Source organism: Elaeis guineensis, chromosome 16, assembly GCF_000442705.2.
Source record: "Elaeis guineensis isolate ETL-2024a chromosome 16, EG11, whole genome shotgun sequence".
In the NCBI taxonomy this organism is placed as follows: domain Eukaryota; kingdom Viridiplantae; phylum Streptophyta; class Magnoliopsida; order Arecales; family Arecaceae; genus Elaeis; species Elaeis guineensis.
In genome coordinates, this window is record NC_026008.2 from 4,485,200 (window position 1) to 4,629,378 (window position 144,179).

A 144,179-nucleotide genomic window follows, 5' to 3' on the forward strand; every position below is an offset into this window, starting at 1 on the left:
GAGGTTACTAGTGAAATCTTTGATTTCTATCTTTGGAACAGGATAAAGGATCTTATTTATATCTATTCGAGATTTTGGGATATGTATGAAATTGTAATCCAAAATTTTAGATTTAGAAACTGAGTGAGAGTTCTTTGATACTGTTTTTGAGGTCTTTGATAAAATCTAGTATTATATAGAAATTTGATTTTAAGAGGTTTGCATAGTTGTTATGGAAAGATTTTGATAGATATCAAAGATCTCAATAGAAGAAACTTTAGAATAGATAATTGAGTCACTTTTACTTATATTTTGATTTAAATCTAACTTGTCAAAATATTAAAAAAAAATTCTTATTGATTTTACCTACAGGATTTTGATTTGGGATTGTCCCAATGAATTGATTAGAGAATTAAGATTTAACTCATATGAAATTATAGTACACTTATATGGTGGTTTTAAATATGTCAATTGACTGAAAGAATTGATTTAAATGGATGAATTTGATACGTATTGGGGATGAAACTTAAAAGTTTCTTTTGACCTATCTGGATTTTGGATCTTCTCAATACAAGTAATATTTTTATTGAAAGTTATTTATTACATTCGAAGAAATTTTGATAGTTTAGATCAGAATGCGCAGTGGAAGCATGGTGGTTTGAATTATTTTAAGCTAATTGACAATAATGATTTCTTTAGTCAAAAAGTTTATGATAATATATTATTTGATGTTCTTTATAGAGAAAGTTCATCAATAATGGAAAGGATAATATTTTGATTCTAGATAATTTGGTGTCATTATGTGATTTTCACAAATTGATCTCTTCTTTACCATGTTAAAGAAATTTTTAGCATCTTGAATCTTGGATGAGACGACTATTGATTATTGATCTTGAATTTGAACTATTGAAGCTTATGCTTCTCTATCTGTTAAAAAGAATTGCTTATCAATTTTAGATTAAGTACTTAAATGATCATTTATTGGAAGATAGTAAGGTTTGCTTATGATCTTGTGATAGATCGATTAAGGCAAGTATAGATGTGGTTTGAAGAGGAACTTGATATCTTTATCTGAAATTAAGATCTTAATTTTGGTTATAAGAAACTAGGGGTTCCAATTCAGATCAACTATTGATGTATTGACTTTTTTCCTTATAAAATGATTTGATGATGAATTTGCATCAAGAATTAAAATATTGAAAAGTTCAAGGTTGAAATTTAAACTATGAATTCCAAGCTAGAAAAATTTTAAGGATGAAATTTCTCTTTAGAGGGAGAGAATGTAATACCTTGTTCCAAATCAAGTCCTAAACCCAAAAAAATGGCACAGATCTTAAAGCAAACATTCAATGAGAAAAAAAAAAATTGTTAAGGGCCAGCATGTGTTCTACACATGCTGGGTAGAAGGTTTACACGGGAAAAGGGAAAAAACGTAAAGAACTCCTAAAAGAGTTCTCTTCCGATTAGGAGACCAAAAATACTCGAAAATCTGAGTTAAAATCAAAGTTTGTTTGTTTCCCATGGAGGTCTATTTAAAAGCCTTCATCCCATAGATTTCCCTCACCAAAAATCATTGATTAATCCTCTTTATTTTTTCCTTTTTTTCTTCCTATTTTTTGACAAATTATTTTTATTTTGGCCACCAAGAACCAGATCAAATGCCATCCAAAAAATCAGGTAAATCATTTTAATCATCTTCCCTTTATAGATTTTAAGCTGAGATTTCTGTTGATTTTGTAGCTAAAAATATTTATAAAAAAAATCTAGTTTCGGATTAGATTTTTTTGTTCCGCTCTTGATTCTCATCATTGTGAGCCACTGTTGGTCACCGAACTCTGTCATGGTCATCGTCGGAGATTGCACCTCCTACTTTAAGGGTCGTCGGTGGGGGGTGGTTGCCGTCCTAGCTTGGGAACAAGGGGAGCAAGAGCTCCCCTGTCCTGTGGAAGAAGAAGGGGAAGAGGACGCACAGGTCCTCTGCTTTCCATGAAGAAGACAAAAAAAAAAGAAAAAAAAAAGAAAAGGAAAAAGAAAAAGAGAGAGAGAGTTTCTCTCTCTTCCATCTTTTAGTCTGAATCCCTCCTTTCTCTCTTTAGGTAGTCAAATTTTCTCTCTCTACTTCTCTCTCTAGAATTTTCTCTCTCTAGACTGTTTCTTCTCTTGATAAATTTTTCTCTCTAAAAAGATTAGTCAATGAAGAAATTTTTTTTAATATTTTTGATCCAAGTCTATCAAAGAATCCTGATCCGTGGTTGCCGGACAGTGTGCTAGTACTCATCTTGACCAAATCAGATATTTCTAAATTTGATCATCCATGATTCTTATTGGTCAAATTATCGAACAGTGTCATCAGGTCAGCCTATTTCACTTTGTGATTTCTCTCTCTATGTGATTTATGAAACTAGTGAACCTGACCTATTACTTTAAATCTGATTTGATCTGATGTCAAACTCTGGACCATCTATGTTCTAATTGGATTTTGACCACATAAAATTAGATGACCGAACCAATCTGGACTATAAGATGTGGATATCTATCAATTCTATCTTTCTTAATTATTCATACTCTTTTTAATTATTGAACTTAATCCTATATAGGGTTGTGGTATTTGATCATGGGATACTGTGATATAATCTATGAATCAAAGACTTTGAAAAGAAACTTCTAGAATATGTGGATTTGTTAGAATACGTATGAGATAAGTAATACTTCATTTTTTTTAGATTTATCGATAAATTATAATATATTTTTTTTTCATGATTTATGAAATGATGCATGAATTGGATGAATGATATTTTGTTATAAAAAATATCTTATTTTAAAATGTTATGATAAAGCATGATTGAACATACTGATTTCATTATGCATTATATTGATTGATTTCGATATCACATGATTATTTATTTTCTTATCAAATTAGAATGAGAAACATAAATTATGAAAAATTTTGATTCAAGAATGATATGGACTGACAACTGGACTATGTAAAGGACCCTATCAATAGGGGCAAATATGTTAGTAATTGATTTATTCTAAGGATTTATATCGCCAGCGAGACCAACGATAAACTGCCAGCAAGACCAGCAGTTCCGAAGGACTTTGCTGTCAGATGATTCACAGCTCACCGTAAGATGATACATGGTGTTATGATCCTGCCACAGAAAAAAATATGGTCATAGCTCATGGTTGATGAAAAGAACTTAAGAATAAAAAAAAAATTGAAATCTCAAAAAAAATTTGAATTTTTGAAAAAGAAATAAATTTAGCATGAACTATATTACATAATTGAAATTGATTTCGAATTGATAAACTCTATATGCTTATTTTTTATAAATGATTATTTACTTTAATACTTGATGAAATCTATTTAAAGTGATCATTGTTTATTGGACTGTCTAGCTTATTATCTTCTATTTTATTTTTTTATAAATATTAAAAAATTAAGATGCTACAAGATATAAATAGAAGAGTGATTAGAAGCAGAACTTCTATACTTTTATTTTAGATTAAAAGTCTTATTGAATTTGATGTAAGACCTATGGAACATTGTTGAATTTGTTGATATATTAAAGTTGGAATTTGGATTACTATATTTTCAATTCAAATTATTAACTAATTATTTCATTGTTATTTTATGATAGTATGATAAGATGCCTTGCATGCTTGTTGGGAGAGTTTTCTATGAGTACGCGGTGGTTGCTATGACCTTCAGCTCATAATCTTGAGTCGTGGGCGTGACAGGTTCCAACTCTGTTCATCAAGGATTATCGATCGTCAAGATGATGCTCGACGAGTCTCATGATCCACCAGTAACACTTAGTAGTATGTAGTGATAATCTAGTAGAATGGAATATTGAACCTCTAGGTGCAGTTACCATGTGTTCGATTCTTTTGTCATGACTCCCGATAAGACATAGGTCAAGGATAACTCATCAAATCTGTTTGTCCATCATATATCAAATTTAATTGACTTGAGTCCATGTGAAATCTTATAGAAACTCCTTTCTATCATTCACTACCATGGTCATGGATTTTATGACTCAATCTCATGAACTGCATAGGACCTCTTCCTATCTATCAGGAGCTATAGATCCCATGTTGGTACACATCCTTTTCCTATAATGGACCTACTGTAGCCAACATACACTTCAAGATTCTAAATGGCTAGGTAACCAAGTGTTGATGCAGTCAAACTACAGCAACCCACTATGAACAGATTAGGCATGTAGATCAAAGAACTATGTATACTACTGCAACTTTGAGTAAGTCACCGATGAGTGGATAGCCATCCTAGTGACTTCTCATGTTGGTCATACTCAGTACCCTTGATCTCTATCAAGCACCTACACTCTCACTCCAATATCCCCATACTGTCGATTTGAGACTCATCTACCCACAAAAAGAAGCGATCTATGTATTGATTTATCCAAATCAGTCATCTTCTCCATGACGATCTGTCGATCGGGAGTATTTAGAAATTAACCACTAACGATACGTGCCTTAGATTTTTAACTCTTGAGAATACATGTCATCATCCATTAATTCTTTGAATGATTTATGGACACCATTCAAACACAACATGAATGAAAATAATCTAAATTTTATTTATTTCAAAAATTTAAATTATAAAATTATGCTCCTAGAATATGTACATGTGTCAGCCAATCTAGCTTCTAGGACATACATCTAACAAACTCTCACTTGACCTAAAGCCAATTGGCCATGAACCTAAACCCCATCTTTTCAAGTTGAGCTTCAATCTTCTATTGGCTCAACGACTTGGTCAACGGGTTAGCCACATTCTCTATGGAGTCGACTCTCTGCATCTCACCTCGATAAACTTCTTCTCGAGGTATTTGCGAATGAGATGAAATCGTCGCTTGATGTACTTAAACTTCTGGTGAGACCTCAATTTTTTAGCAAGCGCTATGGCACCATTATTGTCGTAGAAGAGTGGAATGACATCTAATGATATCACACCCAGCTCTGCAATGAACTTCTTTAACCAGAATCCTTTCTTAGCAGCCTCCGATGTGGTGATGCACTCTGCCTCTATGGTGGGATATATAATAATCGGTTGCTTTGAACTCTTCTAGCTAACCGCACCACCATTACACAGAAATATAAAATTTGATATAGACTTTCTATCATTAATGTCAGACATAAAGTCTGTGTATCCCTTTACCTGCAAGTCTTTTCCTCCAAAAATCAAGAATAGATCCTTAGTCCTTCTCAAGTGCATAAGGATATCCTTTACAGTAATCCAATGCTACTTACCTAGATTTGACTGATATTTGCTTGTGACACTCACAGCAAGAGTAATACTAGGTCGAGTATATAGCATAGCGTACATGAGACTCCCTATAGTAGAAGCATAAGGGATCTTGCTTATACACTATATCTCCTCAAGTGTGTCAGGGCACATCTTCTTGGAGTGATGAACCCCATCCTGAAGGATAACAGACCCCTCTTAGAGTTTTTCATGCTGAACTACTTCAGCATTGTCTTTATGAACAATTGCTATGACAAACCTAGCATCTTCTTAGATCTATCTCTATAAACTTTTATTCTCAAAATATAGGATGCTTTTGTTGGAATTTCATGTCGGGGCATGCATGTATGTTTTAATTTTTTTTGCTAAATAATATAGTGAAATAAAAGATTAAAATATCTTTTAATATAAATCATGCATGTATAAAATATAGAACACAAGAATCTACTTCATATACTGAAATTGAACACATGCTGAATTTTATACTGAAATTAAATATATGATCGAATCACATACCTGTTTTGTAATTTCTTTCTTCGAATCTGAATTTGGATGAGAGTAGGTTCTTTCTTAGCCACATAAGTGTTTGGTCTCTATAGGTATTCATTTAGGATCAGTCTGGAGCAGTCCTCTTTGGTGTGGATCTTTTTTCTCTAAGAACGATCACCCTATGAATCTGAACGAAGCTTGAATCGCGATCAACTCTTTGATTCTTTTCTTGATATTTTTTTCTCTTCTTCTCTTACTCTTCTATTCTTGATTATGAAGCAACCAAGATCTGAAAACTAGCAAGGAAGAGGGGAGATGCACAAGCTCCTTTGGGTGTAGAGATGGAGGACACCTAACCCTTGGGTGTTGGAACTAGAAAGGAGAAGAGAGGGAGAGGCATGGGGACTCTTGGGAGTTGTAGGGTTTGCTAAAAATCTTATGTTAAGACCCTTAAAAAAGATTCTTTTAAATAGGCAAAAGTTTTGAATCCTATTCAAAATCAAATAGCTCCTTAATACAAGTCCTACTTGCATCAGAAATCCTTATTGCCTTAGTTATTTAATCCCCTTTAGGAGATCCATTAGGCGCCAACTATTGAAGCCTTTACGCCTACTTTTTCACATGCTACATGGAACCTAAGGGACACCCCATGCTGGTCCCATACGCCCACTTTTAAGTGGGCATGCCCAACTTGATCAAATCAAGTGGTGCCCCATGCATACAATCAAAGTAATTGATTAAGGGTTTGAACCCTTATTGCATTTGATTCAAAACCCTATGCACCCAACAATTAGAGTCTAATGAATCTAATTCATTTAGGTTATTAGTAGGTAATTAAACTTGAATTAATCTTATCAAATAAGTAATTCAAATACAAAAAAAAAAAATTAGGTCTAATCACGTGCTAGCAAGGTTATCCTGAACCCAATAGAATTTTTCTAAACCAAATTGAGACTTTATAAGCATAATTGCTTATTCCAGGTCTAATTTCTTTATTGTGTAATCCTATAGGTTCAATTCTATCTGGTAGTGAGATATACTATGATCTCTATCATAGTATCATTTAAACTCTTTTCAATGAGTTAGAATAATTCCACTCTAACTTATCAAAGATTGTCGATCTTGAGCTATCCTAGTGAGCTCTTACAATCCATCAGTAACACCTAGCAGTATATAATGACAACTCAGTAGAACCAAAAAAAAACTTCAAGATGTAGTTCATATATGATTCAATCCCTCTATCATGAGTCTCAACTAGATGGCAGATCATGGATAAGTCATCAAATCTTATCATCAGTCATATGATAGATTTGATCAGCTTAAGTCTAATTATGATCATCATAGAAACTCTTTCCTATCAATCACACTGCTATGGCCACAGACTCTTAGACTTAGCCTCTAGAATCTCATAGGATTATGCCTCTCCATCAAGGTCGATAGATTCTATCTAAATGCACATCCTACTCCTATAGTGGACCAACTATCGCCAACATCCATTATAAGATCTCAATGAGGTCATGTTTATGTGTTAGTCAAACTCTAATAGTCTCACTGTGAGCAATCATACCATCTGTTAGATGTATATCTTAGAAGCCAATATGGCTGACATATTATAATAATTCTAGGATATAATTTTGTACTTAATATATTGATATGATCAATAAAAGTATAATTTTTTTTCATTCAAATGTGATGTGTCCTTGAATCATCCATGAAATTAGTTTCGATACATATTCTTAAGATGTTGAGAATTAGAGATATGTATTTAATTCTTAAATGCTCCCAGTCATAGGATCATCATGAGGACAGTGATTGATCCGAATAGATTGATGCACAAATCACTTCTTTTGAGATAGATGAGTCTCTGATCTACTGTATAGAGATACAAGGTGATAAGTGCGGGTAGTTATTAGAGAACAACTAGTATTGAGCGTGACCATACAAGAGATCACTTGAATTTATTCGATTGTCAGTGATTATCTCGATACTATAGTTGTGTGACTGATCCTTCAACTTAAGATAATACTGTTGCTCACAGTGAGACTGTTGGAGTTTGATTGATATATAAACATGGGTCTCAATGAGCCTATATAGTGGATGTTGGCGACAGTTGATCCATCATAGGAGTAGGATGCACATCAAGATAGGATCTATCGACCTTGATAGAGAGGAGTGTCCTATGAGATTTGAGAGACTAAGTCTATGAGTCTGTGGCCACAGTAGTGTGATTGATAAAAAAAAAATTTCATAGAAGTTACAACTAGACTTGAGCTAATCGAATCTATCATATGACTGATATTGAGATTTGATGATTTATCCATGACCTGCCATCTTGTTGGAACTCACGATAGAAGGACTGAATCATATGTTAACTATATCTAGAGATTCATTTCAGTTCTACTGGGTTGCTACTATATCCTGTTAGGTGTCACTGGTGGATTGTGAGAGCTCACTAAGATTATTTCAGATTGACAATCCTTATTGAGTTAGAGTAAAATTATTTCAAACCATTAAAAAGAATTTCAATGATACAATGATAAGAGATCATTGTATATCTTACTACCAAATAGAATTAAACCTATGAGATCATACAATAAAGAGATTAGGCCTGGAATAAGTAGTTGGGCTTATAAAGTGTCAATTGGGTTTAGAGAAATCTATTGGGTTCATGATAACTTTGCTAGCATATGGTTGGACTCAATTCTTCTTTCCATTAGGATTACTTATTTGATAAGATAATTCTAACTTAATTACTTGCTAATAACCTACATGAATAAAATTTATGGAACTCCAATTGTTGGGTGTCTAAGATTATGGATCATATAAATTAAGGGTGCAAGTCTCTAATTAATTTTCTTGATAGTTATTCTTGGGCACCACCTTGATTTGATCAAGTTGGGCATGTCCATTGATTAGAGGGCTTTTAGGTCTCTTATGGGGCATCTCTTGGGTGTATTTTGGGGTGTATAATTATGGGTGCAAGGGCTTCAATTGTTGGTGCTTAAAGGGTCTCCTAAAGTAAGTTAGATAACTTAAGTTAATAGGAAACCCAATGCAAGTAGGACTTGTATTATGTGATTGAATAGGATTCAATCCTTGTGCCTATTTAAAGGGACATCTTTTAAGATCCCTAGAGCATCCAAACCATCAATGCCATACACCAAAAGAGAAGTCCCATGCCCTCTCTTTCTCTTCTTTGCTCTTCCCTTGGGCATCCCACACCCCCTTTCTCTTGGGATGCGCATCCCAAGAAGTCCCATGCCCAAAGGCTGTTGGGTGCCTCTTCCTTGCTAGTTTCTAGCATCTAATAGCAGCATATAGCAAGAGGAAAAACTCTAGAGAAGAGGAGAAGAAGAAGATTAAGAAAAGATATCAAGCATTGACCGCGATCCAAGCTTTGTTCAGATTTAGCAGGCTGAATTTTGGAGAACAAAAATTCAGATTAAAGAGGGCAGTTCCAAGCTGATCTCGAGTGGATACTCGTAGAGGCTAGACACTTATACGGCTAAGAGAGAATCTCTTCTCTTTCAGATCCAGATTTAAAGAAAAGATTGTGAAATAGGTATGTGATTTGATCACAATCTGAATTTCAACATATATCAATCTCAACATATGAGACAGATCCATGTAGTTTTTTATTTTTTGTTCTCCACTGCGGTGTTTAAAAAATAAAATTTTAAAATACATATGCATGTACTAAACTCCGAATTCCAACACCATCATAGATCAAAGGACTATTCACACAACTACAGCAGAGACAATTACTGATGATTGATTAGAAATCCAAATGATCTCTGATATGGTCATGCTCAGTACTAGTTGTTCTCTAACAACTACCCACACTTATTGCTCAGTATTTCTATACTGTAGATCAGAAACTCATTTATCCTGAAAGAAGAAATCTATATACCGATCTATTCAGATCGATCACCATCCTCATGATGATATTTTAATCAAAAATATTTAAGAATTTTATACATATCTCTAATTCTCAATGCCTTGAGAATATGTATCGAAGTGTTAATTCCATGGATGATTCAAGGACACATCACACTTGAATGAAAATTAAATTTGCTCTTTTATGGATCAAATCAATGTATTAAGTACAAAATTGTGTCCTATATTTATTACAATATGTCAGCTACATTAGCTTCTAGGATATACATCTAACAATCTTCCACTTGAACTAAAGATAACTGGCCACTAATTTAAGTCTCATCTTTTCAAGATGGACTTTCATCTTTGGCTAGCTCAATTATTTTGTTAGCGAGTCTACCATGTTGTTTGTGGAGTCTACTCTTCGCACTTCGACATATTTTTTTTTTAAGTAGTCGCATATGATATGGAACCGCCACTCAATATGCTTTGATTTTTAATGCGACCTCGACTCCTTAGCAAGTGTTGTGGCTCCATTGTTGTGGTAATAAAGTAGTATGGCATCCGATGTCGTTACCCCAAGCTTCATGTTAAACTTCTTGAACCAAAAGCCTTCCTTTGCAGCATCTGAAGTAATGACATATTCAGCTTCTGTGGTCAAATCCGCTATGATAGGTTGCTTGAAACTCTTCCAGCTGACTGCACCACCATTGCATGTGAATACATATCCTGACGTAGACTTTCTATCATCAGAATCAGACATGAAGTTTGAATTAATATATCCCTCAACTCATAACTCAAAAGCTCCTCCAAAGATCAAGAACAAATCCTTAGTTCTTCTCAAGTATTTGAGAATGTTCTTCACAGCTATCCAGTGCTCCTTGTTTGGATTCGACTGCTACCTGCTCGTGACACTCACAGCAAGGGCAATATTAGCTCAAGTACACGGAATGACATACATGAGGCTCCCTATAGTCGAGGCATAAGAAATCCTACTCATGCACTGCATTTTCTCAGATGTGGTCGGACACATCATCTTGGAAAGATGAATACTATGCCTAAGAGGTAAAAATCCTCTTTTAGAGTTTTTCATGCTGAACCTCTTCAGCACTTTCTCTATATATAGCTTTTGTGACAGGCCTAGCTTTCTTTTAAATCTATCCCTATAGACCTTTATTACAAAAATATAGGATGCTTCCCCTAGATCTTTCATGGAGAATTCTTTGGACAACCATCTTTTGACCAAGATGAGCATAAAAATATTATTCTAATGAAGAGAATATCATCTACATACAATACGAGGAATGTAATTGCACTCCCACTGATCCTTTTGTATATACAAAGTTCTTCTTTTTTTTTCGATAAAATCAAATGATTTGATCGCATCATCAAAATGAAGAATCCAACTCTGAGAAGCTTGTCTTAATCTGTACATGGATCTTTGCAGCTTGCAGACTCGATGATCATTATCACTAGATGTAAAACTCAAAGACTGCTCCATATAGATATCTTCCTTAAGATATCTATTCAGAAAAATAGTTTTCACATCCATCTGCTAGATTTCATAATCATAATAAGTTGCAACAGCAAGCAAAGTATAGATGAATTTCAACATGCCTACAGGTGAAATAATTTCTTGATAGTCAATGCCTTCATGCTGACTATAATCTTTTACTATGAGCCTAACTTTATAGGTCTCTACCTTACCATTGCACCAATTTTTTTTTTTTGTAGATCTATTTACACCCAATGGGTACTATACCCTCGGATGGATCGACTAAGGTCCATACGTGGTTCGAGTGCATCGAGTCAATGTCTGATTTTATTGCATCTAACCATTTTTTGTAATCGATGTCAGACATCACCTCGTCAAAGATATTAGGATCATTACCATGACCCTTATCTCCCTTAAGGAATATTTTTTTTACTTCCTCCGTAAGCATACCCATATACCTTTTAGGAGGTCGGGAGACCTTACTAGATCTATGAGATAGTAGAGGAACATCAGCTACTGGCTCATGAATAATAGGTTCTTGAGGATCCATAGCTCATTGCTCTTCATAGATCTTCTCTTCAAGCTCAACTAACCTCCCACTGCCACCATCCTGGATAAACTATTTTTTTAAAAATATAGCATTTCGATTCACAATCACATTGTGTTCTTATGGAAAGTAGTAGTATCCCATTGAATCTTCTAGATATCCTATGAAACAAGCTATTACAGATCTATCTTCTAATTTATCAGCCATCTGTTTCTTGACATAGGCCGAACATCCTCAAGTTTTAAGATAACCTAGACTCGGCTTCTTACCATGCCATTTCTTTTATGGTATGATAGGAATGGATTTTGATGGAACCCTATTCAATAAGTAAATTACAGTTAATAAGGAATGTTTTCAAAGATATAAGGGTCAATCAGTGAATCTCATCATGGACCTGACTATATCTAATAAGATCCTATTCCTCCTTTCAAATATCTTGTTGAGCTGAGATATTTCGGAAGGAGTCCATTGAGAAACTATACCATTACCCTTAAGATATCCTAAAAATTTTTGACTAAGATATTCTCCTCTTCGATTAGATCGAAGAACCTTAATAGGTTTGCCTGCTTACTTTTCTACTTCATTTCTGAATTCTTTGAACTTTTTAAAGGCTTCAAACTTGTATTACATCAGATACACATACCCATACCGATATAGATTATCGGTAAAGGTGATGAAGTAGCTATAACCATCTTTGACCTATGTTGGGTATAAAATACCCCTTAGCCGAAGTTCGTGACGGGTGTGACCCTCCGAGGATCCTACTGACTTTCGACCTTCGCTGACGTCTCTTCAAACCTCCCAGGTGGCCGAGCCTCCGCCATATTCCCGAGCTTTGCCGACGGGCAGGACCCCACCGATGTCGACCGAATTCTTCGTGGTGTCTGAGCTCTTACGGGAGCCAGACCTCGTCCCTGACTCCGATCGTAGGCAAACTTCATCCGAACTCCTACGGGAGCCGGACTTCGCCCCCAACTTCAACTGCGAGAAGACTCTGCCCAGACTCCTACGGGAGTCGGGCTTCATCCCCGACTTCGAACGCTGGTAAACTTCATTCGGACTCCTACGGGAGCCGGACTTCGCCCCTGACTTTAATTGCAGGTGGACTTCATCCGGACTCCTACGGGAGCCAAACTTTGCCCCCAACTACAACTGTGAGAAGACTCCACCCGGACTCCTACGGGAGCCGGGCTTCATCCCCGACTTCGACCGCTGGTAAACTTCATCCGGGCTCCTACGGGAGCCGGACTTCGCCCCTGACTTTAATTGCAGGTAGACTTCGCCCAGACTCCTACAGGAGCCAGACCTCATCTTCGACTCCGGCTACGGGAAGACTCTGCCCGGACTCCTATGGGAGCCGGGCTTCATCCCCGACTTTGACCGCTGGTAAACTTCATCCGGACTCCTACGGGAGCTGGATTTCACCCACAACTTCAATTGCAGGCAGACTCCGCCCGGACTCCTACGGGAGCCGGACCTCATCTCCGACTCTAGCTGCGGGAAGACTTCGTCCGGACTCCCATAGGAGTCGGACCTCACCCCCGACTTTGACTACAGGTAGACTCTGCCTGGACTCCTACGGGAGTCGGACCTCATCTTCGACTCCAGCTGCGGGAAGACTCCGTCTGGACTCCCACGGGAGCCGGACCTCGCCCCCGACTTTGACTGAAGGAAGACTCCATCTAGACTCCCACGAGAGCCAGACTCCGAGCTCCTCTCAGAAGGGTGGCTAGCCACCTCTCTCCGCCAGACACTCCGATCGAACTCCGGCCGACAGGCCTGGACCCCCTGACGAGCCGCAGCAACAGCCACAACTCTACTCCACCTCCTGCGACAGATTCTGTACGGCTCCATCACTCCCTGGCAGGCCACGGTAACGGCCACAGCACTGCTCCACTTCTTGCGATGGATTTCACGCGGCTCCATCACTCCCTGGCAGGCTACAATAATGGCCACGATCCTGCTCCACTTCCTACGACGGATACCATGCGATTCTTTCGTCCTCTGGCAAGTCACGACAATGGACGCCGCTCCACTCCCCGCGGCAGACTCCATGTGGCATGCCCCGGTGATAGCCACGGGTCCACTCCACTACTCTTTGCCACAAACTCCTCCTGACCATGGGCAGCCCACTGCCAGATGGTTACAAACATCGCTATCAGTCTGTTGCTCCCTCCGCCTATAAAAGGGGGACTCCAGATACATTATTCTCAAAGCTCTATTTTCTATCCCAAAACTCTGCTAAAATTTCCATTCGAGCACTCCATTCTTGTTGAGGCAGAGAACTGACTTGAGCATCGGAGGGTCTTGCCGGAGCAACCCCATCTCCGGTTTAGACTTTTTTTGCAGGTCCCGACGGCGACCGCGACCCCCACAACTCCAGCTTCTCCGACGCAAGCGGATTTTTGCACCAACTGGATTGGTGCTAGAGGAAGGGCCGTGCCTTTGCAGTCCCCTTGTTCTTAAAGGAGCGCTCAACGGGATTGCCCCCGGGCATCTTTTTCGACGCCCTCTCCTCCTTCCTCCACTTGGTCTTTGCCTGATGCCTCCCCGCAAGGCATCCACACGGCGATCCACGACCTCCGCAGCCAGATCTCAGGCTCCGACCTCACCTCCAGTTTCCCAGCCTCCTCCTCCTCCTCCGGCAATGGCGGTCGGTGTGGAGCAATTTGATCTACTGGCACAGCAGGTCAGAGGCCTAACTGAAGCTGTGCAGGCCATGCAGCAGTAGCAGCCGCAGGCATCAGTGCGCTTGGAAAGAGCATCACCGGAACACCAGAATCTGGTGGTAGGGCGGGCCACTTGGGCCAGCCGCCCAATCTTTCCTGGGAAGATGAACCCAAGGGTGGAGAGCCCTCAGTCGGATCACGACTCTATCCCTGAAAGATCTCTACCCCCATTCTGCCAGAGGACCCTCGAGACCCGTAGTCGTGAGGATTTCCTGGATCGGAGGCTCTAGGAGATGAACCGACGGATCGAAGAACTCCACCATGCTCCCCCTGCTTATGGTGAGGATATTTGTACTGACCCCCCTTTTCTTAAATGATCATGCAGGAACCGATCCCGCTAAACTTCAAACTCCCCCAGTTTGAAAGCTACGATGGGATTTCGAACCAAGTCGATCATCTGGAGGCCTTTCGGACGATGATGCTGCTTCACGACGTGCCCGATGCCATTCTGTGCTGAGCCTTCCCATCCACCTTGAAGGGAGTGGCGAGAAACTGGTACTCGGCACTGAAACTGGGTACCATCTTTTCCTTCGATCAGATGAGCCACCAATTTGTGGCCCATTTTGTCAGCAGGCGGTGCCCCCGGAAGGGTTCAAAGTCCCTCATCAATATCAAGCAGAGGGAGGGGGAGTCCGTTCAGACCTACATCAACCGTTTCAATGTCGCAGCGCTGGAGGTCCAGAATTTGGATCAATCGGTAGCAATGGCCGCTCTGAAGGGCGGCCTTCAGAAGAATGACCTTTTGTTCTCCCTGGAGAAGAAGTACCCCAGGGATTTTACTGATTTGTTGGCTCGGGCTGAATGGTACGCCTAAGCGGAAGAAGCCTTCAAAATGAAGGATGAGGAGACTGCGAGAGAGCGGCAGGCGGGAGACTCGAGTAAGCCCGCAGTCGAAAAAGGGCCGAGAGAAGCTCAGCCACATTCTCGAACCCCTCCTGGGAACAAGCGTGTCCATACTCCTCCCCGGGTACATAGGCAGAGAAGTTCGGATCGTGTGGTTCGGCGAGGTTCTCCACCGAGAAAATTCTGTAACTACGCCCCCCTCAATGCCTCGAAGACCCAGGTACTGATGGAGGTCAGGGAGCAGCTCCCTAGGCCAGAGAGGATGCGCACACACCCCGAAAAGTGCAACCCCAACAAGTTCTGTCTCTACCATCGTGACCACGGCCACGACACGGAGGAATGCATCCAGCTCCGAGACGAGATCGAGGAGCTCATCCGGCGAGGTCGACTCGATAGGTTCATTCGACGCCGGCCTGAGGGTAGAGAAGATCGGCCAAGGGCCCTGCCGCAACCTGAACCGCCAAGGAGGGAGGAGCAGCCCAGAGATCGGCCTCCAATCGGGACCATCGACTCCATCATCGGAGGGCCTCAAAGAGGAGCAGGCCTTCCACGACTATGGAACTCGAGAAACTTGTAAATGTACTACTCACGACTTTGCTTTGAATCAAAATTCCTTTCAACTTTGCATGTCTTTTCCTTTTGGCATGGATTTGTTACGATTGGGGACGACCCCTTCAAACAATTAAAATAAGGTCATGTTAGGAACAGGAGGAGAACCTCGTCCTAACATAAGCAAAATGAAAGTTTGATTATTTTAAGATCGGACCGGGAGAGAGGCCCATATAACGGCCCTTGAGTGCCCCCACGGTCATGTTAGGAATAGGAGGAGAACCTCGTCCTAACATGAGCAAAATGAAAGTCTGATTATTTTAAGATCGGATCGGGGGAGAGGCCCTACAATGCCCTAATGTGCCCCCACAGTCATGTTAGGGACAGGAGGAGAACCTCGCCCTAGCATGAGCAAAGTCAAAGGCCCGGTTCTTTTAGATCGGATGGGGGGAGAGGCCCTACAACGCCCTTACGTACCCCCACAGCCATGTTAGGGACAGGAGGAGAACCTCACCCTAACATGAGCAAAGTCAAAGGCCCGGTTCTTTTAGACCGGATGGGGGGAGAGGCCCTACAACGCCCAAATGCGCCCCCACAGCCTTGTTAGGGACAGGAGGAGGACCTCGCCCTAACATGAGAAAAGTCAAAGGCCCGGTTCTTTTAGACCGGATGGGGGGAGAGGCCCTACAATGCCCTAATGTGCCCCCACAGCCTTGTTAGGGACAGGAGGAGGACCTCGCCCAAACATGAGCAAAGTCAAAGGCTCGATTCTTTTAGACCGGATGGGGGGAGAGGCCCTACGATGCCCTAATGTGCCCCCACAGCCATGTTAAGAACATGAGGAAACCTCATCCTGACATGAGCAAAGTCGAAGATCCGGTTCTTTTAGACCGGATGGGGGGAGAGGCCCTCACAACGACCTTTATGTGCCCCCACAGCCCCATCGGGAACAGAAAGAGAACCTCGTCCTAACCTAAGCTGAGATCGACTACGTCAAGGATAGAAGGAGGACCTCATCCTGACAATGACAAAAATCCGGCTGCCCAACAAAATTGGATAAAGGGAAAAGTCCCCTCAACGGCACCTCCACACCTCTACGCGACCCCGCGAAAAGTAAGGGGAGGACCCTCACTCGGAAAGAGGAGAAAAATTAAGAAGGAAAGCGACAAATTACACCGGCAACAGATAAAAAACAAACCACACCAAAGACCTGGAGAACCTCGTCTCAACAAAGATGGAAAGTTCCTACCAAACATCCCTGGCCTCTAAGAAGGCTCTCGACACAGGTCAAGAAAATAACGACCCCTTCGAGGTAATGCAGAGTTCGGACCACCGAGCTCGAGCCTACAGCCATGGATGACAAGAAAAGCAAATCAGCGTGGCGACGATTGGGTACCTCCAAACGACATCAACGTCGGACAAGTCAAAAGACAAAAGAAGTTCGGCGGACGACAATTTAATACAACACGTAGATGAGGTAACACAAGGTCCCCTTTTCATTTCATTCACAAAATATACACTACAAAGCCCAGCAGGCTAAAGAAAGAAAAGCAAAATGACAAGAACAAGATGAAACAACAGAAGAAAAAAAATATATACATGGGAAGATGGAAAGACAAAAAGAGCCCTAAGGGGGCCCGACTTCCTCCGACCTCGGACTTTCGGCTTCGACCCTCACCAGGAAATCTCTTAAACGTCTGACTTTTGCTTCCAATTCTCTCTCTCTCATTAATATCTCCATGTATCTTCGATGATATCGCTGGCTTTCGCTCTCCACCTCTCGACACCTTTTTCTCAGGACCTCAGATTCCGCCTCCGCATCCTTGACGGCCTGCTGCTCACACACCAGCTGGATCTTCAACTGCTGCAGCTCGGCCTTCCCCTCCCCAAGAGCGACGGATAGTTCTTTTGCGGTTCTTCTCAAGGATTGGAGTTCATCGAAATCCCGAGCGGAAGTGGATTGAGCCCCCTCAGCTAGCTGCCTTGGAAGGTGGGCAACCTCGTCGGTCGCCATCCTGAACCTCCCCTTGTACTTGTCCACATGCTTGCGCCAGCCGGCTCGATACGCATCATAGCTCGCCTCGGTATCCTGGAGCTGTTGCTGGAGGTCGGAGACCTTCTTCGACCACTCCCGATTGCCGTCGGCCCGAGCCAAGAGCCGGGATGAACTTCCCTCCAGCTGGCCAATCTTCTCCTGTGCAGCCGACAGCTCCACTCTGAGAGAACTGATCTTGGCAGCTTGGGCCCAAATCTGATCGTTGGCGCACTTCTTGTATTCTTCAAGCTCCTTCTTGAAATTCGCCTTCCTCCGACTGTACTCCATGATCCCCTTCACGTGGAGATTCCGAAAGTGGATGGCCTCTGTGGTGGCTTCAGAATGACCCTCCCTCAACCTACGAAGCTCACCTTCCATCTTCTTCGACCTTTTTGTCAAATAAAGAACCTCCTTCTTCAGCCGCTGGATCATGGACTTCAGCGAAATTCCCTGAGGTAGGGGAAGTACTTCGGTAGGATGCTGCCATCAGGAGACCAAAGCGTCAAGGCGCGTCTCATTGCAGAAAGAAAAACAAAAAGGAGAAAGGAAGAAAGAAGAAGCGATCCACGACGAGAAATTCAACTTTATTGATTGAATATTTCTTAAAGACAAAAAGAAAAGAAAAATTACAGTAAAGGAAAAATACAGGGTCGGAGGTCTCAGACCTCAGTGGTGGGAGTTAGGGAGCTCGGTGTCCCTGGAAGGGGGGCTGCGGCAGCAGTAGCAACAGGAGAGGGGCCAGCCTCATCTTCAGACTCCTCGCCCAAGAAGCTGAGATCGAGCTCGAGAAATTTTCTGGTCACCTTCTCCTGGCAGAGCTCGAACCCCTTGATGAATGCTTCTTGGCCGAATCGGACGTTCAGGTCCCTCATCTCTGTGGAGGCCTTGAACTCCTCCACCGCAAGACCCCTGGCCTCCGAGACCAAGACCAGAATCTGCTCTGCCAAATTGACGACCTCGACCTCTGCCTTTCTCACCGTCTCCTCCAAGATCTGCTTCTCTTCCTCCCGGGCCTGCTTTTCTTTCTCCAGGGCCTCTTGGAGGGTAACTACTTCAGCGGCCTTTTCTTTGAGGCGAGCGACTTCAGCCCGGCGATGCTCCTCCGCCTGGATGGCATCCCTCCTCGCCCAGTTCGTCGCCTCGATGTTGGCAAGGAGCTGGTGCCCAATCTGCAAGGGCGGCTAGGGGATCAGAATAAGGGTCGAAAAGCCAATTAAATGAAGACTTGTTTACCTCGAGAAAGGACCCTAGGGAGTCCCAAACCCACTGCTCAGGATCGATGTGGTCAATCCTCTCGACGACTTCAGGCAGAATGCAGCCGTCGATCAACCGCTTGATCAAGTCCTTATCATTGAAGGGATTCTCCAGCTCTTCTTCGGAACCAAGGGACTCTTCAATGATGGCTCAGCGGCTACTCGCCCTGCGGGCCACCGACTTCCTTCTCCTCCCCCTCTCGACTCTGGGCGCCTCTGTGGATCGGACCCCCAAAACGGAAGCCCCAGTCGGCGGACTCCTCGAAGAGGCTCGGGGGGCCGGTGGCTCGGAGTTTGAAGGAACGTCGACCGTGGGAGCCACCTGGACAGGCACGGCCGAGCTCGTCTCCTCCACTCTGGCCATCTTTGCTGATCCGGAGGCTGCAGCACCTTTTCTTTTATGGGCCTTGAGGCCCCTGACGAGAATCCGTGCTGCTTCGGCGTCCATTCCTGAAAAAAAAAATCAAAAATCAGTAATGGGGTAAAAAAGGAAGAAGTGACATGCAAAAAAAAAAAAAAAAAGAGAAAAAGAAGAGAAGAAGGACGGAAGAAAAGAAGAGAAAGGAAAAGATGGAATACTCGCAGGATCCTGGGGGCTCAAGACGATGTTGAACAAAAATTTTTCCTTCAGAAGATTGGGAAGGGAAGGAGCGGAATAGTCAAGAAGCTTTCGGGCGGCCTTAAGGTCGTCCTCCCCCAAACTGGGAGCCCGACGGACAGAGTCCCTCAGAGAGCCCCAAGGGGGCAGGCCCAGCCTCAATGTTGGGCAGTGGACGAAGAGATATTTTTCCTTCCAGTTGTGGATTGAAGAGGGAGCGCCTTTCAGCAACCCCTTCTTGCCAAACTGCAAGGAGAAATACCACCAGTCCTTCGCCAAAGGGTGACGCTTGAAGGTATAGAAATGCCTAAACAGTGAGAGGGATGGCTAAACCTCGACTACGTGGTAAAGGGAGAGGAACCCTATCAAAAACCTAAAAGAATTCGGAGCAACTGAAGCTAAAGAGATATCTAAGAAGTGAAAAAGGGCGACGACAAAGGGTGGAAGCGGAAGCCAGAGTCCGGCACGGAAGGCCTCTTGATACAGGCAGAAACGATCGGGTGGGGGAGTGCTAGCCCGATCGGAGGGGCCAGGAAGCTCCAGGTCATACTCCAGAGGAACTCCATACTGAACCCTTATCAGTAGGAGTTCATTCGGAGTCAGGGAGCAGGGAATGGCACCCGGCGCAAAGACTGGGCGAAGCCCAATCCCAGAAGTGGGTTCGTCTACAGAGTGGGGTTCCTGGGGGGCCGAGGCAGAAGAACTCCCGGAACCGCTAGAAGCGAAGGTGCCGGAAGACATTTCGAATGACTTCAAATGAAGACCCTAAGGATCCCGAAAAAATCAGATGGGACAAAGGACGAGGGGTTGCAGGAGACCAAATCAGAGGAATATGACAGAAGAAAATGGAGAAGAAAAGGCCCCTAAATGGCAAGAAGAAAAATAAAGGTTCTGGGACTAACCTAGATCGCTCTGAAGGATGCAGAGGGGCGAGGACAGGGATGACTCGAAGGATGCTTAGGGCCAAAGAAGACGCCAAGGAGGGTCAGGGCTCTCGAAGAGAAGGCGGACATCGATAGAACTTTCAGGTGGAATAAGGCCCCTGAAGGCGAAAGGGCAGGTTTAAATAGGCCCCGGGATCCGATGCCATAATGATCGCGAATCCTCCCAGGCCGACCCGCGCTCGACACGTGTCCCACTCACCATGGCAAGCGGCTAAAAGCGGCTGACAGCTGACGGAGTCATTACTGCACCGTACCTGGGCCAACGTACCAGCAGAAATTCCGAAAGGTCTCTTTGAATCGCCCCGATTCAAAAAGACTCCAGCATGCGCGCATTTAATGCCAAAATATCTAGGGGCGATCATGCACAGGCTTCAAGGGGATGACTTCGACTGCAAAAATTTCTCTGTACTTTCTTCATTCGAAATTCGAACACGAAAGTAGGGGGACTGGTGTTGGGTATAAAATACCCCCCAGCCGAAGTTCGTGATGGGTGTGACCCTCCGGGGATCTTATTGACTTTCGACCTCCACCGATGTCTCTTCAAACCCCAAGGCGGCCGAGCCTCCGCCACATTTTCGAGCTTTGCCGACGGGCAGGACCCTGCCGACGTCGACCGGATTCTTCGCGGCGTCCGAGCTCCTACGGGAGCCGGACCTCGTCCCTGACTCCGATCGCAGGCAAACTTCATCCGAACTCCTATGGGAGCCGAACTTCGTCCCCAACTTCAACCGTGAGAAGACTCCGCCCGGACTCCTACGGGAGCCGGGCTTCATCCCCGACTTCGACCGCTGGTAAACTTCATCTGGACTCCTACGGGAGCCGGACTTTGCCCCTAACTTTAATTGCAGGTGGACTTCATCCAGACTCCTATGGGAGCTGGACTTCGCCCCCAACTTCAACCGCGAGAAGACTCCGCCCGGACTCCTACGGGAGCTGGGCTTCGTCCCCGACTTCGACTGCTGGTAAACTTCATCCGAACTCCTACGGGAGTCGGACTTCGCCCCTGACTTTAATTGCAGGTAGACTTCGCCCAGACTCCTACGGGAGCCAGACCTCGTCTCCGACTCCGGCTACGGGAAGACTCCGTCCGGACTCCTACGGGAGCCGGGCTTCATCCCCGACTTCGACCGCTGGTAAACTTCATCCAGACTCTTAGGGAGCCGGATTTCGCCCACAACTCCATTTGCAGGCAGACTCCGCCCGGACTCCTACGGGAGCCGGACCTCGTCTCCGACTCCAGCTGCGGGAAGACTCCATCCGGACTCCCACGGGAGTCGGACCTCACCCCCGACTTTGACTGCAGGCAGACTCCGCCCGGACTCCTACGGGAGCCGGACCTCATCTCCGACTCCAGCTGTGGGAAGACTCCATCCGGACTCCCACGGGAGCCAGACCTCGCCCCCGACTTTGACTGAAGGAAGACTCCATCCGGACTCCCACGAGAGCCAGACTTCGAGCTCCTCTCAGACGGGTGGCTAGCCACCTCTCTCCGCCAGACACTCCGATCGAACTCCGGCCGACAGGCTTGGACCCCCTGGCAGGCCACAGCAACAGCCATGACTCTGCTCCACCTCCTGCGACAAATTCCGCACGGCTCCATCACTCCCTGGCAGGCCGCGGTAACGGCCACAGCACTGCTCCACTTCTTGCGATGGATTCCATGCAGCTCCATCGCTCCCTGGCAGGCCACAATAATGGCCACGATCCTGCTCCACTTCCTGCGACGGATACCGCACGATTCATCCATCCTCTGGCAAGTCGCAACAACGGACGCCGCTCCACTCCCCGCGGCAGACTCCACGTGGCACGCCCCGGTGATAGCCACGGGTCCACTCCACTACTCTTCGCCACAAACTCCTCCTGACCATGGGCAGCCCACTGCCAGACGGTTACAAACATCGCTATCAGTCTGTTGCTCCCTCCGCCTATAAAAGAGGGACCCCAGATACGTTATTCTCAAAGCTCTATTTTCTATCCCAAAACTCTGCTAAAATTTTCGTTCGAGCACTCCATTCTTGTTGAGGCAGAGAACTGACTTGAGCGTCAGAGGGTCTTGCCGGAGTAACCCCACCTCTGGTTTAGACTTCTTTTGCAGGTCCCAGCGATGACCGCGACCCCCACAACTCCAGCTTCTCCGACGCAAGCGGATTTTTGCACCAACAACCTGTATATCAAATGACCCACACATATTGGTGTATATTAGGGCAAGTAACTCGATGGCCCTCTCCCCATGCCCTACAAAGGGTCACTTGGCCATTTTTTCTCGAAAGCAAGATTTATAAGATGGATATGACTCTAAATCAACAGAGCCAAGGATCTCATCATTTTTTAGTTTGTTTATCCTATCCTCTCCAATATGGCCTAGTCTATGATGCCACAAGTACTTTTGATTAATTTCGTCTTTGAGTCACTTTTGACCTACAGCACTCACTGTTTGCTTATTTAAATTCACGTTCGCATCAATATGCAAGTGATAAAGACTGTCAATTAAAAGATCACATAAAATTAATTTATTTTATAAATAAATAAAATAAAAGTCTTTCTTGAAATTCAAATCAAAACCATCCTATGCTAGCATAGATGTGAAAATTAAATTTCGACTAGCTATAGGAACAAAATAACAATCTTTCAAATCTAATCTAAATCTTGAAAGTAATTGAAGAGAATAAGTGCCAATGGCTTCTGTAGTAATTTTTGCTTCATTATCGATTTGAAGGATCATGTCACCTTCTCTCAACCTCTTACTTTCTATTAGACCCTGCATTGAAGTATATAAATGAGCACTCAAACCAGAGTCTGATATCCAACTAGAAGTAGAAGAAACTATAAGATTAGATTTAATTACGAGCATACCTTTTGAAGGTTTGTCACCTCTTTTGGTCTTCAAGCTCTCCAAGTAGAGTGGACAGTTCCTCCTCCAATGGCCTTCAGCATCACAGTAAAAACACTTTCTCTTTGCTTCAGTCTTCTTTAGAATGTCCTTCTTTGGAATGCTCTCTTTCTTTTGCTTCTTCATGGGTTTACACTTCTTTTTCCAACCAGACTTTCTCTTGGATGAAGAAATCTGCTCCACAATGAGAATAATGCCCCTTGAACTCTTCAAGGTTTCCTCAGTAGTAGCCAACATATTGACTAGTTCGGGTATAGTGCAATCAAGTTTGTTCATATAAAAATTTATAATAAATTGACTATATGAACTCGTAAGGGATTGAAAGATCAAATTCATCTGCAATTTCTTTTGCATATCAAGCTAGAGTTTTTCAAACTCCTCGATGTCCTTGATCACTATCATACAGTACTCATGGACTGACTGCCCTTCATGCATCTTTAGATTGAAGAGTCTCTTGGATACTTTGAAGCATACTGTATAGCTCTGCTCACCATACAACTCTTGTAGGTGAGTGATCATAACTCTGGAAGTGGGCATATGCTCATACTGGCTCTGTAACTCATTTGACATGGATGCCAGTACATAGTACTTAACCCGATTGTCTTCATCTATCCACTTTTCATAAGCTATTCTTTACTCAGCAGTAGGATAATTTGGTAACACTAGGAGTTTCTGGTCGAGTACATGACCTAATTTTTTAGAAGTTAGGACAATCCTGAGGTTTCTAAGCCAATCTTTGTAATTGGTTCAAGTCAAATGATTGGATTCAAGAATGTGGGCTCGAGGGTTTGAAGCTGACATGATTTAATTGTGAGAGTATAGATTTAAGTTAGACTTTTGTACTTTAAATTTATATTTACTCTAGAGATTTTAAGATGCAAACAATAACTCCCACTATTTTTTCAGATCCCTTTACTTTTCAGATGAGAAACAAAAACCCTAACACGATAAGTGGATTTCTAGTAGGTGCTATAGTTTCATTGATAACATGCACCTCACCTAACAGTTATTGGTAATATACACACTGTTAGGAATAGTGTCCCAAAGCCAATCGTCAGTCTATTGATGGTCGTGCTCATTTTTGTATATGTACATGAATTATGAATTAATAAAAATTATTTTGGTATTTTTCATCATAAAATATTTCATCTTCTAATGAACTCCTATGTTGTGGTGAAGTCCTTAGGACTATTTAGACTCGACAAAAGAGGATTTGTTGTTTAGTCCATAAATCTGTTCGCGACCAAATGATACGTCATTACCAAGGATGACAACGTTTATCAAGCATAGGTCATTGTGTGCCATATAGGTTGGTTGTCCTATTAACCAATGAGTGTGGAGACACAGGTATGGCATACAAGTGAGATGTAAGGGTACATCTGTACTGAACGTGATCGACTCCGAAGCTATTTCTGCTGTCAAGATTTGCTCTAATGGAATATAGGTATAAATGTCCCTCCGACCTGAGACTGCCATGGTGACTTGCAAGCAACTCACTGCACTTAGGCACTGGACTACCTGAATTTCTAATTCAGTGACGGAAGGCTACTGGGTATAGTCAAGTACTTGACTTGTCGGTGCGTGTGTCAAGATGGGATTGACCACTCCAGTTTAGGAGCTGTGTATAGTCGTGTTTCAATTTAGCAAAACCTTGGCCAGGGTAGTCCTAATGAAGAGTCACAGGACTGTTTGAGTTGAGCACGATTCGGATGATCTGATCAGGGTTGATAGTTTAACCTTGAGTCGTCCTAAACACAGGGGTCAAAAGGATGAATTATACAGTAACCATATTCATGTAGGTTCTGAGTGTTGCGATTGCGACTCTTCACCTATCTGAATATCGGGTACCATTGCTAGATGGTCACTTCGATTAGTACATAAATTGGTTCCTATGCTACTGACTTAGGTTTGAACCTGCAGGGTCACACACATTAGAGGTTCCTATCTGATCTGATGGCTAGTGTAGAATCCTTCATGTTTGGGACTCAGTGATCGAGAATCAAGATTCTCTGATCATGAGTTCCACATATTATGGGTACCGGGGTCAAGTGTCCCACTGGTTGGGACTTTTCGATCCGAGTTACATATCGATGAATTCTGATGCCCGATTGCCCATCGAATTTGGACTCAATATTTATGAGAGGTTTAATTAGTGATTTGATTGCTAATTAACTCAATTTGATTGAGTAATTATTTTTGGATCAAGTCCAATTGAATTGGATTCAGTTGGGTTTGATCCGATTAGGTTAAGAGTTGACCTAATCGTCGAGATGGTTTGGTCCCTAATTTGATCAGGGGTTGGCTTAGTCAATTCTTGATTTGATTAAAATTTTATTGAGCCTAATTAAGCCTAATTTAGTTAGGTTTAAATTAGTCTAATTGGACCTAAATTATTTGGTTCAATTAGGTTGGTTTAAATAATTAAACCACCTTGATCCAATCTCCTTGCGCCACCTCACTTCCATTGCACCCATTTGAATTCATGAGAAGGAACTTCTCATGAATTATTTCCTCACGCCAAGCCCTCTCCACGCCCCACTTTAATATGCCATATGAATGGATAAGGATGATTGGTTGGCCATTCAAATTCAAAATAAAGTTTGAATTTGAATGGGCAATCAATCTTTGCACCTTATCCCTTTTTTTACGCCCCATTTATTACATGAGAAAAGATTTCTCATGAAATCACTCCATGCATAATTTAAGCCATGCCTCATGCCTTTAGTGGATAAGGGATGAGTTGGTGTCCATTTGAATTCAAAATTTGATTTGAATTCAAATGTGCAATTACTCATCTTTATCCTTTCTTTTGGATAAGATGTTTGACGTGGTTATAAAAGGAGGAGAATAGTGGGGCGTGCAAGAAGAAGATTTTTGAAAAAAAAATTTGGGGCATGAAAACTCTTGTACGTGAGAAGGAAGTCCATATCCTTTCAAGAGAAAAGGAAAGAAAAGAAAGAAAAGTGGGTGCAAGGTTTCCAGTGAGTTTTCTAGAGTTTTAGCCTGGGGTTTGAAAAGTGGGAAAGTGAGCTACGAGTGTTGTGAGCCCACAAAATTTCAGAGAGATCTTCAACATCCTCTCAAGCATGTCTGTTGATAATCTGGAGCATCCAAAGAATCGATAGACATTGATCGAAGATGTTCGATCAGTATCGACCATCAAAAGGGCTCTACAACGAGCTAGCACTCGTGAGGAGTCGATCAGATCGAGAGCTTCATGTGAATAATCTGCAGAGGCCAGACACGTTGTGTGGCTACATTGTAATGATCAGACTCTCCCGATGGTGATCAGATTGCGACGATCTACTATCCGTATAAAGGTATTGTGTTCTGAACACATTACAGTAAAGTATTTACTATTTGAATTTGAAATTCAAATTTAAATGAATGCATGCTATATATCATATTTAGATCTTAGTGTAGGGTAAATTCATGTTAATTAATTAGATTAATTAATATTTTTTCACTGTAAAATCAGAATTTTGAAAAAGTTTTAAAATTATCATTTTACCCCTGCACTGAATTTTCCCCACAAATGGTATCAGAATGGGTTCTTAGATATGATATATATATTTGCATGCGTAGATTAAGTTGTAATCTAAAAGTTTAAATTTAAAATTTGAAATTCAAAATTTAAAATTTGAATTTTGAAAGTTGTTCGAAATTCAAAATTCAAAATTTTAAAATTCAAAATTTAAAATTTAAAATTTGAAATTTGAAATTTGAAATTCAAAATTTAAAAATTTAAAATTCAAAATTCAAAATTTGAAATTTAGTTAAAATTTCAAATTTGAAATTCAAAATTTAAATTTCAAATTTTGAAATTTAAAATTTGAAATTCAAAAATTTGAAAATTTGAAATTTAAAATTTGTTTGAAATTTGAAATTCAAAATTTAAAATTTGAAATTTGAAATTTAAATTTTCAAATGGGTATATTAAGATATACTTGATCCAAGTAACAAGTAATCGAATTGGATTGGTTGCCATGGTCATCCGGTCATAGGAGAAAAGTAGGGTTTAAAGATCCTCTCCTCCCATTTGATGGGGTCTCCTATGACGGTAGGGGTGCCGCTCAATTATATCTCATGCAGATGAAGTAGCGAAAGGATTTAAGATGTAAAGGTTCAATTATGAAATTTATAATGAATGTGTTAGATTAGATCTAAAGGAATATTCATGATTTATTTTGATTGAGTTATTTTCTGTTATGTAACTAGCAATAGGATTACTATTTATGAAATGTGCTGATCTATTTGTGAAATGAGTCAACATATTTGGTGAACAGAAAATAAAACCTTTCAAATTTGAAAATTATTTTTGAAATGCCAAACCCTGACCCATCAGCCCAAATACTTAATTAAAAAAATTAAGTGTTGTCTAGTAGGTCTAGAATTATGAATTAAGACCTAAGACAATTGCATAAACTTGTGGGTCAATGGGTTAGATGGATTAGGTCCATAATTGGGTTAGACCTAAGGTTAGCTTAAAGAAATGGATAAATTAGAGTAATTGATCAAATCTAATCAAAAGTTGAATTAGATTAGGTCAAGGATACTCTAGACTCAACTCCAATAGTTGTAGTTGAATGGGTCCATATCTTTAACTAGACTAAGATGGACTTAATTCATGGCTACGTGGTGGAACCCTATTTACTAAGTTGATCAAATTAAAACTAATGAACCAGTTGGTGTCTAAGGTAAGTTTGGCAGTTTGACCAGTGATTTTTAAGCAGGAGCTACTCACAGTGATTCGATCTCTGACGAGTTAATGGCTTATCCCCACCACTGATCTCACTTACCTGGCCAACCTGGTGAATTAGATTTTGATTAGATAACTTGGTGATTAGGGCTCACCCATATCATTAGGTAAATCAGTTTGATTGATTTAGGTGCTCCTAATGCCAGCTTTAATTAAATCCTTTTTAATCTGACTTGGTGAAGTCAGTGGGAGGATTGAAATTGGCTGTATATTTTTTCTCATCTATCCTTTAATAAAATCCTCAAAAATTATTAGATCCCTAAAAATGATTAAGTTATATTGATAACTAAGTCATAGCCTCCCATTAAGTGAGTGATAATGAGTTCATTAGTTTAATAATCATTGGAGGCCCAAAGGTCTGGTGCTTATTGACTAATGGAATTATCATTCATAATATGATAATTTGGTTTGAGTCTTTTTGATGGTGGTCAGGTTGTCCGGCTAAAGTCGGGCCTGATCATTTATTGGTCCGATTCACCAAATCAAATCATGTTAATGGTTGGACCTAACCAGATCTTTTCAGTGGAGGCCAAAGCCTACTGATTAGGTTCTGGGGCAAAATCAATTACTAGAAGTTGTTTAGAGAAACAACTGGTTATGAACCTACCCATAGATGCACATGGGTTGACCAACCAAAGTTGGACTCGTGTGTAGTCTGTGTGGATTCTTGTACCCACTAAGGAATTAAAGTAATTCTTCGAATTAGAGGTTGAGGCTACCAGTTCGTAAAAATACTGAGAGAAACTTTAGATTAAAGTCCAAGTCTTTAGTATTTATAATTTATGTACTCATAGAGGTTTGGTTTTCCTTTATGCAGCTATGGCCACTACCCTGTCCCTCCGGTCATTATTAGATAATGACAAGCTCATGGGATCTAATTTCAATAGCTGGTATCGAAAATTAAAAATCATCCTTGAGCATGAGCGGATCCTTTATGTAGTAATGGATCCGACACTTGAGGAGCCAACCTCGAACGTTAGAGGGACGGTCCGAGACACTTATCAAAAGTGGCTCAACGACCGCACCACCGTTCGGTGCATAATGCTGGCGGCAATGAATGATGAGTTCAGCCACAGGTTCGAGAATGCCCAGCCCCAAGAGATGCTTCAAATATTGAATGACTCCTTTGGCATGCCTGACGACATTGAAAGGCACAAAACAAATTATGCCATTTTCAATGCTCGGATGAGGGATGTAGCCTCAGTCACTGATCATGTACTGTATATGATCGAAATGATTGAGCGCCTAAGTAAACTGGGCTTTCCCTTGCACGAGCAGCTCGGTAAGGATGCGATCCTTAATTCATTGCCCAAGTCCTTCCTCCCCTTCCTTACTCATTTTCGGATGACAAAGCCTGCAGTGAACTACCACGGCTTGTTGGGGTTGCTGCAGAACTTTGAGAAGGATCACCAGCTCCATAAGGAGTCGGTAAATATTGTGGGAGGGTCTTCTTCTGGTCGTCGATCTTTTAAAAAAGGGAAGAAGAAGAACAAGAAAAAGAAGAATAAGAAGGTGCAGCTGCATGCTGGGACGTCTGCACAGGGTCAGACCAAGAAGTGCAAGCCCGACCCGAGCCAGGCGGAGTACTTCTTTTGCAAGAAGCAGGGGCACTGGAAGAGGAACTATCCTCTATACATTACCTCCCTGGACCCGAATAGGCTGAAGAAGAAGCAAGGTACTTATATGATAATACCTTGCAACTTTTCTATTTGTGATACTACTGCCTGGGTATTGGATACCGGAAGCCCTTATCATATTTGCAATTCGATACAGGATCTACAGGTCAGTAGGAGATTTGATGAATGCGAGAGATTCCTGAACGTTGGAGATAGAAGCAAAGTTTCAGTTCTAGCATTAGGAATCATGAACCTTGTAATCAATTCTCAAAACGTAATTCTGAGTGAATGTCACTATTGTCCAAGCTTTTTATTAAATATTATTTCTGTAGGCCTTTTGGCCATGAACGGTTATCAATTTTTAATAAAAGAAAATATTTACAATATCATTCTGAATGGTGTTACAATATTTGTTGGACAACTTAATAATGGAATTTACTTTCTATCACAACCTGTTAATATGGTTCAAATCTCCGGTAAACGTCCTAGAATAGATAATGTGTCAGAAGTCTACCTTTGGCACTGTAGGCTAGGTCATATCAATAAGAACAGGATAAACAGGTTGGCTCAAGAAGGAATTCTTGAAGTAGGTGATTGTGAATCACTTCCAACCTATGAGTCCTATCTTCTTGGTAAAATGACCAAATCACCTTTTACTGGAAAAGGTGAGCGAGCCAATGAACTCTTGGGTCTGGTACATTCTGATGTATGTGGACCCATGAGCTCAAGTGCAAGAGGTGGATATTTCTAGTTCATAATCTTCACAGACGACCTATCGAGGTATGGGTATGTCTATTTAATGAAGCATAAGTCAGAGTCGTTTGAAATGTTCAAACTATTCCGAAATGAGATAGAAAAATAAACTAAAAAGTATATTAAAACTCTTCGATCTGATCGAGGAGGTGAATACCTTTCCAATGATTTTCTGACATATCTTGGGGAGAATGAGATTCTCTCTCAGTGGACACCTCCTGGAACACCACAGCATAATGGTGTGTCTGAAAGGAAGAATCAGACCGTGTTGGACATGGTTCGATCCATGATGGGGTTTGCTGGTCTGTCGATCTTCCTCTAGGGATATGCACTCGAATCGGCTTGTTACCTTCTAAATAGAGTTTCGAGTAAGTCTGTAACCAAAATGCCATATGAGATATGGATAGGACGTAAGCCAGTACTCTCGCATCTTAGGGTTTGGGGGTGTCCGACTTATGTTAAACGTTTAATTACGGACAAGCTTGGACCTAGGTCTGATAAGTATAATTTTATAGGGTATCCAAAAGAGACCAAAGGGTATTACTTCTACCTAGCTGATTAGCAAAAAATGTTTGTCAGCCTTAAGGCAATCTTTTTGGAAAAGGAGTTTCTTGGTGAAGGGACTGTTGCCTCTAAGGTCGAACTTGATGAAGTTTGATAGGTGGAAAAATCGACACAAGTTGCTGAACCTGAATCAGATTTGATTAGATCAGATCCAGAGCCTATTATTCAAGCACCCTTAAGGCGATCTGGTAAAGTACCACGTCAATCGGATAGATACTATGGTTTCTTGGTCTGGGATGACGATCCTATCGAACTTGATGAAAATGATGAAGATCCGATCACCTACATGGATGTAATGCAGAGACCCGACTTTGAGAAATGGCTAGAGGCCATGAAATCCGAAATGGAGTCCATGAAGGTCAACAATGTGTGGACATTGGTTGACCCACCCGAAGGAGTAAAACCCATAAGGTGTAAGTGGGTCTTCAAGAGGAAGAGGAGCACAGACGGAAAGGTGGAAACCTATAAAGCCCGTCTGGTTGCCAAGGGATATCATCAACGTTATGGTATAGACTATGATGAGATATTTTCTCCTATGGCAATGCTCAAATCCATTCGGATTATGCTTGCGACAGCTACCCATCTGGACTATGAAATCTGGCAGATGGATGTGAAGACAGCTTTCCTAAAGGGAGAGCTGGACGAAGAGGTGTATATGATACAACCTAAAGGATTCACGTCCACAGATGAGTCTAAGGTGTGCAGGCTAAAGAGGTCCATTTATGGACTTAAGCAGGCATCACGGAGTTGGAACATACGTTTTGATAAGATGATCAAGACGTATGGCTTCGTTAAGAATGGAGAAGAGCCCTGCATTTATAAGTGGACTAATGGTTCAGTAGTAGTATTTCTTGTATTGTATGTGGATGACATTCTCTTAATCGAGAATGATGTCCCTGCATTACAGGGAATAAAGATTTGGCTGTCGTCACAATTCTCCATGAAGGATCTGGGAGAAGCTTCCTACATCCTAGGGATGAGGATCTATAGGGATAGATCTAAAAGGTTGCTTGATTTATCTCAGTCCACGTATATTGATACTATGCTGAAGAGGTTCAGTATGGAGAATTCCAAGAAAGGCTATCTTCCGATAGGCCATGAAATTTCTCTTTCGAAGAGGGATTGTCCGACAACACCTCAAGAGAGAGAGCGTATGGATAGGATTCCATATACTTCGGCAGTGGGATCTATCATGTACGCCATGACATGTACATGATCAGATGTGGCATACTCACTAGGGGTAGTGAGTGGATACCAATCTAATCTAGGAAAGAATCACTGGAAGGTTGTTAAAACCATCCTGAAGTATTTAAGAAATACTAAGGACTAGTGGCTTGTTTATGGTGAATCGGACTTGAGACTTATAGGGTTTACAGACTCTAGTTTTCAGTCTGATCATGATGGCAGCAAAAGTATGTCGGGATTTATTTTTACCCTTAATGGTGGAGCTATCTGCTGGAAAAGTTCCAAGCAGCACACAGTGGCTGATTCAGTTTACGAGGCGGAGTATGTCGCTGCATCAGATGCTGCCAAAGAAGCGGTGTGGCTGAGGAAATTCATCACCTAGCTCGAAGTAGCACCCTCCCTTGTTGGTCCAGTTCTGCTCTACTGTGACAGCTCTAGAGCCATTGCTCAGGTGAAGGAACCAAAGGCACACCAGCGGATGAAGCATATTTTGCGCCGCTACCATCTCATCCGAAAAATTATGGATTGAGGTGACGTCGATCTTTAGAAGATCGACGGAAAAGAAAACCTGGCCGACCCATTCACTAAAGCCATTATGATGAAGGAGTTCGACAACTACAAGTCAAAGATGGGTATTAGATACTGCACCGATTCGCTTTAGGCCAAGTGGGAGATTGTTGGGAATAGTGTCTCAAAGCCAATCGTCAGCCTGTTGACGGTTTGCTCATTTTTGTATATGTACATGAATTATGAATTAATAAAAAATATTTTGGTATTTTTTATCACAAAATATTTTATCTTCTAATGAACTCCTATGTTGTGGTGAAGTCCTTAGGACTATTTAGACTCAACAAAGGAGGATTTATCATTTAGTCCTTAAATCTGTTCACGACCAAATGATACGTTGTTACCAAGGATGACAATATTTATCAAGCATAGGTCGTTGTGTGCCATATAGGTTGGTTGTCCTCTGAACCAATGAGTGTGGAGACACTGGTATGGCATACAGGTGAGATGTAAGGGTACATCCGCACTGAACGTGACCGACTTCGGAGCTATTTCTGCTATCAAGATTTGCTCCAATGGAATATGGGTATAAATATCCCTCCGACCTGAGACCGCTATGGTGACTTGCAAGCAACTCACTGTACTTAGGCACTGGACTACCTGAATTTCTAATTCAGTGACGGAAGGCTGCTGGGAGTAGTCAAGTACTTGACTTGTCAGTGCATGTGTCAAGATAGAATTGACCACTCCAGTTTAGGAGCTGTGTATAGTCATGTTTCAATTTAGCAAAATCTTGGCCAGGGTAGTCCTAATGAGGAGTCACAGGACTGTTTGAGTTGAGCACGATTCAGATGATCTGATCAGGGTTGACAGTTTAACCCTGAGTCATCCTAAACATAGCGGTCAAAAGGATGAATTATACAGTAACCATATTCATGTAGGTTCTGAGTGTTGCGATTGCGACTCTTCGACCTATCCGAACATCGGGTACCATTGCTAGATGGTCACTTCGATTAGTACAGGAATTGGTTCCTGTGCTACCGGCTTAGATTTGAACCTGCGGGGTCACACACATTAGAGGTTCCTATCTGATCTGATGGCTGGTGTAGAATCCTTCATGTTTAAAACTCAGTGATTGAGAATTAGGATTCTCTGATCATGAGTTCCACACATTATGGGTACCGGGGTCAAGAGTCCCACTGGTTGGGACTTTTCGATCAGGGTTACATATCGATGAATTCTGATACCCGATTGCCCATCAAATTTAGACTCAATATTTATGAGAGGTTTAATTAGTGATTTGATTGCTAATTAACTCAATTTGATTGAGTAATTATTTTTGGATCAAGTCCAATTGAATTGGATTCAGTTGGGTTTGACCCGATTAGGTTAAGAGTTGACCTAATCGTCGAGATGGTTTGGTCCCTGATTTGATCAGGAGTTGGGCTTAGTCAATTCTTGATTTGATTAGGATTTTATTGAGCCTAATTAAGCCTAATTTAGTTGGGTTTAAATTAGTCTAATTGGACCTAAATTATTTGGTTCAATTAGGTTGGTTTAAATAATTAAACCATCTTGATCCAATCTTCTTGCGCCACCTCACTTCTATTGCACCCATTTGAATTCATGAGAAGGAACTTCTCATGAATTATTTTCTCATGCCAAGCCTCTCCACACCCCACCTTAATGTGCTATATGAATGGATAAGGATGATTGGTTGGCCATTCAAATTCAAAATAAAGTTTGAATTTGAATGGGCAATCAATCTTTGCACCTTATCCCTTTTTTTACGTCCCATTTATTATATGAGAAAAGGTTTCTCATGAAATCACTCCATGCATAATTTAAGCCATGCCTCATGCCTTTAGTGGATAAGAGATGAGTTGGTGTCCATTTGAATTCAAAATTTGATTTGAATTCAAATGTGCAATTACTCATCTTTATCCTTTCTTTTGGATAAGACGTTTGACGTGGTTATAAAAGGAGGAGAAGAGTGGGGCGTGCAAGAAGAAGATTTTTGAAGAAAAATTTTGGGGCATGAGAACTCTTGTGCATGAGAAGGAAGTCCATATCCTTCCAAGAGAAAAAGAAAGAAAAGAATGAAAAGTGGGTGCAAGATTTCCAGTGAGTTTCCAAGAGTTTTAGCTTGGGGTTCAAAAAGTGAGAAAGTGAGCTACGAGTATCGTGAGCCCACAAAATCTCAGGGAGATCTTCAACATCCTCTCAAGTATGTCTGTTGATGATCCAGAGTGTCCAAAAAATCGATAGACATTGATTGAAGGAGTTCGATCAGCATCGACCGTCAAAAGGGCTCTCAACGAGCTAGCACTTGTGAGGAGTCGATCAGACCGGAAGCTTCGTGTGGATGATCCGTAGAGCCCAGACATGCTGTGTGGCTACGTCACGATGATTAGACTCTCCCGACGGTGATCAGATTGCGGTGATCTACTACCCACATAAAGGTATTGTGTTCTAAACACATTACAGTAAAGTGTTTACTATTTGAATTTGAAATTCAAATTTAAATGAATGCATGCTATATATCATATTTAGATCCTAGTGTAGGATAAATTCATATTAATTAATTAGATTAATTAATATTTTTTCACTGTAAAATCATAATTTTGAAAAAATTTTAAAATTATCATTTTACCCCTGCACTGAATTTTTCCCACACACACTGATGCGTGGACAACCCTTTGCCCAGATACTTTTCTAAGCATGTTGCAGTCACTTGATCTCTAAGTTATGTGGGCTCATCTAACAATTATTGACCATACTTTTTAGTTAAATCCGACCCACCATTTGCAAGCTAATGCAAAGCCATTGTTAGATCCCTCACCTAACAGTTATTGGGCCCAACCCCATCATTATCCTGGAGCAACTTTTTGCTAATAGAGTGGTTGCATGTTTTCGGTGCAACTGAACCACTGTGACTCGTCGAGAACAATTAACCCCAATACCATGCTTGTACTTCTATAACGATGGAAGACCTATGGATTTAATATTTATGAAAAAATCTAGGTTTAGATCTCATCTAATCAATCATCATATGATCGATCTAATTGGCATGAGCTAAACCAAACCACCAGTCAACTTTATTCAAGACTCAATCTTCCAAATTGGTCAGATAAGTGGAGATTGATAGGGGTCCCCCTGTTGCTTTTCTTAGACACTAATAAATTGGCTAGATCAGTGAATGGAACCAATTAAATAATGACCTCTCAATAACTTGCCTTAGACACCAATAGGTCAATTAGTCCAAATAGGTTAGCTTAAGTGAATCAGGCTAAAGCCATCGAGCCGAATTAGGTTCTTAGGTTAATCGATTCTACATATGTGATTTAATTGATTTGATCAATAATAATTGCATAATCTTAAACTTAATTGACCTAATCTTAATCAATACTTGACTCAATTTGATCAATTATTTAATCAAATTAGATCCATTATGTTCAAATCAAAAATTCTAGATGCAATCTAATTACATGATCTAATTATTGATTTACCCATGACCAAAATTCTCATGCACAAACACAAATTTTAGATTCTAAATTCAAATTTTATATTTGCAAGTTAAATTTTAAATCATGAAACTAATTTTAGATTTAACATACAAGTATATATCTCATATATATATATATGTAAAATTCAGATCTAAACTAAAATTCAAATCATAACATGATGTTATATATCTCATATATAAAGCATGAATCATATTGAAACTAATTTTCAGACCTAAATATACAATCATACATCTCATATATGAATCAAAAATTAGATCAAAATAATTTTTAAATTTATAAATGCATCTACATATCACATATACGTAAACTAAAAATTGATCTATAACAAATTCAGATCTATGCATGCCTTCACATATCAAATATATGAACTAAAAATTAAATTTAAAATAAATTTTAGATTCAAAGTAATCATTCATACATCTCATGTATCAAGAAAAATCAGATTTTAAAACTTCTTTCAAAATATGTATGTCAATTTTATGCATATGAAATCCATGACTTTGATACAACTATTAAAATTTCATGTCAGGATATGTATGTATGTTTTAATTTTTTTTTTAAAATAATATAGTAGAATAAAAGATTTGAATCATACATGCATAAAACATAGAATACAAAAATCTACTTTATATACTAAAATTGAATACATACTAAATTTTATGCTAAAATTAAATATATGATTGAATCACATACCTGTTTTCCAATTTCTTTCTTTGAATCTAGATCTAAAAGAGAGAAAGTTTTTTCTCAGCCATGCAAGTGTCTGGCCTCTATGGGTATCTACTCAAGATCAGTCTGGAACAGCCTTCTTTAGTGTTGATCTTTCTTTTCTAAGAACGATCATCCTGTGAATCTGAATGAAGCCTAGATCACGGTCAACTCTTTGATCCTTTCTTTGATCTTTTTCTTCTCTTCTTCTCTTGCTCTTCTTTCCTAAATTATGAAGTAACCAAGGTCTAAAAATTAGCAAAGAAGAGAGAAGACACCCAAGCTTCTTTGGGCATGGAGATGGAGGACACCCAACCCTTGGGTGTTGGAACTAGAAAGGAGAAAAGAGGGAGAGGCATGGGGACTCTTGGGAGGCATAAGGGCTGCTAGAAATCTTATGTTAAGAGCCTTAAAGAAGGTCTCTTTAAATAGATAAAATGTTTGAATCCTATTTAAAACCAAATAGTCCCTTAATATAAGTCCTACTTGCATTAGGAATCCTTATTGCCTTAGTTATTTGATCACCTTTAGGAGATCCATTAGGTGCCAACTATTGGAGTCTTTGCACTCACTTTTTCACACACCACATGGGACCTAGGGGATGCCCCATGTTAGTCCCACATGCTCACTTTTAAGTGGGCACGCCCAACTTGATCAAATCAAGTGGTGCCCTATCCAAACAATCAAGATAATTGATTAGGGGTTTGAATTCTTATTGTATTTGATCCAAAACCCTAGGCACCCAACAATTGAAACCCAATGAATCTAAATCATTTAGGTTATTAGTAGATAATTAAATTTTAATTAATTTTATCAAATAAATAATTTAAATATAAAAAAAAAATTGGGTCCAATCATGTGCTAGCAAGATTATCCTGAATCCAATAAGGTTTCTCTAAATCCAATTGAGATTTTATAAGTCTAATTGCTTACTCTAGATCTAATCTCTTTATTTTGTAATCCCATATATTCAATTCTATCTAATAGTGAGATATACTATGATCTCTATCATAGTATCATTTAAACTCTTTTCAATGGGTTAAAATAATTTCATTCTAACTCATCAAGGATTATTGATCCTGAGCAATCCTAGTGAGCTGTCACAATCCATGAGTGACACCTAGCAGTATGTAGTGGCAATCCAATAAAATCGAAAAAAAACCTCAAGATGTAGTTCACATGTGATTCAATCCCTCTATCGTGAGTCTCGACTAGATGGCGGGTCATGGATAAATCGTCAAACCTCATCATCAGTTATATGATAGATTCGATCAGCTCAAGTCCAATTGTGATCCTTATAGAAGCTCTTTTCCATCAATTACACTACTATGGCTATAGACTCTCAAACTTAGCCTCTCAAATTCTATAGGACTACTCCTCTCTATCAAAATTGATAGATTCTATCTAGATAGCATCCTACTTCTACAGTAGACCAACTGTCACCAACATCCACTATAAAGTCTCAATAAGGCCATATTTATGGGTCAATCAAACACCACCAGTCTCACTATGAGTAGTTATACTATCACAGATCAACTATAGTATCAAGATAATCACTGATGACTGATTAAAAATTTAAGTGATCTCTTGTATGGTTACATTCAGTACTAGTTGTTCTCTAACAACTATCCGTACTCATCGCTCAGTGTCTCTGCACTATAGACCAGAGGCTCATTTATTCCAAAAGAAGTGATCTATGCATTGATCTATCCAGATCGATCACGATCCTCATGATTATACTTTGATCGAGAGCATTTAAGAATTTTATACATGTCTCTAATTTTCAACACCTTGAGAATATGTATCGAAGTGTTAATTCTATAGATGATTCAAGGACACATCACACATAAGTAAAAATTAAACTTACCCTTTTATTGATCAAATCAATGTATTAAGTATAAAATTGTGTTCTAGATTTATTACAATGTGTCAGCTATACTGGCTTCTAGGATATACACCTACTAGATTTTTCAAGATCTTTCATCGAGAACTCTTTGGACAACCAAACTTTCACAGAAGTCATCATAGGAATGTTATTTCCAATTAAAAGGATATCATCCATGTACAGTACAAAGAATGTGACAGCCCTCTCACTGACCTTCTTGAACACGCATGGTTTCTCTTCGTTCTTGATGAAATCAAACGATTTGATCGCATCATTGAATTGAGTATTCCAACTTTGAGATACTTATTTTAGTCCATAAATGGACCTTTGTAGCTTGCAAATCTTGTGATTTTCATCACTGAATGTAAAATCCAGAGGCTGCTCCATATAGATATCTTTCTCAAGATATCCATTCAAGAAGGTAGTTTTCACATCCATTTGCCATATCTCATAGTCATGAGCTGCTGCAACAGCAAACAGTGTCCGAATGACTTTAGCATGATAACTGATGAGAAGGTCTCCTAATAGTCAATGCCTTCGTGCTGATTATAATCTTTAGCCATAAGCCTAGCCTTAAATGAAGGAACTAGATCTAAGATTTCAGGGTTAGATCTTAAAACTTTTTCAAGATCAGACAGTGGAAAACTAAAATAAATCAAAATTTATCTTATAAAACTAGAAAATCTCTAGATCTAAGATCCTATTATATGATTATTACATGGCATTAAATCAAAAATTAAAATATAAAGAACAAGAACTACATGTTGATTATATCAACATGTTTCTATACTACATCTAATGTATGTAAAATATAATAGATCAGATCTATTACCTTGCAAGTTAGACATTCTAACTTTGTTGATCTGGGCTTGAGGATGATGTTGCAAGCCGCACACACATTCGGCCTCTAGGAGTCATCCACACGAGCTCATGAATCACGATCAGAAGTCCTGGTCTAGGAAATCAGCACAGTATGCTAGTACTGTGCTGATCCTTCTTCGATGGTCGATCAGATGCCTTCTTCTTCTTGATTTGGACTCTTCCAAAGATGAGAAGTAGGAGAAGAAGTTTTATATATGAGATACTTTTAGAAAACTCACAGATGAAGGAAAGAAAGAAGTGAACTCAGCAACCCTAGAAGAAGACCCTCTTCTTCTTCTCTTTGCTCTCACCTAGACACCTAGTTTTGTGTCTATCATATCTCCATGCTTCAACACTCTTTCTCCATGATTTTCATATGCCCTAAAGATCTCTCAATTCTATATAATCTTTAAAAATATTAAAAAGAAATTCATCTTAAATAATGAGATATGAAGAATCCTTGTCTAAGTCAAATACCTAGTCAAGAAAAATCCAAACAGGGCAAGACAAGGGGTGCTCAACTCCTGGGTGCCCCCTCTTTCTTTTTCTACAATGGACTATCAGAAAAGGATACACAATATGTGCTATAAAATTCAAAAAAATCTCAAAAAAAATTTGAGTAAAATCAGTGCCATAAGGAAAGAGTTTTGGTTTCCTAAAATTCTATCTCATAGAATTTGAAATCCAAACTAATTCCTACTATGACTTGGTCCACAACCACATAGCATGTAAGAGAGAAAGAGTGAAATGCTTTGGGCATGTGTGAAGGCCTAGGAGAGAAGGTTTTGTCACACAAAATAAGAGAGAGTGGGTGTGGGGGGCTAAGTTGGTGCAAGGTGGAATCCTAGTCATACTAGGATTCAATCTATGACTTGTTGAAATTTGGTTTCTCAAACCAAAACTAAATCAATTCAATTAAAATAGATCTTAATCTAATTAAAAAATTATTTTAATTAGATTAAATTAGATTTAAATCTAATTTAATTTTTTAATCAAATTAGAAATTAGGTGGACCCAAGTCCTAATTGGACTAGGACTAGTTTTTTCTTGCACTTGGCTTACCAATAAACCAATTGGACTTGACCCAACCAAGCTCAAACTAAATCTAATTAAATTATATTTAATTAGACTTAATCTCAGCTTATTATATTAATCAAATTAAGCCAATTAGCAATCAAATTGCTAATTGATCTTCCTACAACACTTGCACTAGGTTAAATGTCAATCGTATTGATCGTTTAACCCTAGAATGATTCTTAATCATTGATCAACCATCCAATCGGATCGTGAACTCTAATGTGTGTGACCTCATAGGTCCGAACCTAAGTTGGTAGTATAGAAATAAATTTCTATATCAATCGAAGTGACCATCTAGCAATGGTACCCGATGGCTTGATAGGTCGAATGTATAGAACAACATCCTTAGAACCCATGCGGATATAGTTTTCATATAATTCATCCCTTTGACCAAAATACTCATAGGATACCTCAGAGTTCAACTATCAACTCTGATCATGTTGTCCACATTATATTTCAAAATATCAAATCTATCTGATGGATTACCTTGGTCAAGGTTTTGCTAAATTAAAATACAGCGACTCATTCTTCTCCAACTCTTGGAGTGGTCAATCCCATCTGGATCACACTCTGACTTCGCAAGTACTTGACTGTACCCAAAAACCTTCCGTCACTAAATTAGAAATTCAGTTAGTCCAGTACCAAAGCACAGTGAGTTGCTTGCAAGTCATTGAGGCGATCTTAGGTCTAAGGGACACTTATACCTATATCCCATCAAAGACATTCTCGATAGCAGAATGCTCTGGAGTTGGTCACGTTCAATGATGATGTACCCTTACATCTCACCTGTATGCCATACCAATGTCTCCACACTCTTTGGTTATGAAAATAACCAACCCATATGGCCTACAGCGACCTATGCTCGATAGAAGTTGTCGTCCTTATTAACAGCCTATCATTTGGTCGTGAACAGTTTTAAGGACTAATCGATAAATCCTCTCTTTATCGAACTTAAATAGTCCTAAAGACTTCATCATAACAACGGAGTTCGTTAGATGGTGAAAACTTGTGATGAAAATGCCAAAAATATATTTTATTTATTAACAAATTAATTACAATACAAGGTTGCTCAACCATCAATAGGTTGACGATTGACCTTTAGGGCATATTTCCCAACACTCTCACTTGTCCTAAAGCCACTCGGCACAGTATCTAATACCCATCTTTGACTTGTGATTGTCAAACTCCTTAATCATCAGGGTTTTAGTGAAGGGGTCGGTCAGGTTCTTCTTTCCGTTGATCTTTAGAAGGTCGACGTCACCTCGATCCACGATCTTTCGGACCAGGTGGAAGCAGTGCAAAATGTGCTTCATCCGCTGGTGTACTTTGGGTTCCTTCGCCTAAGCTATGGCACCAGTGCTGTCGTAGTAGAGCAGGATCGAACCATCGAGGGAGGGTGCTACTCCGAGCTCGGTGATGAATTTTCTTAGCCACACAGCTTCCTTCGTGGCATCCGATGCTACGATGTATCTGCCTCACAAATAGAGTCTGCCACAGTATGCTGCTTGAAACACTTCGAGCAAATGGCTCTACCATTCAGAGTGAAGATATAACCCGACATACTTCTGCTGTCATCATGGTTAGATTGAAAGTTGAAGTCTGTGAACCTCACAAGTTTAAGATCTGATTCGCCATAAACCAACCATTGGTCCTTAGTATTTCTCAAATACTTAAGGATGGCTTTAACCACTTTCCAGTGATTTTCTCCAGGATCAGATTGGTATCCACTCACTACTCCTAGCAAGTATGCCACATCTGATCTTGTACATATCATGACATACATGATAGATCCCACGGTCGAAGTATATGGGACTCTACTCATACGCTCTCTCTCTTCAGGAGTTGTCGGTCAATCCTTCTTAGAGAGAGAAATTCCATGGCCTATCGGTAGATAGCCCTTTTTGGAATTCTCCATGCTGAACCTCTTCAGCACAGTGTCTATGTATGTGGACTGGGACAACCCAAGCATCCTTTTAGATCTATCCCTATAGATCTTCATCCCTAGGATATAGGATGCTTCACCCAAGTCCTTCATGGAGAACTGTGATGACAACCAAATTTTTATTTCCTGTAGTGCGGGGATGTCATTCATGATTAAGAGAATATCATCCACATACAAGATAATGAATACCACAACTGCACCATTTGCCTATTTATAGATGCAGGGCTCTTCTCCATTCTTAACGAAGCCATACATTTTGATCACCTTATCAAAATGCATGTTCCAACTCCATCCATAAATAGATCTCTGAAGCTTGCACACCTTGGACTCATCTGTGGATGTAAACCTCTTAGGTTGTATCATATACACCTCTTCGGTCAGCTCTCCATTCAGAAAAGCTATCTTTACATCCATTTGCCAGATCTAATAATCTAGATAGGCAGCTATTGCAAGCAATATCCGAATGGATTTGAGCATTGCCACAAGGGAGAACATCTCGTTATAGTCAATACCATAATGTTGATGATATCTCTTGGCAACCAAATGGGTTTTATAGGTCTCCATCTTTCCGTCTGTGCTCCTCTTCCTTTTGAAGATCCATTTACATCCAATGGGTTTAAGCCCTTCAGGTGGGTCAACCAATGTCTATACATCGTTGACCTTCATGGACTTCATTTCGGATTTCATGGCTTCAAGCTATTTCTCGAAATTAGGTCTCTGCATTGCATCTATATAGGTGATCGGATCTTTATTGTTCTCATCGAGTTTGATGGGATCACCGTTCTGGACCAAGAAATTGTAGTATCTGTCTGGCTGATGTGGTACTCTACCGGATCGCCTTAATGGTGCAGGTACATTGGGCTCTGGATCTGATCTAATCAAATCCAACTTAGGTTCAGCTATTGGTGTCGATCCTTCTACCTGTTGAATTTCATCAAGTTCAACCTTAGAGGCAACGATTCCTTCACCAAAGAACTCCTTTTCTAAAAAGGTTGCCTTAAGGCTGACGAACACCTTTTGTTCATCAACATAGTAGAAAAAATATCCTTTGATCTCTTTGGGGTACCCTATGAATGTGCATTTGTCAGACCTAGGTCCAAGTTTATCTGTAACTAACTGTTTGACATAAGTCGGGCACCCTCAGACCCTAAGGTGTGAAAGTACTGGCTTACGTCCTGTCCATATCTCATATGGAGTCTTAATTACAGACTTACTTAGAATTCTATTTAACAGATAATAGGCCGATTCGAGTGCATATCCCCAGAAGGATATCGACAAGCTTAGCAAAACCCATTATGGATCAGACCATGTCTAACAGAGTCCGATTTTTTCTTTCAGACACACCATTATGCTATGGTGTTTTTGGAGGAGTCCGTTGGGAGAGAATTTCATTCTCTTTTAGATATGTAAGAAATTCACTAGAAATGTATTCTTCTCCTCGGTCAGATCGAAGAGTTTTAATCTCTTCCCAATTTATTTTTCTACTTCACTTCGGAATCGTTTGAATATTTTAAATGAATCTGACTTATGTTTCATCAGATAGACATATCCATATCTGGATAGATCATCCGTGAAAGTAATGAAGTAAAAATATCCACCTCTAGCACTTGTGCTCATGGGCCCGCATACATCAGTATGTACTAGGCCCAAGAGCTCAGTAGCTCTCTCACCTTTTTCAGTAAAATATGACTTGGTCATTTTATCAAGAAGACAAGACTCACAGGTTGGAAGTGATTCACAATCACTGACTTCGAGGATTCCCTCTTGAGTCAATCTGTTTATCCTATTCTTGTTTATATGACCTAGCCTATAGTGCCATAAGTAGATATCTGATACACTATCTAATCTAGGGTACTTGCCTATAGAATAGACTATGTTAACAGGTTGTGATAACATATACACACCATTGTTCAAATGTTCACAAAATATAGTAACACCATTCATAATAATATTACAAACTTATTTCTTTATTGAAATTTCATAATCATTTTTGGCCAGAAGGCCTACAGAAATAATATTTAAAAAAAAATTGGGACAGAAATGACAATCATTAAGAATAACGGTATGGGACTCAAATACAAGTTTCAAGATTTCTAATGCTAGAACTGGAACTGGTCTTCCATCTCCAACATTTAGGAACCTCTCTCCTTGCTCGAATCTCCTACTGACCTGCAACCCCTACAACGAATTGCAAATATGGTAAGGGCTATCAGTATCCAATACCCAGTCAGTTATATCACAAATAGAGAAATTGCAAGGAGTTATCATATAAATATCTTGCCCAACAATAGCTTGCTTCTTTCTCTGCCTGTTTGGATCCAGGGAAGCAATGTACCGAGGACAGTTCCTCTTTCAGTGCCCCTGCTTCTTGCAAAAGAAGCATTCAGCTTGACTCTTATCAAGCTTGATCTTTCTGGTCTGGCCCTGTACTGATGTCCCAGCCTGAACTTGCACTTTCTTCACTTTCTTCTTTTATTCTTTTTTCCTTTCTCAAAGGGTCGAGAATCAGAAAACGAACTTTCCACTAAGTTCACTGACTCCTTGTGGAGTTGGTGATCCTTCTCAAAGTTTTGAAGCAACCCAGTAACCTGTGGTAGTTTACTTCAAGCTTTGTCATTCTATAATGAGTGAGGAATGGGAGATAAGACTTGGGCAGGGAGTTTAGTATTGCATCTTTCCCAAGCTGCTCATGCAAGGGAAAGCCGAGCTTGCTCAAACGCTCCATCAGCTCGATCATGTACAATATATGATTAGTGATAGAGGCACCATCCCGCATTTTGGCGTTGAAGATGGCACAACTAGTCTTGTGCCTCTCCACATCATCGGGTGTGCCAAAGGCATCCTCCAACACTTGAAGAATGTCCTTTGGCTGATCCATCTCAAATCTATGACTGAACTTATTGCTCATGGCAGCCAGCATGATGCAGCGCACCATGGTCCGATCACTGAGCCACTTCTGGTAAGTGTCTTTGATTGTTCCACGTGCATTGGCAGCTGGCTCCTCAGGTGCAGGATCCATTATCACATATAGGATCCATTCATGCTTCAGGACTATCTTCAACTTTCGGTACCAGCTATCGATGTTGGGTCCCACCAAATTTTCATTGTCTAACAATGATCGGAGCGATAGGGAAGTGGCCATATCTACACAAAAAAAATCATAACCTAATTAGTAATTGATTCATTAAACTTAAAGATTTGGACTTTAATCAAAAGATTTCTCCCACTATTTTATTCGAATTGGTAGTCTCTACCTCCAATTCGAGAAATTACCTTAATTCCTTAGTGGGTACTAGAATCCACTTAGACTGCACACAAGCCCAACTTTGGTTGGCCAACCTATGTACATCTAAGGTTAGGTTCATAACCAATTATTTTTTTAAATAATTTTTAATAATTTTAATTTTGCCCCTGTCCCTAATCAGTAGGCTTTGGCCTCCACTGAAAAAGTCTGGTTAGGCCAACCATTAACATGACCATACTTGTCCCATCTAGCTAATGAATGATTAGGCCGAACTTTGGTTGGCTAACCTAACCACCAGTTAGAAAGATGTAGTTAAGAAATCATATTATGAATGACAATTCCATCAGCCGATAAGCACCTGGCCTTTGGGCCTCCAATGATTATCCAACTGATGGACCCATTATTATCCACTTAATGGGAGGCTATGATCTAGTTATCACCATAACTATTTCATTTTAAGGACCTAATAATTTTAGAGGATTTAATTGATTTAGAGGAGGAGGTTAGATAAATCAGCTTATCATGATCCTCCTACTGACTTCACCAAGTCAGCTTAAGGGAGACCATTAAAAGGGCTGGTCTAGGAGCACCTAAATCAGTCACACTAATTTACCTAGCTGACATGGGTCAGCTCGAATAGTCAAGTGATCCGATCAAAATATAATTTCACCAAGAGATCAGATAAGTTCGATCGGTGGGAGGGTCTGCCAAAGCTTACCTTAGACACCACCAGAAATGGCCAGGTAAGTGGGCTGCCAATTAAAAATCATCGATCTGGTTTACCTTAGACACCAACTGGTTTAATTAGTTTCGATTAGATCAACCTAACAGTTCATGCTAGACCGCTTAGCCAAGAATCAAGTCCATTTGGTTCTCATTAAAGACATGGACCTGACCAACTACAGCTATTATAATTGATCTAGAGAATCTTTGGCCTAATCTAAGACAATAATTGATTAGATTTAGTTAATTCTCTAATTAAGTCCATCTTTAATCTAACCTTAGGTCCAACCCAATTAATGGACCTAATTTCCACTAACCTATTAACCCAATGTGTTATGGTTTGTGTCTTATGTTCTTTAATTCACAATCCTAGAACCTAATCAAACAACTTCTTAATTCTCAATTAAGTTTTGGGCTGAGGGTTGGGGTTCAGCTTTTCGAAAATAAATTTTATGTTTGTGAAATATTTTTACAAAATGATTCTACCAACCAAGTTGTATGTTTGATTCATAATTAAAATGCAAGTGAAATAAGCATGAAACTACTTTAGAACTAATCTAAATAGGTTCATGTAATTGAAATAATTTCAACTTTAAACTGCACAAAATTTTTAAATAAATATATGATGGTTCTTTGCGCAAAAATTATTAATAAAAATATTTTATTTTAGATTTAAATATTTTTTAAATCTAATAAATCATAAATTTAATCTAGATCACATCTAATAAATTTATGATTAAGGATAGATCTATACGAACTAGGACAACCTTTGCACTGTAAGGGGTAAACCTTACAGCAGGACAACCTACAGTTCATGATTGATCTAAAAATTTTAATTTCAGATTTAACAATTAGATTATAAATTAAATCTAATCTAAGAAATAATCTAAGCATGTATAAATAATCATGTAATAAACAACCTAGGCTTTGATACCAATTGAAGGAACCAGATCTAGGGTTTCAAGGTTAGATCTTGAAATTTTTTCAAGATCAGGCAACGAAAGACTAAAATAAATTAAAATTTATCTTATAAAACTAAAAAATCCCTAGATCTAAGATTTTATTACATAATTATTACATAGTATTAAATCAAAAATTAAAATATAAAGAGCAAGAACTACATGTTGATCATATCAACATGTTTCTATACTACATCTAATGTATGTAAAATATAATAGATCAGATCTATTACCATGCAAGTTAGATGTTGTAACTTTGCTGATCAGAACTTGAGGATAATGTTGCGAGTCGCACATACATCCGGCCTCTAGGAGTCATCCACACGAGCCCACGAATCACGATCAGAAGTCCTGGTCTAGGAAATCAGCACAGTATGCTAGTACTGTGCTGATCCTTCTTCGATGGTCGATCAGATGCCTCCTTCTTCTTGATTTGGACTCTTTCAAGGATGAAAAGTAGGAGAAGGAGTTTTAAATGTGAGACACTCTCAGAAAACTCACAGATGGAGGAAGAAAAGAGGTGAACTCAGCAACCCTAGAAGAAGACCCTCTTCTTCTTCTCTTTGCTCTCACCTAGACACCTACTTTTATGTCTATTATATTTCAATGCCCCCAACACTATTTCTCTCTGATTTTCATATACTTCAAAAGTATCTCAATTCTCTATAATCTACAAAAATATCAAAAATAAATTCATCTTAAATAATGAGATATAAAGAATCCTTGTCTAAGTCAAATACCTAGACAAGAAAAATCCAAACAGGGCAAGACAAGGGGTGCCCAACTCTTGGGTGCCCCCTCCTTCTTTTTCTGCCATGGACCACCAAAAAAAGGCGCACAATATGTTTCATAAAAGTCACAAAAATCTTAAAAAAAATTTGGGTAAAATCAATGCTATAAGGAAAGAGTTTTGGTTTCCTAAAATTCTATCTCATAGAATTTGAAATCCAAACTAATTCCTACTTTAACTTGGTCCACAACCACATACTGTGTAAGAGAGAAAGAGTAGAATACTTTGGTCATACATGAAGGCCTGGGAGAGAAGGTTTTGTCACACAAAATAAGAGAGAGTGGGCGTGGGGGGCTAAGTTGGCGCAAGGTGGAATCCTAGTCTTACTAGGATTCAATCTATGACTTGTTCAAATTTGGTTTCTCAAACCAAATCAAACCAAAATCAAATCAACCCAATTAAAATAAGTCTTAATCTAATTAAGAATCTAATTTAATTAGATTAAATTAGATTTAAATCTGATTTAATTTTTTAATCGAATTAAAAATTAGGTTGATCCAAGTCCTAATTGGACTAGGACTAATTTTTCCTTGCACTTGGCTTATCCAATAAATCAATTGGACTTGATCCAATCAAGCCCAAACTAAATCTAATTAAATCATATTCAATTAGACTTAATCTCAGCCCATTAGTTTAATCAAATTAAGTCAATTAGCAATCAAATTACTAATCGATCCTCCTGCAATACTTGCACTAGGTTAAATGTCAATCGTATTGATCGTTTAACCCTAGAACGATTCTTAATCGTTGATCAACCATCTGATCGGATCATGAATTCTAATGTGTGTGATCTCATAGGTCCGAACCTAAGTCAGTAGTACAGAAATAAATTTTTGTACCAATCAAAATAACCATCTAGCAATGGTACTAATGCGTAGTCGTTGATAGCACCAAAAATAACTCTACTCACTACGTAGGTAGGATGAGTCGAGATCATATCCTCAGGGACCTTGGGCTAAGTTGAAATTGCAAGGTAAAAAAAAGAAGCATTATTTTTGATTTAGAAAATAAATTATCATAAAATTGAGGTAATTAAAAAAATAAAGAGCTCGGGAGTTTTGAATTAATTTGCACTAGCAGAGTTGTATCTCTTTTTTAACTAAATAGATGTGATTAATCTTAGAAAAAATACCTGTCTTTCCTCAGCACGCTCCATACCCGTAGATCATGGTGCATCTCCGAAAAGTACTAGGTAAACAACTCTTCTTTCCTCGGCATGCCCCGTATCCGTAGATCACGACGCATCTCCGGAAAGTGAAAGTTGTTCCTAATATTAATCTAACAAGAAAGCATAAATAAAAATATATGATAGGGAGCAAATAAAGAACTCATGATAATTTAAATAAAAAGCATAATCTTTATTGCATATAAAGAAATACAGGAAAGTTTAGAACAATAAACCATCTCTGTGTCGTTACAAAATTTCTTCTCCACTCCCGAGACTGCTAGCCTAGCTGCTCATGAAGTAGTCCCTTTCTATTCCTCTATGCAAGGCTCTAGAAGAATTTCTGGGCTCTCCCCTCCAATGAGAGTACAAAAGTCTTTTTATAGGTGTTAGGAGGGAGGAGTTTTACATGATTTTCCGATGTGGGACTAAAAAAATACAAATCTTTCAAAACATTTCTAAATATTATTTTTTTCCTTATTTTGAACTTGTCTGTCGTGCGCCCACACCCGCGTCAGCGCTCGTCCTGCGTCCATGCCGCGTCCCGCATCCGCGCCCCGCATCCACGCCGCGTCCCGCGTGTTCACGCGCGCCCACGAGCCCATGCTGCCCACATTCACGCGCCAGCTTTCTTTTGTTTTGAATTCACATCAAACCGCGCCCAAAGCTTCACGTGAAACCGCCCAGAAAAAAAATCAATGTGAACTACCTTTTCACATACCAAAAAGAAACTTTTGTTTCTTTACAATGACATCTGTATCCTTTTGGATTCCTTGCATAGTATCTTCATTTTCTATAATACCGGATGTGTCTTTCTTTTATTTTAATTTTATTTTAAGTCCAAATTTCTTCAAACTTGAGTCTTTTTGATCTATGAATCGGACTCTTTGTATCGGCGATCATCTTTCCTGTAAAACATAAAAAGAAGCATCAAATTCTTAATAAATAAAATAAATTAAATATAATTTTCTGCTTTAAATGACTTAAATTATGTGTTTATCGGGTACCCGACGGCCTGATAGGTCGAATGTATAGAACAACATCCTTAGAACCCATGCAGATATAGTTTTCATATAATTCATCCCTTTGACCAAAATGCTCATAGGATACCTCAGAGTTTAATTGTCAACTTTGATCAGGTTGTCCACATTGTATTTCAAAATATCAAATCCATTTGATGGATTATCCTGGCGAAGGTTTTGCTAAATTGAAATACAGCGACTCATTCTTCTCTAACTCTTGGAGTGAACAATCCCATCTTGATCACACTCCAACTTTGCAAGTACTTGACTGTGCCCAGAAGCCTTCCATCACTAAATTAAAAATTTAGTTAGTCCATTACCAAAGCACAGTGAGTTGCTTGCAAGTCACTGAGGTGATCTCAGGTCTAAGGGACACTTATACATATATCCCATCAGAGACATTCTCGACAGCAGAATGCCCTGAAGTTGGTCACGTTCCATGATGATGTACCCTTACATCTCATCTATATGCCATACCAATGTCTCCACACTCTTTGGTTAAGAGGACAACCAACCCATATGGCCTACAGCGATCGATGCTCGATAAAAGCTATCGTCCTTATGAACAGCCTATCATTTGGTCGTGAACAGTTTTAAGGACTAATCGATAAATCTTCTCTTTATCAAACTTAAATAGTCCTAAGGATTTCATCACAACAACGGAGTTTATTAGAAGATGAAAACTTATGATGAAAATATCAAAAATATATTTTATTTATTAACAAATCAATTACAATATAAGGTTGCTCAACCGTCAACAAGTTGATGATTGGCTTTTGGGACATATTTCACAACATTAAAGAACTCCACCTTTCTATCCAAATCGATCTTTCTCTTAAAGATCCATTTACACCCAATGGAAACTATTCCTACTGGTTGATCTATTAAGGTCCAAATCTGGTTGGTATGCATTGAGTCAATCTCTGACCTCATTGCTTTCAACTATTTCTCAGAGTCGATGTCTAACATTGCCTCGTCATAGGTTTTAGGATCAACATGGTCCATATCACCCATGAGAAATATTTTCTCTATATTCTTTTCTAGTATACCCATGTATCTTTTGGAAGAACATGTGATCCTACAGGATCTACATGGTGGAACGGGTTCAACCGTCTCTATGTCTCGCTGCTATTCAGAGATACTCTCTTTAAGCTGAATTTTTCTTTCACTATCTCAATCCTAGATAAAATCTATTTTCAAAAATTTGACATGTCAGCTCACAATCACATTGTGATCCTCCGAAAGATAAAAATAGTATCCCAAAGACTCTTTTGGGCATTCTGTAAAATAAGCTCTTATAGATCTAGCCTCTAATTTGTCTGTCTGTTGCTGTTTGACATAGGTCGGACTTCTCGAAATTCTGAGATAGCCAAAATTTGACTTTCTACCATGCTACATCTCATATGGTGTGGTAGGAATGAATTTAAAGAGAACCCTGTTAATTAAGTAATTGGTAGTTATTAAGGCATGTCCTTAAAGAAATAAAAAAAAGTCAGTGAAGCTCATCATGGATCGAACCATATCCAATAAGATTTAATTTCTCCATTTTAAAATTCTGTTAAGCTGAGGCATTCAAGATGGAGTCCACTAAGAAACTATGCCATTCTCTTTGAGATAACCAAAAAATCTCCCACTCAGGTATTTTTCTCCTCGATCTGATCGAAGAACCTTAAATGATTTCTCAGTTTGTTTCTCTACCTCACATCTAATTTTTTTGAACCTTTCAAAGGCTTCAGATTTGTGTCTCATAAAAAATACATACCTATATCATGAAAAATCATCGATAAAGATGATGAAGTAGAGATAACCTCCCCTAGCTGGCACATTAAATAGGCCGCACACATCAGTATGTAGTAAAGCTAGTACCTTAGTGGTCCTTTCCTTGTGTCCTATAAAGAGCAGCTTGATCATTTTTCTTTGAAGGCAGGATTCACAAACTGAAAATGACTCATCCGAGAATGAGTTTAAAAGACCATTTTTTACCAGTCAATTGATCCTTTCTTCTCCAATATGATCTAGCCTAAGGTGCCACATGTACTTCAAGTTGATTTCATCACTGGATCTCTTAGATCTAATAGCACTCATTGTTTGCTCAGATAAATTCACTGATTCATTTACATCAACATGCAAATGATAGAAACTATTGATTAAGTAACCACGTGCAACCATTTTATTTTCAAAATAAATGGTACAATGAATCCTTATTGAAACTAATTTCATAATCATCCTGTGCTAAGCAAGAAATAGAAATCAAATTTCTACTCACATTAGGCACACAGTAACTATCCCTTAGTTCTAGACAGAAATCAGATGGTAGTCAAAGACGATAGATCCCTATGGCCACAATAGCAACTCTTGCTCCGTTACCTACTCATAGGGTCATTTCACCTAGCCTTAACCTTCTACATTTTTTAAGATCCTGTATTAAAGTGCAAAAGTGTACACTAAAACTAGAGTCTATTAACCAACTGATAGTAGAAGAAACCGTTAGGTTAGTCTCAATCACAAGCATGTCCGACATACCTTCTAAAGGTGTGTCCTTTGAATTCTTCGAGGTCCCTATAGGCATTTTCTAATTTAAGACTGTTGCCCAGCAAGACAACCCAAGGGGGAATGAGTTGGGTTTTCAAAAATTTTAAATAAGATATGTACTATTTTTACAAAATAATGAAGTAATAATAAGTGCTGAAAGTTGTGCGATTAAGCAAACTAAAATGCAAAGAGATGATGAGCTAAAGAGCAAGCAAGTAGTAAATAAATATCATAATTTTTATAGTAGTTTGGTGCCCCCAGTACCTATGTCCACTCTTCATTACCCACTTGAGAATTTCACTATAATCTATCTTAGATTATAATTGGATAGTTTTTTCAGGCTCACTATCCAAAATTCAGTTGGTTTTACATTGGATCACCAATCACAACCTATACAAAGCCAACCCTTAATTTTACAATCTAATTTTTAGGCTTAGATGGGCATATCCCCTAGCTCCAAAATTCAATTGGAGCTAGTTACAATGAAGGTAAAAAAAAAAAAATAATAGAACATTAAAGCTCCTTTAATGAGTAAATGATTATCATTGAAGCTTGACTCTTCTTTTTGTGGAAGCTTTTGGAAGGATGAGTTTGTTTTCTTACTGAAGAAAATTTTTTGATTTGATGTTTCCAATGGTTGGGAATTGAATACTCTTTTTTCAATGCTTTTTGGACTTTTTCACTATTTTTGCTTCCTCACTTTGATTCTCTTATCTTGTTACTTCAAATAGTTATTGGAGCTAATAAACTACTGCTTGGAATCTCAAAAAGTTATTTGTAGCTTTTAGAATCCAAAAAATATCCATTAGAAGCATTTCTGCACTGTTTTAAAAATTTTGCAGAACAAGCCGACAGAACTCGAGTCGACTTAGATTGGGCTTGAGTCGACTCAAATGGCCTTTGAGTCTACCTTTCTAAAAACATGCCTCTCTATCTTTTCTCTATAACTTTGACATGAGCTACTCGAGTTGACTCGAGCTGCCACTCGATTCATTGTAAAAAATTATAGTTCTGCCATTCTTCATTTGAGTCGATTCGGATCTAACTTGAGTTGACTCAAGGGCATGTCTACTGAAAAATTTTGCTTGCCAGTACTATTTTTGCTCACTGTTTCAGCTTGAGTTGACTCGAGGTGCCCTCCATTGAACTTTTTGTAGACCTTTTCATTTGAAATATTCTTCGATTTCAATCTTTAGATACCCTTCTTCAATTTTATTTTAGATGTGTGTCACACTCAAAAGCTTCTAGATTCTTTTTATTTGTTTTTGATTGTACTTTTGAAAATCATTCTCTTGATACCCTACAACTTTTTTGAAATATAATCTTAAAGAAATCATTAGTTTGAATATATACTCAAATATTTTGTTATTTATCAAAATTAATCCTTGGGGTTAACAATCTCTTCCTTTTTGATGATAATAAAACTTTGAGTATATGAGCAATTGGCATAAAAATTAAATATAACAGTATTAGTTTCAAGAGAAATATGCTCAATCTCATAAGAGTATAGCCTTTTCAAAATTTTAGACTTTGCTTCCCCTTAGTTCATGTTCATATTTTTAGTATATTTCTTTCTTTTCTTTAATTACAAATGTAAAGTTTGTTTTACAATATTCAAGGCTGAAGTTCAAAGGGTTATTATAATGTTGATAAGCATTTGCGAACATATGAATTCAACCATGTTTCATTTGAATCAATTTCATTTACTCAAGCACAATCAAGCATATGAATATCAATCAACCACATGTGCTCACTTAAAGGTTTATTCATATTTCAAGCTCATCGATTTTATAATATATACCCCTCATTCATATTGAAAAATGAAATGCTTCATTAAAAACACATATTAAAGACATAGTTCAATATTCACATCTCAAAACCATATATCAATTCTCACATTCAATATCCAAGCTCACAATTAACATTCACATATTAAAACCACATATCAATGCTATCCAGGCACATGTCAATGCTCATTTACTCATAGTTATACTCCCCTTTTTTGTCAACATTTAGAGCATAAGTCAAGTAGTAGTATATACAAGATATAAGAAAGCATAGTGCATTAGATAAGATAAGAGTTTACATTATATCAGAGACAAAATAAGTGTGCTGCACAAAATGGTAAACGCAGTACACCATGATACAATCAGAATACATCAAATAGATGTCCTAATACATCAATAGTAGCTAATACATCTAGAATACATTAGTAGCTAATACATCTAGAAACTAAGCATAAATCTCTTAGGGCACTACTCCACATTAGATGGAATCTCAAGAGTCTCAGATGAGGAGGCTCTGAAAGTAGAGGGTCCTGCTATCTGGCTCCTGATCTTGTCAGATGGACCAATATTGGGTGCTAAAAATCCTACACCAGTTCTAGTATAAACTCTGAATGGTGAAAGAATAGTATTCTATAAGTCAATCACATGAATGATATGATTGAACTATTTTATATAATCTTCCAATTCATTTGCGTGACATTCATTATTTTATATTAATGAGGTATTGTGTTTTATTATTTGACGTATCATATTATGTTTTAATTATGATTATGACAAATCTCATAGATTAGGACAGTGATTTTAGGGCAATGATAAGATCATGTCAGTGAGATCTAAAACTTTAATAACTCTAGCCTAAAATATTTTCAGTTGTAGGATCATCGAGTCAGAGATCGATGATGCCGGTAAGATTGGTACATCCTATATATACTCAATGGAGAGGGTGATTGATCTCATAATTACTTGTGTGGTGATACTAATACAAAGATGTAGGTGCTCATTGAAGAATGAGTTCACTAAACTGATCCATTGGGAGAACATCTGATGGCATCTTATCAGCATGTCAAAAGATGGTTCTCTAGTAGGAGTGGTGTAAGTGATCCTTAGACTTGAGATCACCATGGTACCTTGTGTATGTGGATCTATACTTTGGTTCATACCCTAACATGACTCTTTGAGATATGTGTGAAATATTCTAAATTTGGTGAAGCATGCATGAAGGTTATAAGTGATCAACAAGAAATTGATCACTCCTTGTTAGAGGAGAGAATATCCTATGTGGTCTCATAGGATGATGACTCAAAGAGTCTCTGGCCAGAGCAGGGATGAATAATAGAAAGAGTTTCTACTGATTCATCAACAGAGTCATCATCATCTGATCGAGATACATATAGATAAGTATTTGGGCTTGACATATTTTCATACCCATAGCTCATCTAGGATGTTGTATGATCGAAAGATTGAATTGCACGGTAACTCACCATGGAAAGATATTTTTGGTATTTCAATTAAATTTCACATCTTCTGGACAGTCATGATATGTTGCTGGACATCAATATTGACTTATAGACATACAGATTACAAGAGTTTAATTCAAAAATTAATTAAAAAGTATTTTAATTAATTGATGCATTTGGGTTAACCTGATCTAATTGGATTGGTTTAGATCATGAGCCTGAGTCCATTGCTGGCTAGATATGAAACTCAATGGGTCATACACATTAAAAATTTGATTTTGATCTAATTTAATTAGATTTATCATAAATTCTATTGGTTAATTAAATTGCTAGCACATGAATTAACCCAACCCAATTGGGTTTGGTTCAAAATTGTTTGAGCTAATCCTATCTTGTTGCCTTGAATCTAATAGGATTAGATTCAAACCTATTGTTTTCTAAATAGGCTAAACTCTTCACATGGAAGAGTTCTATGAGAAACCACCTTCTCCATGCCATTAGTCCATGCCAAAATAAAAGCCATGCCCCATTTGTAGGAATTGATGTGGTGCTCCCAAACCTTGGGAGGCCATAGGAGGAGTCAGAGTGTTGGCTCTAGGAGACTAGAACAAGTGTGGTCCTAAGGCTAGGATAAGAGTGCTCTTAGGGTGGAGGCAATGTGTAGCTCTCCATGGGCTTGAGGTTCAGGCGATGAGATTTTGAGGGACTTGGTTGGGGCTTCGAATACCTAAGGATATAAGGTGGAGTAAGGAACCAGAGCCAAGACTGGAGACTATGGAAGAAAAATAGATTTAGGGCATTGGGTTGACTCAGATTGAGAGTGGATTGATCAAATCATAGGGAATAGAAAGTAGGTTCTTGAAAAATCTAGCATGATATGCATAGGTTTGGGAGTGGATTGACCAAATTAATCGACTCAGTCTGAGATTGAGGCTGCTCAATTGTGTGGGAAGAGCTGCATGGGTTTTTTGCATAGGTTTGGGATCGAATTTTGATCCTAGGATCTTAAGGTCTGGTTTGATAGGTCTTAAGGGGGCTAACTCAGGGTTTGAAATGAAATTATATCCAAGAGATGAGACCATGTGAGACATGGGTGTACATAGGCTCGGTGAGTGCTTTCATATATGTGTTTAGTTAGGAGAGTTTTTAGCCAGACCTATTGGCTATGTATATATATACATAGGTTGTATTAGGGTTTTATAACAATGAAATACAATTGATTTTTTCTCACTAAATCTCTCTCTCTCTCTCTGTTTCCAATACCAAATCCTAGCATCTCCTAGGGTTACCACCCATCATTGTTTTGCTTTTGCTTTCTTCAATCTTTTTTATTACTGGATTAACACCCAGGTCCATGCAAAGGCGATCCATATCTGGTATGGGAGTTGTACCGGAGGTTTTCCTAACAAGTGGTTTCAGAGCCAAGTTACATGGAGGAAGAAGAAGAAGATCAGGCTTTTAGTAGAAGGATTAGCAGGGGTTCAGATCTAAAGGTTTCTCTAGATTTTGTGAGGAAAGAAGAGATCTGGGGGTTGCTGTCTAGCATCCTTAGTCAGGTAATTTTTAGGTCTACCTTGTGTGATGTTTTTGATCTTGGTTGATCATGGAGTGCAGTAGGGTGAAGGTGGGATTTAAGAAGTTTGATGGTAAAAAAGGTTTCACTATGTGGAAGGTGCGGATGGAGGATTTACTGGTTCAGTTGGAGTTGGATTCGACCTTGGAGGATAGGTCGGAGGAGATGAATGACAAGCAGTGGATATCCTTGGAGTAAAGGACTTGTGCCATGATTATGGCTTGTCTAGCGGATGAGATTTTGTATGGCATGTTGGAGGAGAGAACATCCAGGTGTTTGTGGTTGAGGTTACACCAGTTGTACATAAAAAAAATATATGCAACAAGTTGATGCTGAAGAAGTAACTGTATAGCCTCTGGATGTAGAAGGGTGAGGATATTGCGGGGCATATTCAGTAGTTCAACCTAATGAGTATGGATTTGCTCAATATTGGGATGGAATTCGAAGAGAAGGACAAGAGCTTGTTGCTGCTATGTTCACTATCTGAGAGCTTCGATCCATTGGTGACGACAATATTGTATGGTATGGAGACACTGGTGTATGAAGACATCATTTCAGTGTTAAGGTCCAATGAGCAGTAAGAATGGATGATGAAGAGAGAGATTTTTCAGGAGGGTCTTACAGTTTTAGAGAGGCTCAAGATAAGGAAGAAGGGTGAACTGGTGCAGGTGGGGCAGAGACATTCCCAGAAGGACAGCAAGAAGGCTAGGAAGTGCTTCAAATGTGATAAAGTAGGATACTTTAAGCGGGAGTGTCCACTTTGGAAGAAGTGCAAGAAAAAAAAAGATGGATTCCATTGGTTCAATCACTGAAAGTGAAGAGCCGGATGAGCTCTTGATGGTTTTGGAGGCATCCTTGGGGCGTGGTGTATCCGAGATCACTTCGAAGGGATCTGCAGAGTGTGGAGGGTTCGAAGGGACAGCAACAGTGCTCGAGGTGCAGTGGCGACCCAGTAGGATAGTGTTGGGTGGTTGGCCTTGGGTGACTTGGGTACAGAGTTGGCTTCTATAGCATCAGAGGGACTTTGGATTCAGGTGGAGTGCCAGGTAGAGGTGGCTTCACAAGTGAAGAGGATTTTGGCACGTGTTCAGAGTAGGGAGGTGTAAGAGGATGAGCAAAATCCTAGCACCAGTGCCAGGGCTATACAGAATCAGATGGAGCGGAGTGTGTAGGTAGAGAGGTATTTCTTTGAGGAGACCATGTCAGGTACATTGATAGTAGTGAGTGCCGATTTAGGAATGCTACAGTTTCTCCAAAAAAGTTTAGGGTAACAGTTGATGCGGCTATCAAGCAGAAGGGTGCCTACAACAAACTTTAGGATGGTGCAAAGGTGCAAGCCAGGGTCTTTGGCGGTGGAGGCGGTAATCCCAAAGGCCTCAAAAGGAGCTTAGCAGCTGAAGAGGATTGACAGAGGCAAGGAGGTCCGCACAAGGGGCTATCAGGGTGCGCATTGACAATGAGATCATACAGGAGGATATTGCTAGTTATGCCAAGGCTTGGACACACCAAGGTGGAGATTATAGGAATTGATGTGGTGGTCCCAATCCTTAGAAGACCACAGGAGGAGTTAGGGTGTTGGCTCTGGGAGACTAGGATAGGTGTGGCCTTAGGCCTAGGATAGAAGTGATCCTACGATGGAGATGGTGTGTAGCTCTCCATGGGCTCGAGGTTCAGGCGACGAGCACTTCGAAAGGCTTGGTTGGGCTCTGAATATCTGGAGATACAAGGTAGAGCAAGGAACCAAAGTCAGGATTAGAGACTGTGGAAGAAAAGTAGATTCATGACACTGGATCGACTCAAACTGAGACTTGATCGACCAAGTCATAGAGAACAGAAAATAGGTTCTTGAAAAATCTAGCATGGCATGCAAGTGAGTCAACTCAGTCTTAGTCTGAGTCGACTCAGTCCCAGGTTAGTCGACTCAGTCTGAGACTAAGTCGACTCAGTTATGCAGGCAGAGCTGCATAGAATTTTGGCATGGCTCTGGGATTGAGTTTTAATCTAAAGTCTTATGGCCTGGTTTGATAGGTCTTAAGGGGCCAAACTCGGGGTTTGGATGGGGATTAAGTCCAAGGGACGAGAGCATGTGAAACATGGGTGTACATAGGCTCGATAAGTGCTTTCATTTGTGGGTTCAACCAGGAGAGTTTTTGGTCAGACCTATTGGCTATATATATATATATATATATATATATATATATATATATATATATATATATATATATATATATATATATATATATACGTAGGTTGTATTAGGGTTTTACAATAGTAGAATACAATTGATCTTTTCTCCGTAAATTTTTCTCTCTTTGGTTCCAACACCAAATCCTAGCGTCTCCTAGGGTTGCTGCCCATCATTGTTTTGCTTTCGCTTTCTTCGATCTTCTTTGTTGCTGGATTAACATCTAGATCCACACAAAGGTGATCCGCATCTAGTACAGGAGTTGTACTGAAGGTTTTCCTAACACCATTTATTTTGGCGTTAAGAAGGAGAGTCCTTCTTATTCAAGTCTCTTAACTTCCTTGCTTTACATTCCATGCCATTTATATATGGGACGTGCCATCAGTTGGTGCTTTGTTTTGTGTGCATGTTGGAGTGGAAGAGTTCTTTTGCTTCAGGGCTCTTCCATGCCCAACAATTTCACATGATAAAATAAATTTTGTGGAAGACTAAGAAACCCCACGTAAGGAATTTCTAGCACCAAGAGTTATGTCGCTTCATTCCTTATAAAAGGGGAGGCACTACCATTGGATGAGCATGCCATCTGAGAGGTATTTTAGGCATGGGTTCTTGTTAGGTAAGAAAGGAAAAAAATTAGAAAAGAAAGGAAAGAAAAAGACAAGAAAAAGAGGAGAGAAAAATAAAAAGAAAAGATGAGAGAAAAGGGAAGGCAAGGGTTGCTATTCCTAAGATTTAGAAATTTCTAGTTGTTGGATTTTTGAATCAATTTTAGGTGGTTAGATCTTTTGAGAAAAGGTTTCTAGTGTGCTACTAGTGAAGATTTGAAGGCAATCAGGTGGTGGTGCAATCGGTTCTTGAAAAGAAAAGCCGGTAGTAAACTTGTGAAGAAGGCTGTAGCACGATATATTGAGTTGGAAAAGACCATGATCAATCCTGTGGATCACTATTGGAGGATATCTACTTTGGTGTCTTGTAGAGACCATCCTCCTATCGATTTATCATCATCAAGAAGGTATAATTTTCTACCTTATATGCATGCTTGATATGTTTGATTGAAATCAACAAGGTATTCCTTGGATTTGTGATCCGATTGTTTTGTTTTAAGTGTTAAAACTCATTTTCAATAGGTAAAAGCATGTAAATTTTTTTTTGAAAACTATATTCTGTTGCATAACCAGAATCCAATAGTGGTATTAGAGCCTTCTTTGATTGATTCAATCAAACATCATATTATTATTGTGATATTGATTAGATCAAATTCATGTCATGTCAAAATTTAATTTTTACTTGGTGTTTAATTACTGGTTTGGTGCATCCTTGGTTAAGAATAAATATTATCTTATCCATGATCAAACTCTGGCTTGAAATTCCTTGGCCTTAAGACTTGTGTGATAAGTTTAGGAAAGATCCTATGATCTGAATTTTTCATGAAATTATAAGTCTTGTGCATGCAATGTGTGGAACCTTGGAATGCTGCATGTGATGTACATAGCCAAGATATAGGGTTGTTGCATATGATGCGCACACCCTAGACCCAAGGGCCGGCCACCAAAGACTGGTCATTGATCATGGTGGGGTTTCCCATCATGGTTTTTGACCTAGGCTTATGGGTGGCTAAAAAATCTAATCATGGAAGAGATGATTCAAACACGAATTAGGGTTTTGATTGATGGATTTGATGATGACTACAATTCATTGGCCCAATGTGATTAGGTTTTATGAATGTAGATCAAATCAGATTCATAGTTCTAATTACATTAGAAATTATGTTTAATTAAAGTTAATCTAATTGTCATTGACCTAATTTGATTAGGACTTGAGTCTTAGTTGATTGAATCTTAGCTAACTTAATTTGCTTAGGATTTATTTAAGAATTGGTTAACTTAACTTAAAAGGATGACATATTGTTGATTCAAAATTAAAATAGGATCAAAAGTTGAACCTGAATCAAAAATCTTTGATGGGTCATGTGCCCATGAAATTAAACATTTTAAGAGACATGTGCATGAATGATATCACAATTAGAGTAACATGGTTTGTTTATTTTCATGCTTTATATAATTATTATAAATTGCATGATGAATGGTTATGGACTAGAAACACCCATGTGATGGATGTATCTATGAATGTATCTGTGATAGCTGATTGTATGGATGCATCTACAATGGTTATAATTTTTTTAATAGGAGTTGGGTGCCCCTGATGCATTTATATTTTCAACTGTATCTTTCTTTTTCTTTCTATGTTTGTTCTCAATTATTGATTGGGACTTTTACATGTTGATGTAAAATTAAAGATAGAAAATTTTATTTGAAAATAGATAGAAATTATTTTTTTCTATTTATGGATAAAGAAAAATGGAGTATTTGTAAAAGCCTTCATGGAGATGAAGATTGGACTACCCAATGGTTAATGGGCCTAGGCGTATGTAGATTGACCATAAGATGGTTCAGTCTGTGACGCACCTAAGATGAGACCCATAATCCATTCAAGTGACTTGGGTGGACTACACTAGAAAATCCACAATCATCTAATTTTATTAATTGCTATTATATGCTAGTAGTTAAATATAATTGCCTATGATGCATTTATATATGTTATGGATATGCTTGAGACCGAAGTCCCTCATTAAAAATTATATGTAGCCATAATGATAAAGTGTTAAGAACACTATCTATACCTTTCTTCATGCTAAGTCAATAGAGTATGTCAAAAACTGTAGTGAGTTTGTTGTGCTATCCACATGGCTTGCATAGGGCTTGATATGATGTTGACTTAGTGCATAGTGGTGCTTATGGTAATTTTAGATCATGCTAAGCCAATAGAGTATGTCAAAAATTATAGTGAGTTTGTTGTGCTATCCACAAAGCTTGCTATAGGACTTGATGTGATGTTGACTTAGTGATTCTTATGGCATATTTGGGTATTGCTGTCTTATTGTGCTATCCATAAGGATAGTGTTATTCAGATATGACCATATGGGAAGGAAGGATAAGACTTAACTAAAATACTATAGTTTGTTGTGCTATCCATAAAGTTATAAGTGTTTTAGAGGCAAAAGTTATATTGAGAGTTGCATGAGATGCAATTGGAAAGAGTTTCGTATCTATGAACTCCTCAAAGGGTTGTTGTTTAACCATAAGATTTTTGAAGAGAAATTGGGATCTCAACCCCATTAAGAAACTTGATTAGAATTTCTCATTTTTCATACTAGAGAGCTATGAAATTCATCAAATAAGTAGGAGACACGATTAGATAAAAGACCTCGTCTAATTGTGCATGTCATCATGAGTACTTCTTTTATGTTTTGTTCTTATAGATTTGTCTGCATCTTTGCTATTACTGTATAGTATATTTGATGCCAATAAATTGACCGAACTAAATCACATGAATTGGTTGAGAAATCTAAGAGTAGTTCTCACTTAGGAGAAAGTCTCCTATTCTCCTGATCCTGATTCGATCGGGGATGATGCTATAAAGAAGGATAAGCCACATATGAGATATAGCGGGATGGCAGTATGAATGTCAAGTGGATCCTGATTGACTTAATCATGTAATTAGGTCAATTATATTCTTATCATGGATGATAAGTTGAGCTAGGATTTGATCCTACAAACACTCACTAATTTCTTCTTTCAATTTATGGATAGAATCATTGAGGAGAACAAGGCGAAGAATATCTCTGCCAAAGGTACCTATTTTCATTGTAGCAATATTGAGCATTGGAAAAGAAATTGCAAGAGTTGTCTTGAAAGTGTGAAGCAGTAGTAGGATGCAAAAGTTACTTCTGCTAAAGGTTTGTATATGATATAGACTAATTTATCATTGAGTATTTTAGCTTTAGATTCTTGGGTATTAGATGCCATTTGAGGTCCCACTTATGCAAATCATTGTAGAGACTGTAAGGAATAAAGAAGCTGAAAAGAGATGACTTCATGCCGTTTGGCCCTGGTGGAGAGTCCATCCAGACTGAAGCTGAAGGAACCTATTTATATGTGTTGCATTCTAACAAGGTAGTGAAACTAGTAGATTGTTATTATGTACTTAAAATTATCAAAAATATTATTTCAATTCTTATGTTATTAGAACATGGTTTTGAAATTAATGTAAAGAGAAAAAGTTGCTCTCTTTCGAAAAATTTATAGCTACGGAATGGATGATAATGGTCTTATGTTTCTATCATTCAATAATAATATTCTTTATATTGATGAGAATAAAAAGAGAAAGAGAGAAGATGTGAATGTTACATAACTCTAGCATTGCCAACTTGACCGTATTAGTGAGTCAAAGATAAACAAGTTATACAAAGAAAAGTTCTTTGATCTATATGATTTTAAATCATATGGAACTTATGAATCTTATATAATAGGTAAGATGACCAGGACTCTATTTATTGGACATGGAGAGAGGGCGAGTGACTTATTGGGCCTAGTATATACGGATGTTTGTGGCCCAATGTCAACTCAGATCAGAGGTAGATACTCTTAGTTCATCATATTTTTGGATGATTTATCAAGATTTGGATATGTGTATTTAATGAAATATAAATCTAAAGCTTTTAATAAGTTTAAGGAGTATCAAAGAATGGTTGAGAAACAAACTAGTAAGAGTATTAAAGCTCTTCGATCTAATCGAAGAAGAGAATACTTAATTAGTGAGTTTATTGATCATTTAAAAGATAATAGATTTCTTTCTAAATGGACACCTCTATACACTCCACAATTAAATGATATTGTCGAAAGGAGGAATAGTACCTTATTAGATATGGTGTAGTCCATAATGTGCTTCACAAACCTTCCAATCTCATTCTAAGGATATGTCCTAGAAATTGCTCCATATATTTTAAAAAAGGTACCATTAAAATCTATTACTAGCACTCCATATGAGATATCAGATTGTTTAGTTTATATAAAAAGAGTTGATGTACATAAGTTTTATGCTAGATCAGATAAATATAGATTTGTAGGTTATCCAAAGAAAAATATGTGATACTACTTCTACTATCCTATTCAACAAAAGGTGTTTTGTTAGTAGGCATGCTATTTTTTAAAAAAAGAGTTTATCCAAGAAGGGGGTAGTGAAAGGATAATTGAATTTGAGAAGTTCGAGACCTACATACTATCCCACATCAACCTATGGAGAGTCTACAAGTTGATCCTTGACTAGATGTATCCATTGATAAGGCACAACTATGAGACACACCTCCTCTTCGAAGATCAAGTAGAGTGCATAATGTACCACTTAGATATAGATTTCTCATTGAGAATGATAATACACCACACATCATTGAGAATGATAATCTCATGATTTATTCAGAAGATGTCCAGAGTAGAAACTCTGACAGATGGCTTGAAGCCATGAAATCCGTGATGGACTCCCTATATATCAACCAAGTATAGACTTTGGTAGAAGCACCTATGGGTGTGACCCAATAGGTTGCTAACAGATATAACCATGTGGATGTTGTTTGCTATGGTTGTATATCAGCTAAAGAGATTTGCCTTTTAGTGGGAGGGCAAATCTAGAAAGCAGGCATTGAGGAGTTGGAACATCTTTTTTGATGAGACAGTTAAATTGTTTGACTTTATCAAAAATATAGATAAATTAAGTATGTACAAGAAGATAAGTGGAAGTCCCATTGACTTCTTGGTTTTATATGTGGATGACATACTGCACATGGGGAATAATATTCTGATATTGCAATTGGTCAAGACTTAGCTATCACAGAAGTTTTCTAAAACTGACTTGGGTGAAGCATCCTATAAATTTAGTATACAGATCTACTAAGATAGATCTAAGTGGGTGCCAAGCTTATCCCAGTCTAGGTACATTAATCTCACATTGAAAAGGTTCCACATAGATGGGTGTAAAAGAGTTCTACTTATTCATGTACCAAGTCTGATATGGCTAATGCCTTGGGCATAACCATTAGATTTCAAGCATATCTAGGATAGGATCATTGAAAAACTATGAAAAGCATTCTTGAGTACTTAAGAAGTACTAGAGAAGTAGTAAATTGAAAGAGTTTCAAACAGCAAACTGTAGTTGATTCAGTATATTTGCTGCAAGTGAAGATTGCTATGGAAAATCACCTAATGAAAGGGTTCATCACTGAGTTGGGTGCGATCTCACTAGAAGCCCACACACATCCTAAGGAAGTTTCATCTCATTCATAATATGATCATAGAGTAAGTTGATACAAAGAACTACATAATAGATCAGTTCACTAAGCTTGGTCACAGCAGCAGTGTGATCATCACCTTGATAGCATGAGCACCAAGAACAGGGACAATTGGCTTTAGTGTAAGTGAAAGATTGAAAGAATAATGCTCTACAAGTCAATCATATGAGTGTTACGATGGGACTATTTTGTATAATCTTCTTACTCATTTGCATGATATTTATTATTTTATATTTATGAGGCAATGTGTTTCATCATTTGCTGTATCATATTTGAAAAATTCAGGTGATAAGGCATGCAAAATTTATCTCATGAACATGGTGTAGCAGAAAGCACATATGAAAACTTTTTTCATACAAAAATATAAAGATCTAACTTATATCACCTAAAGATCAATTAACATGCATAAATAAATTTTAAACATAGATTTAAAATCAAAAATAAAGAGGGAATGAAGATCAATTACCTTAACCGCTTTCCCTTTTCTTACTCAGATCAGATCCTACAGATGCTCGGGGTTTCTGATGTTGCTGCACAAACGCCTGACCTCTATAGGTATTCATATGAAGATGATCTAATCAGGCCACTAAAGCCACTGAAGTGCAAACACCTTGTAGGCCTCACTCCTTGACTTGGATTTGGACTCCTTCAAGATCTAGAAGAACAGGGCTGCAGCACAAACCCTTTGCACTGATCTGACGGGATTTGAATCAGATGCCAAGAAGAAGAATAAGAATCCTTCTTCTTCTTTTCCTCTCTATCTCTAAAACCTCTCTCTAGACCTCAAATTATATCTGAGAATAAGTGGGGCATTGGGATGTGGAAGAAAGGAGGGAGGGGTGGCATTGAGAAAGGATGTGGCGGCGAGGAAGAAACATAGAACAAAATTATCCCACGGTAAAACCCTCATGCATAACCTTCTTTTGTTTTTGTCACATAGAAAACATCTTCCCAATGCCCTTATTAGATAAGAGTTGATCCAAACCAAATCACATTTCAAATTTGAATTAAATCTTATCCAAAGAGAAAGGAGTGGCGCTACTCTTCTTTTTCACGCTTCTTTTCATGCGCACAAGGAAAAATGGTGTGATATCTCACACCCCACTCCTTATCTAGTCAGTTAAAAGAGAGAGAATCATAGATAAATCATGGGCTCAGGTAACTAATTTGATTTGATTTTAAATTAGATTTGATTCAAACTTAATTCGAGCTCAATTCGAATCAAATTTGAAAAGACTGTCAACCTTGATCTAATCAGGATTGTAATCCAAGTTCTACTTAGATAATTAAATCCAATTAATTTTAAAATAAGTCAATCTCAATTAAATTAAATCAGATTTAAATTAATTAATACTTTCTCCATAATTTAATCAGGCCCAATTATATTGCAACACTTGCAATTAAGTTCCGCATGCTAATAATTTGTAATTTTCAAATTTGTAACTCTTTACAAATTTATCCAAATCATCAATCCAATTGATAATTTGAGCATAATTCAAGTTATTGATCAGGATGAGCTCCTTTTATGTGTGACCCCTCATGTTCTATTCTATCTTGTAGTAAGATATATCATGATCTCCATCATAGTACCATCGAAACTCCTTTCGATGGACTGGAATAATTCCAACTTACCCCAACAAAGATCATGTTGGATTTTGATCATGTAGTAGAAATTAAATTTTAAAAAATTTTAAAAATAAATATATCAATAGCTTTAACAATTAAAACTATCGAACCAAAATTCAAACCCTAGAATCACCTTGTCGATGTCGATCAAAACAAAAACAAGCATGCAAAGAGATAGAATTTTATATTTTCATCAAAAATAATATAGTATGATGGTGATCTCTATGAGACTTAAAAGTAGAAGTCCTCCAATGGTTTTTCACATGAAAGTTGGCCAAGGTCTTTCCTGACCGGTGCGCTACCGCAGCCTTATTTTCTCAAAAATACTGACGGCTTCGAACTCGAAGTATGATCACACCAAAGCCCAGTCACCTTCAATTTTGTCTCTAGAATCATGCCAAGAAGATACTCTTCAAAAGTCTCACAATCTAGGATTCGATTTTGGACTCTAACATATGAAAAAATCAAATCCTAGGGCAAACTAGCAACACTTGCTAATTTTCTCACCACCCTTCTTACAAATTTTGCCTCTCAATTTTTTCTTCTATTTTTCTCAAAATTTTTTTAGAATTTTTTAAATTTTCTACATGATAGTTAGCTCTGATTTACATCCAAAATCCAATACTTGGCTCATATGGGATGCCCCATATAAATAGGTGAAGAAGGGATGTGAGGAATGACCAAGGGTGCCAACTTTTTGCGCTCCACATTCTCATGCGATGAAATAAATCACTGTGATTTATTTTGGCACAAGAGAGCTTCACACAGAAGGACTCCTCCTCTTCTATGCCTCATAAATTTTTCATATTAAATTGGCATAAAATCATTAAGGTTCTGGATGAGAAAACAAAGCGATAAGATAAGATAAGAGCCTTCATTAAGAAGGACTCTTCACCTTCTAATGCTAATTAAGAGGGAGAGGCAATTAATTTTTGGTGTGAGATCTAGTGGGAATAGAGGAGTCCTTCCACACTTGAAAGAGTTCTAAGTTGGAAAAGACCCCAATTAAAATAGATTCAATCCTATTAGGTTAAAGACAACTGGTCTAGTTTAGCTCAAACACTTTGAACTGAACCAATTTAGGAGCTTGGATTAATACAATGTGCTAGCATATCAAATTAACCCTTAAAATTTATTTTAAATTTTAATTAAATTAGATCAATATCAAATTTTAATATGTGTGATCGATTAAGTTCTAAATCTAGCCAGCAGTAGATCCAGACTCTTGATGTAATCCTAATCCGACCAGATTAGGTCAGCTCAAGAATTCCAATCAACTAGCACTCTTTCTAATTAATTCTCAAATTAAACTTTTTTAATTCTAATGAGTCTATAAGTTAAGATTATCATCTAGCAATGTGTCATAACTATCCAAAAGATTTAAAATTTTGATGAAAAATTATCAAATTATCCTTTAATGGTAAGTTATCATGTAATTCAATCCTTCAGTCAAACAACATTCCAGATGAGTTGTGGGCATGGAAACATATCAAACTCAATTTCTTATCTATATGTATCTCGATCAAAAGGTGATGATTCAGTTGATGATATATTAAAAATCTTTTTCTAATTATCACTCTGCTTTGGCCAAAGACTTTCAGAATCATCGACCTATGAGATCACATAACATGTTTGCTCCCCTTATTAGGAGTGACTGATCCCTTATTGATCACTGACAATCTCTATGCACACTACACGACATCTAGAACATCCCATACAAGGATCAGAGAACTAAGTTAGAAAGTGAACCAATACATGGCTTTATGTACATAAGGTACCATGGCGATCTCAGGTCAAAGGATCACTTACACAACTCCCACTAGAGAACTATCAGCTGACATGTAAATAAGACTCTATCAGATGTTCTCTCACAGGTCTATTCAGTGAACTCATTCTATAATGAGCACCCACATCCTTATATTAGTGTCACTATACAAGTGGTTGTGAGATCAATCATCCTTATTTCTGAGCATACATAGGACATGTCAGTCTTACTGATATCATTGATCTCCGACTCAATGAATCGATGACTGAAAATATTTTAGATTATGACTATCAAAGATTTAGATCTGACTGGCATGATCTCATCATGACTCTAAAACTATTTCCCAGACCTATGAGGTTCATTATAATCTTAAAAATAATAAGATGCAGCATATAATGGATCAAAAATACCTATTTTATTAATAATATTAATGTCAATTATATGAGACTGGAAGATAAATTATAAAAAGTATCCTATTACATCACATATGCAATTGGCTTGTAGGGTATTATTTTTTCAATATCCCACTTGCACTAAAGCCAATCGCCCTTATACTTAATGCCCATACAATCAAGGTGGCGGTGAAACTGCTACATTGACAAAGTCTTAGTGAATGGATCCACTATATTGTTCTTGGTATCAACTCGCTCCACGATCACATCGCATCTTTCAACTATCTCTCGAATGAGGTGAAACCATTTTAGGATGTGCTTAGATTTATGATGAGACCTTGATTCTTTAGCTTGAGCAACTGCCCCAGTATTATCATAATAAAGGAGCATTGGTTATTTAATCTCTAAAACCACACTTAATTCTGAGATGAATTTTTTCATCCAGATGGCCCCCTTAGTAGCATCACTAGCAGCAATTTACTCAACCTTAGTAACTGAGTCAGCAACAGTTTACTGTTTGAAACTCTTCCAACTTACTATCCCACCATACAAGGTGAACACAACCCAGATATGAATTTGCTATCATCCAGATCGGGTTGAAAACTAGAATTAGTATAACCTTCCAGTTTTAAATCAGATCCATCATATATAAGAAAAATATCTCTAGTCCTTCTCAAGTACTTGAGTATGCTTTTTACAGCTTTTCAATGATTCTCTCTGGGATCAGCCTGAAATCTGCTTACAATGTCTAAGACATAAGCCACATCATGCCTGATACATAACATAGCACATATTATTGATCCTACAGCCAAAGCATAAGGAATAGAACTCATTATATTTCTCTCTTCAAATGTCTTAGGAGACATCTTTATAGAGAGTTGTATGCCATGACCCATGGGCAAGTAACCTCTTTTACTTCCCTTCATGTTGAACCCTTTTAATACAAGATCTATGTACCCAGATTGGGACAAGTCTAGCATTCTTTTTGATCTATCTCTATAGATCTTTATATCAAATATATAGGATGCTTCACCCAAGTCTCTCATGAAAAATTTTTGTGATAGCCATGTCCTGATCGATTGCAACATCAGAATATCATTCTCAATGAGTAGTATGTCACCATATATATGACCAAGAAGATGATAGCACTCTCGCTCATCTTTTTGTACACATAAGATTCATCCATATTTTTAATAAAGCCAAATGATTTGACTGTCTCATCAAAATGGATGTTCCAGCTTTTCGATACTTATTTTAATCTATAAACAGATCTATTCAGCTTGCATATCTGATTTGCTCTCTCACTAGAGACAAATCTCTCTGGCTAAGTCATATAGACCTCTTCCTCAAGATTTTCATTGAGGAAGGCAGTCTTGACATCCATCTGCCAGATCTCATAGTCATGGTATGTAGCAATAGCAAGCATAATCTAAATAGACTTGAGCATGACTATCGATGAAAAGGTTACTTCAGAATCAATGCCTTATTTTTGTCTGAAATCTATTGACACTAGCCTGGCCTTATAGATCTCTACCTAGTCATCTGCTCCAATCTTCCTTTTGAAGACTCATTTGCAGCCTATTGGGGTCACACCATCAGGCATATTAACCAAAGTTCAAATTGGTTGGTATACATGGAGTCCATTTCAGATTTCATGGCATTGAGCCATTTGTTAGAGTCACTACTCATGACAGCTTTCGAATAGGTCGTGGAATCTATTGGGAATAGTATCCCAAAGCCAATCGTCAGCCTGTTGACGGTTGTGCTCTTTGTTGTATTAGTATATGAATTATAAATTAATAAAAGTTATTCTGATATTTTTTATCATAAATTATTTTATCTTCTAATGAATTTCTGTGTTGTGGTGAAGTCCTTAGGACTATTTAGACTCGACAAAGGAGGATTTGTCGTTTAGTTCTTAAACCAGTTTGCAACCAAATGATACGTTGTTACCAAAGATAACAACGTTTATCAAGCATAGGTCATTGTGTGCCATATAGGTTGGTTGTCCTCTTAACCAAGGAGTGTGGAGACACTGGTATGGCATACAGATGAGATGTAAGGGTACATCTACACTGAACGTGACCGACTCCGGAGCTATTTCTGCTGTCAAGATTTGCTCCGATGGGATATGGGTATAACTGTCCCTCCGACCTGAGACCGCCACGGTGACTTGCAAGCAACTCACTGCACTTAGGCACTAGACTACCTAAATTTTTATTCAGTGATGGAAGGATGCTGGGTGTAGTCAAGTACTTGACTTGTAGGTGCATGTGTCAAGATGGGATTGACTACGCCAGTTCAGGAGCTGTGTATAGTCGTGTTTCAATTTAGCAAAACTTTGGCCAGGGTAGTCCTGGTGAGGAGTCACAGGACTGTTTGAGTTGAACATGACTCGGATGATCTAATCAGGGTTGACAGTTTAACTCTGAGTCATCCTAAACACAGGGGTCCAAAGGGATGAATTATATAGTAACCATATTCATATAGGTTCTGAGTGTTGCGATTGCGACTATTCAACCTATCCGAACATTGGGTACCATTGCTAGATGGTCACTTCGATTAGTACAGAAATTGATTCCTGTGCTACCGGCTTGGTTCGAACCTGCGGGGTCACACACATTAGAGATTCCTATCTGATCTGATGGCTGATGAAGAGTCCTAATGTTCATGGACTATGAGTCCTATGTATCTAGAAATCTATGATCGAGAATCAGGATTCTCTGATCACGAGTCCCACGCATTTTGGGTACCGGGGTCAAGAGTCCCACTGGTTTGGGACTCTTCGATCAAGGTTTCATATTGATGAACTTTGATACCCGATTGCCCATCAGATTTGGACTCAATATTTATGAGAGGTTTAATTAGTGATTTGATCATTAATTAACTCAATTTGATTAAGTAATTATTTTTGAATCAAGTCCAATTGAATTGGATTCAGTTGGGTTTGACCCAATTAGGTTAAGAGTTAACCTAATTGTCGAGATGGTTTAGTCCCTGATTTGATCAGGGATTGGGCTTAATCAATTTTTGATTTGATTAAGATTTTATTGAGCCTAATTAAGTCTAATTAAGTTGAATTTAAATTAGTCTAATTGGGCCTAACTTATTTGGTTCAATTAGGTTGGTTTAAATAATGAAACCACCTTGACCCAAACTCCTTGCGCCACCTCACATCCACTGCGCCCATTTGAATTCACGAGAAGAAATTTCTCATAAATTTTTTCTCACGCAAAGCCCTCCCCACACCCACTTTTGTGTGCCATATGGATGGATAAAGCTGATTAGTTAACCATTCAAATTCAAAGCGTGTTTGAATTTGAATGGATAACTTATCTCTTATGCCTTCATGCTTATCCATCTTGTGCGCCACATAACTTACATGAGAAAAGGTTTCTCATGAAACCTTTCCACGCACAAAGAGTCCATTCCCTTCTCTTCTCACACCATAAGTGGATAGGGATGAGTTGGTTTGCATTTGAATTCAAACTCAATTTGAATTCAAATATGCAACCTCTTATCTTTATCCTCTCACGTGGATAAGACACGTTCGACGTTGTTTTAAAAAGGGGAGAAAGGTGGGGCGTGCATAAGAAATTTTTGGAGAGAAAGTTTGAGGCATGAGGAACCTTTCTGCATGAAGTGAAGGTCCAAAACCTTTCGAGAGAAAAAGAAAAAAAAGAAAAAAAAAAGGGCACAGAGGTTTTCTTAGTGTATCCTAGGGTTTCAGCTTGGGGTTCGGGAAGTGAGAAGGTGAGCTACGAGAGTCGTGAGGCCACCAAATTTTAGGAAGATCTTCAACATCCTCTCAAAAATATTTGCTAAGAATCAGCAAACATCAATCGAAGGAGTTCGATCAGCATCAGCCGTCAAAAGGGCTCTGCAACGGGCTAGCACTCGTGAGGAGCCGATCAGACCAGAAGCCTCGTGTGGATGATCCGCAGAGGCTAGACACCCTGTGTGATTGTGTTGCGGTGATCAGAGCCTCCCGACGGTGATCAGATTGCGGAGATTGACTATCCGCATAAAGGTATTGTGTTCTGAACACATTACAGTAAAGTGTTTACTGTTCAAATTCAAATTTCAAATTTAAATGCATGCATGCTGTATATTATATTTAGATCCTAGTGTAGGATAAATATATATTAATTAATTAGATTAATTAATATTTTCTACTGTAAAATCATAGTTTTGAAAAAGTTTTAAAATTACCATTTTACCCCTGCATTGAATTTCGCTTCAAATGGTATCAGAGCGGGTTCTAAGATATGATATATGAATTTGCATGTGTAGATTAAGTTGTAATCTAAAAGTTTAAATTTGAAATTTGAAATTCAAAATTTAAATTTTGAATTTTGAAAGTTGTTCGAAATTCAAAATTCAAACATTTAAAATTTGAATTTTGAAATTCGAAATTTAAAATTCAAAAATTTGAAATTTAAAATTTAAAATTTGGTTAAAATTTTAAATTTGAAATTTAAAATTTGAAATTCAAAATTTGAAATTCAAAAATTTAAAATTTGAAATTTAAAATTTGTTTGAAATTTGAAATTCAAAATTTAAAATTTGAAATTTAAAATTTAAATTTTGAAATTAGTATATTTAGATATACTTGATCTAAGTAGCAAGTAATCGAATTGGGTTGGTTGCCATGGCCGTTCGGTCATAGGAGAAAAGTAGGATTTAAAGGCCCTCTCCTCCAATTCGATGGGGTCTCCTATGGCGGTAGGGGTGCCACTGTAATTATATCCCATACAGATGAAGCAGCAAAAGGACTTAATTATAAAGGTTCAATTGTAAAATTTATCATGAATGTGTTAGATTAGATCTCAAGAAATATTCATGATTTATTTTGATTGAGTTATTTTCTGTTATGTAATTAGCAATAGGATTGCTATTTATGAAATGTGCTGATCTATTTGTGAAATGAGTCAACATGTTTGGTGAACAAAAAATAAAACCTTTTAAAATTAAAAATTATTTTTGAAATACCAAATCCTGACCCATCAGTCCAAATACTTAATTAAAAGAATTAAGTATTGTCAAGTTGGTCTAGAATTGTGAATTAAGACCTAAGACAATTGCATAAACTTGTGGGTCAATGGGTTAGATGGATTAGGTCCATAATTGGGTTAGACCTAAGGTTAGCTTAAAGAAATGGACTAAAATAGAGTAATTGGTCAAATCTAATCAAAAGTTGAATTAGATTAGGTCAAGGACACTCTAGACTCAACTCCAATAGTTGTAGTTGAATGGGTCCATATCTGTAATTAGACCAAGATGGACTTAATTCATGGCTACGTGGTGGAACCCTATTTACTAAGTTGATCAAATTAAAACTAATGAATCGGTTGGTGTCTAAGGTAAGTTCGGCAGTTTGACTAGTGGTTCTTAAGTGGGAGCTACTCACATTGATTCGATCTCTGACGAGTTAACGGCATATCCCCACCACTGATCTCACTTACCTGGCCAACCTGGTGAGTTAGATTTTGATTAGATCACTTGGTGATTAGAGCTCCTCCATGTCATTAGGTAAATCAGTGTGACTGATTTAGGTGCTCCTAATGCCGGCTTTAATTAAATCTTTTTTTTAATCTGATTTGGTGAAGTCAGTGGGAGGATTGAAATTGGCTGAAAATTTATTCTCTTCTATCCTTTAATAAAATCCTCAAAAATTATTAGGTCCTAAAAATGATTAAGTTATAGTGATAACTAAGTCATAGCCTCCCATTAAGTGAGTGATAATGAGTCCATTAGTTTAATAATCATTAGAGGCCCAAAGGCCTGGTGCTTATTGACTAATGGAATTATCATTCATAATATGATAATTTGGTTTGAGTCTTTCTGATGGTGGTCAGGTTGGCCGGCCAAAGTCGGGCCTGATCATTTATTTGTCCGATTCACCAAATCAAGTCATGTTAATGGTTGGACCTAACCAGATCTTTTCAGTGGAGGCCAAAGCCTATTGATTAGGTTCTGGGATAAAATTGATTACTAGAAGTTGTTTAGAGAAACAACTGGTTATGAACCTACCCATAGATGCACATGGGTTGACCAACCAAAGTTGGGCTCGTGTGTAGTTTATGTAGATTCTTGTACCCACGAAGGAATTAAAGTAATTCTTCGAATTGGAGGTTGAGGCTACCAGTTCATAAAAATATTAGGAGAAACTTTAGACTAAAGTCCAAGTCTTTAGTATTAATAATTTATGTACTAATAGAGATCTGGTTTTTCTTTATGCAGCTATGGCCACTACCCTGTCGCTCCGGTCATTATTAGATAATGACAAGCTCATGGGACCTAATTTCGATAGCTGGTATCAAAAATTAAAAATCATCCTTGAGCATGAGCGGATCCTTTATGTTATAATGGATCCGACACCCGAGGAGCCAGCCCTGAACGCTAAAGGGATGGTCCGAGACACTTACCAGAAGTGGCTCAACGATCGGACCACCGTTCGATGCATAATGCTGGTGGCAATGAATGATGAGTTCAGCCATAGGTTTGAGAATGTCCAGCCGTAGGAGATGCTTCAAATATTGAACGACTCCTTTGGCACGCCTGACGACGTTGAAAGGCACAAAACTAGTTGTGCCATTTTTAATGCTCGGATGAGGGATGGGGCCTCAGTCACTGATCATGTACTGTACATGATCAAAATGATTGAGCGCCTAAATAAACTGGGCTTTCCCCTGCACGAGCAGCTCGGTAAGGATGCGATCCTTAATTCGTTGCCCAAGTCCTTCCTTTCCTTTCTTACTCATTTTCGAATGACAAAGCCTGCAGTGAACTACCACGGCTTGTTGGGGTAGCTGCAGAACTTTGAGAAGGACCACCAGCTCCATAAGGAGTCGGTGAATGTTGTGAGAGGGTCTTCTTCTGATCATCGACCCTTTAAGAAAGGGAAGAAGAACAAGAAGAAGAAGAACAAGAAGGTGCAGCCGCATGCTGGGACGTCTGCACAGGGTCAGACCAAGAAGCGCAAGCCCGACCAGAGCCAGACAGAGTACTTCTTTTGCAAGAAGCAGGGGCACTGAAAGAGGAACTGTCCTCTATACATTGCCTCCCTAGACCCAAACAGGTCGAAGAAGAAGCAAGGTAATTATATGATAATACCTTGCAACTTTTCCATTTGTGATACTACTGCCTGGGTATTGGATATCGGAAGCCCTTATCATATTTGCAATTCGATGCAAGGTCTGCAGGTCAGTAGGAGATTTGATGATGGCGAGAGGTTCCTGAACGTTAGAGATGGAAGCAAAGTTTCAGTTCTAGCTTTAGGAATCATGAACCTTGTAATCAATTCTTGTAATGTAATTCTGAGTGAATGTCACTATTGTCCAAGCTTTTTATTAAATATTACTTCTGTAGGCCTTTTGGCCATGTACGGTTATCAATTTTTAATAAAAAGAAATATTTGCAATATCATTTTGAATGGTGTTACAATATTTGTTGGACAAATAAATAATGGAATTTACTTACTGTCACAGTCTGTTAATATGGTTCAAACATCCGGTAAACACCTTAGAATAGATAATGTGTCAGAAGTCTACCTTTGGCACTATAGGCTAGGTCATATCAATAAGAACAGGATAAACAGGTTGGTTCAAGAAGAAATTCTTAAAGTTGGTGATTGTGAATCACTTCCAACCTGTGAGTCCTATCTTCTTGGAAAGATGACCAAGTCACCTTTTACTGGAAAAGATGAGCGAGCCAGTGAACTCTTAGGTCTGGTACATTCTGATGTATGTGGACCCATGAGCTCAAGTTCAAGAGGTGGATATTTCTACTTCATAACCTTCACAGATGACCTATCAAGATATGGGTATGTCTACTTAATGAAGCATAAGTCAGAGTCATTTGAAATGTTCAAACTATTCCGAAATGAGGTAGAAAAATAAACTGGGAAGTGTATTAAAACTCTTCGATCTGATCGAGGAGGTGAATACCTTTTCAATGAGTTTTTGACATATTTAGGAGAGAATGGGATTCTCTCTCAGTGGACTCCTTTTGGAACACCACAGCATAATGGTGTGTCTGAAAGGAGGAATCGGACCTTGTTAGACATGGTCCGATCCATGATGGGGTTTGCTGGTCTGTCAATCTCCCTCTGGAGATATGCGTTCGAATCGGCTTGCTACCATCTAAATAGGATTTTGAGTAAGTCTGTAACCAAAATGCCATATGAGTTATGGATAGGACGTAAGCCAGTACTCTCGCACCTTAAGGTTTAGGGGTGTCCGGCTTATGTTAAACATTTAATTACGGACAAGCTTGGACCTAGGTCTGACAAGTGTAATTTCATAGGGTACCCAAAAGAGACAAAAGGATATTATTTCTACTTAGCTGATGAGCAAAAGGTGTTTGTCAGCCTTAAGACAATCTTTTTAGAAAAAGAGTTCCTTGGTGAAGGGACTGTTGCCTCTAAGATCGAACTTGAGGAAGTTCGGCAGGTGAAAAAATCGATACAAGTTGCTGAACCTAAAGTGGATTTGGTTAGATCAGATCTGGAGCCCATTGTTCCTGCACCCTTAAGGCGATCTAGTAGAGTACCACGTCAACCGGACAGATACTATGGTTTCTTGGTCCGGGATGGAGATCCTATCGAACTTGATGAAAATGATGAGGATCCGATCACCTACATGGATGCAATGCAAAGATCTGACTCTAAGAAATGGCTAGAGGCCATGAAATCCGAAATGGAGTCCATGAAGGTCAACGATGTGTGGACATTGGTTGACCCACCCGAAGGAGTAAAACCCATAGGGTGTAAGTGAGTCTTCAAGAGGAAGAGGGGTGCAGACGGAAAGGTGAAAACCTATAAAGCCCGTCTGGTTGCTAAGGGATATCATCAATGTTATGGTATAGACTATGACGAGATATTTTCTCCTGTGGCAATGCTCAAATCCATTCGGATTATGCTTGCGATAGCTGCCCATCTGGACTATGAAATCTGGTAGATGGATGTGAAAACAGCTTTCCTAAACAGAGAGCTGGACGAAGAGGTGTATATGATACAACCTGAAGGATTCACATCCACAGATGAGTCTAAGGTGTGCAGGCTACAGAGGTCCATTTATGGACTTAAGCAGGCATCCCAAAGTTGGAACATACATTTTGATAGGATGATCAAGACGTATGGCTTCGTTAAGAATGGAGAAGAGCCCTGCATTTATAAGTGGGCTAATAGTCCAGTAGTAGTATTTCTTGTATTGTATGTGGATGATATTCTCTTAATCGAAAATGATATCACTGCATTAAAGGGAATAAAGATTTGACTGTCGTCACAATTCTCCATGAAAGATCTGAGAGAAGCTTCCTACATCCTAGGGATGAGGATCTATAGGGATAGATCTAAATGGTTACTTGGCTTATCCCAGTCCACGTATATTGATACTATGCTGAAAAGGTTCAGCATGGAGAATTTCAAGAAAGGCTATCTACCGATAGGCCATGGAATTTCTCTCTCGAAGAGGAATTGTCCGACAACACCTCAAGAGAGAGAGCGTATGGGTAGAATTTTATATGCTTCGACAATGGGATCTATCATGTATGCTATGACATGTACACGACCAGATGTGGCATACTCACTAGGGGTAGTGAGTAGATACCAATCTGATCCAGGGAAGAATCACTGGAAGGTTGTTAAAACCATCCTGAAGTATTTAAAAAATACTAAGGACCAGTGGCTTGTTTATGATGAATCAGACTTGAGACCTATAGGGTTTACAGACTCTAGTTTTCAGTCTGATCATGATGACAGCAAAAGTGTGTCAGGATTTATTTTTACCCTTAATGGTGGGGCTGTCTGCTGGAAGAGTTCCAAGCAGCACACAGTGGCTGATTCAGTTTGCGAGGCAGAGTATGTCACTGTATCAGATGCTGCCAAAGAAGTGTGTGGCTGAGGAAATTAATCACCAAGCTTGGAGTGGCACCCTCCCTTGTTGGTCCAGTTCTGCTCTACTGTGACAGCTCTGGAGCCATTGCTCAAACGAAGGAACCGAAGGCACACCAGCAGACGAAGCATATTCTGTACCGCTACTATTTCATCCAAGAAATCATGGATCGAGGTGATGTCGACCTTTAGAAGATCAATGAAAAGAAGAACCTAGCCGACCCATTCACTAAAGCCATTGCGGTGAAGGAGTTCGACGACTTCAAGTTAAAGATGGGTATTAGATACTGCACCGATTGGCTTTAGGCCAAGTGGAAGATTATTGGGAATAGTATCCCAAAGCCAATCGTCAGTCTGTTGACGGTTGTGCTCTTTGTTGTATTAGTACATGAATTATAAATTAATAAAAGTTATTTTGATATTTTTCATCACAAATTATTTTATCTTCTAATGAACTCCTATGTTGTGGTGAAGTCCTTAGGACTATTTAGACTCGACAAAGGAGGATTTGTCATTTAGTCCTTAAACCAGTTCGTGACCAAATGATACATTGTTACCAAGGACAATAACGTTTATCACGCATAGGTCGTTGTGTGCTATTTAGGTTGGTTGTCCTCTTAACCAAGGAGTGTGGAGACACTGGTATGGCATACAGGTGAGATGTAAGGGTACATCTACACTGAACGTGACCGACTCTGGAGCTATTTCTGCTGTCAAGATTTGCTTCGATGGGATATGGGTATAACTGTCCCTCCGACCTGAGACCGCCACGATGACTTGCAAGCAACTCACTGCACTTAGGCACTGGACTACCTGAATTTCTAATTCAGTGATGAAAGGATGCTGGGTGTAGTCAAGTACTTGACTTGTCAGTGCGTGTGTCAAGATGGGATTGACCACTCCAGTTCAAGAGCTGTGTATAGTCATGTTTCAATTTAACAAAACCTTGGCCAGGATGGTCCTAGTGAGGAGTCACAGGACTGTTTGAGTTGAACACGACTCGGATGATCTAATCAGGTTTGACAGTTTAACCCTGAGTCATCCTAAACACAGGGGTCAAAAGGGATGAATTATACAGTAACCATAATCACGTAGGTTCTGAGTATTGCGATTGTAACTATTTAACCTATCCGAACATCGGGTACTATTGCTAGATGGTCACTTTGATTAGTATAAGAATTGGTTCCTGTGCTACCGGCTTAGGTTCGAACCTGCGGGGTCACACACATTAGAGGTTCCTATCTGATCTGATGGCTGATGAAGAGTCCTAATATTCATGGACTATGAGTCCTACATGTCTGAGACTCTGTGATCAAGAATCAGGATTCTCTGATCACAAGTCTCACGCATTTTGGGTACCAGGGTCAAGAGTCCCACTGGTTTGGGACTCTTCGATCAAGGTTTCATATTGATGAACTTTGATATCCGATTGCCCATCGGATTTGGACTCAATATTTATGAGAGGTTTAATTAATGATTTGATCATTAATTAACTCAATTTGATTGAGTAATTATTTTTGAATCAAGTCCAATTGAATTGGATTCAGTTAGGTTTGACCCAATTAGGTTAAGAGTTGACCTAATCGTCGAGATGGTTTAGTCCCTGATTTGATCAGGGGTTGGGCTTAATCAATTCTTGATTTGATTAGAATTTTATTGAGTCTAATTAAGCCTAATTAAGTTGGGTTTAAATTAGTCTAATTGGGCCTAACTTATTTGGTTCAATTAGGTTGGTTTAAATAATGAAACCACCTTGACCCAAACTTCCTGCGCCACCTCACATCCACTGCTCCCATTTGAATTCACGAGAAGGAATTTCTCATGAATTTTTTCTCATGCAAAGCCCTCCCCATGTCCACTTTTGTGTGCCATATGGATGGATAAAGCTGATTAGTTAACCATTCAAATTCAAAGCGTGTTTGAATTTGAATGGATAACTTATCTCTTGTGCCCTCATGCTTATCCATCTTGTGCGCCACATAACTTACACAAGAAAAGGTTTCTCGTGAAACCTTTCTATGCACAAAGAGTACACGCCCTTCTCTTCTCATGCCATAAGTGGATAGGGATAAGTTGATTTGTATTTGAATTCAAACTCGATTTGAATTCAAATGTGCAACCACTTATCTTTATCCTCTCACACGGATAAGACACGTTCGACGTTGTTTTAAAAAAGAGAGAAAGGTGGGGTGTGCGTAAGAAATTTTTGGAGAGAAAGTTTGGGGCATGAGGAACCTTTCTGTGTAAGGTGAAGGTCCAAAACCTTTCGAGAGAAAAAGAAAGAAAAGAAGAAAAAAAAAGGGCGTAGAGGTTTTCTTAGTGTACCCTAGGGTTTTAGCCTGTGGTTCGGGAAGTGAGAAGGTGAGCTACGAATGTTGTGAGCCCACCAAATTTTAGAGAGATCTTCAACATCTTCTCAAGCACGTCTGTTGATGATCTAGAGCATTCAAAGAATTGGCAAACATTGATCGAAGGAGTTAGATCAGCATCAGCCGTCAAAAGGGCTAGCACTCGTGAGGAGCCGATCAGACCAGGAGCCTCGTGTGGATGATCCACAGAGGCCAAACACCTTGTGTGGCTGTGTTGCAGCAATCAGAGCCTCCCAACGGTGATCAGATTGCGGAGATTGACGATCCGCATAAAGGTATTGTGTTCTGAACACATTACAGTAAAGTATTTACTATTCAAATTTGAATTTCAAATTTAAATGCATGCATGCTGTATATCATATTTAGATCCTAGTGTAGGGTAAATATATATTAATTAATTAGATTAATTAATATTTTCTGCTGTAAAATCATAATTTTAAAAAAGTTTTAAAATTACCATTTTACCCCTACACTGAATTTCGCTTGAGGATCATCATTCTCAATGATGTGGGATGTGTCATCATATTCAATGACAAACCCATAATTGAATAGTACATTACACACTATACTTAACCTTCAGAGAGGAGGTGTGTGTAGTGGCTGTGCCTCAATAATAGGCACATCTGGTTGAGAATCAGTTGGTGAATCTTGGATGGGTTGTCGGTTTTGAACTTCCTTAATGTTGGTGCAGAATTCTGTCGAGGCCGGAGAAGCTGGAGTCGAGAGGATCCCGGCCGCCGTCGGGACCTACAAGGAAAGTCTAAACCGAAGTTGGGGGTGCTCCGACAAGATCCTCTGACGCTCAAGTCAGTACCCTGCTTCAACAGAAAATAGAGCAGTCAAATGGAATTTTAGCAGAGTTTAGAGATAGTGCTTAGAGCTTAGAGGAGAACGTATCTGGAGGGTCTCTTTTATAGACAGGAGAGCATAACCGATTGACAGCGACATCTGTAACTGCCCAGTAGTGGGCCGTTCGGGGCCACGTGGGGTTTGTTATGAAGAGTAGTGGTGTCCGTTGTCGCGACTTGCTGGAGAGTGGGGTCACGTGGAGTTTGTTACAGAGAGTGGAGTGGTGTCCGTTGTCGTGACTTGCCGAGGAGTACGGGCCGGACGGCTGAAGCTCGGTTGGGATGTCTAGTGGAGCAGAATAGCTCTCTGTCTCAGCAATCTAAGAGAAGCCCAGATATTTTTGAGGTTGCTGACGGGTTAACTATTGTTGGGTGCCTTAGGCATTGATGCTGCAGGCGGAAGTCATCTGCTGTAGAAGCCTGGACGGAAACTTTCTGTTGAAGTAATCTGACTGGAGTCTGATTGTTAGAGAAATCTGTCTGAAATTTGTCTGATGTAGAAGCTTGTCTGAAGACTGTCCGCTGGAGAGGTCTGGTTGCATAAGGAATCTGGCAGAAGGTCGATCGATAGCGGAATTCGGAAGGCGCTATAGGAGGTTGACCAATAGAATAGTCCGAAAGGCATTATGGAAGTTCGTCCGCTGGAGAAGTCTGGTTGGCACTGTTGAAGTCCGGTTGGCATTGTTGAAGGTTGATAGCTGGAGAGGTACGGAAGACACCGGAGACAGTCCGTCACTGTAGAAATCCGACTGCTGGAGTCCATTGTTGTAGAAGTTCATCTGGAATCCTATTCTGTTGTAGAAGTTCGGACGGAGTCTGATTCTTGTAGGAGTCCGAAAGGAGGCCGCTTACTGTAGAAACTCGAATGGAGATCGGTTGTCGTGGAAGCCCGAATGGAGACCGCTTATTGTAGAAGCTCGGATGGAGACTGATTGCCGTGGAAGCCTAGATGGAGACTGCTTATTGTAGAAGCTCGGATGGAGACCGGTTACCGTGGAAGTCCGGATGGAGACCGCTTATTGTAGAAGCTCGGTTGAAGTCCGCTTGCAATGGAAGTTCGGACGAAATTCACTTACTGTAGAAGCTCGGATGAAATTCGAAAGGTGGTCGACCACTGCAAAAACTTGGATGGAGTCTGGTTACTGTAGAAGTCCTACTGCTGGAGAAGCCCGAATATTGATGAAGTCCAAAAAAAGCTCGGAGTAAAGTCGATCGTGACAGGAGGAAGTCTGGAAGAGATTCGGAGAGTAGTCGATCACTGTAGAAAATTGGCTAATAGCGAAGCCCAGAGAGCATTTGGAGCAGTCCGATAGACGACTGAAGGAGCTCATTATCAGAGAAATCCGGTGGGTACGATAGGAGTTCATCCGTTGGAAGAATCTGGAGGATACTATGGAAGGTCGACTGCTGGAGGAGTCCGGATGGTACTGTGGAAGCTCGGACGGTCGAGGGAGTTCAGAAAGACGCCGCACAAGGTCGGAAGCGGGAAGAGTACTGGGAGGGTTGGCCTCTTACGAACTTCGACTGGGGTTATCTTATACCCAACACCAGTCCCCGTACTTTCGAGTTCGAGTTTCGAATGAAGAAAGTACAAAAAAATTTTCACAGCCAAAGTTGCCCCCTTAATTTTCGTACTCGATTGTTTCCAGATATCTTGGCATTTGGCACGTCGGTGCTGGGGTTTTTCAAATCGAGATGATCCGAAAAGATTTTTTTTCAAAATTTCCGCTGGAGCATCACCCCAGGTATGGTGCAATAATAATTCTATCAGTCATCAGCCATCTGCCATGACGAGTGGGACACGCGACGGTTGTAGGTTAGCTAAAGGAGATCTGCAATCATTATTGCGCCAGACCCTGAGGTCTATTTAAACCCGTCCCCCTCCTTTAGGGGTTTCACCTTGCCTGAGATTTCTCTTTGGTCTCCTCTTCTTCTCTGAGAGCTTCATCCTCCTCCAGCATCCCTCTCGATCTTAGGCACCCTTTAGGTTGACCTCCATCGCCCTCGCTGCCCTCCTGCACCTCTCGGACCAGCCTAGGTTAGTTTCGGAACCCTTCTTCTTCTTGCTGTTCTTTCGTTTCTCCTCTGCATTCCGCTCGTTTGGTTTCTCCGTGAGTGCCTTGTTTTCTATTTTTTCCAATTCTTTCGGGATTTTTTTGGGATTTTCATTTGATTCAAAATGTCCTCCAACACTTCCTCCTCTAGCAGTTCTAGAAGTTTGTCAGCTCCAGCCCCCCAAAATCCTAGTACTGTAGACGAACCTACACTTAGGATCGAACGTCGTTCGATCTTTATACCAGACACCATTCCCAGCTCTTTGACCTCGAACGAACTCTCGCTGATTAGGATTCAGTATGGGGTTCTTTCAGAGTACGAGCTTGAGCTTTTCGGGCTAACTGACCGGGCTAGGACCCCTCCCCCTAGCCACTTTTGCTTATACCAGGAAGCCTTTCGCATCGGGCTTCGACTTTCACTTCCACCTTTTGTTGTTGCTCTTTTTCGCTTTTTAAATATTTCTCTAGTTTCTGTAGCACCAAACTCTTTTAGGTTTCTGATAGGATTTCTTTCCCTCTGTCATTTTGCTGAAGTCCGGCCAACTCTTCCCTTATTTCAAAACTTTTATACCTTTAAGCATCACCCTTTAGCAAAGGACTGGTGGTACTTCTCCCCCTAGTTCGGTAGAAAGGGGTTGTTGAAAGGTGCCCCCTCTTCTATCCACAATCGAAAGGAGAGGTACTTCTACGTCCGATGCCCGACCTTGAGGCTGGGGTTGCCCCCCTGGGGCTCCCTGAGGGACTCTGTCCGTCGGGCTTCTAGTCTGGGAAAAGATGACCTTGAAGCCTCCAATAAACTCAAGACTTATCCAGCTCCTCTCCTCTCCGACCTTTTGAAGGAGCAACTTTATTCAATGTTGGCCTGAGCCCTCTCAACCCTGTCGGTATTTTTTCTTTCTCAAGTCATTCGCTACTTCCTCTTTCTCTTATTTTGTTTCTAAGCTGTGTCGATCTTTCTTCATTGCAGATATGGATGCAGACGCAGCTCGGATACTAGCTAAGTGTCTCAAGGCCCACAGGAGGAAAGGCACCGTAACTTCTGGGTCGGCGAAGAAGGCAAAGATAGAGGAGACAAGCTCGACCGTGCTTGCCCAGGCGGCCATTGCCGTTGATGCCCCCTCTGATGTCGAGCCCGCCGTCCCCCAAGCTTCTTCAAGAAGCCCTCCGGCCAAAGTTTTCGCTCCTGAGTCTCATCCCAAGGAGGCGTCGGGGGCCGAAAGGAAGAGAAGGAAGAAGACGGTGGTCCGTAAGATCAGCAGCAGCAGGGCTGCCATCGAAAGGTCCAACGGCTCTGAAGAGGATCCAAAGGAGAATCTCTTCAACAACAGAGATTTAATAAAAAGGTTGGTCGATGGGTGCGTCTTGCCCGAGATCGTCCACAGGATCATCCAGGCCGATCCTGAACAGCGAGTTTGGGACTCTCTAGGGTCCTTTCTTGAGGTAGGCTGATTTATTTTTTTTTCTTCCTTTCACTTCTTCACTTAGTTCATTTCCTAGCTTTCATATTGACTTTCTGGCCGCTCTTGCAGATTGGACACCAGTTCATCGCCAACATCGAGGCGATGAACAATGTAAAGAAGGAAGCAGCCCAAGCGGAGGAAGGTCACCAGGCCGAGGCTACCCATCTTAAGGAGAAGATCGTCGAAGTCATGAGTCTTCAAGAGGCACTCCAGAAGGAGGAACAAACTTCGACAGATCTGAAGGCTACCTTGGAGGAGGAAAGAAGGAAGGCAGAGGCTGAGGTCTCTAAGCTAAAGGAGCAGATCCTGACCCTAGTCTCAGAGGCAAGGGCTCAAGCAGTGGAAGAGTTCAAGACCTCCTCCGAGATGAGGGATCTGAATATCAAGTTTGGCCAGACCACCTTTATCAAAGGCTTTGAGCTTTGCCAGGAGAAGGTGGTCAGGAAGTTTTTCGAACTCAACCTCAGCTTCCTAGATGAAGCATCCGACGATGAAGCCGGACCTTCCAAAGCTGCTACTGGTCTCCCTCTAGTCGGGACCTCTTCAACTGCCGCAGCTACCGTGACCGACCTTCCAGGGGCATCGAGCTCCTCCACTTCTGCTCCAGAGGTTCAAAATCTCTAATTTTGTACTTTTTCTTTGTTATAATTTTTTTTTTCTCTTTTTCTTGTACTTAAGAATTATTCAATCAATGAAATCGTATTCTTCTTTACAGAGAGCTCCTTTTTCTTCTTCTACTTCCTTTTTCTTCTTCTTCTTTTTTTTTTTGCAATGATTTGCATTGTGACGCTCTTGTTTCCCAACAACAGTGCCCTACCGAAGCTCTTCCCCTACCGTAGGAGATTCTTTTGAAGTCCATGATCCGAGATCTGAGAAGGAAAGTTTGTCACCTGATGAAGAAATCGAAGAAGATGGATGACAAACTTCACAGGCTGAGGAAGAGCCATTCGGGAGCCACTGTGGAGGTTACTCGCCTTCAGAATCTCCACAAAAAGGACTTCGTGGACTACAATTGGAAGAAGGCGAACTTCATGAAGGAGCTTGAGGAACTCCAAAAATGTGCCAGTGACTGATCTTGGACTCAGGCCTCCAAGATCAGCTCCCTCGAGGTCGAGTTGGCGGCCGCATGGGAGAAGATAGGCCAATTGGAAGGGAGCTCATCTTGGCTTACAACTCAAGCCGACCATGGCTGGGACTGGTCGAAGAAATACTCCGACCTCCAGAAGTAGCTACAGGATGCCGAGACTAATTACAACACTCACCGAGTCGGCTAGTGCGGGCAAATGACAACTACAGAAGGAGGCTCAAGACGACGATCGATGAGGTTGCTCGCCTTCAGAAGCAGTTGTCCGAAAGAGCCCAGGCTATTTCGGTTCAAGGCTCCAACGAGCTCCGATCTTTGAGAGGGACCATGGAAGAACTGTCTGTAGCCCTTGGGGAGGAGAAGGCCGAACTACAGTGGCTGAAAATTCAGCTGGCCTACGAGCAGCAGGCGGTCAAGAATATAGAAGCAGAGTCTGAAGTTCTGAGGAAGAGGCTTCGAGAATCGGAGGGCAAAAGCCGGCGGTTCCACCAAATGTATCAGGAGATGCTGTTAAGAAAGAAGAAACTGGAAGATGAAGTTAAGAACTTAAAGCAATCCCTGATAATGGCTGGAATCGAGAGTTTAAAGTCAGAAGAAGCCGAGCTTCCTTAGATCTTCTTTTACCTTTTGTTCCATGTATTCTTTTCTTTTCTTGTTGTTTTTCTTTTTTTTTTTTTTGACCTTCAAAGGCTTTTGTAATGCTCTCTTTACTAATGAAATGAAAAAGAATTTTCTCATTACCTTGTCTATTCTTGCTCTGAGTTGTTGTTTATCGAGCTTCTCTTGTCTTTTGTCTTATTCGATGTCGATATTGTTTGAAGGTTCCTGGTCATCGCCATATTGATTCGCCCCTTTTTGGTCATGACTGAAGATCTTGTCGAGGCCATTCAAATTTGATGCTTTCTACCGGTGTTCGAGCTAGGGGCCCGAACTTCTCATTACTTTGAAGAAGTCTGTTTTCTCCTACTAGTGCTAGGTTTTCCTTTAGAGACTGAGGATTTTTGATAAGAGTTTTCTTACTCGTGGAGACGAGGTCCCTTGTATCTTAGATGTAGTTCATTTTTTCCTTATCTTTGGCGTAGCTCATCGCTTTCCCTTTTTCTCTTCCCTTTTTTTTTTTATGTCTGGGCGATGGTTTTTTCTCTGCTCCTAATGGGATTATAGGGGTGTAGAGGAGCCGTTGAGAAAGCTTTTCCTCTCATCCAATCTTAAACGATCAGATCTTCATTTGTGTTAGGATGAGGTTCTCCTCTTATTTCTGACACAGTCAATTTCAGCTCATGTTAGGATGAGATTTTTTTCTTATTCCTAACAGGACTGTGGGGGCACATAAGAACCGTTGCGAGGGCCTCTCCCCCCATCCGATCTCTTAATAATCGAATCTTCAACTTTGCTCATGTAAGGATGAGGTTCTCCTCCTGTTCCTAACATGGCTGTGGGGGCGCATAAGGGCCGTTGTGAGGGTCTCTCCCCCCATCCGATCTCTTAATAATTGGGTCTTCGACTTTGCTCATGTTAGGATAAGGTTCTCCTCCTATTCCTAACATGACTGTGGGGGTGCATAAGGACCGTTGCGAGGGTCTCTCCCTCCATCCGGTCTCTTAATAACTAGGTCTTCGACTTTGCTCATGTTAGGACAAGGTTCTCCTCCTGTTCCTAACATGACTGTGGGTGTACATTAGGGCCGTTGCGAGGGCCTCTCCCCCCATCCAGTCTCTAAATAATCGAGCCTTCATTTTTGCTCATGTTAGGATGAGGTTCTTCTCTTGTTCCTAACATGGCTTTGGGGGCGCATAAGGGCCGTTGTGAGGGCCTCTCCCCCCATCGATCTCTTAATAACTGGGTCTTCGACTTTGCTCATATTAGGATGAAGTTCTCCTCCTGTTCCTAACATGGCTGTGGGGGCGCATAAGGGTCGTTGCGAGGGCCTCTCTCCCCATTCAGTCTCTACATAATCGGGCCTTCATTTTTGTCAGGACGAAGTTCTCCTCTTATTCTTGACACGCTCAGTTTCGATTGTCTAAAGGAGCTACTCCCTGTCGTTATAAGCTCATGCCAAAAGAAAAGATATGCGAATATGAAACTTTTATTTAAGGCAAAGTTATCGATAATACATTTGTAAATTTTTTAAATTTCATGGTCGCGGAAGGTCCGCTCCTCTGAGCTCTTTTAGATAGTATGTTCCAGGCTGGACTACCTCCCTGACTTTATACGGGCCTTCCCAGTTTGGGGCAAGTTTTTCTTAGTTTTGAGGTTGTGAAACAGCGGCTTGCCGAAGTACTAGGTCCCCTACTCTGAAGGCTTTGCTCTTGACCCAGGAGTTGTAGTAGCGGACTACTTTCTGCTTGTAGGCTGCCATCCGAACTTGAGCTGTCTCCCACTTTTCTTCTAACAAGTCAAGGTTGGCCTTGAGATCCTATGAGTTGCGCTGCTCGTCAAATGCAATGACTCACGCCGATGGAAGCTTGAGTTCAATTGGGATAATGGCTTCTGTTTCGAAGGCTAAGGCAAAGAGGGTCTCTCCCGTGGGCAATCTTTGAGTAGTTCGGTATGCCCATAACACATGATAAAGCTCGTCTGCCCAAGTTCCCATTGCTTTTTCAAGTCTCACCTTGATTCCTTGCAACAGAGTCCTGTTAGTCACCTCGACTTCGTCGTTTGCCTGCGGATGGGCTACTGATGTGAAGTTATGAGAGATGTTCAAGTCCTCACAAAATTCAGCAAACCTTGCTCCAGCAAATTATCGCCCATTATCAGTAATGAGAGTTCTGGGTAAGCCGAACCTACAAATGATTGACTTCTAGACGAAGTCCTGCACTTTAGCTTCTGTGATTTTTGCTAAAGATTCGGCTTCGACCCACTTGGTGAACTAGTCAATTGCCACCAGGAGAAACTTCTGCTGCCCGGACGTCATGGGAAAAGGTCCAAGGATATCCATCCCCTATTGTGCAAACGGCCATGGGGCACTCAAGGGTGTAAGTTCGGAGGCGGGCAGTCTTTGGATATTCGCATATCTCTGACATCGATCACACTTTCTGACATATTCAATGGAGTCGTGGTACATTGTAGGCCAGTAATAACCTTGTCAGAGTAGTTTGTGGGATAAAGATCTGGCCCCCAGGTGACTCCTGCAGACTCTTTCGTATACCTCCCACAAGGCAAAGTCAGCTTCAGAAGGTCGGAGACATTTCAGGAGGGGCAAGGAGTACGACCTCTTGTACAGCTTGCCCTCATAAAGGATATATCGAGAGGCCTGATTTCTAAGCTTTCGAGCTTCTTTTGCATCATGAGGAAGAACCCTATCTTTGAGGTATGCAACTAGTGGATCAATCCAGCTGGGTTCACGGCTGATCTCCATTACAAGCTACGGTTCTTCCGTACTTGGACATTTCATAACTTCGAAGAGGACTTCCTTGGGTAGTTCAGCCGGAGCCAGTGTAGCCAACTTGGAGAGAAGATTGGCCCTGATATTTTCTACTCTTGGAATCTGCTTGATGTCAAAGCTACCAAAGGCAGGGAGGATCTCTTTTACCTTTTTGAGATACTTGGCCATACTGTCCTCTCGAGCTTCATAGTTTTCGCTGACTTGTTCGACCACCAATTGGGAGTCACTGTAGACTTGGAGCTGATCTACTTCTAATTCTTTGGCCATCTTCAGTCCTGCAATCAAAGCTTCATACTTTGCTCCCTTATTTAGCGCAGGGAATTCGAAGCGCAGCGTGTACTCTGCGATAATTCCTTTCAGATTGACCAAGATTAGGCCCGCGCCCACACCTGACATGTTGGAGGAACCATCCACATAGAGGGCCCAAAAACCATCAGGGAGATCTGTTCTTTCCTCAGGGGAGTTCAGCTGGAGCCCTGGGTTGTCAGCTTCACCTTGTTCAGGTTCGGCTTCTTCCGAGATAGTGCATTCCACTATGAAGTCTGCTCATATCTGGGCTTTTATCGTCGGTCAAGGTCGATAGTTGATATCAAATTTTGTGAGCTCGACCACTCATTTTGATATTCTTCCAGAAGCATCTGCTCGATGCAGAACTGCCTTGATTGGCTGGTCAGTGAGCAGTGTTATGGTGTGCCCTTGAAAGTAAAGTTGGAGCCTTCAGGCTGTAATCGACAAGGCGTAAGTTAGATTCTCTAACTTAGTGTACCTGATTTCGACGTCTCTCAATACTCGACTTATGTAGTAGATCGACCGTTGAATTTTTGCTTCTTCCTTAACCAGAACTGCTGCGAGAGCCACAAGGGAGACCACCAAGTACAGGAACAACTCCTTTCTAGGTTTGGGCTTTGCCAATAGTGAAGGTGAGCCGAGGTAGATCTTCAATTCTTTGAATGCTAGCTGACATTCAGTGGTCCAACAGAAGTTCTTCAGCTACTTGAGAGTCTGAAAGAAAGGTAGGCACCGTTCGGCCGACCTTGAGACGAAGCGATTCAGAGCTGCTACTCTCCCAGTAAGGCGCTGAACTTCCTTTATCGACTTTGGGGTGGTCATTTTCTGGATGGCACGAATCTTTTTTGGATTTGCTTCGATCCAGCGCTCCGATACCATAAAGCCCAAGAATTTTTCTGAGGTTACTACAAAAGTGCACTTGGCTGGGTTCAGCTTCATCTTGTATTTTCGGAGGGTGCTGAAGGTCTCTTCAAGGTCAGCGACATGGTTCATTGAGGATTTGCTTTTTACGAGCATGTCGTCCATGTAGACCTCCATGTTGCGACCGATCTGCTCTCTGAAGAACTTATTTACCAACCGTTGATAGGTCGTCCCTGCATTTTTGAGGCCAAAAGACATGACCCTATAATAGTAAAGACCACGATTAGTAAAAAAAGCAGTCTTTTCTTCATCCTCTGGTGCCATCCTGATTTGGTTGTAGCCAGAGAATGCATCCATGAAAGTGAGAAGCTCGTGGCTCGAGGTTGCATCCACTAATTGATTAATTCTGGGCAGAGGGTAACTGTCCTTTGGGCAGGCTTTGTTCAGCATTTTGAAGTCTATACACATCCTCCACTTGCCGTTCACCTTCTTGACTAGAACCACATTGGAGACCCAGTTCGGATAGTTGACTTCTCTGATGAACCCGACTTTCAGGAGTTTATCAACTTCCTCAGCAATTGCTTTCTGCCTTTTCGATGCATGACCTCAAATTTTTTTCTTCATCGATCGATGTTTGGGATCAACAGCTAGACGGTGTTCCATGACTTTCGCATCAATCCACAGCATGTCCGTCGGAACCCAAGCGAAAACATCCGCATTCTTTTGTACAAAATTGATGAGCTGTGTTTGTACCTCTTCTCCCAGGCTGGAGCCGATATTCATCATGTGCTCTTCATTCCCATCGTTCAAAGGAATTGAGACAAGATCTTCAATTGGCTCACCCCGTTCTTTAGCAAGGTCATCGCGGGTGTCTAATCCATCAACCGGACAGGGGTCAGACTGACCATTTTTTTGCAAGGCAATATTATAGCAGTGTCTTGCTAGGACTTGATCTCCTCTAACCTCTCCGACCCCTTGGCTTGTAGGAAATTTCAATTTCAAATGGTAGGTCGATACCACAGCTCGGAGGGCGTTGAGGTCAGGTCGGTCGAGTATTGCGTTGTAGGCAGATGGCGCCCTTACTACTAGGAAATTCACTTGCACTCTAGATTGTTTCGGGCACCGACCTGCAACTATGGTCAAAGTTATTACTCCTTCCACTGGCACAGCATCGCCAGTGAACCCTACCAATGGGGAGTTATCGGCCCTAATCGATTATCCAAAATGGATATTTTTGAGAGTACATCGTAAAACAAAATATCGGTCGAGCTTCCACTATCAACAAGAATGCAGCGTACATCATAGTCAGCAATATTTAAAGAAACTACAACCGCATCATTATGAAGAAATTGAATCCCCAGGGCATCTTCTTCAGTATAGGTTATAGATTCTTCAGTCCTCTGCCGTCTGGGCGGTCTGGCCGATCCACTGGCTGCTCCCCCCCGGAGTCCTCCAGAGATGGTGTTGATGATCCCGATTAGAGGTCGATCTTCAGGCTATTCTTCCCTCTTTGGTGGCTCTGGTTGTGGTAGGGCCCTCGACTGATCTTTCCTACCTTCAGGCTGGTGTCAGATGAATCTGTTGAGCCGACCTCGTCTGATGAGCCCTTCGATCTCATCTCAAAGCTGAATACACTCCTCTGTGTCGTGGCCGTGGTCACGATGATAGAGGTAGAACTTGTTAGGGTTGCGCTTCCCGGGGTGTGTGCGCATCTTTCCTGGCCTTGGCAGCTACTCCCTAATCTCCATCAATACTTGAGTTTTTGGAACATTGAAAGGGGCATAGCTGTGGAATCTTCCTGGGGGAGAGCTCTGCCGAACTCTGCGGTCTAGACTTCTTTGCCTACGAGCTCGGGGGGGAGTTCGGATATGCTTGTATCCGGGGAGAGTTTGCGAATGTGGCCGAGCTTCACTTGACCCTTTTCCAGCTGCGGGCTTGCCAGAGTCACTCGCCTGCCCCTCTTTCGCGGCCTCCTCATCCTTCAGCTTGAAGGCTTCCTCTGCTCGGGCATATCCTTCAGCCTGAGCAAGCAAATCAGTGAAGTCTCTGGGATACTTCTTTTTTAGAAAAAATAGAAGATCATTCTTTTGAAGATTGCTCTTCAAGGCGGCCATTGTAATTGATTGATCCAAGTTTCGGACCTCCAATACGGCGGTGTTAAAATGGCTGACATAAGTTCGGATGGATTCTCCCTCCTTTTGCTTGATGTTGATGAGAGACTTTGAACCTCTCTAGGGATGTCGGCTGCTGACGAAATGAGCCGCAAATTGGTGGCTCATTTGATCAAAGGAGAAGATAGTACCCGACTTCAGTGTCGAGTACCAATTTCTTGCTGCTCCCTTCAAGAAAGATGGAAAAGCTCGGCACAGGATGGCATCTGGTGCGCCATGGAGCAGCATCATTGTCTGGAAGGCCTCCAGGTGATCAACCAGATCTGAGGTCCCATCATAGCTCTCAAATTGGGGGAGCTTGAAGTTTCACGGGATTGGTTCCTGCATAATCATTTGAGAAAAAGGAGGGTCAGTATAGATATCCTCACCATAAACAGAGGGAGCATGGCGGAGCTCTTCGATCCATCGGTTCATCTCTTGGAATCTTTGATCCAAGAGATCCTCTCGATCATGAATCCCGAGGGTCTTCTGGCAGAATAGAGGTAGAGACCCTCCAAGGGTGGAATCATGATCAGACAGAGGGCTCTCTGCCTTCTGCTTCCCCTTTCTGGGGGATATAGGGCGACTGACCCAAGTGGGCCGCCCGATCGTCGGATTCTGAAATTCCGATGATGCTCTTTCCAGTCGCACAGATGCCTACGGCTGCTGCTGCTGCATGGCCTACACTGCTTCAGTGAGGCCCCTGACCTGCTGAACCAGTAGGTCGAACTGCTCTATGAGGACTGTCGTCGTCGAAGGAGGAGCCTGAAAAACTAGAGACGAGGCCAGAGCTGGCGGATCTTGCTGAGATCTGGCCATGGAGGCTGTCGATTGCCTGGTGGATGCCTTTCGAAGAGGCATCAGGTTGGGATCTGACCGGAGAAGAAGAAGAAGATGTTGAAGAAGATGATCGGATACAGTCCTGTTGAGTACTCCTTTAAGAACAAGGGTCCTGCGAAGACACAAGCCCCTTCCTCTATCGCCAATTCTGTTGGTGCAAAATTCCATCGAGGTTGGAGAAGCTAGAGTCGAGAGGATCACAACCACCATCGGGTCCTGCAAGGAAAGTCTAAACCGAAGTCGGGGGTGCTCCGATAAGACCCTCCGATGCTCAAGTCAGTACCCTGCTTCAACAGAAATGGAGCACTCGAATGAGATTTTAGCAGAGTTTAGTGATAGTGCTTAGAGCTTAGAGGAGAACGTATCTGGGGATCTTTTTTATAGACGGGAGAGCGTAACCGATTGACAGCAACATCTGTAACTGCCCGGTAGTGGGCCATTGGAGTTTGTTACGGAGAGTAGTGGTGTCCATTGTCGTGACTTGCTGGAGAGTGGTGGGGTCACATGAAGTTTGTTACAGAGAGTGAAGTGGTGTCCGTTGTCGCGACTTGCCAGGGAGTTCGAGCCAGATGGCTGAAGCTCGACTGGGACGTCTAGTGAAGTGGAATAGCCTCTGTCTCAGCAATCTAAGAGAAGCCTAAAAGTTTTCGAGGTTGCTGACGGGTTAAATATTGTTGGGTGCTTTAGGCGTTGATGCTGCTGGCGGAAGTCATCTACTGTAGAAGCACGGACGAAAACTTTCTGTTGGAGTAATTTGACTGGAGTCCGATTGCTAGAGAAATCCATCTGGAATTTATCTAATGTAGAAGCTCGTCTGAAGACTGTCCGCTGGAGAGGTTCGGTTGCATGAGGAATTTGGCAGAAGGTCGATCGATAGCGAAATTCAGAAGGCGCTATAGGAGGTTGACCAATAGAAGAGTCCGAAAGGCATTGTGAAAGTTTGTCTGCTGGAGGAGTCTGTTTGGCACTGTTGAAGTCCGGTTGGTGCTGTTGAAGGTTGATGGCTGGAGAGGTATGAAAGACACCGGAGACAGTCGATCACTATAGATATTCGGCTGTTGGAGCCCGTCCATTATAGAAGTTCGTCTGGAATCCAATTCTGTTGTAGAAGTTCGGATGGAGTCCGATTGTTTTAGGAGTCTGGAAGGAGGCCACTTACTGTAGAAACTCGGATGGAGACCGATTGCCGTGGAAGCCCGGATGGAGATCGCTTATTGTAGAAGCTCGGATGGAGATCGGTTGCCGTGAAAGCCCGGATGGAGACCGCTTATTGTAGAAGCTCGGATGGAGACCGATTGCCGTAGAAGCCCGGATGGAGACCGCTTATTGTAGAAGCTCGACTGAAGTCCACTTGCAATGAAAGTTCGAACGAAATTCACTTACTGTAGAAGCTCGGATGAAATTCAGAAGGTGATCGACCACTGCAGGAACTTGGATGGAGTCTGGTTACTATAGAAGTCTTGTTGCTGGAGAAGCCTGGACATTGACGAAGTCTGGAAGAAGCTCAGAGTAAAGTCAATCGTGACTGGAGGAAGTCTAGAAGAGATTCGGAGAGTAGTCGATCATTGTAGAAAATTGGTTGATAGCGAAGCCCAAAGAGCATTTGGAGTAGTTCGATAGACGACTGAAGGAGCTCATTATCGGAGAAGTCTGGAGGGTATGATAGGAGTTTGTTCATTGGAGGAATCTGGAGGACACTGTGGAAGGTTGACTACTGGAGGAGTCCGGATGGTACTGTGGAAGCTCGAACGGTTGGAGGAGTTCAAAAAGATGCCGCACAAGGTCGGAAGCCGGAAGAGTCCTGGGAGGGTTGGCCTCTTACGAACTTCGGCTGGGGTTATCTTATACCCAACACTTAAGTTCAATAGAGCTCCCAATTCCCCCTTCTTGGATAAATTCTTTCTCCAAGAAAACAGCATGCCTACCAACAAATACCTTTTATTAAGTAGGGTGGTAGAAGTAGTATCCTATACTCTCCTTGGGATAATCCATAAATTTGTATTTTTCTGATCTAGCACTCAGTTTATGTCCATCAATATTTTTCACATAAGCCGGTCAATCCCAAATCTTAAGATGTTTAAGACTGGATCTCTTTCCTTTTCATATCTCATATGGAGTACTAGAAATAGATTTGAAAGGCATTTTATTCAAAACATATGCTGCGGCCTTGAGTGCATATCATCAAAAGGAGATCGGAAGATCTGTAAAACACATCATGGACTGCACCATATTTAATAAGGTGTGATTTTTTTTTCATAATTTTATTTAATTGTAGAGTGTAAGGAGGTGTCCACTGAGAGAGTATACCATTTTGTTTTAAATAATCGAGGAACTCACTAGTCAAGTATTCTCCTCCTCAATCAGATCGAAGAGCTTTAATACTTTTACTAGTTTGTTTCTCAATCATTCTTTAATACTTTTTAAATTTATTAAAGACTTCATATTTGTATTTCATTAAATACACATATCCAAACCTAGACATATCATCAGTGAATGTGATAAAATAAGAGTATCCACTTCTAGCTTAAGTCAACATTGGACCACAAACATCAGTATGTATAAGGTCCAAAATATCACTCACCCTTTCTTCATGTCTAGTAAATAGAGTCTTGGTCATTTTACCTATGAGACAAGATTCACAAGTTTTATATGATTCAAAATCATAAGGATCAAAGAATTAATTTTTATATAACTTGTTAATTTTTGACTCATTTATATGACCAAGTCGGCAGTGCTAGAGATATGTGATATTTGCATCCTCTCTCTTTCATTTCTTCATATTTTCAATATGAAGTACATTATCATTAAGTAATAGAAATAGAAGATCATTATCAATATAAGCATTTTCATAAAATTTGTTAGAGAAATATATAGGAAAAACCATTGTTCTTTGCTTTTATTTCAAAGTCCTGTTCTAATAACAAGGGTACAGAAATAATATTTCTAATGATATTAGGAATGTAATAACAGATCTTCAGTTCTAAAACTTTGCCTGAAGGTAACTTCAAAATCTTGATTCTCATGCCTTCGATTTGAATGGACTCTCCACTAGTGCCGAATAGTTTGAAGTCATCTTTATTCAGACTCTTTTTTTTCTACAGATCTTGCAACAATTTGCAAACGTGTGAGCCACAAGCAGTATCCAATACCCAAGAATCTAAAATTAAAATACTTAATGATAAGTTAGTTGTTGGATTCTAGCCATGCAGTGAAAAATAATTTTTAAAATTTTTAAAATCAAATAAGTCAATAGCTTTAACAGTTAAAACTATCGGTCAAAATCCAAACTCTAGAATCACCTTGCCGATGTCGATAAAAAAAAATAAGTATGCAAAAGGGATAGAATTTTTACTTTCACCAAAAAGATAATGTGGCATGTTGGTAATCTCCATGAGACTCTAAAGTAGAAGCCCTCCAATGGTGATCCATATGAAAATTGGCCAAGATCCTTCCTAACCGGTGCGCCGTAGTAGCCTTGTCTTCTTAAGAATACTGCTGGCTTCGAACTAAAGGAACGATCACACCAAAACCCAGTCATCTTCGATCTTGCCACCAAAGTCATGCCAAGAAGATACTCTTCATATGTCTCACAACTTAGGATTTGATTTTAAGCTCCAACATATAAAAAAACCAAATCCTAGGGCATACTGGCAACAATTGCTAATTCTCTCACCACCCTTCTTATAATTTTTGCCACTCAATTTTTTCTTACCTTTTTGTCATATTTTTTTTAGAATTTTTTTTTTAATTTACACACCACTTATCTATAGTTTCCATCCAAAAACCCAACCCCTGGGCAATATGGGATGTCCCATTTAAATAAGGGACAAGGGGATGTGAGAAGGACCAAGGGGTGCCAACCTTTGGCACTCCACTTTCTCACATGGTGAATAAATTCACCATGTAGAATTTTTGGTATGGAGAGCCTTCACACAGAAGAACTCCTCTTCTATGTCTCATAAAAAACCCATATAAATTTAGCATTAAATCATAAAAGAATTGGTTGAGTATTTAAGGCAACGTGTTAAGATAAGATCCTTCATGAAGAAGGACTCTTCATCTTCACGTGCTAAAAAGAGTGGGGTGGCATTAATATTTTGGTGTGCCATCTAGTGGGTGCAGAGGAGTCCTTCTCCACCTAAAACTATTTCAAGTTGGATAAGAATCCAATGAAAATAGATCCAATCCTATTAGGTCAAGGATAACTGATCTAGGTTAGCTCAAACACTTTAATCTAAACTAATTTAGGAACTTGGATTAATACAATGTACTAGCATATCAAATTAATCCTTAAAATTTATATTAAATTATAATTAAATTAGATCAAAGCTAAATTCTAAAGTGTGTGATCCATTGAATTCCAAATCTAGCCAACAGTGGACTCAGACTTTCGACGTAACCCTATTCTGATCAGATTAGGTCACCCGAAGAGTCCCAATCAACTAGGACTCTTCCTAATTGATTCCTGAATTAATTTTTTTTAATTTTGATGAGTCCACAAGTCAAAATTAATATTTATTAACATATCATGACTATCCAAAAAATTTAAAATTTTGATAAAAAATTATCAAAATATCCTTCAGTGATAAGTTACCGTGTAATTCAATCTTTCAGTCAAGCAACATCTCAAATGAGCTATGGGCATAAAAATATGTCAAACCCAATTACTTATCTTTATGTATCTCGATCAGAAGGTAATAATTTAGTGGATGATATATTAGAAACTTTTTTCTAATTATCATCTTGCTTTGGCCAAAGATTTCCAGAATCACCGACCTATGAGATTGAAAGAATACTGCCCTACAAGTCAATCGCATATGGGATGCGATAGAAATTTTTTTTCATAATTTATCTTTCAGACTCATATAAATTGATATTTATATTAATAAAATAGATATTTTTGATTCATTATATGCTGCATCTAATTATTCTTAGATTATAATGTACCCCATACGTCTGGGTAATGGTTTTAGGGCCGTGATGAGATCATGCCAGTAAGACCTAAATCCTTGATAGTTCTGATCTAAAATATTCTTAGTCGTTGGTGCATTGAGTCGAAGATCAATGATACCGATTAAACTGGCATGTCCTATGTATACTCAAAATGAGGATGGTTGATCTCACAATCACTTATGTGGTGACACTAATACAAGGATATGGGTGCTCATTAGAGAATGAGTTTAATGAATTGACCTATGAGAGAATATCAGATGGAGTCTTGTTTACATATCAACTGATGACTCTCTAGTGGGAGTTGTGTAAGTGATCTTTTGACCTGAGGTCACCATGATACCTTGTATACATGGATCCATATTTTGGTTCACTACTTAACTTGATTCTCTGATCCTTATATGGGGTGTTCTAGATATGGTAAAATATACATGAAGGTTGTGAGTGATTAATAAGAGATCAGTCACTCCTAATAAGGGGAGCAAACATCCTATGTGATCTTATAGGTCGGTGATTCGAAAGTCTTTAATCACAGCAGGATGATAATTAGAAAAAAAATTTTAATATATCATCAATTGAATCATCATATTCAAATCAAGATACATAAAGATAAATGATTGAGTTTGATATATTTTCATATCCACCACTCATCTGGGATGTTGTTTGACTGAAGGATTGAATTACATGGTAACTTGCCACTGAAGGATATTTTGATAATTTTTTATCAAAATTTTAAATCTTTCAGATAGTCATTACATATTGCTAGATGTCAATCTTGACTTGTGAATTCAATAAAATTAAAAGAATTTGATTCTAAAATCAATTTGGAAGAGTCCAAGTTGATTGGGACTCTTCGGGTGACCTAATCTAATGGAATTAGGGTTACATCGAAAGTTTTGGTCTACTGCTGGCTAGATTTGGAATCCAATGGGTCATACACTTTAAGATTTAGCCTTGATCTGATCTAATTAGAGTTTAATATAAATTTTATGAGTTAATTTGATATGCTAGCACATTGTATTAACCCAAGTTCCTAAATTGGTATGGTTCAAAGTGTTTGAGCTAACCTAGACCAGTTGTCTTTGATCCAATGGGATTGGGTCAATTTAAATTGGAACCTTATCTAACTTGAATTAGTTTCAAGTGGAGAAGGACTCCTCTGTGCCTACCAAAAGTCACACAAAAAATAAATGCCGCCCTATCTCAAATTAGCTTGTGAAATGGAGAGTCCTTTTTAAAGAAGCCTTTTAATTATACACGTTGCCTTAAAAGATAAACCAGATATCCTATGATTTAATGCCAAAATTGATTAAGTTTTTTATGATATGTAGAAGAGAGAGAGTCCTTCTACTGTAAGTATCTAATATGCTAAAAGTTCACATGGTGAATTTATTCACCATGTGAGAAGATGGAGCACCAAAGGTTGGCACCCCTTCATCCCATGTGACGTCCCTTGGTTCCCTATTTATATGGGATGCCCCACTTGGTTTCTTATTATGATTTTGGATCAAAACTAAAGATTAGGAAATCATTATAAAAATTCTAAAAAAAATTGAGAAAAAGGCAAGAGAAAATTGAGTGGCAAAAGTTGCAAGAAGGATGGTGAGATTTTTAGCAAGTGTTGCTAGTGTGCCCTAGGGTTTGGTTTTTTCATCTGAAGAGTATCTTCTTGGTGTCATTCTGGTGGTAAGATCGAAAGCAACTGGGCTTTGACGCGATCATTCCACAAGTTCGAAGCCCGCAGTGTTCTTTAGGGGATTAGGCTGCAGCAGCACACCAATTAGGAAGGATCTTGGCTAACTTTCATGTGGATCATCATTGGAGAACTTCTACCTTGGTGTCTCATGAAAAACACCAACATGTCACTTTTTCATTTTGGCAAAAGTATAAAATTCTATCTCTTTTGTCTGCATATTTTTGTTTTATCGACATCGGCAAGGTGATTCTAGAGTTTGGATTCCATCTTGATAGTTTTATTTGATAAAGCTATTGATTTATTTAATTTTAAATTTTTAAAAATTATTTTTTACTATGTGATCAGAATCCAACAGTGGTATCAGAGCCATCTTTGTCTGATTCGATCAAACAAGTGCAAAATAGTTGCATAGAATTGTTATTGATCATATATTGCCAAATATGTTACATTGATTTTTAGCATTGATCTTTAATCTCAAAAAATATTTTTGACTTTATATGTATCATGATTTTAAATTTTAATTATTAGAATTATAAATTTTTAATAATTTAAAATTTATTTTATCATGGTAGCTTCATGCTTAAATCGATGTATGGTTAAAGGTGTTATGCATGCCTAATATGATTAGGGGTTGCTTTATTTTTTAATATGCTTGTCATATGTTATGACTCCAATTGCATCCTTGTTTGATTTTTGGCATGATAATATAATTACTATTATGAATAGTAGAAGCATATCTAGTTGCATAATTGGTAGTATACATTTTATGTAGTTGTAGTTAGGATGTGTCGAGACCAGTTTAAAGTCTCTCATAAAAAAATATATTAAGTTATAATATCGAGATTCATTTTTAAATTAAAGGTTGAATTCTTTAGATCAATTGATGTCCAAAAAAAATATGAAAGATACTTTTCTAATTAGATCTGTATGTTGGCCTAGCCAACTCTGTTGGTGTCTAAGAAAAGCTATGGGGAGCCTCCCACCTACTTACCTGGTCAATTTATTCTTGTTGAATTTCGGACTTAGATTAATTAGTGATGTAGATACTACAAGGGCCTTCTTTCAAACTTGGTCGATAGAGTATGTCAAAATTTTAGTGAGCTTGTCGTGCTATCCACAAAGCTTACTGTAGAAATTGACATGATGTTGATCAAGAGCATATTGATGCTTATGGCATATTTGAATAGTATTGCTTTATTGTACTATCCACAAGGGCAGCATTGTTTAGGTATGACCATATAGAATTGAAGGATCAACTTAACTAGAATACTATAGTTTGTTGTGCTATCCACAAGACTATATGTGATCTAGAGGCTAGAGAGAAAGATGTTGAGAATTATAGAGGTACAATAGGTAAAGAGTTACCTACTCTTGAACTCATGAATACTTGTTGTGCTATCCACAAGGTATTTGTGAGGAATAGAGATCTCAACCCCACTAAGAGATATTAATATATTTCTCGATTTTCATTTTTGAGTATGAAGTTTAATAAAATAGTAGAAGACACAATTAGATAAAAGTCCTAGTCTAGTTGTGAATGTCATCATGAGTCATCCGCTTATGTTGTGTTCTTATTATTGTAGATTAACTACACACATGACATCCTCACTTTCACTTAGAGGTATCCTAGATGCAAACAAGTTAACCAGACTCAATTATATCGACTGGTTAAGGAACTTGAGAATTATTTTTATTCAGAAAAAAGTCTCCTACATTCTGGATACACCTGCTCCAGATTCTCTTGGGAAAGATGCTTCTGAGGAGGATATGGCCACATATAAGATGTAGAAAGATGATAATGTGACTGTCAAATGCATCATGCTTGCCTCCATGAGCAACGAGCTTCAGAGGTAGCATGAGGACATGGATGTTTCCTCTATTCTCTTTAATCTTAAAGAGTTATATGGGAAACAAAGTTGAACTGCTCGATATGAGACATTGAAGCAGTTGTTCTGTGCCCTTATGATGGAAGGTTCTTCTGTGCAAATGCATATCTTAAAGATGATAGATCGGCAAGAAAAAGATAAAGAAGGGTTCTAAGAAAAAGATAAACCCTAAGGCTGGCATCTCTACGAAGAAGGCAAAGAAGATCTCTGCCAAAGGTACTTATTATCACTATGGCAATGATGGCCACTAGAAGAGAAATTGCAAGGATTACCTTGCAACCGTGAAACCGACAAACGTTGGTAAAGATTTGTATATGATACAAACTAATTTATCATTAAGTACTTCAATGTCAGATTCTTGAGTATTGGATATCGCTTGTGGCTCACACCTTTGTAAATCATTACAGGATCTATAGGAAATAAAGAGACTGAATAAAGGTGACTTCATGTTGTTCGGCGCTAGTGGAGAGTCTATTCAGGCCGAAGCCGTAGGAACCAAGATTTTGAAATTGCCTTCAGGCAAAGTTTCAAAATTAAAAATTTGTTATTATATTTCAAATATCGTTAGAAATATTATTTCTATATTATTGTTATTAGAACAAAATTTTGAAATAAATGTAAAGAATAATAATTGTTCTATATATTTTTTTAATAAATATTATGGTGGTTCTTTTATTGATAATGATCTTTTATTTCTTTTACTTAATGATAATATATTTTATATTGATAATATGAAGAAAAGAAAGAGAGAGGATATGAATGTTACATACCTCTGGCATTGCCGACTTGGCTATATAAATGAGATAAGAATTAACAAGTTATACAAAGATAATTTTTTTGATCCTTATGATTATGAATCATATGAAACTTGCCTCATAGAAAAAATGACCAAAACTCCATTTACTAGACATGGAGAAAGGATGAGTGACATTTTGGATCTTGTACATATTGATGTATGTGGTCTAATATCGACTCAAGCCAGAGGTGGATATTCTTATTTCATCACATTTACTGATGATAGGTCTAGGTTTGGATATATGTATTTAATGAAATACAAATCTGAAGCCTTTGACAAATTTAAAAAGCATCAAAGAATGGTTGAGAAACAAACTGGTAAAAGTATTAAAGCTCTTCGATCTGATCGAGGAGGAGAATACTTGTCTAGTAAGTTTCTCGATCATTTGAAATAAAATGAAATACTCTCTCAATGGACACCTCCTTATACTGCATAATTAAATGAAATTATGGAAAGGAGGAATCTCACCTTATTTGATATGGTGCAGTCCATGATGTGTTTCACGGATCTTCTGATATCCTTTTGGGGATACACCCTCAAGGCTGCAATGTATATTTTAAATAAAGAACCTTCCAAATCTGTTTCTAGCACTCCATATGAAATATGAAAAGAAAAAAGATCCAATCTTAAGCATCTTAAGATTTGGGGTTGCCCAGCTTATGTGAAAAATATTGATTCACATAAGCTGGATGCTAGATCAGAAAAATACAGATTTGTAGGTGTTGGGTATGAAATACCCCCCCCCCGATCGAAGTTTGTAAAAGATCGATCCTTCGGGGCTCTTCTGGCTCCTGACCTTGTATGTGGCGCCTCTCTGAACTCCCTCGGCCGTCCGAACTTCTCCAACAATGGACTTCTGCGTTCACCCACCGGGCCACCCCAAAGGCCCTTTGGGCCCCACTGTTAGTCGACCTTCTACAGCAATCGACTACTCCTGAACTTCTTTCAGACTTCATCAGCATCCGAGCTTCCCCGACAATGAGATTTCTACAGTAACCAGACTCCACCCAAGTTTCTACGGCGATCGACCGCCTCTTGGATCCTAATCGAGCTCCCGTGAGAGCCGAACTTCTGCTACGAATGGTCTACTCCGAACTCCTACAGTGGGCTGTCTACCCCAGATATCTCCTGTAAGCAAATTTCTTTCGAACTTCTGTTACAGGTAGATTCCAGCCGAGCTACTCCATAGCGAGTGGGCTCTGGATGAACTTCTACAACGGGATACTACTCCGAGCTTCCACGACAACTGGTCCTCGCCCGAGCTCCTACAATAAACGCCCCCCTTTCGACCTCTCGCGAAAGCCGAAGCCCGTCCGAACTTCTCCAGCGAATGGATTTCGGACGAGCTCCAGCAACTGGGTCCCTGCGATAGCCGATCGCCTCCGATGTCTGCCGAGCCTCCCCAGCACTATCCAAAGACCATCGTCGGCCGACCTCCTACCAGGCTCCCCATAGAACCGGACTTCCCCGACCGACGATCTTCGGATGAGCTTCCACATCAGATAAATCCCAGACGGACTTCCCTAGCGATCGGATTTCTCCGAACTTTGTCAACAAAAAAATCTCCATCCGAGCTCCTATAGCAGGTGACTCCCGCCTGAAAGGTCAGCACCTGAAGTGCCCGACAACAGTAGATTCATCGCGACCTTGGAACATCCGAGCCTCTCCAAGAATGATGATGTAAAGAGCCATTCTGCTCCATCAGGCATCCCAACCGAGCTTCAGCCGATGGATCCAAACTCTCTGGCAAGCCACAACAAGGGCCACTACCTTACTCCACTCGCTGCAACGGATTTCATGCGGTTCCACCACTCTCTGACAAGCCACGACAAGAGCCGCCATCCTGCTCCACTCTCTGCAATGGATTCCATGTAGCTCCACCCCTCTCTGGCAAGTCCCGATAACGGACACCACTCCACTCTCTGCAACAAGCTCCACGTGGCCCTGAATGACCCCTGATGCCACTACTCTCCATAACAAACTCCATGCAGCTCTGAGCGATCCACTACCAGATGGTTACAGACGTCACTGTCGGTCAGTTACACCCTCTGTCTATAAATAAGGATCCCCAGATATATTCTTCTCTAAGCTGGTAATTCTATCTCGAAACTCTATCAAAATTTTCGCTCGAGCACTCCATTTCTGTTGAAGTAGAGTACTGACTTGAGCATCGGAGGGTCTTGCCAGAGCACCCCCAACTCCGGTTTAGACTTTCTTTGCAGGTCCCGATGGTGGCTGCGGTCATCCCAGCTCCAGCTTCTCCGACTTCGATAGAATTCTGCACCAACAGAATTGGTGCTAGAAGGAGGGCCCTGTGTCTTTGCAGTACCCTTGTTCTTAAAGGAGTGCTCAATGGGACTGATTCTGATCATCTTCTCCGACATCTTCTTCTCCTTCTTCTACCAGATCTTCACCCGATGCCTCCCCGTAAAGCATCCACCAGGTGATCCACGGCCGCCGTGGCTAGATCTCAGGCTTCGACCTCACCTCCAATTTTCCTGGCTCCTCCTCCTCCAGCAACGGCGGTCAGTGCGGAGCAATTCGACCTGCTGGTTCAATAGGTCAGAGGCCTCACTGAAGCGGTGCAGGCCATGCAACAGCAACAACAGCCACAAGCGTCGGTGCGGTTGGAGAGAGCATCGTCGGAATTCCAAAATCCGACGGTAGGGTGGGCCACTTGGGCCAGTCGCCCCGTCTTTCCCAGAAAGATAAATCCGAGGGTGGAGAGCCCTCAATCCGATCACGATTCTACTCCCGGAGGATCTCTACCTCCATCCTGCCCGAAGACCCTCAAGACCCACAGTCAAGAGGACTTCCTGGATCGAAGGCTCCAAGAGATGAACCGATGGATCGAAGAACTCCGCCACGCTCCCCCTGCTTATGGTGAGGACATCTGTACTGACCCTCCCTTCTCTCAAATGATCATGAAGGAACCGATCCCGCCAAACTTCAAGCTCCCCCAATTCAAAAGCTATGACGGGACCTCAAACCTAGTCGACCACCTGGAGGCCTTCCAGACAATGATGCTGCTCCATGGCGCACCAGACGTCATTCTGTGTCGAGCTTTTCCATCCACCCTGAAGGGAGCAGCAAGGAACTGGGACTCGGTGTTGAAGCCAGGTACCATCTTTTCCTTTGATCAGATGAGCCACCAGTTCACGGCTCATTTTGTTAGCAGCTAGCATCCCCAGAGAGGTTTGGAGTCCCTCATCAACATCAAGCAAAGGGAAGGAGAATCCATCCGGACTTACGTCAACCGTTTCAACATCGCTGCATTGGAGGTCCGGAACTTGGACCAATCGGTCGTGATGGCCACTCTGAAAGGCAGCCTTCAGAAGAACGACCTTCTATTCTCCTTGGAAAAGAAGTACCTCAGAGATTTTGCCAATTTGCTGGCTCAGATCGAAGGATATGCCCGAGCAGAAGAAGCCTTCAAGATGAAGGACGAGGAGACTGCGAGAGAGTGGCAGGCGGGAGACTCGAGCAAGCCCACAGTTGAAAAAGGGCTGAGTGAAGCTTGGCCACACTATCGAACTCCTCCCAGGCACAGGCACGCCCAGACTCCTCCCCAAGCTCGTAAATAGAGAAGCCCAAATTGTTGAGTTCGGCGAGGCTCTCCTCCCAGGAGATTCCACAGCTACGCCCCTCTCAACGCATCGAAAACTCAAGTGCTGATGGTGGTTTGGGAGCAGCTCCCAAGGCCGGAGAGGATGCACTCGCACCCCAAAAAGCACAACCCAAACAAATTCTACCTCTATCATTGTGACCACGGCCACGATACAGAAAAGTGTATTCAGCTCCAAGATGAGATAAAGGAGCTCATCAGATGAGGTTGGCTCGACAGATTCATTCGACGTGACTTGAAGGAAGAGAAGATCGGCCTAGGGCCCTGTCGCAGTCGGAACTGCCAAGGAGGGAGGAGCAGCCAGAAGATCGGCCTCCAATTGGAATTATCAACTCCGTCTTGGGGGGACCCCGGCGGGGAGCAAACCTACCACGGTTATAGGGTTCGAAAAATCTACGAATGTATTACCAACAACATTGCTCTGAATGAAAATTTTCTTCATATTTGCGCATTCTTTCTTTTGGTATGAGCTTATAATGACGGGAGATAACTCCCCCATACAAATGAAATTAAGTGCGTTAGGAACAGGAGGAGAATCTCATCCTAACATGAGCAAAGCCGAAGGCCCGATTTCTTAAAGAGCGGATGGGGGGAGAGGCCCTTACAACGGCCCTTATGTGCCCCCACAGCCTTGTTAGGAACAGGAGGAGAACCTCGTCCTAACATGAGTAAAGTCGAAGACCTGATTTCTTAAAGACCAGATGGGGGGAGAGGCCCTTACAATGGCCCTTATGTGCCCCCACAGCCTTGTTAGGAACAGGAGGAGAACCTCATCCTAACAAGAGCAAAGCCAAAGGTCCAGTTTCTTAAAGACCGGATGGGGGGAGAGACCCTTACAACGGCCCTTATGTGCCCCCACAGCCTTGTTAGGAATAGGAGGAGAACCTCATCCTAACATGAGCAAAGCCGAAAGCTCAGTTTCTTAAAGATCGGATAGGGGGAGAGGCCCTTACAACGGCCCTTATATGCCCCCATAGCCTTGTTAGGAACAAGAGGAGAACCTCATCCTAACATGAGCAAAGTCGAAGGCCCGATTTTCTAAAGATCGGATGGGGGGAGAGGCCCTCACAATGACCCTTATGCACCCCCATAGCCTTATTAGAAACAGGAGGAGAACCTCATCCTGACACGAGCTGAAACTGACTGTCGGGAACAAGGGGAGGACCTCGTCCCGACGCAAACAAAGACATGGTTGATCGACAAGGAGGAAAGCTTTCTCAATAACTCCTCTACACTCTCATGACCCCGTCAAGAGTAGAGGGAAGACCCGCACTCAAACACAGAAGAAAAGGGGAGATGAAAAGAGAAAGCGATGAACTGCACCGGCGATAGGTGAAAAATGAACTACATCAAAGGCACAAGGGACCTTGTGTCGACGAGAGAGAAAACCCTTGTCGAAAATCTCTAGTCCCTAAGGGCAAATCGACATGGTGACAACCAGGAACGTTCAAATTACGTCGGCAACGAACAAGACGAAAGACAAAAGAGGTTAGGTGAACGATGACTCAAAGCAAGAATCAATGAGGGATTACAAACTACGTCGACGCCAAACAAGATGGAAGACAAATGGAGTTTGGTAAACAACCATTCAATACCAGAATGGACCAGGTAATAGATAATTTTATTTTCATTTTGTTGATGAAGTACACGTTACAAAGCCATAAAGGCCAAAAAACAAAAAAAAAAAAGAAAGAAGAAAAAGAGGCTCTAAGGAAGCCCAGTTTCTTCCGACTTCGAGCTCTCGGTTCCGACCCTTGCTGTGGATTGCCTTAAATTTTTGACTTCCTCTTCTAGTTCCATCTTTTTCAGCAGCATATCCTAAAACATCCGATGGAACCACCGGTGCTCGTCCTCTGACTCTCGAAGCCTCCTCCTCAAGATCTCGGACTCTGCCTCAGCATCCTTGACTGCCTGCTGCTCGTGGACCAGCAGAACTTTCAGTCGTCGTAATTCGGCTTCCTCCCACCCAAGGACTACAGACAGTTCCGCCATAGTCTCCCTCAAGGAGCAAAGCTCATCAAAACCTTGTGCAGGGACAGGCTGGACTCTCTCGGACAGCCGCCTCTCAAGGCGGGCAACTTTGTCAGTCACCGTCTGGAGCCTTCTTCGGTAGTCCTCTACTTGTCTGCTCTAGCCGACTCGATAGGCGTCGTAAGTCACCTCAGCATCCTGCAGCTATTTTTGAAGGTTGGAGAACCTCTTCGACCAGTCTTGGTCACAGTCAGTCTGGATTGTGAGTTGGGACGAGCTCCCTTCCAACCGGTCGATCTTCTCTGGTGCAGTCGCCAGCTCGACTTTAAGGGAGCTGATCTTGGAAGCCTGAGTCCAAGATCGGTCGCTGGCACATTTTCAGAGTTCCTCAAGCTCCGTAATAAAGTTGGCTTTCCTTTTGGTGTATTCCATGAAACTTTTTTTATGGAGGTCCCGAAAGCGAGTAGCCTCTGCGGTGGCCTCTGAATGGCTCTCCTTCAGCCGGTGAAGTTCGTCTTCCAGCTTCTTGGATTTTCTTGTCAACTGACAAACTTCTCTTTGGAGGTCTCGTATCATCGACTTCAAGGGAATACCCTCCGGCAGGGGAAGAGCTTCGGCAGGACACTATCGTTGGAGGACAAGAGCGCCACGACTCAAATTAATGCAAGAAAACAAAAAGAAGGAAAAGAATACAAAAAAAAAGGGGAGGGACCCTCCGTAAAGATGAATTTGGCTTCATTGATCAAATAAATTTCAAGTACAAGAGAATGAGAGAAAAATCACCACAAAAGAAAAAATACAAAACTAGAGGTTCCGGACCTCTGGGGCAGAAGTAGAGGGGGTCGATGTCTCCGAAAGATCATCAGCGGCGGCCGCGGCAGTCGATGAGGTCCCGATTGGAAGAGGACCGACAGTGACTTTAGATGGTCCTGCTTCATCATCGGATGCCTCATTCAGGAAGCCGAGATCCAACTCGGGAAACCTCCCAGCCACCTTCTCTTGGCAGAGCTCGAACCCCTTGATGAAGGCATCCTGGCCGAACTGGACCTTCAGATCCTCCATCTTGGGGGAGGCTTTGAACTCCTCCACCGCTCGAGCCCTTGCCTCCGAGACCAGAGACAGAATCCATACATTCTACTCGACAACCTGCTCCTTCAACTCAGAGACCTGTGCCCTTAATGCAGAGACCTCGGCCTCAGCCTTCCCTCTCTCCTCCTCCAAGGCGGTCCTCAGATCGGACGAGGTTTGTCCCTCCTTTTCCAGTGCCTCTTGGAGGCTTACGACCTCGGTGATCTTCTCCTCAAGGCGGGCGGCCCCGGCTAGGCGATCCTCTTCTGCTCGAGCTGCCTCCTTCTTGGCGATCTTCGCCGCCTCGACGTTGGTGACGAGCTGGTGCCCAATCTGCAAGAAGGGTCGGAGAGTCGACATAAGGGCTGAAGAATAAAATAAAGAAGCAGGAAGAAGGAAAAGGATGAGTTAACCTACTTCGAGGAAAGATCTCAGAGAGTCCCAGACCCACAGCTCGGGATCGGCGAGGACGATCCTCTCAACTACCTCGGGCAGAATGCACCCTTCGACCAGCCTCTTTATTAAGTCCCTGTTATTGAAGGGATTTTCCCCTAAGTCTTCCTCGGAGCCGCCGGCCCCCTCGGCTGCAGCCCTGCGACTGCGACTCCTCCAGGCCAGGGTCTTCTTTCTCCTCCTCCCTTCGGCCCCGGATGCCCCCTCGGGACGAACCTCTGAAATGGGACCCTCGATCGGGGGGCTCTGTGAGAGAGCACGGGGGGCTTTGGGTTCAGCATCGGAAGGGGCTTCGACAGTGACGGGCATCAGAGCAGGCACGGCCGAGCTTGTCCCTTCTGTCTTGGCTTTCTTGATTGACCCCGAAGTTGAGGCATCTTTTCTCTTGTGGGTCTTGAGACCCTGGGCTAACCTCCGAGCCACGCTTGCATCCATGTCTGCGATAAAAGAAAATCAGCATGGCTCCGAAATGGAACAAGAAGAAGGGGAAGAAGAGGGGAACCGAGGGATTCTCTCGAGCAAGGTGGAACCCCTGAAGGAGGAGAACGTGTTTAAATAGACCCCGGGATCCGGCACAATAATGATTGCGGATCTCCTCTGGCCGGCCTGCACTTGCCGCGTGTCCCACTCATCTCGACAGACTGTTGGAAATGACTGGCAGCTGACAGAGTCATTATTACGCCATACCTAGAGCCACGCCCCGACGGAAATTCTAAAAAGAAGAAACCTTTTTCGAAAAGGCTCTAGTACCAGCATGCCGAACGTCAAAATACCTGACAACCATCGAGTGCGGAAATCGAAGAGAGCAGCTTCGGCCATGAGAATTTCTCTGTACTTCCTTCATTCGAAACCCAAACTCAAAATTAGGGGGCTGGTGTTGGGTATGAAGTACCCCCCCCGGTCAAAATTTGTAAAAGATCGATCCTTCGAGGCTCTTCCGGCTCCCGACCTTGTATGTGGCACCTCTCCGAACTCCCTCGACCGTCCGGACTTCTCCGACAATGGACTTCTACGTTCACCCACCGGGTCGTCCCAAAGGCCCCTTGGGCCCCACTGTCAGCCGACCTTCTACAGCAACCGACTACCCCCGAACTTCTTTCAGACTTCATCAGCATTCGAGCTTCCCCGACAACAAGATTTCTACAGTAACCAGACTCCACCCAAGTTTTTATGGCGATCGACCGCCTCCCGGATCCTAATCGAGCTCCCGCGAGAGCCGAACTTCTGCTACGAACGGTCTACTCTGAACTCCTACAACAGGCTGTCTACCCCAGATATCTCATGTAAGCAAATTTCTTCCGAACTTCTGTTACAGGTAGACTCCAGCCGAGCTACTCTGTAGCGAGTGGGCTCTGGACGAACTTCTACAATGGGACACTACTCCGAGCTTCCACGACAACTGGTCCTCGCCCAAGCTCCTACAATAAATGCCCCCTTCGACCTCTCGCGAGAGTCGAAGCCCATCCGAACTTCTCCAGCAGATGGATTTCGGACGAGCTCCAGCAACTGGATCCCTACGATAGTCGATCGCCTCCGATGTCTGCCGAGCCTCCGCAGCGCTATCCGAAGTCCATCGCCGGTCGACCTCCTACCAGGCTCCCCATAAAATCGGACTTCTCCAGTGGATGATCTTCGGATGAGCTTCCACATCAGATAAGTCCCAGACGGACTTCCCTAGCGATTGAACTTCTCTGGATTTCATGAACAAAAAAATCTCCATCCGAGCTCCTACAGCAGGTGACTCCCGCCTGAAAGGTCAGCACCCGAAGCACCCGACAACAGTAGATTCATCGGCGACCTCAGAACATCCGAGCCTCTTCTAGAACAATAATGTAAAGAGCCATTCTGCTCCATCAGGCATCCCAACTAAGCTTCAGCCGACGGATCCAAACTCTCTGGCAAGCCACAACAAGGGCCACTACCTTACTCCACTAGTTGCAATGAATTCCACATGGTTTCACCACTCTCTGACAAGCCACGACAAGAGCCGCCATCCTACTCCACTCTCTGTAATGGATTCCATGCAGCTCCACCCATCTCTGGCAAGTCCCGACAACAGACACCACTCCACTCTCTGCAACAAGCTCCACATGGCCCTGAATGACCTCTGACACCACTGCTCTCTGTAACAAACTCCACGTGGCTCTGAGCGGTCCACTACCAGACGATTACAGACGTCGCTGTCGGTCAGTTACACCCTCCATCTATAAATAAGGATCCCCAGATACATTCTTCTCTAAGCTGGTAATTCTATCTCAAAACTCTACCAAAATTTCTGCTCGAGCACTCCATTTCTGTTGAAGCAGAGTACTGACTTGAGCGTCGGAGGGTCTTGCCAGAGCAGCCCCAACTCTGGTTTAGACTTTCTTTGTAGGCCCCGATGGCGGCAGTGGTCATCCCAGCTTTAGCTTCTCCGACTTCGACGGAATTCTGCACCAACAGTAGGTTATCCCAAGGAGAGTATAAAATACTACTTCTACAACCCTACTCAACAAAAGGTATTTATTGCTAGGCATACCATTTTCTTGGAGAAAAAGTTTGTCCAAGAAGGAGGCAATGGGAGGTATGTTAAACTTGAGGAAGTTCAAAACCTACAATCCATCCAAGATTCACAAAATAGTTTTCAACCAGTTGAGCCCATTGTTGAGGCACAGCCACTACACACACCTCTTATTCGAAGGTCAAATAGAGTGCATAATATACCACTCAGGTATTGATTTGTCATTGAGAATGACAACACATCCCACATCTTTGAGAATGATGATCCCATGACCTATTCAGAAGCTGTCATAAGTAGTGACTCTGACAAGTGACTCAATACCATGAAATCTAAAATGGACTCCATATATACCAACCAAGTTTGGACTTTAGTTAATGCACCTGAGGGTGTAACCCCAATAGACTGTAAATGGGTCTTCAAAAAGAAGATTAGAGCAAACGGCTAGGTAGAGACCTATAAGGTGAAAGAAGAGTGCCTTATAAGCCAATCGCAAGTGTATTGCGATGGAATTTTTTTTTATAACTTTTCAACTCATATAATGATATTTATTATTTGAGATATTGATTCATCATATTAGCTGCATCTTATTACGTCTAAGATTATGATGAACCCCAAAGATTAGGGTAATAATTTTAGGAGACATAAATGGGTCATACTAGTGAGACCTAAAATCCTAAAACTCTAATCTTAAACATTCCTGATCATAGGAGCATTGAGTCGGGGATCAATTTTCTGGATAGATTGGTACATCCTATATATGCTCGATGGAGAGGGTGGCAGATCCACTAGCTACTTGTATGGGATACTAATACAAGGATGTGGGTGCTCATTTGAGAAATGAGTCCACTGAATTGACTCGATGAAAGAGAACATCTTATGGAAGCCTTACTTGCATGTCAAAGATGGTTCTCTAAGTGGAAGTTGTGCAAGTGATCCTTAGACTTGAGATCACCATGAAATCTTATGCACATGAATCTATATTTTGGTTCATACTCAAGCATGGCTTTAAGACATGTACGGGGTGTTCTGGATATGGTAGGAGTGTGTACGAAGGTTGTGAGTAAGTCATCATGGAATCGATTGCTCCTAGTAAGAGGAGATCACATTCTGTGTATTCTCATTCATAAATGACTCAAAAAAAATCTTTTGGCCAAAAGTGGGTAGAAGATTAGAAAAAAATTTTAATGTTTCTTCATTAGAGTCATCATTGGATAATTGAGAATCGATATGAATATGTGTTTGAATTTGACATAATTCCATACTCATGAACATATTCAGGGTGCTGGAAAGATCGAAGGATTGAATTGCATGATAACTTACCACTGAAGGGCATATTTAATATTTTTATCAGATTTTTATATCTTCTAGATAGTCATGATACATTGCTAGATATCAATCTTGACTTATAGATTTTTTATCAAATTAAATAGTTTAATTTGAATGCTAAATAGGAAGAGTTCTTATTACTGAAATCGAATTAGCTCGATTGGACCTAAATCGGTTAGATTAAATTCTAATAAAATTAAATCAACTTGAATCTGAACCTACTGCTACCTAGATATAGAATTCAATGGGTCACACATATATAAAAATTAGTCAAGGATCTTTTTTAAAAAGGTTGATTAGAATTTTGGATTCAATCGGGGTTCCGGTAAGCATGCTAGCACGTGTGGAATCCCTAGCTCTTTTAGAGATTAATTTGGTCTCAAGCCTTGCTCATTTGCTAGCTTAATTTAGTGAGCATTTGGATCAGGTCAAGCCACCTATAAGTAGCTAAAAAGAGGCATCATATTTGGTGTACATGCCATATAACTAAGAGTCCAACTTAAAAGGACTCTTGGCACTAATATGCAGAATGCATGCGCACTTTATTTGTGGCATAGAGAAGAACTAAGAATCCTTCTGTTTTGGGCCTCTATTTTTTATGACAAGTAGGTCAGATAATCAGCCACCTAGTATACCTTTGAAGTATGAAAAATTGACTAGATTGTGCATGAAAAAATTGCTTGAATCTTTACTGTATGTGTGATAGTTTTTTCTGGATGCGTGAAGGGATACGAAGACTCCTTCTGTTTAGAAAGTCTTAAGCAACTTTTTATCTAATAATTTTTATGATGAGGATTAGTTTTAAGTGATAATCATGTGGTAAAAATCTAAAAAATTATCAGATTAAGAAAGGTTGCTTTTCACACCCTTTTCTAGGTGTGCGCGCACGTGAAAGGGAGAAGGTGCTCGCATGTCTCTTCAGTGATGAGTCTTTCTCACATATGAACTCTTATTCAAGTAATATGTCATTTGGTGATAGCCTTTCTATTTAGATAAAGGTTTATGTGGCAAAATTTCACACTAATCTGATGCGTGAAGAGATGTGAAAAGCATCTTGTTCTGGTTGTGCATGCGTGAGAAGGCAGGAATCGACGTATCACCCCCTGAAGAGTCCTTCTGTTTAAGGACTCTCAGATAAGTGATACGAGGACTTAATATATCTTTCCAGATGAGGCATGCCTTCTCTATTAGCACCCCATCTGGTGCTATAAATAAGAGACGGCAGATGGGTGATCATTCAATTCTTACAACCCCTATCCACTCCCTCTCTCCCTCTCTTACAACTCTAGGTTTTAAGACATGGCTTGTTCTTTTAAGACAAGCCTAATCCTAATAGCTCTAAGGGTTTAAGAGGTCTGGAAAAAGGTGGTCAAGTCTAGTGGATGGTTCAGAAAGATTCTGACTCAGATCTGAAAGAAGATCTGATCGATTGGTGGCTGGTTGAGTTCTAGGGGCTAGAACTCTTGAAGCAAGGTGAAGAAGGAGCGCTGTCCTTGGTTCAATTTTTGTGTGGATCACCATTGGAGGACAGACACTTGGATGTCTTATGAAAATTAGATTAGCATTACAGATATTCTTTTGATCTAAATTTATTTTATTATACTTTGATTGATATAGTCAAGAGTTTCTGGATAATTAGGGTTTTCAATGCATCGGGTATTTTTAATAAAAATTTTAAACACCTAATCCTTTTGCTGCACCATCAAAACCCAACAGTGGTATCAGAGCCTATCTTGATCTATATAATCAAAGGTTAAATTATTATTTTGATTGTGATAATGCATAGGTTTTTAGTTTGGTTCAAGTCAGCTCAAGGGTTGAACCTGATTGAACATCCAAACCCTAGTATGTCTTAGAGATATGTTTTAAATATAAAATGCATGATGAATGTGTAGAATTTTCTTAGTAGCTTAGTACTCTAATTGAGGTTCATCACCAGGCCGTCCGATCATAAGAGCAAGTAGGGTTCAGAGACCCTCTCTTCCTATTCAATAGGGTACTCTAATGGCGTGTAAGGGTGCCACTGTGATGTCCTAAGAAGAAGAATTGTGAAAAGAGTATTTTGTATTCATGCATATTATTAGAACTTCATGCATATGTGATATTCTTAAAATACTAGTTATAGTCATATTATATGATTATATTTTTCATATCTTAGAGATATGACTGGATGCTATGTTTAGTTGTTATGATTTTTAAGATACAACTATATTTGTGCATCATTGTGATTGATTGATTTAAGATGTGCTTGAGACCATTAAAGCACTCATAAAAATTATATTAAGTTATAGTGTCGTGAACCAGTAGCTGGCCTATTTTCTTGAATTGATTAATTAATGGGTGTCTAAGGAGTATTTCAAGTACGGTGGTTATTTAATTGGTTCCGTTGCTGGCTTGGCCAATTTTATTAGTGTCTAAGAAAAGCAACAGGGGGACCCCATCAATCTTAACACTTTTCTGACCAACTAGATTAGTTTGAATCTTGAATGATGGTAGCTCAGTGTTTTGAACACTATATATGCCTTCTTTCATGCCTAGTCAATATCCTATCAAAAATCATAGTAGGTTTGTTGTGATATCCAAAAGGCTATGAATATTTTTAGAGGCAAGATTTATGTTGAGAGTTGCATAAGATGCAATTGGATAGGTTTTCCTATTTTTGAACTTATTGAGGTTTGTTGTGATATCCACAAGGCTTCAATAAGGGATTAGGGTCTCAACCCTATTAAGAAACAAGATTAGAATTTTTTGTTTGCCATAGGAGAGGGCTATGGTATCCGATAAAATAGTGAGAGACATAACTAGTTTTAAAAGTCCTCAACTAGTTATGCATGTCCAACTTGAGTGGTTTGCATATAATACTGTTCTTTATTTATTCAGATTTAAGTTTGTATTATGGCTTCTTTATTTTCACTACATAACACTATAGATAAAAATATGTTGACCGATCCTAACTATGTGGATGGGTTGAAAAACTTGCAAGTTAGGTTCATATCAGAGAAGAACTCCAATGTTCTAGATATTTCTGACCTTGGGATGGTCAGTAATAATGAGAAGGCAAAAGATGTCCATATGGATATTAGCTATTTATTTTGTGGTAAGTTTGGACATCAGAAGTATAATTGCAAGAATAATCTTATAAGTTTGAAGTAGGGTGCAAGTATAGCACCAAAAGGTGTGTATATGATACAAACCTATTTTTTATTGAGTGGCTCAGACTCTGATACTTGGATATTAGATACTGCTTGTGGATTGCATATTTATAATTCATTACAGCGACTACAGAATATCAAAGGTCTGAAAAGAGATGACCTCGAGCTTTATGGCACAAGTGGAGAGTCTATTAGCGCAGAGGCTGTGGAAACCTGTATGCTTGATTTACCTTCAGACAAAATTTTAGTATTAAAAGATTATTATTACATGCCAAAGGTCATTAAAAATATTATTTCTATACCTTTATTATTAAAACAAGATTATGAAATAAGGCTAATGGGAAATAGATGCTCTATTTTTTTTTCTAATGACTTTTATGGCAGTGGTTATATTGATAACAATCTTTTAATTGTTGCACTGAATGAAAATATTTTTTATATTGAAAGAAATATGAAAAGAAAGAGAGAAGATGTGAATATCATATATCTCTGGCATTGCCGCCTTGGTCATATTAGTGAGTCAAGGATAAACAAGTTATACAAAGAGAAATACTTTGATCCATATGATTATGAATCATTCAAAACTTATGAATCTTGTCTCATGGGTAAGATGACTAAGACTCTATTTTTTAGACATGGAGAGAGGGCAAGTGAGTTGATAGCCCTAGTACATATGGATGTATGTGGACCAATGATAACTCAGGCTAGAGGTGGATACTCCTATTTTATTATCTTTATAGATGATTTATCAAGGTTCGGGTATGTGTATCTTATGAAACATAAATTCGAAACCTTTGATAAGTTCAAAGAGTATCAATGTATGTTTGAGAAACAAACTAAAAAAAATATCAAGGTTCTTCGATCTGATCGAGAAGGAGAATACTTATCCAGTAAATTTTTTGATCATCTTAAAAGTAAAGGTATTTTCTCTAAATAGACCCCTTCTTATACACCTCAGTTAAATGGTATAACAGAAAGGAGGAATCACACTTTAATAGATATGGTGCGGTCCATGATGTGCTTCACTGACTCCCAATATCTTTTTAGGGATATGTCCTAGAGACTGCTACATATATATTAAACAGAGTACCTTCAAAGTCTGATGCAACCACACCATATGAGATATGGAAGGAAAGGAAGTCTAATCTTAAATATCTTAAGATTTGGGGCTGTCCAGCTTCTGTCAAAAATATTTTTGGACACAAGCTTAGTGCTAAATCAGATATGTGTAGGTTTGTAGGGTATCCTAAAGAAACTAATGGATACTATTTCTACCTCCTTACTAATCAAAAAATATTTGTTAGTAGGCACGCCACATTCTTAGAGAATGAATTCATTCAAGAAGGAGGTAGTGAGAGGAATATTAAACTTACTGAAGTTCATGATCTACAAACTGATCCAGAAATATCAGTAGTTGGACCACAAGAAGATCCTCAATCAGAAGTACCTAAAGATGAAGTACATCCACAATACACACCTCCTCTCCGAAGATCAGATAGAGTGCATCAAGCACCTCTGAGATATGGTTTTGTCATTGAGAATGATAATTCGATCAATATCATTCAAGATGATGATCCACTGACCTATTCGAAAGCTGTCATGAGTAGAGACTCAGACAGATGACTGGAAGCTATAAAATCTGAGATGGACTTGATGTACACCAACCAGGTGTAGACCTTGGTTGATGCACCTGAAGGTGTGACCCCAATAGGCTGCAAGTGGATTTTCAATAAGAAGATTAGAACAGATGGCTAAGTAGAAATCTACAAAGCTAGGTTGGTGGCAAAGGATTTCAAACAAAAGTAAAGAATTGACTATGATGAAACCTTCTCACCAGTAGCTATGCTCAAGTCCATCAAGATTTTACTTGTTATAGCAGCATACTACGATTATGAGATCTGGCAGATGGATGTCAAGACTGCATTCCTCAATGAAAATCTAGAGGAAGAAGTCTATATGTCTCAGCCAGAGGGATTTATCTCAAGGAGGAGGGCAAATCAAGTATGAAAGCTAAAGAGATCCATCTATGGATTAAAGTAGGCTTTGAAGAGTTGGAACATCCAATTTGATATGATAGTCAAAGAGTTTGGCTTTATCAAAAATAAGGATGAATCGTGTGTGTATAAGAAGATAAGTGAGAGTGTTGTTGTCTTCTTGGTTTTATATGTCGATGACATACTGCTCATTGAGAATGATATCTCAATAACGCAATCGATTAAGACTTGGCTATCGAATAAATTTTTCATGAAAAACTTGGGTGAAGCATCCTATATACTGGGAATAAAAATCTATAGAGATAGATCTAAAAGAATGTTAGGCTTATCCCAGTCACGGTACATAGATCTCATATTAAAGAGGTTTAATATGGAGGCTAGTAAGAGAGGTTACCTGCCTGCAAGTCATGGTATACGTCTCTCTAAGAAAATGTATCCTAAGATACCAGAAGAGAGAAAGAGGATGAGTGAAATTCCTTATGCTGCGGCTATGGGATCAATTATGTATGCCATGCTATGTACCAGGCATGATGTAGCTTATGCTTTTGGGCGTAGCTAGCAGATTTCAGGCTGATCCAAAGGAGGATCATTGAAAAGTGGATGATAGCAAGTCGATATCATGGTATGTGTTTACCTTAAATGATGGGGCAGTGAGTTGAAAGAGATTCCAGCAGTAAATAATATCAGACTCAGTTACTGAGACAGAGTACATCGCTGCTAGTGAAGCCATTAAGGAAGCTGTCTGGATGAAAAAAGTTCATCATAGATTTAGGAGTTGTTCTTAAGAATAAAAGACTGGTGTCACTCTATTATGATTACACTGGGGCCGTTATTTAAGCTAAGAAACCTAGGTCTCATTATAGATCCAGGCACATCCTCAGACGCTTCCATCTCGTTAGAGATAAGATGTTGTCCTTGAATGAGTAGACAGAAAGAACAATATAACAGACCCATTCACTAAGGCCATACCAAAGCAGCTATACAATCGCTATCTTGATTGTATGAGATATAAAGGTGATTGGCTTTAGTGCAAGTGGGAGATTGAATGAAGAGTGCCGTATAAGTCAATAACAAGTGTGTTGTGATGGGACTTTTTTTTATAATTTTTCAACTTATGTAATGACATTTATTATTTGAGGCATTGATTCATCATATTAGCTGCATCTTATTATGTCTAAGATTATGATGAACCTCAAAGATTAGGATAATAGTTTTAGGAGACATGAATGGGTCATACTAGTGAGACCTAAAATCCTAAAATCCTAATCTTAAACATTCTTGGTCATAGGAGCATTGAGTCGGGGATCAATATTCTGGATAGACTGGCACATCCTGTGTATGCTCGATGGAGAAGGTGGTAGATCTCACTAGCCACTTGTGTGAAACACTAATACAAAGATGTGGGTGCTCATTTGAGAAATGAGTCTACTGAATTGACTCGATGAAAGAGAACATCTTATGGAAGCCTTACTTGCATATCAAAGATGGTTCTCTAAGTAGGAGTTGTGCAAGTGATCCTTAGACCTGAGATCACTATAAAATATTGTTCACATGAATCCATATTTTGGTTCATACTCAAGCATGGCTTTAAGATATGTACAGGGTGTTCTGGATATGGTAGGAGTATATACGAAGGTTGTGAGTAAGTCAACTAAAATCGATCGTTCCTAGTAAGAGGAGATTGCATCCTGTGTATTCTCATTCATAGATGACTTAGAAAAAATCTTTTGACCGAAAGTAGGAAGGAGATTAGAAAGAGTTTCTAATGCTCCTTCATTAGAGTCATCATTGGTTAATTGAGAATCGATATGAATATGTGTTTGAGTTTGACATGATTCTACACTCATGAACATATTCAGGATGCTGGGATGATCGGAGGATTGTATTGCATAGTAACTTACCACTGAAGGGCATATTTGATATTTCTATCAAATTTTTATATCTTCTAGGTAGTCATGATACATTGCTAGACGTCAATCTTGACTTGTAGATTTTTGATCGAATTAAAGAATTTAATTCGAATGCTAATTAGAAAGAGTTCTAATTACTGAAATTGGGTTAGCTCGATTGGACCTAAATTGGTTAGATTAAATTCTAATAAAATTAGATCAACTTGCACCCAGACATACTACAAGCTAGATGTGGAATCCAATGGGTCACACATATATAAAAATTGGTCAAGGATCCTTTTTAAAAAGGTTGATTGGAATTTTAGATTCAATCGGGGTTCCGGTAAGCATGCTAGCACGTGTGGAATCCCTAGGTTTTTTAGAGATCAATTTGATCTCATGCCTTTCTCATTTGCTAGCCTAATTTGGTGAGCATTTGGGTTAGTTTAATCCACCTAGAAGAAGTCAAAAAGAGGCACCATATCTAGTGTACACACCAAATAACTAAGAGTCCAACTTAAGAAGGACTCTTGGCACTAATATGCAGAATGCATGCGCACTTTATTTGTGGCATGAAGAAGGACTAAGAATCCTTCTGTTTTGGGCCTCTATTTTTTATGAAAAGTAGAATAGATGATGAAACACCTAGTACATCTTTTAAAGTATGAAAAATCAATCAGATTATGCATAAAAAAATTGCTTGAAGCTTTGCTGCACATGCGACAGTTTTTTCTAGATGCATGAAGGGATGCGAAGACTCCTTTTGTTTAGGGAGTCTTAAGTGACTTTTATTCGATAATTTTTGTGATAAGGATTAATTTTAAGGGCTGATCATGTGGTAAAAATCTGAAAAATTATCAGATTAAGAAAGGTTGCTTTTCACACCCTTTTCTAGGTGTGCATGCGTGCGACAAGAAGAAGGTGCTCGCGTGTCTCTTCAGTGAAGAGTCCTTCTCACATATGAACTCTTATCCAAATAATGTGTCATTTAGTGGTAGCCTTTATATTTGGACAAAGGTTTATGTGGCAAAATTTCACACTAATCTGATGTGTGAAGAGATATAAAAAGTATCTCGTTCTGAGTGTGCGTGCGTGAGAAGACAGGAATTGACGTATCACCCCTTGAAGAGTCCTTCTGTTTAAGGACTCTTAGATAAGTGATATGAGGACTTAATATACCTTTCCAGATGAGCTGTGTCTTCTCTGTTAGCATCCCATCTAGTGCTATAAATAGGGGATGGTAGATGGGGTGATCATTCAATTCTTACATCCCCTATCCACTCCCTCTCTCCCTCTCTTACAACTCTAGGTTTTAGGACAAGGCTTGTTCTTTTAAAACAAGCCTAATCCTAATAGCTCTAAGGATTTAAGAGGTCTAAAAAAAGATGATCAAGTCTAGTGGATGGTTCAGAAAGGTTCAGACTCAGGTCTGGAGGAAGATCTGATTGATTGGTTGCTGGTTGAGTTTTAGGGGCTAGAACTTTTGAAGCAAGGTGAAGAAGGAGTGCTGTCCTTGGTTCAATTTTTATGTGGATCACCATTAGAGGGCAGACACTTGGATACCTCATGGAAATTGGATTAGCATTACAGATATTCTTTTGATCCAAATTTATTTTATTGTACTTTGATTGATATAGTCAAGAGTTTCTAAGCATTGTGGTTTTCGGTGCATTGGGTGTTTTTAATAAAAATTTTAAACACCTAATCCTTCTACTGCACCATCGAAACCCAACATAAGGTCAGGCTAGTGGCAAAAGATTTTAGATAAAAATAAAGTATTGATTATAGAGAAACCTTTTTGCCTGTAGCCATGCTCATGTCTATTCGGATATTGCTTGCTATTGCAGCATACCATGATTATAATATTTGACAGATGGACGTCAAGACTGTCTTCCTCAATGAAAACCTTGTGAAAGAAGTCTATATGACTCAGCCAGAGGGATTTGTCTCAAATGGGAGACAAATCAGGTATGCAAGCTGAATAGATCTATTTTTGGATCAAAGCAAGCATCGAGAAGCTGGAACATCCATTTTGATGAGACAGTCAAATCATTTGGCTTCATAACAAATATGGATGAATCTTGTGTGTACAAAAAGAATAGTGAGAGTGCTATTATCTTTTTGATCTTGTATGTAAACAACATACTGCTCATTGAGAATGATATCCCAATGTTGCAGTCGGTCAAGACTTGGCTATCATAAAAGTTTTTCATGAAAGACTTGGGTGAGGCATCCTATATACTAGGTATAAAGATCTATAGGGATAGATCAAAAAAGATGCTAGGCTTATCCCAGTCTAGGTACATTAACCCAATGTTGAAGAGGTTCAACATGGAGGGAAGTAAAAAAGGTTACTTGCCCATAGGTCATGGCATGCAACTCTCTAAAAAGATGTCTCTTAAGACACCTGAAGAGAGAAATAGAATGAATTCTATTCCTTTTTCTTCGGTAGTAGGATCAATAATATATGCTATGTTATGTACCAAGCCTGATGTGGCTTATGCCTTGGGCATTGTAAGCAGATCTTCGGCTGATCCCGGGAAGGATCATTGAAAAACTGTGAAAAACATACTCAAGTACTTGAGAAGGACTAGAGATATTTTTCTAATATATGATGGATCTGATTTAAAACTAAAAGGTTATCCCTATTTTAGTTTTCAGTTTGATTCGGATGATAGCAAATCTATATCTGGATATGTATTCACCTTGTATGGTGGTGCAATAAGTTGAAAAAGTTTTAAATAATAAACTATTGTCGACTCGATCACTGAGGCTGAGTATATTGCTGCAAGTGAGGCTGCTAAAAAGGTCGTCTGGATGAAGAAATTCATCACAAAATTAAGAGTGGTTTCAGGGATTGAACAACCAGTGCCCCTTTATTGTGATAATACTGGGGTAGTTGCTCAAGCCAAAGAACCAAGGTCTCATCATAAATTTAAGCATATCCTAAGACAGTTCTACCTCGTTCAGAAGATAGTCGAAAGACGTGATGTGATCATGGAACAAGTTGACACCAAGAATAATATAGCGGAGCCATTCACTAAGGCTTTGTCAATGCAGCAGTCTGACCGCCACCTTGATAATATGGGTATCAAGTATAGGGGCGATTGGCTTTAAGTGCAAGTGGGAGATCGAAAGAATAATATCCTATAAGCCATCGCATATGAGATGTGATAGGATATTTTTTTTGTAATTTATCTACCAGACTCATGTAAATTGATATTTATATTAATAAAATAGGTATTTTTGATTCATTATATGCTGCATCTTATTATTTTTAGATTATAATGAGCTCCATAGGTCTGGGCAATGGCTTTAGGGCTGTGATGAGATCATGCCAGTGAGATCTAAATCTTTGATAGTTTTGACCTAAAATATTCTTAGTCATTGATATATTGAGTCAGGGATCAATGATATCAGTAAGACTGGCATATCCTATGTATGCTCAGAAATGAGGGTTGTTGATCTCATAATCACTTATGTGGTGATATTAATACAAGGATATGGATGTTCATTAGAGAATGAGTTCACTAAATTAACCTATGAGAGAATATCAGATGGAGTTTTTTTATATGTCAACTGATGATTTTCTAGTGGGAGTTGTGTAAGTGATCCTTTGACCTGAGATCACCACGGTACCTTGTGTACATGGATCCATATTTTGGTTCACTACCTAACTTGATTCTCTGATCCTTGTGTGGGGTGCTCTAGATATGGTGAAGTATGCATGGAGGTTGTAAGTGATCAATAAGGGATCAGTCACTCCTAATAAGGGGAGCGAATATCCTATGTGATCATCTCATAGGTCGGTGATTCGAAAGTATTTGGCCAAAGCAGGATGATAATTAGAAAAAAAATTTTAATGTATCATTAACTGAATCATCACCATCAGATTGAGATACATAATGATAAATGATTGGATTTGACATATTTTCATGCCCACAGCTCATCTGGGATGTTGTTTGACTAAGAGATTAAATTACACTGTAACTTGCCAATGAAGGATATTTTGATAATTTTTCATCAAAATTTTAAATCTTTTGAGTTATCATGACACATTGCTAGACATCAATCTTAACTTATAGATTTGATAGAATTAAAAAGTTTAATTCTGAAATCAATTTGGAAAAGTTCAAGTTGACTGGGATTCTTCGGGTGACCTAATCTCATCGGATTAGGGTTACATCGAAAGTCTTGGTCCACTGCGGCTAGATTTTAAACCCAATGGGTCACACACTTTGAGATTTAGCCTTAGTCTAATCTAATTAGAGTTTAATATAAATTTTATGGATTAATTTGATATGCTAGTATATTGTATTAAGCCAAGTTCCTAAATTGATTTGGTTCAGAGTGTTTGAGCTAACCTAGATCAGTTGCCTTTGATCCAATGTTATTGGATCAATTTAAATTGGAACCTTATCCAACTTGAACTAGTTTCAAGTGGAGAAAGACTCCTCTACATCCACTAAAAGTCATGCAAAAAATAAATGCCGCCACATCTCAAATTAGCATGTGAAATAGAGAGTCCTTCTTAAAGAAGGCTCTTAATTATACGCGTTGCCTTAAAAGATAAACCAGATATCCTATGATTTAATGCCAAAATTTATTGGGTTTTTTATGACACATAGAAGAGGGAGATTCCTTCCACTATAAGTATCTAATATATTAAAAATTCAACAGCAAATTTATTCATCATGTGAGAAGATGGAGCGCCAAAGGTTGGCACCCCTTCATCCCATGTGACATCCCTTGGTCTCCTATTTATATGGGATGCCCCACTTAGTTTCTTGCTATGATTTTGAGTTAACACTAGAGATTAGGGACATGGGAATCATTGAAAAAAATTTGAAAAAAATTTGAGAAAAAGGCAAGGGAAAACTGAGTGGCAAAGTTTGTAAGAAGGGTGGTGAGATTTTTAATAAGTGTTGCTAATGTGCCCTAGGATTTAATTTTTTCATGTGTTGGAGCCAAAAATCAAATCCTAAATTGTATGACATATGAAAAATATCTTTTTGGTGTCATTCTGGTAGTGAGATCAAAAGCAATTGGGCTTTGACGTGATCGTTCCACAAGTTCGAAGCCAGTAGTGTTCTTTAGGGGACTAGGCTGCAGCAGCGCACCAGTTAGGAAGGACCCGGCTAACTTTCATGTGGATCACCATTGGAGGATTTATACCTTAGAGTCTTATGGAAAACACCAATGTGCCACTTTTTTATTTTGGTGAAAGTATAAAATTCTATCTCTTTTGCCTACTTGTTTTTATTTTATCGATATCGGCAAGGTGATTCTAGGGTCTGGATTCCAGCTTGATAGTTTTATTTGACAAAGCTATTGATTTGTTTGATTTTAAATTTTTAAAAATCACTTTTCGCTACATGGCTGAAATCCAACAGAGATCACATAGGATGTTCACTCTTCTTATTAGGAGTGACTGATCCCTTATTAATCACTCACAACCTCCATGCACACTTCACTACATCAAGAATACCCCATACAAGGATCAAAGAACCAAGTTAGAAAATGAACCAAAATTTGGATTCATGTACACAAGGTACCATGATGATCTCAAATCAAAGGATCACTTACACAACTTTCACTAGAAAATCATCAATTGACTTGTAAATAAAAGTTCATCTGATGTTCTCTCGTAGGTTTATTCAGTGAACTCATTTTCTAATGAGCACCCATATCCTTGTATTAGTGTCACCACACAAGAGGTTGTGAGATCAACGACCCTCATTTCTGAGCATACATAGGACATGCTAGTCTTACTAGTACCATTGATCTCTAACTCAATGAACCAACGACTGAAAATATTCTAAATCATGGTTATCAAGGATTTAGGTCTCACTGGCGTGGTCTCATCATGATCTTAAAACTATTGTCTAGACTTATGGGGTTCATTATAATCTTAAAACAATAAGATGCAGCATATAATGAATCAAAAAAATCTATTTTATTAATAAATTAATATTAATTATATGAGTTTAAAAGATAAATTATAAAAAATATCTTATCACATCCTGTATGCGATTGACTTGTAGGGCATTATTCTTTCAATCTCTCACTTACACTAAAGCCAATCGCCCCTATACTTGACGCCCATACTATCAAGGTGGCAGTCAAACTGCTGCATTAATAAGTCCTTAGTGAATGGATCCACTACATTATTTTTGGTGTCAATTCGCTCCACGATCACTTCGTATCTTTTGACTATCTTCCAAACGAGGTGGAATCATCTTAGGATGTGCTTAGATTAATGATGAGATCTTGATTCTTTGGTTTGAACAACTGCCCTAGTATTATCACAATAAAGGGGCACAGATTGTTTAATCCCAAGAACCACACTCAAATTTGAGATAAATTTTTTCATTCAAATGGCCTCCTTAGCAGCCTCACTAGCAGTAATATACTCAGCCTCAATGATCGAGTCAGCAACAGTTTGCTGTTTGGAACTCTTCCAACTTACTGCGCCATCATACAGAGTGAATATATATCTAGATATAGATTTGCTATCATCTGGATCAGATTGAAAACTAGAATTAGTATAACCTTTTAGTTTTAAATCAGATCCTTCATATATTAGAAAAACAACTCTAGTCCTTCTCAAGTACTTGAGTATTTTTTTCACAGCTTTCCAATGATTCTCCTTGGGATCAGCCTGAAATCTACTTACAATACTCAAGGCATAAGCCACATCTGGCCTGGTACATAATATACCATATATAATTGATCCTGCAGTCGAAGCATAAGGAATAGAACTTATTCTATTTCTCTTTTCCGATGTCTTAGGAGACATCTTCTTAGAGAGTTGTATGCCATGACCTATGGGCAAGTAACCTCTTTTACTTTTCTCTATGTTGAACCTCTTCAACACAAGGTCAATATACCTAGACTGGGACTAGCTTAGCATCCTTTTTGATCTATCCCTATAAATCTTTATACCAAGTATACAGGACGCTTCACCCAAGTCTTTCATGAAAAATTTTTGTGATAGCCATGTCTTGATTGATTGCAACATCAGGATATCATTCTCAATGATCTATATGTCATCCACATATAAGACCAAGAAGACAACAGCACTCCCACTAGTCTTCTTGTACACTCAAAGTTCATCCATATTTTTGATAAAGCCAAACGATTTGACTGTCTCATCAAAATGGATGTTCCAACTCCTTGATGCTTGTTTTAATCTATAAATAGATCTATTCAGCTTACGTACCTAATTTGCTCTTCCACTAAGACAAATCCCTCTGGCTAAGTCATATAGACTTCTTCCTTAAGATTTTTATTGAGGAAGATAGTCTTGACATCTATCTGCCAGATCTCATAGTCATGGAATGCTGCAATATCAAGTGTTATCTGAATAGACTTGAGCATGGTTACCGATGAAAAGATTTCTTTATAATCAATGTCTTATTTTTGTTTGAAACCTTTTACCACTAGCCTAGCCTTATAGGTCTCTACCTGGCCATCTGCTCCAATCTTCTTTTTGAAGATCCATTTGTAATCTATTGAGGTCACACCCTCAGGTGCATCAACCAAAGTTCAAACTTGATTCGTATACATAGAGTCCATTTTAGATTTCATAGCATTGAGCCATTTGTCAGAGTCACTACTCATGATAGCTTCTGAATAGGTCATGGGATCATCAATCTCAATAATGTAGGATGTATTGTCATTCTCAATGACAAATCCATATCTAAGTGGTACATTATGCACTCTACTTGACCTTCGAAGAGAAGGTGTGTGTAGTGGCTGTGCCTCAATAATACTCACATCTGGTTGAGAATCAGTTTGTGAATCCTGGATGGATTATAGGTTTTGAACTTCCACAAGTTCAATAGACCTCCCACTACCACCTTCTTGGATAAACTCTTTTTTTAAGAAAACAACATGCCTACCAACAAACATCTTTTGTTGAGTAGGATGATAGCAATAGTATCCTACACTCTCCTTGGGATAACCCACAGACTTGTATTTTTCTGATCTAGCATCCAGCTTATATCCATCAATATTTTTCACATAAGCTGGACAACTCCAAATCTTAAAATACTTAAGACTAGGTCTTTTTCCTTTCCATATCTCATATGATGTGCTAGAAATAAATTTAAAAGGTACTTAATTTAAGACATACGTTGTGGCCTCGAGAGCATATCCCCAGAAGGATATCGAAAGATCCACGAAACACATCATGGACCGGACCATATCTAATAAGGTGTGATTCCTCTTTTTCATAATTTCATTTAATTGTGGAGTATAAGGAGGCATCTATATAGAGAGTATTCTATTTTGTTTTAAATAATTGAGAAACTCACTAGACAAGTATTCTCCTTCTCGATCCGATCGAAGAGCTTTAATACTTTTACTAATTTATTTCTTAACCATTCTTTGATACTCTTTAAATTTGTCAAAGGCTTTGAATTTGTATTTCATTAAATACACATATCAAAATCTAGACTTATCATCAGTAAATGTGATGAAGTAAAAGTATCCACCTTTGGCTTGAGTCGATATTGGACTACAAACATCAGTATGTGTAAGGTTCAATATGTCACTCGCCCTTTCTCCATGTCTAGTAAATAGAGTCTTGATCATTTTTTCTATGAGACATGATTTACAAGTTCCATATGACTCAAAATCATAAGGATCAAAGAATTTATCTGTGTAACTTGTTAATTCTTGACTCATTTATTTGATCAATTTGGCAGTGCTAGAGATATGTGACATTCACATCCTCTCTCTTTCTTTTCTTCCTATTATTTGTTGGGTATAAAATAACCCCATCTGAAGTTCGTAAGAGGCCAATCCTCCCAGGACTCTTCTGGCTTCCAACCTTGTGCGGCGTCTTTCTGATCTCCCCCGATTGTCCGAGCTTCTACAGTACCATCCAGACTCCTCTAGTAGTTGACCTTCCACGATATCCATCAGATTCCTCCAATAGATGAACTCCTATCGTACCCTCCAGACTTCTCCGATAATGAGCTCCTTCAGTCGTCTACCGGACTGCTCCAAATGCTCTCTAGGCTTTACTATTAGCAGATTTTCTACAGTGATCGACTACTCTCCGAATCTCTTTCAGACTTCTTCCTGCCACGATCGACTTTACTCCAAACTTCTTCCGAACTTTGTCAATGTCCGAGCTTCTCCAGCAGCAGGACTTCTATAGTAACCAGACTCCATCCAAGTTCTACGATGGTCGACCACCTTTTGAATTTCATTCGAGCTCCTACAAGAGCCGAACTCCGTCCGAACTTCTAAAGTGGATGGATCCCAGACGAACTTCTACAATGGATGGGCTTCACCAGCCAGATCTCTACTCTGAACTTCTATTGCAAGCAAACTTCATCCGAGCTTCTACAATAAGAAGTCTCCATCTGAGCTTCCACGGCAACCGATCTTCATCCGAGTTTCTACAGTAAGTGGCCTCCTTCCAGACTCCTACAAGAATCGAACTCCATCCGAACTTCTACAACAGAATTGAATTCCAGACTCCTCCAGCGGTCGACCTTCCACAGTGTCCTCAAGACTCCTCCAGCGGACGAACTTCCACAATACCTTCAGAACTCCACTATCGGTCGACCTTCTGCTGGATTTCTCATGAAACTGGACCTCTCTAGCGGACAGTCTTCAGACGAGCTTCTACATCTGACAAATTTCAGATGGACTTCTTTAGCAATCAGACTCCTGTCGGACTTCTCCAACAGAAAGTTTTCGCTCGAGCTTCTACAGCAGATGACTTCTGCCTGCAGCATCAACGCCTAAGGTACCCAACCATAGTTAACCCGTCAGCAACCTCGAAAACATCCGAGCTTCTCTTAAATTATTGAGATAGAGAGATATTTTGCTCCATACCAGACGTCCCAACCGAGCTTCAGCCGTCTGGCCCGAACTCTCTGACAAGTTGTGACAACAGACACTACCCCACTCTCTGTAACAGACTCCACGTGGCCCCACCACTCTCTGGTAAGTCATGACAACGGACACCATTCCACTCTCCGTAACAAACTCCACGTGGCCCTGAACGGCCCACTACCAGGTAGTTATGGACGTCGCTGTCAAGCGGTTACGCTCTCCTATCTATAAAAGAGACCCCCCAGATACGTTCTCCTCTAAGCTCTGAACTCTATCCTGAAACTCTACTAAAAATGTCATTCGAGTGCTCCATTTCTATTGAAGCAGAGTATTGACTTGAGCATTGGAGGGTCTTGCCGGAGCACCCCCAACTCTAGTTTAGACTTCCCTTGCGGGTCCTGACGGAGACCGCGATTTGAGGGGAGAGAGGAGTGCAGGGAGGACGTGGAGAAGAGGAGAGGATTCTCATTTTGGCTGGGTATTGAGCAGAAACTTACAAACCCTAAGTGCAGACAGGGATTTTATAGACCCTGTATGCTGCGCAGTGCCACATCATTCGACCAATTAAAAAATTTCAATAAATTTTGAAAAAATTCTGATTGGTAGAGTGATGTTATCTGATCACATCAGATAAGAACTTCCACCCTCTCTCCTATGTTGGTGTAATCTTTTCTATCTCTACTGAGCCAAATATAATTTGACTCATCCAAAGAACCTTGGGAAGGTTTCTCTCAGTCTAAATGAAGCTTGTCCAGCTCAGAAAAGGTTTGTCTTAATTCATGAGATGAATTTAAGACAACACCTGCTAATTCCTAGCACCTGCCAATTTTATTTTAGGACATCTGTCAAAAGTTGACATATGGGTCTTAAACTGAAGAAGGCTCATTGGAAGATTTTTGTGGAGTGTCCACATGCCAAAACCCAATTGAATTGGATGCCATAATTAGATTATGGCATGAGTCCAATTAGATTAAAGTGGGTGCCTCAAATAGATAAGAACTTTCTGATTGGTTGAATGATGTGGCACTGCGCAGCATACAGGGTCTATATAAACCCTGCTGCGCCTAGGGTTTCATGGAAGAAGTTGTTTTATGCACAAAACCCAATAGCTGCCGCCCCCTCTCCTCTTCTTCATATCCTCCCTACTCTCCTTCTTCCTCTCTTCACATCCAAAGAGTTGGACGTTCATCTGGCAAAGATCCAAGGCGTGGTGATGCCTGGAACAGAAGGCTGCAGGACTTCTTCGACAGGCTGCTGCTTCAACTTCAGGAAGACTTTTGAAGATCTTTCTAATCAGATTACATCTGATTTTTGGAGCATAGATTCACGAGGAGAAGATGTTCCAGGTCCTGCTTGAGTGGATACCGGTAGAAGCCAGGCGCTTGTGTGGCTACATCAGAACCTCGGGCTGTGCAGAGATCATCTACAGGGTAATCAGATTATCCTTGAGGTATTTCTTCTTTTATCATAGTTTTAGATTTAATTTTAGATTTGAAATATCAGATAATAAGATTAGATCTAGAGATTTAGATTTGAAATACATGTAGGATAAAAAAATTTTAAATTTATTCCGTCTCAAATTTGGTGAAATCTGGAAGATCCTATGAGGAAAAGCGATTTTCCTCCTTCAATACATTATCATTAAGTGAAAGAAATAAAAGACCATTATCAATATAATCACTTTCATAATATTCATTTGAAAAATATATAGAACAACTATTATTCTTTGCTTTTATTTCAAAACCTTATTCCAGTAACAATGGTATAGAAATAATATTTCTAACAATATTAGGGATATAATAATAGGTCTTTAGTTTCAAAACTTTGCCCGAAGGTAATTTTAAAATCCTGGTTCCTACAGCTTCGGCCTAAATGGACTCTCCTCTAGCACCGAATAGCTCAAAGTCATCTTTATTCAGACTCTTTATTTTCTGTAGATCCTGCAATGATTTGCAAAGGTGTGAACCACAGGCGGTATCCAATACTCAAAAATCTAAAAATGAAGTACTTAATGATAAGTTAATTTGTATCATATACAAATCTTTAGCAACATTTGCCGGTTTCACAGTTGCTAGGTATTCCTTGCAATTTCTCTTCTAGTGGCCCTCCTTGCCACAGTGATAGCAAGTGCTTTTGGTGGAGACCTTCTTCATCTTCTTCTTGGAGATGCCAGCCTTAAGGTTCATCTTTTTTTTAAAACCCTTCTTGCCTTTCTTCTTGTTGATCTTATCGATAAGAAGAACTGAAGCCTTTTTGCCCTTGAAATAGCTCTCTGCTGTCTTCAACATATTCAGCAGCTCAGGCAGGCTAGTGTTCAGTTTGTTCATATGGTAATTTATGACAAACTAAGAAAAAAAGTAAGGAAGAGACTGCAAGATCAAATTCTGGCTAAGTTCACCATCCATGGCAAAATCCAGTTGTCCCAAATGAGTGATCAAATCAATCATCTTTAGGACATACATTTGCACAGAGATGCCTTCAGTCATGCAGGCATGAAATAACTGCTTAGATATCTCATATCTAGTAGTTCTACTTTGTTCTCCATATAACTCTTTAAGATTAAGGAGTATAAATGGAACATCCATGTCCTCATGCTGCCTCTAAAATTTATTGCTCATTAAGACGAGTATGATGCATTTGACTGTCATACTATCCTCTTTCCGCATCTTGTATGTGGTCCTTTCCTTCTTGAAAGTATCTTCCCCAAGTGAATCTGGTGCAGATGTATCCAGAATATAGGAGACTTTCTCTTGAGTATGAACTATTCTCAAGTTTCTTAATCAATCGATGTAGTTAAGTCTGGTCAATTTATTTGCATCTAGTATGTCTCTAAGTGATAGTGAGGATGCCATATATGTAGTTAATCTACAATAACAAGAACATAATATAAGCAGACATTCACAACTAGATTAGGACTTTTGTCTAATTGTGTCTCCCATTATTTTATCGAACTTCATAGCCCTCAAGTACGAAAATCAAGAAGCATACTAATGTTTCTTAGTAGGGTTGAGATCTCAATTCCTCACAAATATCTTGCGGATAGTACAATAAGTAGTCATGAGTTTAAGAGTAGGTAACTCTTTACCAATTGTACTATACAATTCTTAATATTTTTCTATCTTACCTCTAGATCATATATAGTCTTGTGGATAGCACAACAAACTATAGTGTTCTAGTTAAGTTAACTCTTCAATCTTATATGGTCATACTTAAAATAATGCTGCCCTTGTACATAGCACAACAAAGCAACACTATTCAAATATGCCATAAGCATCAATATGCACTTGGTCAACATCATATCAATTTCTAGTGTAAGCCTTGTGGATAGCACAACAAGCTCACTAAGATCTTGACATACTCTACTGACTAAGTTTGAAAGAAGGCCTTTGTAATGTCTACATCACTAATCAATCTAAGTTCAAAATTTAATAAGACCAAATTGCCCAGGTCCGTAGGTGGGAGGCTCCTTGTAGCTTTTCTTAGACATCAACAAAGTTGGCCAAGCCAGCATATGGACCTAATTAGAAAATCATGTTTCATACTTTTTTTGACACCAATTGATCTAATGAATTTGATATTTGAATTGAAGGTAAATCCCGATATTATAATTTAATATAATTTTTAAGAGGATCTTTGAACTGGTCTCGGCCCATCCTAACTATAACTACATAAAATGTGCTAAACATATTATGTAATTTGACATACATCTACAAGTCATAATAGCAATCATATAATTATATCAAAAATCATATAAGGGTGCTATAAAAGACATAACATATGTCAAGCAAATTCAAGTAATCAAGCAAATCCGAATCACATTAGGCATGCAAAACACCCTTAACCATAAATAGATTTAAGCATCAAGCTACCATGAAAAAATAAATTTCAAATTATCATAAATTTATAATTTAATAATTAAAATTTAAGTTTATGATTCTTATAAAGTCAAAAATATTTTTTTGATTTTAAAGATCGATGCTAAAAATTGAAGCAATATTCTTGGCAATATATGAACAAGAACAATTCTACACTACTACTTTGCACTTGTTTGATCGAATCTAACAAGGATGGCTTTGATATCACTGTTGGGTTTCGACAACACAGTGAAAAGTAATTTTTAAAATTTTTAAAATCAAATAAGTCAATAGCTTTAATAGTTAAAACTATCAAGTCGAAACTCAAACCTTAGAATCACCTTGCCGATGTCGATCAAAACAAAACAAGCATGCGAAAGGGATAGAATTTTTACTTTCACCAAAAAGATAATGTTGCACATTGGTGATCTCCACGAGACTCTAAAGTAGAAGCCCTCCAATGGTGATCCACATGAAAGTTGGCCAAGGTCCTTGCTAATCGGTGTGCCACCACAGCCTTGTCTTCTTAGGAATACTACTGGCTTCGAACTCAAAGAATGATCACACCAAAGCTCAGTCACCTCTGATCTTGCCACCAGAGTTATGCCAAGAAGATGCTCTTTAGATGTCTTACAACCTACAATTTGATTTTTGTTACTCCAAGAATTAATTTTGATGATCACAAACCATTTGAGGGGACTATTAATGAGTTTTTTATCTTTGAAAAATATTTTAGTAATGTTTCAGATATTTCAAAATATTGAGTTTGAAAAGCTCCATCAAATGTGCCAAAGTCAAATTTTTTGTAAGTTGGAGAAGTTTTTAAAGCCTTTTGAAAGTGTCGAATTGACTTAAATTTATTTAAGAATATTTGATAGTGTTTTGGTAAGTTTCAGACCTAAAATGTTTAAAAAACTAGGTTGAAATAAAATGGGGCAACCCATCTAGGTCATCCCCTTTTATTAGGTAGCCAGCACACACTGCTTTGGTTTGTGGAACATAGTGGGACAACCCATGTGGGTCGACCCCTGAGATCTTGGGACCAAAATAGAGAGCCCATTTTCTATCTGGCCAAATGAGGCATCCCATTGCCAGTAAGGCATCCCATGGGACATCCCATTCTAGGCGAGCTTTGTAATGGCAAGTTTTCAGTTCATTTTTGATGCATTTAATATGCATTAAACACTATCCACCAGCTCTTAACTGATACTAAGACTCTCTCAAATCCAAATAGAGGTTATAAATGCTCTCTTGAGGTGAGAAATAAACTAAGATTTATGCATTCAAGCTCACATTCGTGAAAGTGAAAGAAATCTCTAGAAAGAGAGGAAAGAAGCAATCAATCAGCTCACCAACCACTCTTCAGCTGCATTTAAGTGTGCCAATCATTTGAGAGTGTTCAGCAAAAGCTTCTTCTCCTTAAGTATTATATTTTTTATTGCATTTATTATGCTCATTTAAGGGGTTGTTGTGCTAAAATTTTTATACACTATTCACTTGCTATTATATTTTAGGTTTTGAGTTTTGGGAGGTTCCAAAACTTGGATAGGTTGATCCAAACCTAAAATCAGAGTGTGTGTGGATTAGATTATATCCAAAAAATAAGTATTTTTATTTGGATAGCAAGGGTCAGTGTTATCTGATGTTTTGTATCTTGAAATTCTTTTAGTGGATTGAATTCCCAAGTAGGGACTTAGGGAGTGGATGTAGGTACAAGATTGGCACCAAACCACTATAAATCTCTTGAGTATATTGTGCTTGCATCTCTTCATTTATTCTTTATGCTTTATACTTGCTTACTTGTTATTTAAGGTTGATTTCATTTTCTTAGCCAATCAGTTCACACCACTCAACAAGTATAGCATATTACTTGAGTTTACTAATCACAAAAATTTTAAAAAAAATTAATTCACCCTCTCTCTTGGGCTCCATATCTGGACAACAAGTGGTATCAGAGCTCGGTGCTCTAGCCCTTGCTTGATTTAACCATCAAGAGCTAAAGATCTATGACAGCCTAATTTAGCACATCTCTAGCCGAGGGACAATTCACAAATTGACCTCCACTTTTCAAAGGATCCAACTACATCTATTGAAAAGCTCGGATGAAAATTTTTATCTAAGCACTTGTCTATGATATGTAGAGTATCATAGTAAATGGACTCTATTTACCCACGAAAGTGATTGATGTTGTGTCTCTTCCTAAGCTAGAAGGTGAATGGGATGAATTTGATAAGAAAATAGCTCAGCTCAATGCTAAAGCCATGAATGTCCTATATTGTGCCTTAGATGTAAATGAATTCAACTATATTTCTACTTGTAATTTAGCTAAAGAAATTTAGGATAGGTTAGAAGTTACACATGAAGGCACAAACCAAGTAAAAGAGTCTAAAATTAATATGCTTGTGCACAACTATAAATTATTTAAAATGAAATCTGAAGAGTCAATAACAAAAATATTTACTTATTTCACTGACATCATAAATAGTCTAAAAAGTCTTGGTAAGTGTTATTCTAACAGTGATCTAGTGAGAAAAGTGTTTAGGTCTCTACCAACATCGTGGGAGGCAAAGGTCACTACGATTCAAGAAGCCAGGGACTTAAACACTCTACCTTTGGAGGAGCTACTTGGATCCCTCATGACTCATGAGCTAACCATGAAGTAACATTCTGAAGAAGAGATCAGAAGAAAGAAGACAATTGCTCTTAAAACAACAGTACAAGAAGAAGAAGATTCAGAAAGATTGAAAAACAATAAAGAAGATGAGGACCTAACATTAAGCACCAAAAAATTCAGATGATTCATGAGGAAAAGAAGACAAGGGACCAAGAGAAGACCACCAGCTAAGGAGAAGCCAAGTAAAGAAAAAGAAAAAGAGCAGCCCATCATCTGTTATGAATGCAAGAAGCAGGGCCACATCAGATCAGACTGTCCCCAGCTCAAGAAAGATTAGAAGAAGTTCAAAAGAAAAAGATAATGATGGCTACATGGAGCGATAGTGATGACTTTACCACAGATGAAGAATCCCATGAAGAAGCTAACCTGTGACTTATGACACATGAAAATGAGGTAACCCTGAAACTCAAAATAAATTTTCTTATGATGAACTGTAAGAAGCTTTTCATGAACTTTTGAATGATCTAAAAAAATTAAGATTGAAAAATAAAAATCTAAAATTAAGAAACCAAGCATTAGCTAAAGAAAAAGAAGAAGTTAACAGTAAAAAGAAAGAATGAAAAATAAAGAATCAAACTCTATTGAAAGAGAAAGATAAAATTTCAAGCTTAAACAAAACCCTTGTAAAAGAAAATCAGGATCTAAAGGAAGAAATAATCAAATTGAAACCAATAGTTGATAGATTTACTCTAAGTTCAAATAAACTTCAGATGATTATTGATAATCAAAGAGTTGTGTATGATAAAGCTGGACTTGGCTATAATACTCTTAGAAAACAAAAGTTTTTAAAAAATATTTTTGTTAATGCATCCATAAGCAAATTGCCAAATATTACATGTTTTAAATGTGGCAAAGTGAGACATAAAGCTTATACATGCTTATCAAATAAATTTGTTGATACAAATATTAAGAAAATATGAGTTCTAAAAGGAACCATTGTGACTAACCCCAATGGACCCAAGTTAGCTTGGATACCTAAGGTTAAAACTTGACTTTATATGTGCAAATGTGTCTTGCATCCCAAGCAACTAAACAAAAGTGGTATCTTGATAGTGGATGCTCAAGACACATGATCGGTGATGAATCTCAATTCATCACATTAAAAGCTAAAAATAGAGGGATGGTCACCTTTGGAGATAATGGTAAAGGAAAGATCATCGGTATTGGTAATATTGGTATCACTTCCTCCACTTGTATTGAAAATGTGTTACTTGTAGATAGTCTCAAGCATAATATTTTAAGCGTTAGTCAATTATGTGATAAAGGTTATAAAGTAGTGTTTGAATCATTTATGTGCATTGTAACTAGTCCTTTTGATGATAGCACTAAATTCATTGGGCATAGGTATTGCAATATTTACATAGTTGATTTAGATAATCTTTCCATGCAAAACATGCAATGTCTTGTGGCCATGAATGCTAAAATCAATGAGACTAGTTAGCTTTAGCACCGTAGGTTTGCACATATTAGTATGCATACACTATCAAAAATTATTAAAAAAGATTTGATTCTAGGCTTGCCAAAAATAAGTTTTGACAAAGATAAAATTTGTGATGTATGCCAATTAGGTAAACAAATAAGAGTTTCTTTTAAAGCTAAGAACATTGTTTCAACTTCTAAACTTTTAGAACCTTTGCATATGGATTTGTTTGATCCTACAAGGACAACTAGTCTAGGAGGTAAAAGATATAGTTTTGTGATTATTGATGATTTTTCACATTTCATTTGGGTCTTATTTTTAGCATCCAAAGATTAAGCATTTTCAGTATTTTTCAAACTTTGTAGAAAAGTTTCAAATGAAAAAGTTTACCAATTATTTCAATTCATAGTGATCATGGTACTGAATTTAAAAATAAAAATTTTAAAAAATTTTACGATGAAAAAGATATAGATCATAATTTTTCAGCACCTAGAACACTCCAATAAAATAGAGTAGTAGAGAGAAAAAATATAATCCTAGAAGAAATAGCCCGTACCATACTATGTGAGAGTAAACTTTCAAAATATTTTTGGACAGAAGCAATCAACACAACATATTATATCTTAAACCGTGCTTTAATAAGATTAATTTTAAAGAAAACATCTTATGAATTATGGAAAGGTAGAAAACCTAACATAGGATATTTTTATATTTTTGGTTGCTGCTGTTTTGTTTTAAATAATAGCAAAGATAGCTTAGGTAAATTTGATACTAAATCTGATGAAGCTATCTTTCTTGGCTATTCCACTTCTAGCAAATCTTTTAGAATTTTTAATAAAAGAATACTAGTAGTGGAAGAGTTAATTCATATAGTTTTTGATGAAGTTAATGATCTTCCATCAAGGAAGAGAGAGGGTGCTGATGATGCAGGTATGATAGAAGATGGAATAAAAGAGCTCACCATCAATAACTTAAATGAATGAAACAAAGAACAGTTGGAAGAAAAGCATGAGGATGAAAGCATGAATGATCAAAATATTTAGGAACAACCTCAAGATACAAGTAATCTTCTATGAGAATGGAGGTATGTCCACAATCACCCCAAAAAATTAATCATTGGTGATCCGACATAAGGGGTAAGAACTAGATCCTCTCTTAGAGATGTATGTAATTATGTAGCTTTTGTTTCATACCTAGAACCTAAAACAATAGATGAAGCTGAAAAGGACCATAACTGCATAATTGCCATGCAAGAAGAGCTAAATCAATTTGAAAAAAATAATGTATAGACTCTTGTTGCTAGACCTAAAAATCATCCAATAATCAGAACAAAATTGATATATAAAAATAAATTAGATGAAGATGGTAATGTAATTAGAAATAAAGCAAGTTTAATTGCTAAAGAATATAATCAACAGGAAGGAATTGATTTTAATGAAACTTTTGCACCTATTGTTAGACTAGAAGCCTACTTACTTATGCTTGTTTCATGAACTTTAAATTATTTCAAATGGATATTAAAAGTATTTTTCTAAATGGTTATATTGCTGAAGAAGTATATGTAGAGCAACTCTCAAGCTTTACAAATCATAAATATCCAAATTATGTATTTAAGTTAAACAAAGTATTGTATGGTTTAAAACAAGCTCCTAAGGCTTGGTATGAAAGATTAAGTTTTTACTAGAAAATAACTTTTCAAGAGAAAAAATAGATACAACTCTTTTTATAAAAAAAAAAGATAAAAAAATTCTAGTTATACAAATATATGTTGATGATATTATATTTGGGTCTACTAATGAAGCTTTGTGTCAAGAATTTGCCAAGCTCATGCAGGAAGAGTTTGAGATGAGCATTGTTGGTGCAAAAATCCATCTGCGTCGGAGAAGCTGGAGTCGAAGGAGTCGCGGTCACCGTCGGGACCTGCAAAAGAAGTCTAAACCGAAGTTGGGGTTGCTCCGGCAAGACCCTCCGATGCTCAAGTCAGTTCTTTGTCTCAACAAAAAAGGAGTGCTCGAACGAAAATTTTAGCAGAGTTTTTGGGATAGAAATTAGAGCTTAGAGAATAACGTATCTGGGGCCCCCTTTTTATAGGCGAAGGGAGCAACGGATTGATAGCGACATTTGTAACCACCTAGTAGTGGGCCGCTCGGAGCCAGGAGGAGTTTATCATGAAGAGTAATGGGGTGGAGTCATGGCTATCACCATGGCTCGCCACATGGAATCTGTTGCAGAGAGTGGAGCGGCGTCCGTTATCGCGACTCACCAGGGAGTGGTGGAGCCGCGCAGTATCCGTCGCAGGGAGTGGAGCAGAGTCGTGGCCATTACTGCGGCCTGCCGCGTGGAGCCTGTTGCGGGGAGTGGTGGAGCCACGCAGAATCCACCGCAGGAAGTGGAGCAGAGTTGTGGACGTTATTGCGGCCTGCCGGCCGAAGTTCAGTTGGGGTGTCCGGTGGAGGGAGGAGGCTAGCTACCCATCTGAGAGGAGCTCGGAGTCCGGCTCCCGTAGGAGTCCAGACGAAGTCTTCCTGCAGTCGAGGTCGGGGATGAAGTCCGGCTCTCGTAGGAGTCCGAGCGAAGTCTTCCTGCAGCCGGAGTCGGGGATGAAGTCCAGCTCCCGTTGGAGTCCGGACAGAGTTTACTTGCAACTGAAGTCGGAGGTGAAGTCCGGCTCCCGTAGGAGTCCGGATGAAGTCTGCCTGCGATCGAAGTCGGGGGCGAAGTCCGGCTCCCGTAGGAGTTCGGACGAAGTCTTCTTGAAGCCAGACCCAGGGACGAAGTCCGGCTCCCGTAGGAGTCTGGACAGAGTTTACCTGCAACTGAAGTCGGAGGCGAAGTCTGGCTTCCGTAGGAGTCTGGATGAAATCTACCTGCAATTGAAGTCAGGGGCGAAGTCTGGCTCCCGTAGGAGTTCGGACGAAGTCTACCTGCAATTGAAGTCGGGGGCGATGTTCGGCTCCCGTAGGAGTCTGGACGAAGTCTACCTGCAATTGAAGTCGGGGGTGAAGTCCGGCTCCTGTAGGAGTCCGGACGAAGTCTTCCTACAGCCGGAGTCAGGAATGAAGTTCGGCTCCCGTAGAAGTCCGGACAAAGTCTTCCTGCAGTCGGAGTCGGGGACGAAGTCCAGCTCCCGTAGGAGTCCGGATGGAGTTTACCTGCAACTGAAGTCAGAGGCAAAGTCTGGCTCCTGTAGGAGTCCGGACGAAGTCTACCTGCAATTGAAGTCGGAGGCGAAGTCTAGCTCCCGTAGGAGTCCGGACGAAGTCTTCCTACAGTCAGAGCCGGGGATGAAGTCTGGCTCCCGTAGGAGTCCGGATGGAGTTTACCTGCAACTGAAGTCGGAGGTGAAGTCCAGCTCCCGTAGGAGTCCGAATGAAGTCTACATGCAATTGAAGTCCGGGGCGAAGTCCTACTCCCGTAGGAGTTCGGACGAAGTCTACCTGCAATTGAAGTCGGTGGTGAAGTCTGGCTCCCGTAGGAGTCCGGATGAAGTCTACCTGCAATTGAAGTCGGAGGCGAAGTCTGGCTCCCGTAGGAGTCCGGACGAAGTCTTCT